Source organism: Rhinoraja longicauda, chromosome 29, assembly GCF_053455715.1.
Source record: "Rhinoraja longicauda isolate Sanriku21f chromosome 29, sRhiLon1.1, whole genome shotgun sequence".
In the NCBI taxonomy this organism is placed as follows: Eukaryota; Metazoa; Chordata; class Chondrichthyes; order Rajiformes; family Arhynchobatidae; genus Rhinoraja; species Rhinoraja longicauda.
In genome coordinates, this window is record NC_135981.1 from 17181278 (window position 1) to 17291269 (window position 109992).

General features: G+C 43.9%; 1 protein-coding gene and 1 non-coding gene across 2 annotated transcripts; one reads left to right on the forward strand and one right to left on the reverse strand.

Annotated features, from left to right (window-relative positions):
* The first annotated feature begins 15423 nt into the window (after positions 1-15423).
* LOC144607661 (uncharacterized) lies at positions 15424-98547 on the forward strand. Its single transcript, XM_078424655.1, has 12 exons — positions 15424-15652; positions 55463-56593; positions 61297-61410; positions 65283-65392; positions 69279-69337; positions 73104-73246; positions 77488-77616; positions 81470-81512; positions 84282-84319; positions 86284-86371; positions 87172-87349; positions 90879-98547. Exons 1-12 carry the CDS (start codon positions 15559-15561, stop codon positions 90999-91001), a joined length of 2250 nt encoding a protein of 749 aa, XP_078280781.1. The 5' UTR covers positions 15424-15558; the 3' UTR covers positions 91002-98547.
* Positions 98548-102316: 3769 nt separating this feature from the next.
* Positions 102317-102507, reverse strand: LOC144607851 (U2 spliceosomal RNA). Its single transcript, XR_013549148.1, has one exon. It is a non-coding gene; the product is annotated as a U2 spliceosomal RNA (small nuclear RNA).
* Between the last annotated feature and the right edge of the window lie 7485 nt (positions 102508-109992).

A 109992-nucleotide genomic window follows, 5' to 3' on the forward strand; every position in this document is an offset into this window, starting at 1 on the left:
GTTTTTCTTTACATTTCTTTCCTCCCGTCCTCTCCATATCTGACACCCTTTTGTCTCCTTTTCACTTCCAGCCTTTGTCACTTACTCCACCCATCTGCCAATGCAATACCCCTCACCTGTATCCACCTATCACTAGTGTAGGAAAGAACTGCAGATATATTGAAGATAGACACAAAATGTAGGAGTAACTCAGCTGATCTGGCAGCATCTCTGGAGAAAGGGAATCGGTGATGTTTCGGGTCCAGTTTCTGACCCAAAACATCACCTATTTCTTTTCTCCAGAGATGCTGCCTGACCCGTTGAGTTACTCCAGCATTTTGTGTTTATCCACCTATCACTTGCCAGGCTTTGTACTGCCCCCATCTCTCATTTCCAGCTCTCTCCCCCCTTCTTCAGTCTGAAGAGAGCTGGAAGCTTAACTGAGTTACTTCTTCAGTCTGAAGAAGGGTCCCGACTCAAAGCAATGCCTGTCCATTCCCTCCACGGATGCTGCCTGACTGGCTGAGTTCCTCCAGCACTTTGTGCTTTTCCAGCATCTGCAGAAACTTGTGTCTCTACTTTTCTTTTTGCCTTCCGGGCGACGTTCTTGTGCTACAATGACATCAGTCAAGCAGCCTGGAACAAATATTGTTTGCAGCAATAACATTTCTACCTGGAGAGAACACCATAAATTGTTTATGTGTTCATTCACAAAGGAGTTCTTTTATTGAGAATTGTTTAATCATGTTTTCCCATTTATTCCCTGATTGGAATTCTTACATAATAATAAATTCATAGATAAACTTTTTTTCCGACATCTATATATTAGAAGTTCCAAATCCTCGGTAAGAAGCCTTCCAATTAATTGGTGAAAGACTAATGCTTCGATGTGGAAAATATTATCCTTCAGGCCCACAATTGGCATTTCAATGAGATTGTAAGGGTGCTGTATTTTGCTTGTGTAATCCAGTACCCTTGGGACATCTGTGGGAACTAATATAAACTTCCATTGCTGTGGCTAAACAATGTGTTCAACCTTAGAGCAATCCCATGCACTCTAATGTGATTTGTTTTTTCCATTTGCTGCAAGTTATCCAATTGCTCTTTTATTGCCAAAATGTGGGCAGTTTCATAATGAACGACTAAATCAAACTTGATTTGCAGATGGGTGGAGTAAGTGAGACTTACTCTTCTTTCCATCTCTAACCTTTATCATTCTATCTGTAATGGCAGTTTCTATACCATCTCGAAATCCCACTTCGATAGCCATTACTTCTCGGGGATGAAATGTAGTTATAGCTTACGCACACGTCGCACCCTGATATGACAAAAACGAATCTTCCAAACTTCTTTTCTTCATTAATTAGTTTTATTAAAATAGCACAAATCAAAGAGTAATTCATCGCTTTCCGTACTTTATCAACTGTTTCTTCTTCTAACAATATTTCAGAATCTTGCAGTTATTACCGTATGGTTCTTACAAATATAGCTGGTGAGAGGGCATGTGGTACGAGCGTGTGGTAAAGAACTGTATGCTCACCATCCTCCGAGTCTAAACTGACCCACAAGCCTCCTCCCATCTAGACACTCCCCATTACGCATTAAATCACACCCACAAGCAGGCAAAAAAGACATAAACTAGAAGTATTAAAACATAGCCATAACACAATGACAATAACTGAATTAAGCATAAATGGCTCCTACACTATCCATCTGCCAATCGTCCCCCAACCACGCCCTTCTCCCCACCTGTATCTACTTATCACTTAGAGAAAATGAATAGGTGACGTTTTGGTTGAAGACCCTTCTTCAGACTTACCTGTCACTTGCCAGACTTTGCCCCACCGTCACCTCTATTTTCTGATTCTCTCCTCCCTACTCCATCTGTCTGAAAAGAATCCCAACCCAAGACCTAATTTGTTCATTTCCCTGCACGGGTGCTGCCTGTTGACCTGTTGAGTTCCTCCAACACTTTGTGTTTTGTTCACGATTCCAGCATCTGCAGTTTCTTGTGTTTCTATTTTGAAGCACACACCTGTTAAGAAACAAAAACTTCTCTTTGCCCTCCAGTGACCTGTTGTAAATAATTTGAACATTGTTCCTCTCAGAACTTCTATGTGCATTCTTCCATATGTAAAATATTTTTTGCAACATCCAGAATCCGTGGGAACAGATCCAGGAAACGCTTCTCCAGTAGGTTTTTATTGTATCTGTCTGGAGTCGTTTCAAGCTATGGTGTTAGGGACGTAAAACACTTTGTTCGAACTCATTGTGCCAGCCAGTCAAGGCTGAAATGACTGTGGTCTCAACTAGTGACAGGAAAGTGAATCTTTATATCATACCTTACTCTAGACAGCAGGACAAAATGCTGATTGGAAACCTTGAGATGGCTTTTTAGAGCAGCTTGTAGTCGAGGCTACTAGGGAAACATAGAAACATAGAAAATAGGTGCAGGAGTAGGCCATTCGGCCCTTCGAGCTAACACCGCCATTCAATATGATCATGGCTAATCATCTAAAATCAGTACCCCGTTCCTGCTTTTTCCCCACATCCCTTGATTCCTTTAGCCCTAAGAGCTATATCGACCTCTCTCTTGAAAACATCCAGTGAATTGGTCTCCACTGCCTTAAGGTAATTCTGGATTTGGTATTGTGTAAAGAACCAGATTTGATTAGGGAGCATAAAGTAAAGGAAACCCTAGGAGGTAGTGGCCATCTATATACTAAAACTCTCGTTTGTTATCTTGTTTGTGACTGAACTTCAGCCAAAATGGTACACGATAGTGCAACAATTTTAGGCCCACCTTACTCACCTTTGCCACTTTAGTGATAATGCAAGTAGTTTTATTGAAATCGGTGTTATATTTTTTAAGTTATTCGCATTTTTAACTTTAAAAGAGGGGAGGGGAGGAGGGAGGGAGGGGGAAGGGGGAGAAGGGAGGGGGGAGGGGGGGTTGAGGAGAGAGGGGAGGGGAGGAGGACAGGGTGTTGCACCAATGCAGGAGAGGTTTGGGCCCAACGGGTCCACTTGGTCTAGTAATATGATAAAATTCAACCTGCAGTTTAAGAGGAAGAACGTGAAATCAGATGTGTCGGTATTACTGTTGAGTAAAAGTAACTACAGAGGTATGAGGGAGTTGCTGGCTAAAGTGGATTGGAAAGGGACCCTAGCAGAAATGTGGTTGGAGCAGCAACGGTATGTTTCTGTGAATAATTCGAAAGATGCAAGGTCTATTCATCCCAACGAGGAAGAAAGGTTCTAAGCGGACAATGAGGTGACTGCGGCTGACAAGGGAAGTCAAAGACAGCATAAAATTTAAAGAGAAGGCATGCAAAGATTAGTGGGAGGTTTGAGAACTGGAAGGTTTTTTAAAAACCAACAGCAAGCAACTGAAACGGCAATAGGGGAGAAAAGATGAAATATGAAGGTAAGCTAACCAATAATATAAAAGAAAATAGTAAAAGTTTTTCAGATATATAAAGAGTAAGAGAAAGGCAAGAGTGTACATTGGACCTCTGGAAAATGACGCTGGAGAAGTAAAAATGGGGAATAAAGATATGGCAGATGAAGTGAATACGTTTTTACGTCAACATTGATGTAAAAACCAGCAATGTGCCGAAGGACACTAGCAATGTGCCTGTTATTCAGGAGAGTCAGGGGCAAAGGTTAGTGGATTTGCTATTACTAAGGAGAAGGTGAATGGGAAGCTGAAAGGTCTGAAGGTGGATAAGTCATCTGGACCAGATGAACTACACACCAGGGTTCTGAAAGAGGTAGCTTTTAGAGATTGTGGAGGCATTAGTGGTGATCTTTCAAGAATCACTAGAGTCAGGAGTGGTTCCAAAGGACTAGAAATTTGCAAATGTTACTCTGCTATTCAAGAAGGGGTGGAAACAAAAGAGTGGAAATTAGAGGTCACTTAGCCTGACCTCAGTGATTGGTAAGATTTTAGAGTCCATTATAAGGATGAGGTTTTTGAGTTAACATTTGCTTCATCATTTGATTGAGTTAACATTTGACGAGCGTTTGACAGCATTGGGCTTGTACTCGCTGGAGTTTATAAGGATGGGACTTACCGAATAGTCAAAGGCCTGGAGAGAGTGGATGTGGAGAGGATGTTTCCACTAGTGGGAGAGTCAAGGACGAGAGGGCCCAACCTCAGAATAAAAAGACTTTCCTTTAGAAAGGAATGAAGAGGAATTTCTTTAGTCAGAGGGTGGTGAATCTGTGGAATTCATCGCCACAGACCGCTGAGGCCGTATTGGGTATTTGTGAAGCGGAGATTGACAGATTAATGAGGGAGTCAATGGTTATGGGGAAAGGCAGGTGAATGAGGTTGAGAGGTAAAGATAGATCAGCCATGATTGAATGGCAGCGTAGATACGATGGGCCAAATAGCCTAGTTCTGCTTCTATAACATATGAGCTAGAGTAAAACATTCTTCTTATGAACCAGTGGAAAATCTTTAATCATCAGTGTCATTTGTAAATGGATTTAAATTCTTCAGACTTTAGATTTTAGACTTTAGACTTTGGAGATAAAGTGTGGAAACAGGGCCTTCGGCCCACCGAGTCCATGCCGAACAGCAATCATCCCATACACTAACACTATTCTACGCACTAGGGACCATTTACAATTTTACCGAAGCCAATTAACCTACAAACCTATACGTCTTTGGAATGAGGGAGGAAACCAGAGCACCCAGAGAAAACCTATGCAGTCACAGGAAGAACGTACAAACTCAGTAGACACCACCCATAGTCAGGATTGAACCCGGGTCCCTGGCGCTATAAGACAGCAGTTCTCTAAGCCACTTTGCCACCCTACTCAAATATAATTTTTTAGAACAATGGAAATCTCAATTTAACAGGCATTTTGAAGTTAATATTTACCCTATGAAATTGGAAATCAGGTCTAGTTGAATTTATTGTCATATGCACAAATATGGTGAGGCACAGGAACAATGAAACCCTGTAACCATCAGGCACTTGAACACGTCACAAAACGAACCTCAGCAACAATGAACTTCTATGTCTTTGATTACACTACGGGACTTCTGTTTTGCACTATTATGGTTACCAAGTATTATGGTTATTAATTTATAGTATTTTGCTTATTATATAGTATCTGTATGTTATTGTGTTTACAGGCCTGTTGAGCTGCAGTAAGTCTCGACCCGAAATGTCACCCATTCCTTCTCTCCAGGGATGCTGCATGTCCCGCTGAGTTACTCCAGCATTGTGTCTAAGCAAGTTCATTGTTCTGTTCTGTCATCAGTGCATATGACAATTAAACATTCTTTAACTTTTAAACCACGATGAACTGAACTTAGTAAATGTGATAGAAATTAGCCTTTACAGAGTGGGTTCAGCAAAAGCACAACAAACACTGTGAACCAGGCAGAGCATTCCAAACATTTTTATATTGCCACTTGTTCTCCAGTATTGTTTGTACAACAATGGAGGAGATGGTACTTCAACCAAAATGGATTTCCATGGCAGTGCTCAAGTTGAAAGCACAAGTTTGTTGTCTGCTTCTATTTTCTACCTAAAATGGATCCGTAATAATTTCATTATTTTAGTTTAGCAGAAAATTTAGCAAAATCAATGTATTTGTTATTAGACAATGAAATGCTACTGGAGAAATATTTTTCACATCATTCCTCCTTATTTGTTGAGGAGCTTTCAAGCAGTAGCTTTAGATGTGTTGGTTTACTGACCAAAATGCAAATTTTACTTGCAGTAAATATAAGTCAATTGACTAGTTTTTTTAAAGCAATTTAATTTTGACAAAAAATAATGGAACGTCCATGCTGTAAATACGGAAATTGTAAAATGAGCAATCATTGTGTGTGTGTGTGTGTGCAGCATTTGTGCATGTGTATGGGTATGTGTGAGTGGGCGCATGTGTGTGTGTGTATGCATGTGTGCAGCATTTGTGCATGTGTATGGGTATGTGTGAGTGGGCGCATGTGTGTGTGTGTATGCATGTGCGCCCTGCCCGTGCCTGTATGCGTGTTTTCGTGCATACGCCCACGTCACATGTGAATCCTTGAACATCGTGAAAGTGGCATCCAGATGCACATTGGATGCAACTGCTCGTATTTAGGTCTTTTGATTGATTGAAAAACACAGCATGGAAACAGGCCCATCAGCCTGCAGAGTCCATGCCATCCACCAATCTCCCGTTCACACTATGTTGTTCAATTTTCGCACCCACTCCCTACACAGAGGCGATTTACAGAGGCCAATTAACCTACAAACCCACATCTCTTTGGGATGTGGGCACCCGGAGGAAACCCACACGGTCACAGGGAGAACGCTCAAACTCCCCACAGACAGCACCACCCACCGCAAATTGGAGAAACAGCACCTCATATTTCGCTTGGGCAGCTTGCAGCCCAGCGGTTTGAACATTGACTTCTCCAACTTTAGATAGTTCCTCTGTCCCTCTCTTCCCCTCCCCTTCCCAGTTCTCCCTCTATCTTCCTGTCTCCACCTATATCCTTCCTTTGTCCCGCCCCACTGACATCAGTCTGAAGAAGGGTCTCGACCCGAAACGTCGCCCATTCCTTCTCTCCTGAGATGCTGCCTGACCTGCTGAGTTACTCCAGCATTTTGTGAAATAAATACCTTCAATTTGTACCAGCATCTGCAGTTATTTTCTTACAGCACCAGCGGTCAGGATCAAACCCGGTTCTCTGTCTCTGTGAGGCAGCAGCTTCAAATCAACTGTGCCACTGTGCCGCCTTAAAATAGCACATTTTATAAAATAACTCCATACATGTGCCTGTCAGACCCAGAGTGCGAATTGCAGACTTTGCTATCCACACAATACACAATAGTGTAGTCATTGTACTTTACCTTACATTGAAACTGAACTGCATGGCTCACAAAAGTCTGGCATTATGTGATCTGATCCAAGGACAATTGTCGTGCATGATCGGTATTATTAAACTTCAGGGAGAAAAAGCTTTTTAAGTTTAATTGAGACCATTTAATAGAAATAAGTTCAGGGCTCATATTTTTAAAATTGCTCAGCACTGTATCCTCCCAGCACGGTGTAGTACATGAACTCAGAACCCTCGCTCTGAATGACCTGTGTAACTGGACACTCTCTAAGGCAATCATTGGAAAGGAAGACTCGCTCCCTTCCCATTGATTTCCACATATACAGTGAGGAATTTGGTGCGGAAAGCCACGTAATGGAGGAGCGAAAGCCTGTTTCTCTCATTCTCTTCAGTTTTACCGAATGAAAACTAAAGGGAACCATGAAATAAACCTCCAGACTTTAGAGATGTTTTTTGTAGCAGGGCTTAGCTCATGGGCAGGAAGTCACACTGTCTGTGCCAAGCTGAGCAGCAAACATTACAGCAGTTTCTGTTCTTCATCCAGCACTGGTTACACTCAAGTGATTGCACGCAGCCGTTAGGCACTCAGTAGCACTCTCAGAAAATCATTGAGAAAAATTAATCTTCTGAGAGAAGGGCAGCAACACTCCAGCGGCACACTCCCACAGGAGGGTCAATTGGATTCCATGTTAAAGGCTGCAAACAGAATCCAGGGCCCAACCTCATGAGGCTGATATTCCAGTGTGAGTGTGTGTGTGTGTGTGTGCGTGCATGCGTGCGTGCGTGCGTGCGTGCGTGTGTACGTACAAGCGGGTGTGCACATGTGCTTGTGTGTGCTCGCAAGTGTGTGTGTGTGTGTGTGTGTGTGAGTGTGCGGGTGCACGTGTGTGCATTTGTGTGTGCTTATATGTTTGTGTGTGTGTGCCTGTGTGTGTGTGTGCTTGCACTCTTGTGCCTGTGTGCATGTGTGTGTGTTTGTGTGCATGTGTGTGTGTGTGTGTGTGTGTGTGTGTGTGTGTGCGCGCGCGTGCGTGTGTGTGTGCGTGTTTGTGTGTGTGCTTGCACTCATGTGCCTGTGTGCATGTGTGTGTGTGTGTGTGTGTGTGTGTGTGTGTGTGTGTGTGTGTGTGTGTGCTTATGCCCATGTGCCTGTGTGTGTGTGCTTCAGTGTGTGTGTGTGTGTGTGTGCTTCAGTGTGTGTGCTTCTGTGTGTGTGTGTGTGTGTGTATGTGTGTGTGTGTGTGTGTGTGTGTGTGTCTGTGCATGTGCCTCAGTGTGTGTCTGTGCCTGTGTGTGTGTGTGTGTGTGTGTGTGTGTGTGTATGTGTGTGTGTGTGTGTGTGTGTGTGTGTGTGTGTGTGTGTGTGTGTGTGTGTGTGTGTGTGTGCGTGTGCGTGCACAGGTGCAAGTATGTGTGTGTCTAGCAGTGTGTGCTACTTTTTCTGAGAGTAGCCACCTTGTCTTGGTGGGGAAGCTGCCTGAGCTAAACCATATGGAGCTATGATTCATGGGCTCACCCGTGACGGGCAGGTCGAGGGGGAGGTTCCTGACAAAGCGCGCACGGCCCAAGAAGACCTCGATGGTGGAAGAGTTGAAGGATGGTGGCTGGCCGGCAGTTGGAGAACCACAATGGCTGAAAAGGTGGAAGAGGCTGCAGCAGGGAGAGACTCCCAGCCATGGTGGAGTCCATGCCATTGTCCAGGGTCTGTCTCTGTCAAGGACCGTGTGGTGGCTGCCCGTGCACCAGTCTCCCCACATTAAAAAACACCACACACAGGCATCCAGCCGGTGGAATAAAACCTGTGTCCCTCGGGTTGACCTTTTCAGCCATCTTCATAGTTCTTCTGGGTTCTGACCCAAAACATCACCCATCCATGTTCTCCAGAAGTGCTGCCTGACCCGCTGAGTTACTCCAACCCTGTGTCTTTTTTAAAATTCTCCTGATACTTTTTCTGAGAGCTCTAATGGACGTCAATTTTAGACTGTCCATGTCCACAAAGCACCCAATGTTAAGGGGGAAACAATAGACAATAGACAATAGACAATAGGTGCAGGAGTAGGCCATTCAGCCCTTCGAGCCAGCACCGCCATTCAATGCGATCATGGCTGATCACTCTCAATCAGTACCCCGTTCCTGCCTTCTCCCCATACCCCCTCACTTATCCTTAAGAGCTATCCTTAAGAGCTCTATCCAGCTCTCTCTTGAAAGCATCCAACGAACTGGCCTCCACTGCCTTCTGAGGCAGAGAATTCCACACCTTCACCACTCTCTGACTGAAAAAGTTCTTCCTCATCTCCGTTCTAAATGGCCTACGAGAAACAGCTGGAATCTTGAACAAAACACAAATGCTGGAGGAACTCAATGGGTCAGGCTGCATCAGGGAATGGGCAGACGATGTTTCTGATCTCAGTCTGAAGAAGGGTCCTGAGTCAAAATATCATCTGTCCGTTTCCTCCACAGATGCTGCCTGAACTGCTGAGTTCCTCCAGCATTTTGTGTTTCACTAAGTGGCAGCCCGTTCCAGCTATCTCCGCCCTACTTCATCAGTCTGAAGAGGGGTCCTGACCCGAATCATTGTCTGCCCATTCCTTCCACAGATGCCATTTAACCTGTTGAGTTCCTCCGGCACTTTGTTTTTTTCTCGTGATTCCAGCATCTGTAGTTCCTTGTGCCTCCACCTAAAGCTATTTAGTAGATACTAATCTGTAATATTTATTCATAAGGGCTTGGCACTATCTTTTCATATTCTTTCACAATAGCCTTTTTACTGATTTTATGTGTTCCTGCTTTTGTTTCGCTTCCCCATTCAATACAACAATTTGGTTCAGGTGGGTTCAGATTCCACCCCAGAGTCAGTGGCCGCAAAGTGAATTGTCTGCATTACTTAGTGATTGGAGCAAGTGACTCAGTGAACTATTGTTCCACTAATATGTACCTCCAATTTGAATCATGAATGAAGGGGGAAAAAAACAACTATAATGTGTAAATCTAACTCCCACTTATCTGCCAGTTCTCTCAAAACATTTCCTACTCCGGGAGTTTATTTTCTCATACTTTACATGTGCAGCTGATTGTAGGGTTCGAAATCTTAGCTCTGCACAAATCCCGAAGGACTGCTGCATTGTGCACTAATTACCCGCCAATCCAGTTTGACAAGATAGAAACAATTAGGCTTCAAATCAGTGGTACCTTTGATTTTCCAGACACTTGCACCCTGGGTGATAGAGAGAAACAGATAGTGTTCCTTGTCATCCATTCATCCATTCATTCACTCATCCTACGCACATACACACTTCCCTGTCCACCCACACAAAACAGAAATAGTAACACTCTGTTTAGGAAAATGGGGCATTCACACCATGATGCTATTAGCCTTGGCTTACAATGGACTCAAAAGAGATAAATCAAGGATTTTGTTTAGAAACACACATTGTGTTGACAACTACAACATTTTCTGGAGATTGAGGGCCTAATTAAAATTCTGCGCATATTTATTGATGATTCTAAGTAGGCAAGAGCATAAGTCCACAGATAGCAATGGGTTAAGGTTTTGCGGATACGGTGCACAAACTTTAAGGATCTTAATATTAAATTTACTGATACAAAATCGGCCGCTACAAAGGATGCAAATCTGCTGTGTATCTTTGGTGATTCCAAATATTATTAAAATCCTTGAATATTAGGGAAGTCAGATCAATAGACAATAGACAATAGACAATAGGTACAGGAGTAGGCCATTCAGCCCTTCGAGCCAGCACCGCCATTCAATGCGATCATGGCTGATCACTCTCAATCAGTACCCCGTTCCTGCCTTCTCCCCATACCCCCTCACTCCGCTATCCTTAAGAGCTCTATCCAGCTCTCTCTTGAAAGCATCCAACGAACTGGCCTCCACTGCCTTCTGAGGCAGAGAATTCCACACCTTCACCACTCTCTGACTGAAAAAGTTCTTCCTCATCTCCGTTCTAAATGGCCTACCCCTTATTCTTAAACTGTGGCCCCTTGTTCTGGACTCCCCCAACATTGGGAACATGTTTCCTGCCTCTAATGTGTCCAATCCCCTAATTATCTTATACGTTTCAATAAGATCCCCCCTCATCCTTCTAAATTCCAGTGTATGCAAGCCTAATTGCTCCAGCCTTTCAACATACGACAGTCCCGCCATTCCGGGAATCAACCTAGCGAACCTACGCTGCACGCCCTCAATAGCAAGAATATCCTTCCTCAAATTTGGAGACCAAAACTGCACACAGTACTCCAGGTGCGGTCTCACCAGGGCCCGGTACAACTGTAGAAGGACCTCTTTGCTCCTATACTCAACTCCTCTTGTTACGAAGGCCAATATTCCATTGGCTTTCTTCACTGCCTGCTGTACCTGCATGCTTCCTTTCAGTGACTGGTGCACTAGGACACCCAGATCTCGTTGAACATCCCCTCACTTGGATACAGCCTTGATTTGATTGCAGGATCTTTGTTAGACAAGACGTTACTATTTTCAAACTTTCAAGTATTTTGCAGATTGTAAAGTCAATCAGAGAAACAAAAAATCTGAAGAAGGGTCTCGACCCAAAACGTCACCTATTCCTTGTCTCCAGAGATGCTGTCTGACCCGTTGTTACTCCAGCTTTTTGTGCCTTTCTTCGGTTTAAACCAGCATCTGCAGTTCCTCCCTACACAAAAGATCTCAAAGTACTTTTTTGATTTGGCAATGAATAGATATTGTTCCATACGTGAGTGTAGATTTTTTTTCGGACGTTAAATATGTTCATTACTAGGAATAAATTAATGGATTATAAGGAAATACTCCTCGCCAGGTTATGCTGAAGATGCGAGGTGTGGCTGTGAATGGTACCATGGGCGACTGCAGATCCTTGGTATCTCATCTGAGTCAACATCATTCATGTATGGACTGCAAGTCTGACGAAGTGTTTCAAACTGAAACATTGCCTGTCCATTCCCTCCACAGATGTTGCCTGACCAGCTAGGTACAGTGCCTCTGGCGCTTTGATGTTCATAAGATCTAGGAGCAGAATTAGGCCATTCAGCCCATCAAGTCCATTCTATCATTCAATCATGGCTGATCGGGTATCTATCCCTCTCAACCCCATTGTCCTGCCTTGTCCCCATAACTCCTGATGCCCTTACTAATCAAGAATCTGTCAATCTCTGCCTTAAAAATATCCATTGACTTGGCCTCCACAGCCTTCTGAATGATCCCCACGTGAAATATTGTCTATTCAGTCCCTCCACGAGTTTTACCAGATCCACTGAGTTGCTCCAGCACTTTGTGTTTAGACCATAAGGCATAAGAACAGAATTAAGCCATTCAGCCCGCGGAGTCTGCTCTGCTTTTTGATTATGGCTGATCTAGGTTTCCCTCTCAACCGCTTCTCCAGTCTTCTCCCTTTGACACGCTTACTAATCCAGAAATTATGGGGCAGATGAGATAAATTTAACTTGGCATCACGTTCGACACAAACATTGTGAGACGAAGGTCCTGTTCTGTATGTTCTATGTTCAAATCAAGAACATATTAATCTCCTCTTTAAAAATACCCTTTGACTTGGCCTCCACAGCTACCTGTGGCAATGAATTCTAAAGATTCACCACCCTCTAGCTAAAGAAATTCTTCCTCATCCACATTCTAAAGATATGAGATTTTATTCGGAAGCTGTGCCCTGTTGCCCTAAACTCTCCCCCTACTGGAAACATCCTCTCCATATCCAATATTTTCGCTCAAAGTTAGATCTTTTCAGCTTTTTACCCCTAACTTCGTCAGTCTGAAGAAGGATCCTGACCTGAAACGTTGCCTGTCCCTTCCCTCTACAGATGCTGCCTGACCAGCTGAGTTCCTTTGGCACTTTGGAGGGGTTAGGAGGGAGAAATAGATCAGCCATGATTGAATGGCGGAGTAGACTTGATGGGCAGAAAGGCCTAATTCTACTCCTATCACTAATGACTTTATGACCCTTTTGCACTGAAATTTTAATTGTTTTTAAAGTTGTTTTTTTTTCTTTCTCCAGACTAAATCACACTCAGAAGCTGGTGACGATGAATCGCAGTGTCACATTAGGCCACCCCTTTATTCTACACTGATCTTGTATTTTGATAAAGGTTAATTTATCTGCTTTATTTCACGCAATGGATTTTCCCTGGGTAAAGCAATCAATAACTAGAGGCCATAGATTAAGGTGAAGAGGGAAAAGATGTAATAGAGGCAATTATTTCTCACTGGGGGGGGGGATGGGTAAGTGGAACGAACTGCCAGAGGAAGTAGTTGAGGCAAGTACAATAGCGACATTGAAAAGACAATAGGATAGAAAAGGTTTGGAGGGACAAATTCAGGAAAACTAGTTTAAATGGGGCATCTTGGTTGACATTGGACAAATTGGGGTGAGGGGCCTGTTTGACTCTCTCTATGAATCTATGATTCCATATCTATACCACACCATGCCCCCTATGTCCGGCAGCGGAAGGACCCTAGACTGTGGCCCTCCAAAAAAGGGAAGGGATTCCACACCAGTGGGCCACATGAGTGGCAAGGTTGGGGGGTAATTTTGTGTAATTGGTGTATTGAATGTATGCATTGAATGTATGTATAGCCTCCGAGAATGGCGGATGGGGTTTTGGAAGGAACATGTTTTGTATATATTTATTTCTTGAATAAAGTATTTTTTGATAATAAAAAAAAATGAACAAGCAGAGTTTACAAATTATATTAACCCTTCATCATAACATTTAGGTATATTTTTTAAAACCTCATAATATGAAACAAACTCAGGCATTTTGTATCATACTGGTAATTTAGCTGATGTTCAAATTCCAATAACTTTATTTCAGAAACAGTTTTAATGTGTATTTCTCAACTGCAAATATTACAGCAACATGCATAGATAGAGTAGACAGTCAGAACCTTTTGCCGAGCGTGGAAATGTCAAAGTCTGGAGGGGGTGCTGCACCAATGCAGGCGAGGTTTGGGCCCAATGGATCAGGCACACGGGTAGGCAGGGAATGGAGAGATCTGGATCACATGCAGGTAGAGGGTATTAGTTTTTCGGCATCATGTTCGGCACAGACATTGTGGGCCGAAGGGCCTGCACTTTTCTATCTTCTATGTTCCATGAAAAACAAACTCCAGCGTTCCGTACCACACTGATGTTCAAATTCCTGTGGCTTAATTTCAGAAACAGTCTTAACAAACAGCTGACACTGAGAGAACAAGAGAGAGCTAGATGGAGCTCTTAAGGATAGCGGAGTCAGAGGGTATGGGGAGAAGGCATGAAATTGGTACTGATTGAGAATGATCAGCCATGATCACATTGAATGGTGGTGCTGGCTCGAAGGGCCGAATGGCCTACTCCTGCACCTATTGTCTATTGAAGAAACGTGGTCTACCCATTCATCGCCTCCACAGCCTGACCAGCTGAGTTCCCCCGGCACTTTGCGCTGTGCTCAAGATTCCAGCATCTGCACTTCTTCCTTGTGTCAACAGGTTTGGTTTGCATACTTGTTAATTGTGTGTGTGGGGGGGGGCAGCGGGGGGCAGGGGGCAGGGGGGGGGTGCAGGCAGGGAGCAGCAGGGGCAGGCAGGGAGCCAGCAGGGGGGCAGCAGGGGGGCAAGCAGGGGGCAGCAGGGGGGCAGCAGGGGGCAGGCAGGGAGCAGCAGGGGGCGGGGGGGCAGGCAGGGAGTAGCAGGGGGCAGGCAGGGAGCAGCAGGGGGCAGGCAGGGAGCAGCAGGGGGCAGCAGGGGAGCAGTAGGGAGCAGCAGGGGGCAGGCGGGGAGCAGGGGGGGGCAGGCAGGGAGCAGGGGGGGCAGCAGGGGGGGCAGCAGGGGGCAGGCAGGGAGCAGCAGGGGGCGGGGGGGCAGGCAGGGAGTAGCAGGGGGCAGGCAGGGAGCAGCAGGGGGCAGGCAGGGAGCAGCAGGGGGCAGCAGGGGAGCAGTAGGGAGCAGCAGGGGGCAGGCGGGGAGCAGGGGGGCAGGCAGGGAGCAGGGGGGGCAGCAGGGGGGGCAGCAGGGGAGCAGTAGGGAGCAGCAGGGGGGCAGCAGGGGGGGCAGCAGGGGGGCAGCAGGGGGGCAGGCGGGGAGCAGCAGGGGGCAGGCGGGGAGCAGGGGGGGCAGCAGGGGGGCAGGCGGGGAGCAGCAGGGGGGCAGGCAGCAGGCAGCAGGGGGCAGGCAGCAGGGGGGCAGGCAGCAGGCAGCAGGGGGCAGGCAGCAGGGGGGCAGGCAGCAGGCAGCAGGGGGGCAGGCGGGGAGCAGCAGGGGGCAGGCAGCAGGCAGCAGGGGGCAGGCAGCAGGGGGGCAGGGGGCAGCAGGGGGGCAGGCAGCAGGGGGGCAGCAGGGAGCAGCAGGGGGCAGGCAGCAGGGGGGCAGCAGGGGGTAGGCAGCAGGGGGCAGGCGGCAGGGAGCAGCAGGGGGCAGGCAGCAGGCGGGCGGTGCGCCTTTAAGACCGGCAGGAGGTGGAGACTGGTGAGTTGAGACCGCTACATCTGTTGAAAGTGACCAGACCTCTCAGTTTGTTCAGCACCTGTGCACAGACAGACAGAGCCAGCAGTCTCTCTCTCTCTCTCTCTCTCTCTCTCTCTCTCTCTCTCTCTCTCTCTCTCGGGGGGGGAGGAATCGTGGTCAGAATTTAACCAGAGTCAGCGACAGACGCTGATGCAGAGAGCAATTTAAATCGTTTTGTATTTCTCCTCCATCCAGTCTGCGCTGCGACCAGAAGCAGTGACCGATGGCGAGGAGACGTGGAGCCGCCGCGTCCAGTCGCTTCTTCATCCTTATCTGCTATGTTGCAGCTTCAACCCACGGCGAGAACACAACCACGGGTAGGTCACGACAATTGCTCAGACTAAACAACCCCCATTTACACGCGTGGGAAAGAAAACTGTGTGGGGGGGAGAGAGAGAGAGAGAAAGAAAGAGCTGCAGAAAACTTTATTTCAAGTTTAATTGTGTTTAAAATGTTTGTGTTGCTGTTTTTTTGGAGGTTTTTTCTGATCCGGCCAAGCTGTTTGTGTTTGTTTTTTAATTTAAGAGCACGGAATCGGTCAGGCGTGAAGAAGTTTCATTAATCTTCTTGCAGTGATTACTGCGGTTCGCATAGCAACTGTGTAGTGACTCAAAACGCCCAGAGCCTGGCAGTCTCCCTCCAGCCCTGACATGTCTATGTACGCTTGCCAACTCCAGTTTGCCTCGTCCCTCTCCCTCTCTCTCTCTTTCTCCCTTTTTTTTCTTGTGTGTGTGGTCAAAATATATGCTATCTCAGCAACATCAAGTGGGGGAATTTTTTTTATATATATAATATATATATATATATATATATTCACAAAATGCTGGAGTAACTCAGCAGGTCGGGCTGAGTTACTCCAGCCTGACCTGCTGAGTTATTCCAGCATTTTGTGAATAAATCGATTTGTACCAGCATCTGCAGTTATTTTCTTGTATATATATATATATATATTGTATTGCCTATATATATATAGGCAATACAATAATAGTGACGCCTTGGAAATCAACGCGCAACATTGTGTACGTTTTGGTCGCTACCACACTGGATCTCTCTCTCTCTCAACCTCTCTCTCTCTCTCAACCTCTGGTCCGGTTCGATCTTTCTGCATTAATCCGATTTCCCCATAAATAATCAGTTCATTAGTAATCACTCGCAGCTCCTTGATGTCGGAAGTCTAGATCTAGTAATCGTTTTTAAAAAAAAAAATCAAAAAAATCAAGTGGACACTGTTGAATGTGAGAATCAAGAAGGCACACCGACTCTTGCCACGAAGGATCTTTCCTTTTATATGCATTGTAAAATAAAAAGCTTGCAACCATTAATTCATCACAAACTATGCCCAGCCGTCGGTTCTTGTTCCTGATCTAACCCACATCTGCCGATTTTTTGGGGGGATTTTTTTTTGTTGCCAATACAGCATGGGGAAGGAAATAATTAAGTTCAATTTCAGCCGCAGAAAATGTTAGTTTTAACTTAATGTCGCTGTCATTTTTGCAAATGTAAAACCCATGTGTTCCTGCAATTAGTCTAATTGGGGGGTCAACTGTGCAGCAAACTTGTTCCATTGAGGTTTAAGAGACTTTCCACATTTTTGTGGTGTGTTCTAACATTGATCCCAAGTTTCAGATGTGGGAAAGGAATGGGAGGAGTGTTGTGATGAGGTACAATGAATGTAATGACACAGATGGTTTTGATCTTTGGTTCCCTCGCCAAGTGGTACAATGAGCACCCCATGATTTTATCTGAAACCAGGAAGGTTGCAACATTGCGTGTGAAGAAGCCATGCTGAGTTGTGTTTGACACCCTGTAATTGAATGGGAACAGCCAGTGTGTGGGCCCAACGCTGGATTTGGCCACGGTTTGCATTCCACCCAAGCATGAAACTACCTGACAATGTTGGGTGGAATTTGGGTTGCCAACTGCTGCTGAGTTTGTTTGTGGCGTTTAGTCAAGGAGGCTGTTTTATGTCTGGAAGATGGTATTGTAAATGATGAACAGAATGTCTCTCTCGGGCTGGAGAGGGTTTTGGTTCCTCAGTTGCTCCAAGTGCCTCAATTTGATGATTTGCATAAACAACAAAAGGGAACCTTAAAGGTTTGGATTAGGAGCTTGCATTTGATTTTTTTAAAAGATTTTTGTTTATTTTTAAAATGGATGGACAATTGTCTTCTGATTATATCCATTTGTGTTGTACAGCACAACTAATCAAACATTAAAAAGAACAGAGTGCTGGAGTAACTCAGCAGATCAGACAACATCCCTGGAAAACATGGATAGGTGACGTTTTGGGTCGGAGTCCTTCCTCGAACATTCTGGTTGTAAACCTCACTCTGGAGGTAGCTGATCATGGCCAGTGTATACTTGGATGAGGGGAAAAATCTTAAAATGACTTTTTTTTAAAAAAGAAAAGGGCTGTTGTTTGTTGCTGTTCAGTGGAGCCATAGATGCATGTAAATATGATGGAGAGTTTAGAGACAAAATGGGCAAAAGAGAGAATCGAGAGAGGGGGTCACAAATGTTTATCATCTGTATTGATAATGTAACACAGAATATTGATAATATAGACAAAGAAAGTTGGAGTAACTCAGCAGGTCAGGCAGCATCTCTGGAGAAAAGGAATAGGTGACATTTTGGGTCGAGACCCTTCTTCATACTGACTCTCAGACTGACTCTGAGAGTCTGTCTGAAGAAAGGTCTCAACCCAAGACATCACTTATTTTCTTTTCTCCAGAGATGCTGCCTGACCTGCTGAGTTACTCCAGCTTTTTGTGTCTATCTTTGGTGTAAAACAATGTCTGCAGTTCCTTCCTACACACATTTTTACTTGCTGCAGCTTAACAGGCCCGTAGATGCAATAACACACAGATAAATATAATAATCAAAAAGCAATAAATTAATAATAAGTAACCATCATAGTGCCACAAAAATGAAGTCCATAGTGTAACCAGATACTGTCCAGAGATGCAGTGTTCAGGAGCTAGATGGTTGCTGGGCAGAAGCTGTTCTTGAACCTGGGAGGTCACAGTTTTTGGGCTACTGTATCACCTTCCCCATGGCAGTAGCAATGACATTATATTGACCGTGACATGTTGTTTCTGCACTTGCCCTATTCTTACACGTGAAGAATTTTCACTTGGGTGGGGGCCAAAAATAGTTTCAAATAAAGAATTTGGTATTTTTGACTGAGAGTTATGATCCTAAATCTAGAGTAGTTTCTGATTTAGAATGTTCATATTTCTTTAACAATTATTTTTATAAGTGTTTACTCCCTCTGTACATTTAGGCCTGGTTTTATACCACTTTCTTCCATCATTTTCTTCCATCATGTTGGAGAAGGGAGATGTGTCCCGAGATTGCCTTCGATGGTGGAGAAACATTGAGGCTGAATCTGGATTGTGCTGCAGCATTAGTGTTTAAATGCACCAACATCAGACCAGGTCACCAAATCACAATCTCAGTGTTAGCCTAGTCATAGAGTGCTACAGAACAGTAACAGGCCCCTCCACCCTGTCCATGCCGATCAAGGTGCCTCTCCTATGCTGGTCCCATTCGCAAACCCATGGGCCAGATCCTTCCAATCCACGTACTTGTTCAAATTTCTTAAAAATTATATTATTGCACCTGCCTCAACTACTTCCTCTGACAGCTCGGTCCATATATGTACCACCTTCTGTGTGTGAAGTTGGTTCATGGGTTCCAAATCTTTGCACTCTCACTTTAAACCTCTCACCTCTAGTTCTTGATGTTCCCCTACCCTGTGAAAAGTTCTTGATGTTCCCCTACCCTGTGCACTTACCCAAATAGGACAGGCCGCATCTCTGGAGAGAAGGAATGGGTGAAGTTTCGGGTCGAGACCCTTCTTCACACTGAAGAAGGGTGTCGACCCAAAAAGTCATCCATTCCTTCTCTCCAGAGGTGCTGCCTTTCCTGCTGAGTTACTCCAGCATTTTGTGTCTATCTTTGATTTAAACCAGCATCTGCAGTTCTTTTCTACACACTGCATTTACCCTATCTATTCCACTCATGATCTTGTACACGTCTATAAAATCACCCCTAGGATCTGCTGTGCTCCAAAGAATAATTTCTGAAGTGTTAGGATGTGCTACAATTAATCGTGTCATATAATTACTATTATAGTAATTGGGTTCTCCCTCTGTTTCTTCATGAAGAAATTATACTGATTTACTTCATAGGTCACAATCTTCCTTGCTGTGTGGTTTCATGTCATGATTGGATAAATTAAGAAGGATAACTTTTAATTACATTTTAATGGCGGTGCTGTATTGTCATGAAGTTCATTAATGTTGTTTATGACATTGTTGATCTGGGTTAAAAGTAACGTGTAGTTCCACCTGCTTTCTGTTTTCTGCTGAACAGAAACTTTCAAAGGACTTCATTTGGATGTTGGTTTAGTTTGGAATTCCAGAGGGCCCAATCAAACAATTGATCACGAGAAGTAACAGAGGCCTATTCATGGCTCAAGCAAGGTCAAACCCATCATCAAAGGCTGGAGGTTTCCTTTAAAACCTTTATTCTTTTACTTAAACACCTCAACTTTTAACTTTCATTGTTTAAGTTGAAACAGAGCAGCCAAGTACAGGCAGAGGAGAGCCTGACAGTCTGAGGAAGGGTCAGAAATGTCACCTATTCCTTTTCTCCAGCGATACTTGAACTGCTGAGTTACTCCAGCATTTTGTGTACCATCAGGGTAAACCAGCATCTGTAGTTCCTTCCTACACATATATAGTCTTCCAGTTGTAATTCTTTTCAATGGAATTGCCGAGATATGGCAATTGTAAATAGTCTTGTGATCAGCTGCTATGTATGAAATTATGAGAAAAATCAGTTTTCTGATTCCAAGTACTAATGTCCATAAATTTTGTGTGAAGTAGATCTGACCTCCTTGTGCTAAGCTTTCTGCTGATGTCAAGAATCCATAAGCCATCGGCACACACCAAAATGGGGCCTGCAAATGTTGTTCTTCACTCTAGGATAAAGCACAGGAACAGGCCCTTAGACCCACAATGTCTGTGTCGAGCATGATGCCATATTAAACTAATCTCCTCTGCCTGCACGTGATCCATATCAATTCCATTCCTTGCATATCCATCATGCTCTCTGACTCAACCGATGATTCAGTTGCATTCATTCAACCCACCACAAATATTGCCAGCTTCTTTGAAATGAGGAATGAATAGCTTGACAATGACTTTACCATGCTCATTGAGTAGTATCTCTGGAATTCTCTCGTCTAGAGGGCTGTGGAGGGTAGCTGATAGCAGGTATTTAAAGAGGAAGAGAATATATTTTTGAAAGAATCTGGAAATTACGGAATGGGGAATTGGTACAGACGATGGGTGATCAGCAATGACTATGTTAAATGGAGGAGGAAGCTTGGAGACTGCATGGTCTACTCCTCCTGTTTACTGATGTTAACACAAAAACGCAAAAGTGGTGATCTGCCATGCCCATTTTCCTTTAGCTTTTCGATCGGCTTAGTTCCTGATTTGAGTGCCGAGATATGGGCAACTTTTCTCAGAGGTACTGCTGACGAGATAATTTGTTTTCCATATTAATGGCGATCAAAGACCTTCATAAAGTACTTTTAAATCCACATAAAAATCTTAATGCTCATAATATTTGAAGGATTGTGCGACGTGACAAGAGGGGAAAAGACTGTGTAGGAATGGATGTTCTAAATGATAGGTCTGACCTCTATTAAGAAGATGACAAGGTTTGGTTGCAAGGCATTTCGCCTAAGAACAATCAATTGATGGGAAGTTTGGGACTTGCTTAGAGTAATTGTACATTGGAGTTAAGTCATCTGGGAGGTAATGTTAATCCCAGATGTGCATTTAACAACCTCACCACATCTCTGCTGAAAGTAATTAAGCTCTTAAAGGTTTACCTTTAAGTCTTAATGATGCAATTGAATGGATTACGCCTAGTGCCCTTGTGTGTTTACGCTTGCTGATTTCTGCTCCGTTGTGCCTTAAGGGCTAGGCAAATGAAATGTGGATTGTATCCAAGTTTGGACAGGTGTATGTTTTTAGTGTAAGCCAATAACGGGGTCCTGCAAAATCCAACAAAGGTAAAGGAACAGCTTGCATATTTACCACATTTTTCATTATCTCGGTTTGGCCCTCGAGTGTTTTAAAGCAAAGTGTTTACTTTAGCAGTGGCAGTTAATTTAAGCATAGCAAGCTTGCACAAATGGCAATGGCTTTAGACTTTACTTTAGTCTTTGGAGAAAAAGACCCTTCTGCCCACTGAGTTTGTGTCAATCAGCAATCACCTCCTATACTAGTGCTATCCTATATGCAAGGGACAATTTAACGGAAGCCAATTAATTGATTGGAGTGCAGGAGGAAACCGGAGTACTCGGTGAAAACCCCCGTGGTCATAGGGAGAACATACAGGCAGCACCCGTGGTCAGGATCGAACCTGGGCCTCTGGCACTGTAAGGCAGCAACTCTACCACTGCGCCACATATGATAATGGACTTTTTCTTTCTCAATGTTGTCACAGTGATAAATATTGGCCAGGGCACAAGGAGGACCATGTTGCACTTTGAAGTGGAGAGTGGGATACGTGATCCTTGAGGGTAGACCAATCTTTATTCAACAACTCACCCAGTGGCGTTACCTCAATGCACCATCGAATTCCCACTCTAGCATATGTGCTAGGATCTCTGGAGTGAGCCTTGCATATTGTAACCTTCTGACCAAGAAGTGGCAGTGATAAACAGGAGTTACAGGTTAATTACGATGCTGGAGTCTTGAGTAAACGTGAACTCGGTGGGTCAAACAGCATCCGTCGTGGGAATGGACAAGTGGCATTTTGGGTTGTGATCCTTCTTCAGACTGCTGGTTCCTTAGAGTCATTGTCATAAAGTGATACAGTGTGGAAACGGGCCCTTCGGCCCAACTTGCCCACACCGGCCAACAATGTTCCAGCTACCCTAGTCCCACTTGCCTGCGCTTGGTCCACAACCCTCCAAACCTGTCCTATCCATGTACCTGTCCAACTGTTTCTTAAATGATGGGATAGTCCCAGCCTCAACTACCTCCTCTGGCAGCTTGTTCCATGCACCCACCACCCTCTGTGTGAAAAAGTTACCCTTCGGATTCCTATTAAATCTTTTCCCCTTCACTTTGAACCGATGTCCTCTGGTCCTTGATTCCCCTATTCTTGTACTCCTTACAACTGCAGCTGTAAATGTGTGTCTCATTTACCTGAATGCACACAATGTACTGTCACTGTGTTTGCATTCCACCATGCTTGGCTGGCTGTTGCTGTTATCCTGGTCTCTGTCCTTGAAAGAATAATCTTCTTTCAGGCTGAGTGCAATGAAGGTTGACCAGATTGACTGCCGAATAATGCCACATCCTTGTAAGGTGAGATTAGTAAGAACAAACTTAGTCAACCTAGAGTTCGGAACAGTGAGGGGGGGGGGGGGGGGAGTCTCATTGAAACCTAAAAAATCCTGACTGGCCTCGACATCCTGGATGGGAGTGGATGTTTTTCCTGGTGGTGTCTGGAAGGGGGAGGTCACAGTCTTGGGTTTATAAGTTCATTCGTCAAAGGAGCAGAATTAGGACATTCAGCCCATCGAGTCTACTCCACCATTCAATCCTTGCCGATCTGTCTTTCCCTCTCCACCACATTCGCCTGCCTTCTCCCCATAACCTTTGCCATCCTTGCTAATCCAGAAATTGTGGGGCAAGTGGACGGAGATGAATTCACTCAGGATGAAGAGCCTGTGGATAGACTCCCACAGAGGGATGCGGAGACCAAGAAACCTAACGTACTGAATGAGAAGATAGATTTCTGTGTCGTATGTAAAGGGGACACGAGAAACTGCGGATGCTGGAACATTGAGTAAAATACTGGACAATTTCTGGGTCGGGCAGTATATGTGGAGGGAACAGACAGATGATACTTCAGGTCAAGACCTTTCTTCAGACTCCTGGGAGATGTGGTATTGAGGTATATGATCGGTTGTGGTGCTGGTAGTTGATTTGCAGAGCTGACTGTCTTACTGCTGTTTTCTGTGCTTGACGAATGAACCTATAAACCCAAGACTGTACTCGCTGGAATTTAGAAGATTGAGGGGGGATCTTATAGAAACTTACAAAATTCTTAAGGGGTTGGACAGGCTAGATGCAGGAAGATTGTTCCCGATGTTGGGGAAGTCCAGAACAAGGGGTCACAGTTTAAGGATAAGGGGGAAGTCTTTTAGGACCGAGATGAGAACGTTTTTTTTCACACAGAGTGGTGAATCTGTGGAATTTTCTGCCACAGAAGGTAGTTGAGGCCAGTTCATTGGCTATATTTAAGAGGGAGTTAGATGTGGCCCTTGTGGCTAAAGGGATCAGGGGGTATGGAGAGAAGGCAGGTACGGGATACTGAGTTGGATGATCAGCCATGATCATATTGAATGGCGGTGCAGGCTCGAAAGGGCCGAATGGCCTACTCCTGCACCTATTTTCTATGTTTCTAAAGTAGACCTGTAAATCCCACCGCTATTGATCTGCGATAATGGGTGAGGAGCTATACAACTCAAAGGGAGCTGACGTCTTTGAAGATCCTTTTTAACTGTTGGATATAACCATGTGGTTGCTGGATCTCCTGATGTTAAAGTCCATTATGTTGGCTTGAGACTGGAGTCGCGTACAGACCAGATTGGCATCAATAAGACTGTGAGGCAATCTGTGTTCATCTTGAGTTGAGTTTAGTTTATTGTCAAATATACCAAGGAACAGTGAAAATCTTCAGCCATCAATTCAGTTTCCTGGTGCAGACGCAAAAGTGTATTCAAACATGTAGTGGGATTTCAGCTCCATTGTTTAGGTAGTGCCTCTAGGCTCCTTTTTTGTGCTCTCAGTGATGTGATCGCTGCACCAAGGAACCCAGCACATGCCATTAGGTCATAAGGGATACACCCATGAGATTTCTCTGCTGATTTAAAAATTCGGTAAAGGAAATTAAAAAAATTGCCTAAATCGCTGTAAATGGCTTTTTACAGAGCCAATTCTCTGCCTCAGAAGGCAATGGGGGCCAATTCTCTGAATGCATTCAAGAGAGAGCTAGATAGAGCTCTTAAGGATAGCGGAGTCAGGGGGTATGGGGAGAAGGCAGGAACGGGGTACTGATTGAGAATGATCAGCCATGATCACATTGAATGGCGGTGCTGGCTCGAAGGGCCGAATGGCCTCCTCCTGCACCTATTGTCTATTGTCAATGGGACATTGGCAAATCCCCACCCTTCCTCCTGTGATTTTAAAACGTGTCTACCCTCTTTACTCTCTTCCACCCCCTTCCCCCCCCCCCCCCCCCCCCCAACCTCTTCTAGAATATTTCCCGTGTGGTCATAAATAAGGAATGGGCGCCCTGACTGAGTGTAACTTGGTTTTGTCCTCTTCCCCCCCCAACCTAGAATATTTCCCGTGTGGTCATAAATAAGGAATGGGCGCCCTGACTGAGTGTAACTTGGTTTTGTTCTCTTCCCCCCCCCCCCCGGTGTTACTGTGAGCGAGGGGTTGGGTTGCTAGGTATGAAGGGGACGCTCAATCGTGACTGGTGGGACATTTTCCTATCCCCTTCACAATCACTATTGCTAAAATTCCCAGCTCCGTACGTGTGTGGAAAGTTCACATATATAACACTTTATCTCCTTGCTAAATATATCTCCAATAACAAGCTTTCACATGTAGGAACTTTTAATTGGGTTTCAAAATGGATACATTTGACCCGCAAAGGAATATTCTTAAATGTTTGCATGTAGTACCCAACGCACTGATGTTTCTCTCTCTCTCTCTACAGACGATTACATTGTTTCAATGCTCTTTAAGAATTTACAGCTGTGTCACCGGGTGTGCTAACCTTTCCCCACAAGTACTTTGTAAAGCAACTTTGTATTTGTTGCTTGTTACCGTACACCAGGCCATTTGGCCCTTCGGGTCCACACTGTTCCCCGTGAGCAATAACATTGGATTCTCTCTAAACTTCTCCGACTTGTTCTCTCTTGTGCCTATCGCCTGCCCTCTTGGTTTCCCTGCTATTGACCTTGACTAGGGTGGCCATTCGCCCCACCATCATGCCCCTGTGATCTCAAAGTGAGTGGGTAAACTCCACACAGAAAGCACTGTAATGGTTTTGGTTTAGTTTAGAGATTCAGCGTTGAGCAGGCCCTTCGGCCCACTGAGTCCGCGCCGAGGACTAGTTCAATCCTACACGCGCTAGGGGCAATGTACAGAAACCAATTAACCTTTGGTAAGGGAAATGGGCATGGAAATTCCTTCCACAGCTGACTTCCTCCAGTACTTTGTTTTGATGTGTCTCTTTATTAAAATACTTCCCCAGCTCCATTCTCCCCTTGTAAATCTTCCCTTTATGCGAACATCTGTCCAATTGGCTATCTAGTTGTGTGTTTTGTTTGGGACGTTTTAGTGCTGGAGTATTTCAGAGAACCGCACTTTAAATCTGTTTGGGGTTTTTTTTGCTGTGTAATAACGCTAACGGGTAATTATCCCCGCGGAACACTCCCTCGATCAACACCGTGCCACTGACTAGCCCGCGGAGTTGATTTTAACGGAAAGCGTGTGTGGGCGCGGGCCATAGAGTTCTGTGTATGACTATGGCATGTGCATCTCTATGACTCGGCTCCGCACATGTGCGTCACAGTAGCGATTTTCCTTTGCTCCCTAGGCCTACTGTACCGGGGGTAGGGGAGCACAGAGTTACTTACACGTACAAGTTTTCTTGAATTCTGTAGTTTTGAATGTGACACATTTGGCTTTGCTACGGCCATTGTTCTGCAAGATCTCCCAGCACCCCTCTGGCCACCAGCAGAAAAGCTCAAGCCTAAAGCAGAGAGGATCATAGAACCAGAGAGCAGGGCAGCATGGGAACAGTCCCCTCATCCCACCTTGTCCACTCTGACCAAGTTGGCCTGCTGCAATCGTTCCAGTTCCCTGCATCTGCCCTGGAGCCTGCTGAATCCTTCTTATCTATAGAACTGTCCATATAGAACTATGGAAGAAGTTGTCTTGACCCGAAACATCACCCATTCCTTCTCTCCCAAGATGCTGCCTGACCCGCTGAGTTACTCCAGCATTTTGTGTCTACCTTCGATTTAAACCAGCATCTGCAGGGTTTTTTTTCCTGCATATAGACAATAGACAATAGGTGCAGGAGTAGGCCATTCGAGCCAGCACCACCATTCAATGTGATCATGGCTGATCATTCTCAATCAGTACCCCGTTCCTGCCTTCTCCCCGTACCCCCTGACTCCGCTATCCTTAAGGGCTCTATCTAGCTCTCTCTTGAAAGCATCCAGAGAATTGGCCTCCACTGCCTTCTGCGGCAGAGAATTCCACAGATTTACAACTCTCTGACTGAAAAAGTTTTTCCTCATCTCAGTTCTAAATGGCCTACCCCTTATTCTTAAACTGTGGCCCCTTGTTCTGGACTACCCCAACATTGGGAACATGTTTCCTGCCTCGAACGTGTCCAACCCCTTAATAATCTTATATGTTTCGATAAGATCTCCTCTCATCCTTCTAAATTCCAGTGTATACAAGCCTAGCCGCTCCAGTCTTTCAACATATGACTGTCCCGCCATTCCGGGAATTATCCTAGTAAACCTATGCTGCACGCCCTCAAAAGCAAGAATATCCTGCCTAATGTGAATCTCCTTCAGTTCCTCCGTCACCCGAGGATCTCTGGCCATTAGAATATCTGGGAGATTGTTTGTATCTTCCTTAGTGAAGACAGATCCAAAGTACCGGTTCAACACGTCTGCCATTTCCTTGTTCCCCATAATAAATTCCCCTGTTTCTGTCTTCAAGGGACCCACATTTGCCTTGACAAATTTTTTCCTCTTCACATACCTAAAAAAGCTTTTACTATCCTCCTTTATATTATTGGCTAGCTTACCCTCGTACCTCATCTTTTCTCCCCATATTGCCTTTTCAGTTATCTTCTGTTGCTCTTTAAAAGAGTCCCAATCCTCTGGCTTCCCACTCTTCTTTGCTATGTTATACATCTTCTCTTTTATTTTTATGCTGTCCTTGACTGCCCTTGTCAGCCACGGGTGCCTCTTACTCCCCTTAGAATCTTTCCTCCTCTTTGGGATAAATTGATCCTGCAATTTCTGCATTGTTCCCAGGAATACCTGCCATTGCTGTTCCACCGTCTTCCCTGCTAGGGCCTCCTTCCAGTTAAATCTGGCCAGCTCCTGCCTCATGCCTCTGTAATCCCCTTTGCTATACTGTAATACTGACTCTTCCGATTTTCGCTTCTCCCTCTCAATTTGTAGAGTAAAACTTATCATATTATGATCACTGCCTCCTAATGGCTCTTTTACCTTAAGTTCCCTTATCAGATCAGGTAGCGCAGCGGTAGAGTTGCTGCTTTACAGCGAATGCAGCGCCGGAGACTCAGGTTCGATCCTGACTACGGGTGCTGCACTGTAAGGAGTTTGTATGTTCTCGCCGTGACCTGCGTGGGTTTTCTCCGAGATCTTCGGTTTCCTCCCACACTCCAAAGACGTACAGGTATGTAGGTTAATTGGCTGGGTAAATGTAAAAATTGTCCCTAGTGGGTGTAGGATAGTGTTAATGTACGGGGATCGCTGGGCGGCACGGACTTGGAGGGCCGAAAAGGCCTGTTTCCGGCTGTATATATATGATATGATATGATTTACGCAACACTAAATCCTATAGAACTGTCCAAATATCTTTTAAAAGTCACGTCATAATTGTGTCATTTTGGTGACTCTTCACGCTAAGCAAATGAAAGCAAGTACCTGACCACAAGCCCATCATTGAGCCTGGGAGTTTGCTAAATATGCCCTCTTTAGCAACTACTTGGATAAACTCCCTGAGCTGGTAGAGCCGTACGAGAGTTTATCTTTCCCCATTTATGCATAGATATGTCGGAAGATGATGAGCTTGACAGAACTGATTTTGGTCCAAACAAAGGTTTGTTATGTATTCAGAATTGTGTTGCCTTGGCACGCTGCATATGTCAACTCGTGCCCTGATTTGGATGTTGTTTATTTGGCAACCGATTAGCAAATTTCTACTGCCTCTTAAAAAAATATATATTTGGTCCTGGCTTGGTTTGGTTTTGCCACATCAGTCTTGGTTAGCAGATGTATGGCTGTGTAACATCTCTGCTTGCTGCAGTTAACTAAAAATGTGCGTGTGGAGCGATTTATTGACTAGAAATTCATCCCTTGTTTGTGCCTCGGTGTGGTGACATCTGCACATTGTACTCATGCCTCTGATGCTCAGTCCCACTGACCTCCGTGGGATGGGAGTGAGGCAGAGAACAATCTGCTGACATAAGATTTTGCATTTAGACAATGCTGAGAAATTCGTCCTCGAGCTTAATCGGAAACGTATTTATTATTAAAAAAAATTAAAAGCAAATTGGATGCAGATGCTGGATCTTTGGAATAAGATGGCAAAATAGCTGGAAATATTCATTTAGTTAGAGGAGATGGGACATTGGCCAAATGAGAATCACGGTTCACCTTTTAGGTTGATGGTAATTATGGATACGAGTCTCCTGACTTAAACCTACAAGCAGCACAAATCAGGAGTGAAACCTGTGGCGTTTCCCATTGTTATGGATTGGCTCCAAGAGTGGAGAGATCTGCTAGATAACTGCGTTGATGACGATATTGGACACGTGTGACAATCCATAGAATTCTTCAAAACCTGCTTACAGTGGCTGCTCCTAATGTAGTTTAGTTTATTGTCACGTGGCCTGAGGTACGGTGAAAAGCTTTTTGTTGCATGCTAACCAGTCAATGGAAAAATAATGTCTGATTACAATCGAGCCATTCACAGTGTACAGATACATGATAAAGATAATAACATGAAAAGCGTTTAGCGAAAGATAAAGCCAGTAAAGTCCAATTAAAGATAGTCTGAGGATCTCCAAAGAGGTAGATAGTAGTTCAGGACTGCTCTCTGGTTGTGGTAGGATGGTTCAGTTGCCTGATAACAGCTGGGAAGAAACTGTCCCTGAATCTGGAGGTGTGTTTTCACACTTCTCTGCCTTTTGAAGAAAAGCATTGACTTTGTTACCAAACAGGGAAATTGGAACAGATGAAGTCATGCACAAGGTGCTGGAGGGACGTTGTGAGTCAGTCTGAAGAAGGGCCCCTCTCTGAAACATTGTCTGTCCATTCCCTCTACAGATGTGGCCTGATCTGTTGTTCCTCCAGCACTTTGTGTTTTGGTCAGGATTCCAGCATCTGCAGTTTCTTGTGTCTCTGGAAGGCAACAGGTGCTGCCTGATCTGCTGAGTTCCTCCAGCAGCTTGGATTTTTCCCATCTCTGATACAACCAATTCCCCCTCCCCCCCCCTCAACAAAATGTTGTCTGCCCTGCTGGACTTTCCTGCATGCTCCTTTATCTTATTTCCAGCAGCTGCTATCTTCTCCATCTTGTCTTTTGCAGCATTTCTTCCCCTCTCGATGTTCTCCCTCTATTTATATCTTCTTCAGCCAGGGTAGTTGTAATTAACCATGCCCTCTCTATCAATAGGAATCTGTATCATCCATCACCTCCAGGCTTCCACCCCACCCTACCACCGAGACGTTTGTTCTCATGATCTCCAGGTCTCCACCCTTCCACAGACTCTTGATCTCTTCCCCTTATTTGCACGTTGAAACTTGCCCATTTTCTTAACTTTCTGTTTTGAACAAAGTCACGATCATCCAGTTTTTTGTTTATGCACAGGGTTAGTTGCTGGGGCCAACAAAGGCAATTGCTCGCAGGATTTCTGCTGCATATCACACCCTCGGGAGTGAAGTCCTTCAGACTGAACCAGCTTTCCAAAATCTTGCTTCTATTTTGCGTTATTGTGGGTGGGGGGGGGGGGAGAAATACAACTCTTTTACCCCCCACAATATTCCTTTTGAGGCTTTTGTTTCCTGTCAGTTAAAACCAAACAATTCAATTGTTGTAAATGTGACATTCATTGGATTACCTGTTTGTACCCTGATTGCGGAAGAATATTCACTGCACCTTTAAAGTGAGAATCAAGTTGCAGCTGCTTGTTTGTCACACAAGAACATTCTAGAATCATAGAGTTAGGCCCGGGAAATGGGCACTTCAGGCCATTGAGTCAGTGCCGACCATCAACCCCTCGTTTGTCCTATTCCTACAATAATCCCATTTCCGTTTATTTCCACAAATTATCATCAACACCTCCCAGATTTTACCGCACAGCCCCCAAACTAGGGGCAATGTACAGAGACCAATTAACCTACAAGTTTTTCCCATTCCAATACCCATCTTTCCCTCCTTGGCTTCCTCAATTGCCAGAGTGAGGCCTCACACAAATTGGAAGGACAGCACTTTGTATTTTGCTTTTGTAGCTCGCAACCTAATGGTACGAACATTGAATTCTCCAGTTTCAAGTAATACCTCAGCCACCCTGGTGCACACACATTTCTCCCACCATGCTCGTCACCGAACGCCTTCCCCCACCTCTACGCTCATCTCCCATTCCAGAGTCCCATTCTTCCCCCCCCCCCGCCCACCTTTCCCATCCCATTCCACCCATATCTGCTGCTCTGGGTTTACATTTCACACCTCTTCGTCTCTCATCTGACACCTATTTGCCTCCTTTTCACCTAGAGCTTTTGTCACTTATTCCCCATTTGCCAATCGCCTGCACCCCCTCGCCTCTATCCACCTATCACTTGCTAGGCCTTTGCCCCACCCATACCTCTTTTTCCATCAGTCCGAAGAAGGGTTCAACTCGGTCATCTGTCCATTCCTTCCACAGATGAGGCCTGTCCTGCTGAGTTCCTCCAGTACTTTGTGTTTTGCTCAATGAGCCCTTGCATAGAATTGGTATCTATGGTAAGATACGGCTCCCAATTTGAAAAGTCACCCATCCATGTTCTCCAGGGATGTTGGCTGACCCACTGAGTTACTCTGGCATTTTGTGACTTTCTTTGGTAAACTAGCATCTGCAGTTCATTGTTTCTACATCAATGCAAGCTTCGGCAGTGGTTTTGATTTTAGATCAGTGCAGAAAAGAACAGTTCGTCGAGTGAAAGATTAATTTGAAAGCCTTGACTGGTGTCCTTTAAATGTCGTATTGATGGTGTTACTGGCCCAGTTTGTTCCTGCCTAACTGTTTCGGAGCATTGTGTGTAATTACCAAGGTCACAATAGAACTGGTAACTGCGGGTTTAGAAAGTAACTTTTATTTTGAGTACGGGAAACAATCTGTCACAATGTTAGGATCCCTATCGTGTGCTTAATCCATGAAGCATGCATACCATTCATTGTCAGACTTTGAACGTTGTTGGAAGCAAAGCTGTGGGCAATTTCTCACTTCTGTTCCTATGCATGCAATGTAACCAAAAGGTCGGGATCAAAGGAAATGGCAAATTCTGTTTTAAAAAAAAATAAAAAATCCGAGATAAAACTGAAAATATGGAAATGTAGATGGACTTCTGCAATGTCAGTTCAGATTCCAGTACCGTTCAGCACATGACCGCGTCATTCACACGAGCTGTGTGACTCTGAACATTAAAGAGAGACTTTAATTTCTGTACAGTCTCGTGTCCAGAAGCACTGCATAGTTGGAAGTCATTTTGAAGTGAGGTCACTATGTAATGCCGGAAACATCACACGACGCAATCTCAGATAGCCAGCCACACAACGATGACTTGATAATTTTTTTGTGGATACATTGATTTCAGTGATAAATATTTACCAGGGCATTGGGTCATTCCTTTGCCTCTGCAAGATGGTGCCTTGGGATATGTCGAGCCTGTCTGAGAGAGCAGAGGAGGATGTAATGAATGCGTTATCTGAAAGAAGGCATTCCTGACCTGTGCGGCTCTATCGTTGCACTGAGAGGCATCTGCCTGGAGTTCAGAGCTAGTGTCTCCAGTGAGACTGGAATCCAGAGCTTCTCGACTCCAGAGTCAGAGCGCCACCAAACGATGCGAAACGTGCTTTGAAATGTAAATGTGGAATGCTTTGCTGCTGCATAGAAAGGTTTTATGCTTGGAATTTGTGACGCTTGATGTGACAAAGAGTTTGAAAGCTAGATTGGTCTGAATGAGTACAGTTGGTGGAAGAAATATCATTTTTCTTGCCCTGTTTGGTAGTTGTCATATTAAAAAGTACAAATGTATTTTTTTTTTCATGTTACACCATTGAATATTTGGCTCCCTCTTTGCTAATATCCCTTTTGACTTAATGAGTCATGCTTTCATTACAAATGCTGTAGTGGAAACATGAAGTAATCTTTGTTTATAAATAGGGGAGGGGGGGATTGGACACGTTTTTCAAGCAAGCCAAAAGACAGAGGAAGGTTGGAACTTGTGATGTCAACAGATGGGACCCTATTGTGTCTACAAGGATTGAGGACCACCTAGAGTAGAATGCACGGATGCCTAGTAGAACATAGGCCAGTAGAGTGGTGGAACGTGGAACATAGAACAGTGTGGTATTGAGCCCTTTGGCCAAAGATGTTTGTGCTGAACACTATGCCAATATTAACACTTATTTGCTTACACAGAATCCATATTCCTCCATTCCCTGCATATCCACGTGCCTATCCAAAAGTCTCTTGAATGGCACAGTCGTCACTGACTTCACTCCCACCCTTGGCGGCACATTCCAGTCACTCGCCACTGATTGTTTTAAAAACTTGCCCCGAACATATCCTTTTAAACTATGCCCCTGTCACCTTAAGCTCCGCCCTCCAGTGGATCCCATAGACATTTTGGCACCAGACCACAAGATGCAGCTCACTTTAACAAGACCAAAGTTATGTCATCTTTGATGTGCGAGGCTCATTCTTTCAACAATGACTTTGAGCCTGGTCTCCAAATGTGCGTGAGGAATGGGCAAAGTGTCAGGGTGACGATGTTGGCTTGCTTATCACTAATCTGCTCAAGATTCCAGTGTTTGCTCTTCCCTGTGCCTTCATGGAATATGGTTTTATTGTACAGTTCAGTGGCTGACTGATATTTTCTTTGCATGACAGTGTTTTGCTATCTGAGATATTAAGGTAATGGCTACAGTTTAACTTCTGATAGTGCTGGAAGTAGATGTTGAAAGGAGGTAATTCTCTGGAATTTGGTTGATGTAAACAAGTGAAGTATGGTTTTGAAAGACTTTGAATGTGGAGCTCCTATTTTGTTCTTTATCTTTCCTCTCTGACTTATTATTTGGGTGGGAACTTTGATGCATAGCCAGCTTGTGCTATTAACTATAATCAATTTCCATAAACAATACTTGGCAGTGATATATGTTGGTGCTGCTGTGGCCTGGAGGTCATCTGGAAGGATATTGTGCTTCTTATTAAGAAGCAGGCTACTCAACCTAGGCCCTAACTACGTGTATTGTGCTCTAGGCCAGATGTTCCCTCCTGTTTTCATACAAATAGAACTAGGCCATTTAGCCCATCAAGTCTCTGCCAGCTCTCAATGTTCCCATCAGTTTCATTTATCTCCCCCCCCCCCCATCCACCTAGGGCGGGACTGTGGCGCGGAGGTAGGGTTTCTGCCTTCCAGCACTAGAGACTCTGGATCGATTCTGACCATGGGTGCTGCATGTATGTAGTTTGTATGTTCTCCATGTGACTTGCGTGCGTTTTCCCAAGGTGCTTCTATTACCTCTCCCACTTCAAACACGTACAGGTTAATTGGCTGTGGTAAAAGTGTGTGTGGTGGCGTGGCTGGTTGGCGTGGACTCGGTGGGCTGAAGGGTCTGTTTCTGTGCTGCACCTATAAACTAAACTATTCTCTAATATCCCATCCCCTCTCTCAAACCCATTAACACCCCCCTGTTCCGCTGTCAACTACCTACATGAGGGGTAACTTACAGTAGCCTGTTGACCTACCACCTAGCAAGCCTGTGGGATGTAAGAGGAAACCAGAGCACTAGGGAGAAATCAATGCTGTCACACAGAGCGTTCAGGCCCCTGTAACTGTGCACTACCTGCTGCTCTGCTGTGTACCTTGATGAAATGTTTGGAGTGTGCTTGGCTCGGGCAGTACTGGACTGGCTCAGTAACTTGTGCAGATCAGGATCATTTGTTTAATGTGACTGCACACAGACCCTTCATTCTTCATCAGTATTTGGTGTTGAGCTAGGGTTAATCTATACATGAGCCAGGTTTAACTTGTGTACCAATAGTCATCTAGCACGGAAATGGGTCCTGTGGCCCAACTTGCCTATGCCAACTAAGATGCCCCATCTACACTAGTCCCACCTGCCCACATTTGTCCCATGACCCTCTTAAACCTTTCCTATCCACATGCATATCCAAATGTTTTAGATGTTGATGGTGAGGTCATATTTAGCATAGACTCTCTGTGACAACACTGGGGTTCGATTTGGTACTTGGGCAGACCTCCTTTTGTGGTGAATGGGGAGAAAAATCAGTTCATTAACTTTAGTAAAAACTCATCAACGTTTTATTTACCATACACCCCTGACATGGTATAGCAGTGTAGCTTAGTTTGAAGAAACGGGTCCACCTAGTCCACACTGACCATCAATTTCCCTTCCACACTGTTATCCCACTTTCTCATCCACTCTCTAAATATTATGGGCAATTTATGCAGGTCAAATAACTTACAAACCCACACTACTTTGGGATGCGGGAGGAAACCAGAGCACCGCGTGAAAACCCACGAAGTCGCAGGAAGAACGTGCATACTCTACATAGACAGCATGGATGGTCCTGAGATAGCAGCCGTGCCACTGGGCTGCACATACGGATTTATGCAAAGCAATGTGGAGTATGATAGTCCCAAAATCCAGCTCCAATTTCAGTGTGGACAGTCCAAGAAGGGACAAACATTGGTCAGGTTTGCTGCTCGTGAGTGGGGAAGGATAAGCCAGCATGCAGTGGTTGTGAGTCACTCTCTAATGTCTGATATCTCAGCTCTTTTCCAGTGCATTGTAATCCAATGTAAATGTGGGTACTTTCAGTTGACTGAATCATGGTCTCTTCAATCAGTAAACAGAAGCTGATTAATGAAAATACTTAATTATCTTTACTGAGACAGTACAGTGATAGTTATCTTGAGAATAAACAGTCCCTTCTGGAATCTAAATCTGCTTACTTGATCTCAAGATTGTTATCATTTAACTGCTTCAAGAATAATGAAATGACTGACTGACTTCATATTACGAATTTATCTTTGACCATGCACCATTCCCACTTGAGAATTCCCACCAAGTCCGACCCAATGTAAAATTGCAGGTCTTGAGATTCACAGCAAGGACGTCTAGTTTTTAAAGCTTGGGTTCAGAGGAAAATCAATTTACAAAGTTTAGTTTAGAGATACAACGCGGAAACAGGTCCTTCGGCACACCGAGTCCGCTCTGTCCAGCGACCCCCGCACATTAACACTATCCTACACACACTAGGGACAATTTATGCTTGTACTTAGCCAATTAATCTACAAACCTGTACGCCTTTGGAGTGTGGAAGGAAATCAAAGATCTCTGAGAAAACCCACGTGATCATGGGGAGAACGTACAAACTCCGTACAGACAGCACCCTTGGTTGGGATTGAACCTGGGTCTCTGGCGCTGCAAGCGCTGTAAGGCAGCAACTCTACGCTGCACCACAGTGTCATTGCTAAAGTGTGTGTTGGCTCTTGAGAGCTGGGAGAGTAATATCGTGGGTCCTTCAGAAGTGAGACCTGTGAGCTAACATCCAAGAACTAGTTCATCAACATTTTCTTTCCCGGGGGGGGGGGGGGGGGGGGGTGCTTTCAAGTCCAAGTGAAAATAAACAAAAATAAAACATTAAATGCTGGAAATCTGAGGTAAATGGAGAAAATACTGGAAACACTCGGTGGGTCAGGCAGAGTCAAGAGTATTTAATTGTTCCAGTGTTGGTACATATGAACAAGGCATTCTAACATGCAGCAGTATTACAAGCTTGTACATGCAATGCACATAAATAAACAAAATCATAAACTAATAACCACAATGCTAATGCAACAAAAAAAAAACCAGTCGTTGGTAGAAGCTCAGAGCTGAGGTTAGTGCGTTGCGTTCAAAAGTCTGATGGTTGTTGGGAAGAAGCTATTCTTGTATCTGATGGTCAGTCTTCGGACACCTTTTCTCTGATGGTATGAGTGAAATGAGAACATGGACAGGGTTGTGTGTCATTGATGCTCGCTGCCTTTTTGAGGTAGCATTTCCTATAGATCCCTTTGATGGTATGGAAGTCAATCTCTGTGATGGACTGGGCAGTGTGTACCACCCTCCGTAATCCCCTTCATTCCTGGGCACCACTTGAGATGCTGAAACAGGCCATAATGCAGGCAGTTAATTTGTAGTTCAGGAGTATGGGGTTAGGAGGGAGAGATAGATCAGCCATGATTGAATGGAGGAGTAGACTTGATGGGCCGAGTGGCCTAATTCTGCTCCTATCACTTGTGATCGTATGATCTTATTTTCTTCAACAAGATGCCAATGCCTGGTACATCTTACTCCCCTTCCCTTCCCCTTCCAGTATTCCACAGAGATAATGTCCTTCATGCCTCCCCAGCCTGTTATTCTGCTCCCATAATATCACCAAGGTTTTCATATGTTCCCATCCTGCCATCTCGGGATCTAGTCTTTCAAGATGAAGTAGCAATTCACTTGCACCTCATCAAATCGTGCATTGCATTCAGTGTTCACAATATTGTCTCCACTATGTTGGAGAAAACATACACATATGGATAGGGTGACCACTTTGCATAGTATCTACTTTCACACCATAGGGGTGTCTTCCAGTTCCCTGCCTCTATAATTCTCCATCCCACTTCCACTCTGACCTATCTCTCTGTGGCCTCCTGCATGGTTACAATGCAGTCTAAAATGTCCTGTTCCTCAAGCTTCTCATCTTCCAACAGGGTATGTTACAACCTTCTGGAATTAAGGCACAAAGTGCTGGAGCAGGTTAAACAGCATCTCTGGAGAATGGGGATAGGTGACATTTTGGGTCGGGACCCTTCTTCAGAGTCGAGACCCCATCCTCGGTCTGAAGAAGGGTCCTGACCCAAAATGTCACACGTGTCTTTTTTGCAAAGTAGCATCTGCAGTCCTTTTGTTAAAATTACAACCTCAAGAATTGATTCTCCAGCTCCAGGCATCTTATTTTCTGTGTCTAAATGGGACAGATGATCGCTCTGAGATTTTGGCACAGTGTTTTTCTCTCCATTAGTGCAACCTGTCCTGTTGTCCCATCGTTTGCAGATCTTGCATCACTTTTGTCTGATTTATCTGTCTGACTGTCCTCATTTCAATCCTGCTATGAACAAAGAACTGCATTCTCTCTCTCCCTGACTACCCTCATTATCCCCTTGACCAATTTCTCACCCTATCAGCAATATTCTCTTTGTCCTATCCATCCCTTTCCATTCCCTGCAATACAACATCTTTCTTCTCTTTCCCAATTCTGATAAAGGGTCTTCAACCAGAATCATCAACTGTTTCTCTTTCCAAGCTTCTGGGTTTTCTCCAGCAGTTTCTGTTTTAATTACTTTGAAGGACAATTTGTAGGCTATATAGCAGCTTCTGACTTCCTAATATGGCTGATAGGTTCCATATAAACGTGCCAGCTTTTCTTTGACATGGATTTCATTCTTATTAAAAGAGGAATAAATTGTGCATCAACAATTGAAATGTTCCTCCCTAAACTTCCTCTGTTTCTGTTTCTGATAAATCATTTGATTCCATGTGCGTGTGTGTGAGGCCAGTAATTTGTCCTGATGTCTTAGCAAGGAAATGAGTATTTGGTCCACCATGTCCATGCCAACCATCGACCATCCGTTCACACTAGGCTGATGTTATCCAGCTTTCTCATCCACTCCCACACACACGAGGGGCAATTTACAGTGGCCAATTAATCTGCTAACCTACTGACAAGGACGTCTTTGGGATATGGGAGGCAACTGGAGGAAACTCATGGGGTTACAAGGAGAACACTCGGACTTTGCACAGACAGCACCCGAGGGTGGGATCGAACCTATGTCTCTGGTGCTTTAATCCAAAACTCTATTCAAAATGTAATTTCACTTCAAAAATACTTTGTCTTCTAAAATCGATCTTTTTGTTATTAAGCCTCCATCTTATTCACCTTTATCAAGGCACAGTGCATTTGTTCCCTGAACACAAGCACTTGCTTCTTTCATTTGACTGCATCCAGTGCTCCCAATGAGGCCTCCTGTACGTCAGTGAGGCCAAGCGTAGACTCGGCAACCGTTTCCCTGAACACTTGTGCTCGGTCTGCCAAGGCCTGCCAGATCTCCAGGTTACCAACCGTTTTAACTCTCCTTCCCATTCCCATAATGACCTTTCTGACCCATGGGCCTTCTCTACTGCATGAATAAGGAAGGTCACACACAAACCAGATGAACAGCACATCACATTCTGCTTGGGTAGCTTACAACCCAAAGGTACGAACATTGAGTGACTAACCAGCAACAACCCCTTCCCTCGTCTTCCACTTAAATCCCTTCCTCTGGCTTCACATCTCTCATCTTTTCTCCCCTTCTCTTATCTCATCCTTTTGTCATAATTTCATCTCTGCCCCATGTCCACTCATCTGCCAGATTAAGCCCCACGCCCCTGTATCCACCTATCACAGGCTTTGTCCCATCCGTACCTTTCTTCCAGTTTTTCCTCCCTACCACAATCATTCAGAAGAAGGGTCCCAACCCAAAGCATCGCCTATCCAGAGATGCTGTGTGACTCGCTGAGTCACTCCAGCACTTTGTCTCTTTATTACCCAGCATCTGCAGTTCCTTGTGTCATCATGCTACTACCTTCTCTTTGGTGAAAGGGAAGTCCCATGTTAAATGCCTTGAAGGCTGGTTTGTAACTGTCCACACGGGGGAAAACCAGCAAGCATTGGCTTAAAATAACCCATGGGAACTCGCACCATTCTCATTGCCATCCCTTAGGAACTTGTTGCTAATCTGTTCCTCTGAGCCAGTAGTAAGAACACTCAACTGAAGCTAGCAGGATCATTTTAGCTAATCTGATAAGGATTTGTGCGGCCATTTTTATTTTCCTCAGGCACCTGAATGTGGCAGCCATTTTGGTTTTCCTTTGAACCAACATGGCTGCATGGATGTTTCTCAAGACCTCCCCCTGGCAACTTAACCTGACTTCTAGAGGGTCATAATTTTACATTCCACATCTGCAAACCACCAGATTTCGGCCGGAGACCGATGGATGACCTAGGAAAACTCGGAGTTGAATTTTCCTTGCTCCACAGTTGAATCCAAGGTGGTTGACTTTTCACCTGCCCCCCATTCTCCTGCACACCTAATCTATGCCTCGCTTACTTCATAGCTTTGTTCTCACCAGAATGATGTTTGCTAACTGCAGGTTCCATGCCCACTGAATGTGAAGCCAGGAATCCAGCTTCTGCAGAAAGCAATGTTTTCCAATTGCTCTCTGAACACACTGCTTGTAATTGGTGTGGCCACCCAGTGAGAGAGCTCCGCTAACTGGAAATCAAAGATCAAAGACCTTCGTAGGATAACTGAGGATGTGTGCACTTTTGAAGCCTCCTCTGTCGAAACGATCAATGTAGCTTGGACCATGTAAAAGTAGGACGTGAAAGGAAATATAATAAAACTCAGGAAGCAGGTCAATGTGTGTGGCACAGAATGACGCAGAACTAAAATTGTCACTCTTGCAATTCTAGCAACTATTTAAAGAGGAATTATTGTTGTCCCTTTTGTCGAGTGTTTTATTGTTATATGTACTGAAACGGAACAATGAAATTCTTGCTCGCAATAGCAGCACAACAGGCATGTAAACTTGGTACTTAATAGGTAATATAACAATCATTAAAAAAGTTCAATATATATATTTTTAAAATAACAATGTAGTGCAAAACAAATCAAAGCCCCAAGACCCTCGTGCAACCAAGGCAGTTCAGAGTTTAATTCATGGTGTTCAGAAGCTTAATGGTTGTTGGGGAAAAAGCTGTTCCTGGACATTATAGAGTCATGGAGCAATACAGTGTGGGAACAGGCCCTTCGGCCCAACTTGCCCACACCGGCCAACATGTCGTCCCAGCTACATAATGGCTGACAGACTCCTATATCACTTTCCTGATGGCAGGAGTGAAATGACTGCATTGTCAGGCTGGCGTGGGTCCTTGACAATGCTGGCTGCCTTTCGGGGCAGTGCATCCTCTGGATTTCCTTCGATGGTGGGGAGGTCGGATCCCTTGATGGACCAGGCAGTTTTCTACCTCTTTTTGTAATCTTTGATGTAAACCGAAAGAACATACCGGAAGGATAAAGCATTCAGGTTTTCTCTGGAATGCTGGAGATTTGGGGAAGACCTGAGAAAAGTTGGAACCCATTTCCCAGATTGGAAATGTCAAAGATTAGATGACATAGTTTAAAAAAAAAAGAGGGTGGGGTATCAAGTTTAAAGGAGATGTGCAGGGCACATTTTGATGGGGGACAGAGGGTGGTGGGTGCCTGGAACACACTGCCATGGATGGCGATGGAGGCAGATACGATAATGGAATTTAAGGCGTTTTTAAGATAGGCACTTGGATATGAAGGGTTTTGGACTATGTGCATGCCAAGACTAGTTTAATGTAGCACTGGGGCCTGTTCCTGTACTGTTCTGTGAAAGCAAACAGAACCATTAATGCCTATCGGAAGGAAACTGGAACCATTACAGATCGGAGTCAGTGATTTTAAAATTGCTAACCCAGGCTGCCAATTGAAGTGGCTGGGATTCTTCAGAAATATCAATTCAGACGGTGTGGGATACAAACTCTGGAAATTGTTTCTGGCGTTGTAATACTTAGAATTATCATCATTAGGTACGCAACAGGACCACTGTAATGATTTAAAGATTTTGTGGTTAACTTAATAGCCATGATCTCCAATCATAAACTTGCCCCAGTCTGCAAGTGGCCAAACCAAAGTGATTAGTTGTAAATGCATTTAATGAAATGAGAAAACTACAATGGGGAATGAAACCCTAGAATAGGAAGGAACTGCAGATGCTGGTTTAAAGCTAAGATAGACACACAAAGCTGGACTAACTCAGCGGGACAGGCAGCATCTCTGGAGAGAAGGAATGGGTGACGTTTTGGGTCGAGACCCTTCAGACTAGTTGAAGATAAGAGAAACAAAAGATGATGACGATGGTGTAGAGAAATAAAGAACAATTAATGAGCGATATGCAAAAAAAAGTAATGATGATAAAGGAAACGGGCCATTGTTCGCTCTGTTTAGATTTTTAGATTTAGAGATGTTCCGTCTCCCATTCCTTCTCTCCTGAGATGCTGCCTGACCTGCTGAGTTACTCCAGCATTTTGTGAATAAATACCTTTGATTTTTACCAGCATCTGCAGTTATTTTCTTATAGCTGGTGCAACTTGGGTGAGGGAGAGATAGAGAGAGAGAGAGGGAATGCCGGAGTTACTTGAAGTTAGAGAAATCAATTTTCATACCACTGGGCTGTAAGCTGCCCAAGCAAAATATGAGATGCAGTTCCTCCAATTTGCATTTAGCTTCACTCTGACAATGGAGGAGACTAAGGACAGAAAGGTCTGTGTGGGGAATGGGAAGGAAATTTATGCTTTACCAGTAGGCTAAAGAAATGACATCAAGCCTTTAAATATAAAAGCCATTGTTTCAAAAATCATTTATTGTGGCAGTGACAACAGCTCGAGTGTCATTTATTGGTTGAAAGTATTTTGGAATGTCCTGTGGTCTTAAAGGATTCTGTGGATGTGTAAATACTTGTAAGAATGTTTGTAGTGAATTGGTGGGTGAAGTGGGAAGTTTGGTTCAGAAACTAGATCAAGGTATGTAACTTGTACTCCATTGCAAGATGTAAATCTTTAAAAGAATTTGATGTTTAGCACTCTGAGAGCCTCGGGGGGGGGGGGGGGGGGGCATTGTTATCATTCCTTGGCACCAGTGTGCAAGGTATCATTCAATGAGGCCTTTTGTCTTCTCTTGATCTCTGGCCTTTGTCTATCCACCTGCTAATCAAATCATCCCCTTCCCCCCCCCTCCCCCCACCCAGCGCATGTCTACCTACTATTCTCGACCCAAAACAACATCTATCCATGTTCTCCAGAGATGCTGCATGACCTGCTGAGTTACTCCAGCACTTTGTCCTTCTGTGCATCAATCAGCAGCTGCAGTTCCTTGATTCTCCATCTATCACTTGCAGGCTTTGTTTTACTCCCACCCCCACCTTTATTCAGCTTTCTCCAGCCGCCCCGCTGCCCCCCCCCCCCCCCCAACCCCCCCCAATTTGTCTGAAGAAGGGATCTGACCTGAAACTTTACTAATCCGTGTCACACTGTGCTGAAGTAACTCAACGGATCAGACAGCATCTTTGCAGAACGAGGATAGGTGACGTTTTGGGTTGAGACCCTTCAGACTCTGTGGAAGATGCTGCCTGATCTGCTGAGTTACTCCAGCACTTTTTTTTTGTTGTAAACCAGCATCTGCAGTTCCTTGTGTCTACATTCCATACCTTGCCTTCATTTTTATGTCTACATTTTACTTTAGATGGGTTGGGCGAAGGTTATTGGGAGAGATGCTTCTTTGCTGATTGATTTAGAATGAGGAAAGGATTTTTAACTATCAGGATGTATGTGTTAGTTTTTTTGAGGCCAGAAGATAAGTCAACCTCTTGAATTAACCCAACTGCACAGCCATATTGCTTTGTAACAAACACATTCATGGTATTGACACAACATGGGCCTAGTTACTTTTCATTTGATGATCAATAGCCATCGGGCAGCACAGAAACAGACCTTTTAGCCCACCTTGTTCATACTAACTAAGTTGGCATACTCTGCTAATCCCATTTACCCACACTTGGCATATAGCCCTCTAAACATTCTTGCTATTGAAGGAGTGCAGTGTAGGTTCACTAGGTTAATTTCCGGAATGGCGGGACTGTCATATGTTGAAAGACTGGAGCAACTGGGCTTGTATACACTGGAATTTAGAAGGATAAGAGGGGATCTAATTGAAACATATAAGATTATTAAGGGGTTGGACACGTTAGAGGCAGGAAACATGTTCCCACTGTTGGAGTCCAGAACCAGGGGCCACAGTTTAAGAATAAGGGGTAGGCCATTTAGAACAGATGAGGAAAAACCTTTTCACTCAGATGTAAGTCTGTGCAATTCGCTGCCTCAGAAGGCAGTCGAGGCCAATTGTCTGGATGCTTTCAAGAGAGATTTAGATGGAGCTCTTAATGATAGCGGAGTCAGGGGGTATGGGGAGAGGGCAGGAACTGATTGTGGATGATCAGCCATGATCACATTGAATGGCGGTGCTGGCTCGATGGGCCAAATGGCCCTCCTGCACCTATTGTCTACCTATAGGGCCTCATGCACCTATTGTTTACTGTCTATTGTCTATAAACTCTTCCTATTTATATATCTGTCCTTTGGGTGAAATTAATTTGTCCCAAAGACCATGCACCTGTTAGTCAACCACAGAAACGTCTGTCTGCATTACTGGCATGCTTTCATGGGAAGGATTGAAATAATTATCTCCTGTCTTCATTAGCTTTGTTCAATGAGTTTCTCAGGAAAAAAATCACACTTGATCAAAAGTGTTGATAAGAACAGAAACTTGCAGGGTGAAGGGGTTTTACTTGGAGTTAGAGAATTCAGCATTACGATAGAATAAGGCTGATGATGGGTCTCGACCCAAAATGGCACATAGTCCTTTTCTCCCGAGATGCTGCCTGACCGGCTGGGTTACTCCGGCATTTTGTATCTATCTTCAGTGTTCATACTGTTGGGGTCGGCTACGCAAGAAGAATGAGTTGCTGTTCCTCCAGTTTGTGTGTGGCCTCGCTCTGTCAATAGAGTAGGCCCAGGACAGATAGGTTGGTACGGGCACAGGAAGGGGAGTTAAAAATGATTAGCGACCAGGGCGGTCGCTTTACTTTCCCTACTTTATGCTGCCATTTTGTACATTCCAGTTGATATTTCAGTGCCAATTGCAGGAAAATACACAGCGTTAGTTAGGCAAGGGGCAATGTAAATAGAAATGCTTTGAAAAATGCTATGGGCATAATCTCTAATCTTCATGAACTGTTACGTACTGTAATAGTTTTAGCTTCTGGGAAGGTTCAGTCACTGTAAACTTTGCATCAATTCCAAGATAGCCACAGTACTTGGTGTACTTTCATGTTCCACAAAGATGGTCACAATAACACTGCCACTCTTATACTAATATGCAGCACTTGGGTATTTCAGACCAGCTGAACAAATAGCTCCATTTATAATGTCCAGCTATATATTTTTTCAAAATGCTTGTGCTAACAGAATAAGCTGGAGAGATTTGGGTAGAAATGATGGTCCTTGCACAAAATGTATTAGTTGATTGAAAGATAGCACATGGAAACAGGCCCTTAGGCTGACCGAGCCTGCATAAGCCAGAGGAGCAGAATTGGGCCATTCAGCCCATCGAGTCTACTCCGCCATTCAATCAAGGCTAATCTATCGTTTCTTCTCAACCCCATTCTCCTACCTTCAATCATGGCTGATCTATCTTTCCTTCTCAACCGTATTCTCCACCCTTCTCCTTGTAGCCTTTTTCTAATCAAGAACCAGTCAATCCCTGCTTTAAAAATCCCTTTGCCTCCACAACCGGCAATGAATTCCACAGATTCATCACTCACTGACTAAAGAAATTTGTCGTCGTCTATTTTCTAAAGGTACATCCCTTTATACTGAAGCTGTGCCCTCTGGTCCTATTCACTTCCACTTGTGGAAACATCCTCTCCACATCCACTCTATCCAGGCCTTTCACTATTCAGTAAGTTTCAGTCACTCCTCATCCTTCTAAACTCTAGTGCATTCAGCCCAAGAACTGGCAAACACAATGACCATCAATCACCTGTTCACGCTAGTTCTATGTTATCCCATTTTTTCATCCACTCTCAATTCTCCTACGAACCGACATGTCTTTTGGTTTCTTCTGGGAGAAAACCGGAGCACTCTGATAAAACCCACACTGTCACAGGGAGAACATGCAAACTCCACACAGACAGCACCCGAGTCAGGATCAAAGTCAGGTCTCTTGGACAGCTCGGTGGTGCAGCGGTAGAATTGCTGCCTTACAGCACCAGAGACCCAGGTTCGATCCTGATTACAGGTGCTGTGTGTGCGGAGTTTGTACGTTCTCCCCATGATTGCGTGGGCTTTCTCCGGGTGCTCCGGTTTCCTCCACATCCCAAAGACGTACAGGTTTGTAGATTAATTGGCTTTGGTAAAGATTGTAAATTGTCCCTAGTGCGTAGGATAGTGTACGGGAATCGCTGGTCAGTGGGGACTTGGTGGTCCGAAGGGCCTGTTTTTGCACTGTATCTCTAAACTAAACTCTTGACCTGTGAGGCAACAGCTCTACCAGCTGTACCCCTGTGCTGTCCCAACTGAGTTAGTTTCTCATGAATGCATTTATATAAAATGAACATGGAATTCTGTGAGTTATTCCCTCGAGGCAAAAATTGTAGAGTTCGTGAAGTACTGCTGATGTGTACTGAAAGTTCTAACGTTGGAACTCTGTAGCCGATTGCTTACAGTCAGTCAGTAAGCCTCAAGAACTATGCGATAATCCATTAGAATGGAGAAACAAGGAACTGCAGAGCGAGCTTACCAAAAAAAAAATCAAAGTGCTTTGATGTGACTAGTGTAGATGGGACATGTTGGGCAAGGTTGGCCATTGAGAAGCCTGATGGCAGAGGGGAAGAAGTTGTTCCTTAGTCTGGTGGTGTGCTGAACCCAAGCATGGATGAATTTGGCTGTTTCCGTGATGTGTAACCTCATGACTCCATGGACATGACATCTCCACAGAGGCAGCACGAGGAAAATCAAAGTGCTTCGGGTCAGGCAGCATCTCTGGGAAAACATGGACAGGTGATGTTTCGGCCTGGGACACTTCCTCAGACTTATTGTGGGGGAGGGAGGGGAAGAAAGCTGGGAGCAAGGAGGGAACAGGATAATAGATGAATACAGGGGAGGAATGGAGGGGTTGTTGGACAAAGTTGAAAAGACAGAAGGCGTGAGACAAAAGGTTTGAGTTGCAAATTGTGAAGCTAGAGGAGGGAATGTACGGGGGCAGGGGAGAAATGTGTGTGAGCCCAGGTAGAGCACAGGGGAGAGGAGTGGGGTGAGGGGGAAACTGGGAGACTCAGAGGGCCTTGGTGGACCGAGCATGTGCTCAGCGAAATGGCCACCGAGTCTATGCTTGGTCTCGCTGATGATGCTTTCTTGTGTGATGTTAGTTGAGCAACAAATAAGGGCCAAACCTAGGGAGAGACAACCCTTTCTCATCTCTCTCCAAAGCCCTCAAAATCCAGCAGTCCTTTAAAATGGGGCCACAGGATCTCTTGTGTCTGTGATCCTTGATTTAATGTTTCATTCAAACAAAAAGCATCGTTGGCAGTGCAGCACTCTGCCTAGACTTATTCATAGAGTAACAGAGTCGTATATTATGGAAACGGGCCCTTCTGCCCAATCAGTCCATGCTGATCAGTTTTCCCCATCTTAGCTAGTCTCATTTGCCTGCATTTGGCCCAATCCTCTCTAAACCTTTCCTATCTATGTAGGTGTCCAAGTGCTTTTAAATGCTCTTTTTGTACCTGCCTCAACTACTTCCTCTGGCAACCCATTCCACACAACCACCACCCTCTGTGAAAAGGTTGCCCCTCAGGTTCCTGCAAAATCTTTCCCCTCTCACCTCAAAGCTATGTCCTGTTCTTGGCTCCCCTACTCTGGGTAAAAGGCTTTGTGCATTCGCCCTATCAATTCCCCTCATGATTTTGTACTCCAGAAAATCAGCCACCTCCCCCAAGGAATAAAGCCTATGGGAACCTGCCCAACCTCTCCCTATAGCTTGGGCCCTTGAGTCCTGGCAATATCCTCAACTCTTCTCTGCACTCTTTCTAGTTTAATGACATCCTTCCTATAATAGGATGACCAAAACTGAAGACCTCCACTCCGTGTACCCATGCCTCTAATTCACAGACAAGCGAGTGAGTTTAGCAATGATCTACTTTTCCTTCATGCATCCTCCTTTTAATTTGGAGCAATGCAGTGCCTTGGTTTACTGATGCCAGCTGAATTAATTTGCATGTTAACTTGGACAATATCAGCTGTCTGAAGTTCATCTCTTAATTTTGAAGGTGAACAAAACTGAGGAATTCAGTCCAGGTGCATTGCTGGTGGACTTTCAACAAGAATGCCATAATTTGCTTTTGCACATTGACAAGGATGTGCAGAAACTCTTGATGTTTAAAATCTGCCCCTTGGCAGGATAAGGATTTTGGAATGCAAACAGCAACTGCTGATATTGAAATGGCTGTGAATTTTTTTATTTTAAATCTCGTTAGCATGGTTCATGAAGATTATTATGCTCATAGCTGGGGAGGTCGACTACATTTTTTTCTGGAGGGGTCCATTTATAAGAAACAAGGAAGCAATGGATTGACTTGTTTAACATTAGTATAAAATCCGTGTTTAATTTGTTTCGTGTTCAGTAAAAGACAAAGTGCTGGAGTAACTCAGCCAGGACAGGCAGCATTTGTGGAGAACATGGGGACCCTTCTTCAGGCCTAGTCTGAAAAAGGGGCCAAGAGTTAAGTCAAGTGTGTTTTATTGTCATATGTCCCAGATAGACACAATGAAATTCTTACTTGCTTACTTCAACATGTTCTCCAGGGATGCAGTCTGACCTGCTGAGTTACTCCAACACTTTGTGTCTTTTTTTTGTAAACCAGCATCTGCAGCTCCTTGTTTCTAGTGTTCAGTTAAGGTTTAGAAGGAAGCCATTTGGCTTATTAGGTCTATGTCAACTTGTATTAGAGACCAGGTCGGTCTCATTTCCCCACGATTCAGCGGAGTAATTTCTATCCAGTGCCATTCCAATGTCCTCATGAAAGCTCCCACCATGCTTTAGAAGCAGCGAGTTCCACATCCTGGCTGCCTTTAATTTTTCTTCCATTATTGGTGATCACTGGAACTCGTGATTGTCCTCCTGGTGGGTCCTTTCTCTGATATATGTCTCTCCTGGTGGATGCCTGTGCATGGCATCTTTTTTATGTGGGGAGACTGCTGCGCGGACAGCTACCACACGGTCTTTGATAGATACCGACCTGACTCCAACAGCATGGACTCAACCATAGTTGGGAGTTTCTCCCTGCTGCAGCCGCCTTCTGCACCGAACATGTCGACGGTTTAAACTAATCTCCTCGGCCTGCAAGTGGTCCATTTCCCTGTGTCACTGCATATCCATTGCCTACCAAAAAGACTATAAAACGTCACTATTGTATTTACCTCCACTCCTAATAATGCATTCCAGACACCCTCCACTTTCTGTAAAAAAAAACCAACTAAAGTCTATGCACTAAAGTCTTTGACATGTTTAAGATTAGCCAAACTTCATTAGATAAACTCAAACTTTAAAAAACTTTTTTTAACAAAATGGGGGTGGCGCAGTGGTGGAGTTGCTGCCTTACAGCACCAGGGACCCGGGTTCGATCCTGACTACGGGTGCTTCACTGTATGGAGTTTGTACATTCTCCCTGTGACCTGCGTGGGTTTTCTCCGAGATCTTCGGTTTCCTCCCACACTCCAAAGACTTGTAGCTTGGTAGATAAATTGGTTTGATATAAATGTAAAAATTGTCCCTCGGGTGTGTAGGATAGTCTTTAATGTGCAAGGATTGCTTGTTGGTGCATATTCGGTGGGCTGAATGACCCGTTTCCACACTATCTCTAAACTAAGCTAAACTTAATTGAAAAATAATGTTGAATCTGTCTACAGACATGCTCTACAAATTGCTATTTTGAGTATTTGTTTAGGAGACAGGCTGGTGTAAAATTTAAATCCTTAAGCTGTTTAAGTACCCTGCGGTCAAAGTCTAATGTTTGCATGCGGATAGAGTCCTTTGGTCTTCAAACAGGTGTTGAATGCTTCAGTGATTCTGCAGGCTGTCTGATTTCTTCCCTTCCTTGCCCCATTGTAACTCACCACGAATGGGCATCACTGGGATGTTGGGTGTCTGTAGTTTTGAAGGGTCACATGTGCACCGTTGCTTCATCTCCAGTGAAACGGTGGCACAGCCGGTAGAGCCACTGCCTCGCTGTGCCAGAGACCCAGGTTCAATCCTAGCCTCGGGCACTGTCTGTGTGAAGTTTGCTTTTCTCCGTATGCCCATGTGGGTTTTTTCGGCTTGTCCCGGTTTCCTCCTACATCCCAAAGACATGCAAGTAAGTTAATTGGTCTCTATAAATTGCCCCGTGCATAGGTGGGCGGTAGAATCTGATAACAATATGTAGAGAATAAAATTGGATAGGATGAGTTTAAATAGGTGATCGATGGTCAGTGTGGACACTGGGCCAAAGGGCCTGTTTCCATTTTGTATTTCTCCCTCCATAGACCCCTACTGTAGATTCTCCCCCTCCCCCCATCCCTTACCTAATGGTATTTGCGTAATATCATCATCTTTGGAGTATTTTTTAGTTTCCAAATACATCAGTTGTTTTCTATTTAACATAATTATTCCAATCAAACAATACAATCATCATGATCTGGAACACTGTGATTCTGATAAAGAGTAATGGCATTATTCAATGTCCCTTTTCTACAGGGTATAGTGTCTGCAGTTCCCTTTTATGGTGCTGTGTGTACGAACAAATAGTAAGCCAGTTAACATGGGCGCACTGTGGTGCAGCTGTTAGAGCCCATTCCTGCTCTCCTGAGATGCTGCCTGACCTGCTGAGTTACTCCAGCATTTTGTGAATAAATTGGTTCATTACTGGTACCTTGGTACATTACTGAACCTGAGTTCAGTCATGACCAGTAGTGTCTGTGTGGAGTTTGCACGTTCTCCTTGGGTTTCCTGTGAGTGCTCCCATTTCTTCCCACATTCCAAAGGCATGTGGGTTTGTTGGATCACTGGCCTCTATAAATTGCCCCTAGTGTGTGGAGAATAGATGGGAAAGTGGGATAACAGAACTAGTGTGATGGATGGTCTGTGTGGACTCGGTGGGCTGAAGGGCCTGTTTCCATGCTGTATCTTTCAATCACTCAACACAACATCCCTTTTCTGAAGGCACTAACTCAACTAAATGGCAACGTCTGGTACAATAAGGTTTCAAAGACTCATTCAATTCTTCAAGCAACACAAATATACTACACTGAATTTTTTTTGGTAAATTATATATTTAAGTTTTTTACATTTCACAGTTATTGGTCACACTTTAATCACTTCAAAAGTAACATTCTGCGTACGCTGGAACTGAACAATAAAACACGCCTTTTAAAATGCTTGGCAGGTCAGGTAGCAGCTCTGGAGAGAAAAGCAGAGTTTACCAATTCGGGTTGAAGAACTTTTGACATGAAGGTACTGTCTGGCCTGCTGAGCAGTTTAAGCAGAGAACAAAGTGCTGGAGGAACTCGGTGGGTCAGGCAGCACCTGTGGAGGGAATAGACAGATGACGTTTCAGATCAGGACTCTACTTCGGACTTTCCAGACCAGAAATCTCCTCTGGCACCCTCTTTCGCTGCGGGGGACCAAGCATCCAGGGTTAATGAGGGCACTGCTTGGAAGCAGGCCCTTCGGCCCGAATCCGTACTGACCACCAATCCCATTTACACTTCCCCTCGATGAATCCCATTTTAATTCTTCTTGCATTCTTCTATTTCTTTATCAATCTAACACTGGGGATCCTGGCCTGGGTCAAATGCCTGCAACTTGCTCATTAGAGTGACAATTTCTAGCATGTAAACTGGGGGAAAAATACTAAAATTTCAATTTGAAAACTAAATTTTGAGTTTTAATGCTTCATTTTTTTTTAACATGTTGAGTAATTTTTGTTTTAGTTTGTCTCTTCTGTTGGAGGTTGAGGGGCTGAGTTATTAAGGGGTGCAGGGGAAGTGCACGGTTGTGTATGACTGGGTGAGGCAGATAAGACAATAGGTGCAGGAGGAGGCCATTCGGCCCTTCGAGCCAGCACCGCCATTCAATGTGATCATGGCTGATCATTCTCAATCAGTAACCCGTTCCTGCCTTCTCCCCATACCCCCTGACTCCGCTATCCTTAAGAGCTCTATCTAGCTCTCTCTTGAATGCATTCAGAGAATTGGCCTCCACTGCCTTCTGTGGCAGAGAATTCCACAGACGTGTTCTTTGTGACAATGCTAATGGCTTTGAAAGGCCTCTGAGCGTGACTGCAACGTGGGCCTATTGTGTGGCTCGAACCTCTCCTACCTCACTTCCTCCAGCCCCTCATCCTACTGAGGGCCCCCTCACCTGCTCTGAGGGCAGTACCTGCTGCTAAGCCTGGCAGTGCCCTCGGCAAACACCTGGCAGGGCAGCTCACTCCACTGTCCGCCTGCTCACGTGCTGCTTCCATCTCAAATCTGCCCGGTGCTTCGAGTCCCATTTGCACAATGCAAATCATGGCCTGTTTAAAATTTTTAAACTCCCGTCAAACTTTGTTGACCTGAAGTTATTTCCACAAAGGATAGGGGCGACACAATTCTGGATGATAAAAGCCCTCTCTGCTTCTCGAGTCTTTCTAGACCCTCTTTGAAGAGGGTGCGGAAGAGGTTTACTAGTCTGAAGGAGGGTCTCGGCCCGAAACGTCACCCATTCCTTCTCTCCTGAGATGCTGCCTGACCTGCTGAGTTACTCCAGCATTTTGTGTTGTTACCAGATTGTCGCCTTGTTTGGAGGGTATTAGCTACAAGATTGGACAAACTTGGATTATTTTCTCTGGAGAGCCTGGGTCTGAGAGGAGACTTGGTAGATGAGTATAAACTTGAGAGGCGTGGACTGTTCGAGCCTTTTGTCAAAGGTGTTTTTGTTTCGAGTAATGGGTGCCTGGAATACAATCCCAGGGGTGGTGGTGGAGACAGATACAGCAATGGCATTTAAGAGGCACACAGCTATGCACATAGATATGCTGGGAAAGGAGGGGATAGAGGAGATTAGTTTAACCTGGCATTATGTTTGGCAAAGGGTCAGTTTTTCTGCTCTATTCTATGTTCTACGTAAGGGTGGTCTAATTAAGATGTTTAAGACTGGGAGAAATTGACAAGCGGGTAGTTCTTGATCATTGTCCTCAGTCTAAAGTATTAGAACTAGAGACATGGCCTCGGGCTTTTAGGTAGGCACATGGACCCATGCAGGGAATGGAGGGATATGAATCAAATGGAGGCAACTCCATGTATTAGTTAACTCGGCGTCATGTTCAGCATAGATATTGTGGGCCGAAGGGCCTGTTTCTGTGCTGTACTGTTCTGTGTTTACGAGGAAAGGAATGTCTGGCATTGCTGACGGCTGTCTGTGTGAACATGCACAACAGTTCGAGGGAGCCCCAATCCATTTACATCGGCCTTTTCATTACAAATGGAGAGGGATAGGTTTCAGTGGAGTCATGCTTAAAATGCTGTTGTAGGCTTTGAACTAGCATTTTGATAATCTATATACTAAAACTCTCGTTTGTTATCTTATTTGTGACTGAACTTCAGCCAAAACGGTACACGATAGCGCGACAATTTTAGGCCCACCTTGCTCACCTTTGTCACTTTAGTATAATGCAAGTAGTTTTATTGAAATCGGTATTATATTTTTTAAGTTATTCACATTTTAAAGTTTAAGGGGAGGAGGGAGGAAGGGGGGAGTGGGGGGGGGGGGGGTGAGGAGAGAGGGGAGGGGGGGGTTGAGGAGAGAGGGGAGGGGGGGTTGAGGAGAGAGGGGGGGTTGAGAAGAGAGGGGAGGGGGGTGGGGAGGACAGGGTGCTGCACCAATGCAGGAGAGGTTTGGGCCCAACGGGTCCACTTGGTCTAGTCTACACTAAACAGTGAAGCCAAGCGACTGACATCCACCTAGTTAGAGACTTGTTAGAAGTGCAACGCTCTGGCACTATTAGTTTCTAGTCGTGACGTAGTTATTTCTTGCTACACAACATGGTGCCGATCAGCGAGTTAGAAAAGGAACTAGGGGAAGTTCCTGGTGTCAGAATTTTTTTTCCCTGCTTTGGAGGGGGGAGGTTTCTGAATGAATTCCTCTGGCTGGTATGCTGCTGGATACCAGTTGCAAAATATTTCAGGAATGCCGGATAATCCATGCCTGTATCTGAGAGGTTATGTTGAGTTCTCTGGCTAATTAAAGGGACATGCTTAAAGCAGCTCACCTTCTACCTTTATCAGTGTCCCTGAGTTCAGGGGAGAGAGATGTCAACTGTAGACCCTCTCGTGCTGGCAGTGTAATTGTAATTTCCACGACAAGTTTAAGAGGAATGTTAAACAGACCTTTTAAAAGCAAAAGAACCTGACATTCATGTGTACAAAAGAAATTAATTGCGTGTTTGGGAAAGCTGAGTTGCTGAAGTTGTCATCTCTGCAAATGAGATCATTGTAACGATGTAATGATATGGGTATAATTAATATTATAAATGTAATGGGAGATGGGAACCGTGTTGCTTCACTTGGTTGTGTTTCCTTTACAGATTTGAACATTAGTTTAGGTCAGAGATGCAGCATTGAAACAGGTCCTTCAGCCCACCGAGTCTGTGCCGATCTTCACACTAGTTCTGTTGTCTCACTTTCTCATCCACTCCCTGCACACTCGGGGCAACTGGCAATGGTCATTCTGTAACAAATATACTTATTGTTCAGACTTTTCTACATTGGTAATATTATTTCATTTGTATAATTTTCAACACCCTTGATGGTTCCAAGTCATGACGTTTAGAAAAAAAGAAGCCTTGCTCTAAGATCTGACTGGATTTGATAATTGTTATAATTATGGCGTTTTCTCTTTTTTTCCACTTCTCCCTCCAGCTTCTTTTTGTATATAAATTTAGCCCTTATGTGATGGAAAGCGTTTTAACCTTGTTATTCTTTCTTTCATCGTCCAAAGCATTGAAGATATTCACAATCTGTTTAATGTGGACAGCTTGATTGTAATCATGTATAGTCTATTTGTTGAGTGAATGGCATGCAACAAAAAACATTTTCACTGTGCCTCAGTGCATGTGCCAATAATAAACTAAGGTAAATAATCCAAAGTATACAACTGGATCAGAACAGCATAAACCAAACTAATTATCCAACGCAGTTTAAGCTTGAATTCCACCTCAAAATGACCAACTGGTGAGTCTTGCAAAATGACATTAAGCTTGGGAACAAAGATCTTTCCGCTGACCTATTCCAAATGCATTATTGCTGGGCTTAAAATCGTAGCCTCAGAAGGTCAGAAAAACAGTTCCAATTGCCCACACAAGGCCTAAAGACACTTTGTAGTCGTATGTTATTGAGACAGCAGAACAATAAGTTTGAAAGAAATATTATCATTAACAAAATACCAAGTGCTGGAGTAGCTCAACGGGTCAGGCAGCATCTATGGGGGAATGGATAAGTGACGTTTCAGGTTGGGACCCTCCTTCAGATCGCTGTAGCAAACCTTCACCTGCTAATTCCCTCCACGGATGCTGCCTGACCCGCTGAGTTACTCCCGCAGTTTGTGTTTGCTCAAGATTCCAGCATCTGTGGTTATTTGTATTCTGAAATATCATCATCATTTGCTTTTTGGCATTTCAAATAGAAATAATTAATGGCATTAAAGTATTTTAATGATAGATACAGAGGAGAGATTGGGGTCAGTTTTGGCTTCATTACTGTGCTGTGGTCATGGCCTTATTAATGATCCAGCCTCGTCAATGGCTGGATTTACTTCTCCAAATCTCAACATGCTGATTACTTTCTTCCCTCCTTTAAAATGCTTCCGAAACCAGAACACATTGAAGTTTTTGAGCACCAGCTTAATATCTCATAATTGGAGACCTACAGCACAGAATCAGGGCCCTTCGGCCCAACTCATCCATGCCGATCGAGATACCCCATCTAAGTTGGTCTCATTTGCCCACACTCGGCTCATATCTCTCAACCGTTCCCATCTACGTACCTGTCCGAATGTCTTTTAAATATTGTTAGTAGTGTCAAAGTGCCTTGGAAGCTCTGGATGTCTTTTTTACTATATTAAAAGCACTAAATTAAATAGATTTTTTTTGTTGTTCTTTCAGAAGGAACACCCACCACAGAAACATTGACTGGCACTGCTTCAAGTACATTATCTACAGCTGATATGACCTTGTCACCATTAGACTCCACTTTGCCGGTAGCACCAACCTCCATGGTGACTGAGCAAGCAAGTGCTTCGAGTTCAGCAAGTGGCAACACAACTTTGGTTGTCAGCTCGAGTGCAGCAGCTGATAATGCAACCTTGCCCTCCAGCACGAGTACAGCAAGCAGTAATGCCAACACCACCGCGGCCCCTGGCTCTACGGCAAATGGTAACACCACCTCGGTCCCTGATTCAAGTACGGCAACTGGCAACACAACCATGTTCCCAAGTTCAAGTACGGCAAATGTCAACACTAGCATGGTGCCAGGTTCCACTATGGGAAATGTTAACACTAGCATGGTGCCAGGTTCTACTACGGCAAATGTTAACACAACCATGTTACCAAGTTCGAGTTTGGCAAATGTCAACACTAACATGGTGCCAGGTTCCACAATGGGAAATGTTAACACAACCATGTTTCCAACTTCAAGTATGGCAAATGTCAACACTAGCATGGTGCCAGGTTCTACTACGGCAAATGTTAACACAACCATGTTACCAAGTTCGAGTTTGGCAAATGTTAACACCACTTTGATGCCTGGTGCTATCACGACTGGAGCTCCAGCATCCGTTGCAAGTTCCACAACTGTTTCAATCACCAATGAAACATCTACTTCAGCCCAGAACAATATGAGCACCGATGGAACTGGTTGGAATTCGTCGGTTGTGACAACAAGCTCCCAGGTCAACCAAACAGGCACCGTAACAAATGCTCCAACAACTTTGGCTGTAACCCCGTCTACAATTGCGACTGAGAATGTCACCCTAACTTCAACATTCGAGCCCACAGCCATCGTTACCGAACTTAATAATGCATCAACCAACTCGACGAGTGCAAGTAGAACTACAGATACTACAGTACCAACTACAGCCTCTAAAAATGAGACCTCTATCACAATTACTCCTAACGCCACGCTAACGAACACACCAGTACCGACGGTGTCAGTCAACATGACAGCCCTCAGTACAAGCTTTCCCAATTCCAACATGACCACAAATTCTCCAAAGACTTCAGCAATGCGGCCTGCAGGTAGGATTCTTCTGTTCATTTTTGTCCAATTGGCTGTGAAACTGTTTGATTTTTTTTTTTGCAGTGATCGCTGGTCGTTGTGTACTCGGTTGGTCGAAGGGCCTGTTTCCGTGCTGTATCTCTAAACGAAACTTCACAACTACATAATTAAACGTGTGTAGGAAAATAACTGCAGATGCTGGTACAAATCGAAGGCATCACAAAAGGCTGGAGTAACTCAGCGGGTCAGGCAGCATCTCGCGAGAGGAGTGGGTGACGTTTCGGGTAGAGACTCTGAAGAAGGGTCTCGACCCGAAACGTCACCCATCCCTTCTCACGGGGAGAACGTACCAACTCTGTACAGACAGCATCTGTAGTTCGGATCGAACCCAGGTCTCTGGCGCTGCAAGGCAACAACTCTACCACTGCCATGTTGTTCACAAAAGAAAACAAAAGCCCATTGATGATCATCCCCACCAAAAATAAACTGTTTAGGCCGATCCTACTTTCCAATTTGAATGCACAATTTTCTTGGCAAATTTAAAAAAATATTCTAATCTCCCCTTTTATCCTTGTGTGATGTAGTTTTAAATCTGTGTCTATTTTTTGCTGTGTCTGTCAAGGGACACGTGATTAAGTTGTTGGACTAACAAACCAGAGGCCTGAACTAACGGGAGCATGTTCAAATCCCACCATGGCACCTGTGGTATTTGAAGTCAAATAAAATTGGGAATATGGAGATACAAGAACTCGCCTTAATAATGATCAAAACTGCTGGAATCGTTATTTTAAAATCCATCCAATTCTTTAATGGGCCTTGGGATATCTGCCAGACTTGCCTGGTCTGTCCTACATGTGACTCCAGACATACCACATGTCAGGGTTTGCTATATGCCCTCTGATATAGACTGGTAAGACACCACCATCGAGAGGACAATTATCGAGAGCCAATGAATTTTGGCCTGGCCAGTGAAGCCCAAGTCCTCAAACATAAACGGTGATTAAATTTCCTTTCAGTCCCTTTTGTGCCAAAGAAAACAAACCAAGCCAAATGTTTCTTGGAAGCAAATGTCTCCATCCCTGGCAATATCCTCACGAATCTCCACTGCGCCTTCTCTTCTGATGACCAGAACTATGTTCAGTACAATACCAATGTTCCAATTCACAATGTACACCGTTGCTGCCTCCCTGGCCTTGTATCTATTGGTGTGGCCAACAAAAGCAAGTACTACTTCTGAACTATGTTCTTTTGGGGATATGTGGACGTTCACTCCAAATTTGCTCGCGTTCTGCTCGTGTTTTCAACCTCCCTACCATTTTAACCTGCATCTTGTTGAACCTTCCAGAACGTTTTAGCGTGCATTTCTCGAGTAGCATTTATGAACAACAAAGTTGACGGTTGTGCGTCTAGCAAATAAATCTGGGTGAGAAAAACTGAAATACCTGTGTGGGTTTAGTGGATTGTTAATGTAACTTTGAAAGCACCAACACCTGGCAAAGTTATTCGTTTATCATCCCATGACCTTCATGCTTGTCAGTCGTAAAGTTCTTGTTTACAATACACCAAATGGAAAATTACATCATGCAGACTTTACTGATAACTGCTGTGATTCATCAACATTTTGCCTGATAAAACCTACACGTAGGACCTTTTGGAATGTAGGTGCCATTTTCTTTTCACATCCATACTGATGGCATTCGATCAACCTTATCATTCCTGTTGACCCATCTTTAATTTGCTGGACTGATTGTCCATTTATCCTTCACCTGAATAATGGAATATGGAACCCAACCAATGTTGGCACAAGAAGACAGCAAGTGCTAGAATAACACAGCAGGCAGCATCTCAAGAAAACATGGATAGGTGACATTTTGGGTGGGGGACCCTTCTTCAGACTCGAACAAAGTTCCTCAGCCTTAAAGTCTGAAATTCAATCGGGTTGTTCAGAGTACTGGTGTCCTATTTGATCCCAAGACACCTGCAAACAGCCATTTCTCCCATCACTAAGATCTCTTTCCACCTTCCAACCATCCTTTGCCTCACCTATGCATTATTGATTGAAAGCATAGCAACAGGCCCTTCTGTGCACCCTCCTTGCCAACTCTCGATCACCCTTTCACACTAGTTCCACTTTAGCATCCCCTCCCTGCGCTCTAAGGGCAATTAACAAAGATGCACGTGTTTGGGGTGTGGGAGGAAACCAGAGCACCCGGAGGAAATCCATGTGGCCGCAAGGAGGATGTGCAAAATCCACACAGACAGTGCTCCAGGTCTGGATTGAACCTGGATCTCTGGTGCTGTGAGGCAGCAGCTCTACCAGCTGTTTTGCTATCTTCCTCCTGCACCCTACCATTACCTGAATATTCTAATATCAAATCCAACGATTTTTTGTTGAAATAGTCTTTTGGAGAGGAGATCAGCGTGGAATAAAAGAATATTTTTTAAAAATTCAAGGCTTTTCCAACATAGATTCTTGGATTTCAATACAGTGCTTGCCAGTAATCTGCCTCCTGCAATGCCCAGGATCTACTGCCCAAGTTCCAGCTCGTACACAGTTCTGTTTGCTCCACTTGTGGACCGACACTGGCACATAGCTGCCCACCTCTCACCATCCTATTACCCTCAGTTATCACCTGTACTTTATTTTAACTATTCTCGCTCATCTCAGACCCTACACTCCATTGCCCATGTTTCGACAAACAAGGACTCAAGGTCTGGAATTCCCATTTCAACTCTGTTTATTATTAACCACCACCTTCTTTGGGGCTTTTTTTATTACCTACCTCTTTGATTAATTGTTTATTCATTCAGCTCACTTGGCTTGGCATCTGTTATTCTTTGACAAGTCTCATTTAAGACATATTAAAGGCATTAGAATACTGAAGGTATCTGCACTGGCAATAATAGTTATGAAAGACTGCAGCATGAGTCAAGTCTGGTATCTGATGTAAAGGAGTAAGTGGCAAGTGATAGTTTAATTGAGAGCTAGAGTAGTTAAAATGTTAGATGTAGAACAGAACAGTACAGCACAGGAATTAATGTCCAGGTTGAACATATTGCCAAGTTAAACTAATCTCCACTGCTTACACATGATCCTTGTCCTTCTATTCCCTCCGAATCCATGTGCCTATCTAAATGCCTCTTAAATCCCACCATCATATCTGTGTCCACTACTCTGGCAGCTGTTTCAGGCACCCGTCATTCTCTGTGCAAAAGCAACTACATCGCAGATCTCCTTTAAACTTCGCCCCTCTCACCTTAAACCTCTGATCTCAAGTCTCTGACATTTCCATCCTGGGAGAGAGGTTCTGACTATCTACCCTCTCTATGCCTCTAATAATTTTATGTTCTTCTATCGGGTCTCCCCTCGACCTCGATGCTCCAAAGGAAATGCAGTCTGTCTAATACCCTTTAATCCATGCAGCATTCTGGTAAACCTCTTCTGCATCATCTCCAAAGCCTCCACATCCTGTGATTGAAGCAACCGTTAGCTTTTAATCTTTGGAATGTGCTACCAATATTAACCATGATTGAAAGAGACATTGATGGTTGTGTTTTTTTTGTAAATTGATCTTCCTTGGGACCCAGTGGAAAATTGAGGGCTTTCCTTTTGCTGGTGGTGGTTACTGTTGTGAAATTTCTTGTTGTATAAATAGGCATTTGATTTATTTACAGACATGATAACATCACTTTTCCACATTGTTTGGTGCTACAATTTTATTTTGTGCTATTGAATAATTGATTTTTCCATTGGATAGACAGCAACCACCAACAATAAATTCTGATTGTTTGTAGCTTTTCTTTCCAGTTACATACCGACCAAGTAGTTAATCAGGCAGACTGTTGCTGCAAAATATACACAATGTAGATCTTTTCTTGTAGCCAGATCTGTCCTTGGACATGGTTAAGAGCTTCATGCAGACTCGTAATAAAAATGTATTGATATATTGCATGAGACTCGTCCGTCTCCTGTTTGTGCAGTCTGCAATGGTTGACCTGAGCAGGAGTTTATCCTTTTGCATTGGTCAGAGTTTAGTTTAGAGATACGGTGTGGACACCGGCCCTTCGGCCCAGTGAGTCCGCACCGACCAGCAAACCTTGCACATTAACACTACTGCGCACATTACCGCGCGCGCACGCACACACACACACACACGGGACAATTTACATTTACACCAGGCCAATTAACCTACAAACCTGTACGTCTTTGGAGTGTAGGAGAAAACCGAAGATCTCGGCCACAACCCATGCAGGTCACGGGGAGAACGTCCAAACTCTGTATAGACAGCACCCGTAGTCGGGATCGAAGCCGGGTGGGTCACTGGCGCTGTAAGGCAGCAGCTCTACTGCTACGTCACCATGTCGCCCTGAGGTTATTACTTTTTTATTACTTTTTTAAACGTTTTAGACCATGGCAAAGTTACAATGATCTAATTCCTGCAATCTTGATCAAGGATTATTGGGCACATTTGTCATCCATGTTACTTGACAACAATACAGCTGACAATCCCTTGCTTGGAACATGGGCAAATCCACGAACGATTATGAACTACTTTCTAATTCCATCCAATAAATCCTGCACCACAAGGATGTAAACTGTTACTTTTCTAATCCAAAGCTCTTGATTATTTTGTGTTCAGTGAATTTCAAACATTCTGTGACCGTGTCCTTGCATAATTCACACTCGAGTTAGACATTAATATTCTATTTTTTTCCCCCCCAGTTCAATGCCTCAATGTGATTTGTCCATTCGGCAGTAAATGTGTGAATCTTTTTGCATCGTACAACTGCCGCTGTCTTCCTGGGCAATATATGCAAGGAGGTAACTGCATAACAGGTAAAAAAAAAACAGATTATTGCTCTATATTTATAATAATATGATGTCTTGATGTATATTGTGAAGCAATTATGTGACATCAATTCTGAATGGGGTATAACAATTGTGAGGAAAGTTGCTGGGATTTGATGCAAGTAAACTAGAAGTCCCTAATATGGAAAAAAATACTGTACTGGAGAAACTCAACCAGTCAGGCAGCATCTCTGGAGAACTTGGGTAAGTGTTGTTTTGGTCCTGACCTGAAACATCACCTATCTGTTTCCAGACATGCTGCTGACCTGCTGAGTTATTCCAGCACTTTGTCTATTTTTTATAAACCAACATCTGCCGGTCCATATCTCTCCAGCCTCTTAAATTAAATAGCTTAAGACTTCACCTTACGGGGATCAGATTTAATGTTGCAATAATTTTGTAGAATTGCTTTTGAGAGTTGTTTGATAATTGGCTTCTGTGCCCATGTCTTGTATCGTCATGCAATTTTCTTTGAAAAGAAGCCACCTTCTTGGTCCTTCACATGATCACGTGTTGCCCTGTGTGATTGTTTAATCGCCGACTAAAACTGTTGCATGTTCCCACACGTTCTGACCGCAGCCTCTCTTGCAATGGTATCACACACATCATGTGTCTGTCCTGTTGGGAGCTGGAGGGATTCCAGCACTGATCTTTCCCTGCTTCTTGGCCAAGTGCCAAGGGAAAGTATTAAATAAAGGAAAACAGGTTTCACAATGTCCTACTTGGCAATCAATTGTGCAGCGCACAGCTCGGCAAGAACCAAGCCTGACATCATCTTCAGACCTGTGGACGGGTACGCACTTGTGCCTTGGCAAGTTGTCTCAGATGCCGAGCACTGGCTCTCGGCCACATCCTCGTATCTCCCTCTGGACCACGACCCCATCACTAAAACTCAGGCCATTGTCCACCTGACTATCACTGACATCTCCTATCATGGGAGATTTTCCTGACTTGTAATCTCCCAGCCCTGCACAGTCCACTTCCACTTCCCTGCCCAAGGTCCATAAGCAGGACTGTACGAGCAGACCCATTGCTTCTGCCTATTTGTATGTCCTGTAGAACCTGTTTCTTCCTACGTTGAATCCATCCCCACTTCCCTGGTCCGTTCCCTTCCAATTTGCATCTGTGATATTTCGGATACTCTCTGCAGCTTTGACTTCCCTGGTCTCAACTAGCTCATCTTTATCATGGACTTCCAACCCCCTTACACAACCCTCCTCATCTATCTGGAACAGAGGCCTGACCATGTCTTCTCCATTAGCACACTCATCCATTGGCACACTCATTCACACTCTATCTGGATCAAAAGTGTGCCAAGGGCCTAAGTTATGCCTGTCTTTTTTTTGAATATGTGGAACGGTTTTTGCTTTGTCCAACTTGGGGACCCTCGTTCAACACTTTCTCTTTCTGGCTCGTGTACGAGTCTATTTCCTGCCCTCCTACCAAACTCGTATTTCATTGCTTTTGTGGCCATTTTCTACCTTTCTCATGTTTCATAAGATTTGGCTGTAACCCCCCCTCCCCCCCCTCCCCCCTTCCCTTTCCTTCCTGGATCTCCCACTGTCCATCACTGAAGATAATCAGACCACAAGCATCCATTACATGCCTGTAGGCTCCCATAGCATTCCTGACTATACTTCCTTTCCTCCCTGCCTCCTCTAGGGACTCTATTCCATTCTCCCAGTATTTTTCTCCGTGTGCCACTTGCCCCAGAGAAGTATTTCCACTGAAGTATCTTTGTTTCTGAACTGTGGTTTTCTGTCTACTACCCATGGCCTTGACCTCTCCTCCTCTGTGCGCGCATCTCCCATCCCAGAGACCCATATTTCCCTGTTTCCCACCCCGTGTACCTCCCTCTAGCTTTACATTTTGCTCTTCTCTCCACATCCGACACCCTTTTCATATCTAGCTCCACACATCTCCAAATCACTCCTATTCTCTCCCCCTCCTCCCCCCCCCCCACCACACACACACACACACTCCACACCTGTATACCTGTATCCACCTATTACTTGCCAGGCTTTGTCTGGGTCCCACCTCTGTTTTCCAGTTTTCAATCTGAAGGAGGGTCCCAATCAGAAACGTCACCTGCCATTCCCTCCACAGGTGCTGCCTGACACACTGTTCCTTCAACCCTTGTTTTTCCCAATCTGAATCTAAGCAGGCAGCGTTGTTGTCCAGAGTCTCTTCCCCAGAGTAGGAGAATCGACTTGCTCAGTGGTCTCTGGAATGAACCGCAAAGTGAGCGGTTGACACAGGTACAAGAACAGCGTTTAAAAAAACATTTGGACAGATATGGTGATACAAAGGGTTTAGAGAGATGTGCATCATGTAAATGGTGCAGTGGTAGAGTTGCTGCCTTACAGCGCCAGTGAACTGGATTCGATCCTGACTATGGATGCTGCAGGATACCGAGGAGACCCTTGTGAGGGCTTCATCGATGCAGCTTCGCTCATCCTTCCCCCCCCCCCCCCCCCCCTCCCCAAAGTTGCAGCAGGGACAGTTCCCCCTAGTCTTCGCCTTTCACCCCATCAGCCATCGCATACAGCACATAATCCTCCGACATTTTCACCGCCATCTACTGGATCCCACCACTAGCCACATCTTCCCCCCCCCCCCCCCACTTTCCACCTTCTGCAGAGACAGTTCCCGACGTAGTTCCTTAGTTCCCTCATCCCTTCCCAACCAATCTACCCCCTACCCAGGTCTCTTCCCCTGCAACTGCAGGAGATGCATTACTTGTCCCTATACCTGCTCCCTCAATTCCATCCAAGGCTCCCAATAATCTTTTCGGGTGAGGCAGTGGTTCATTTGCACCTCCTCCAACCTCATCTACTGTATCCGCTATTCCAGGTGTGGGCTCCTATATATTGGCAAGGCCAAGTGCAGGCTCGGCGATCGTTTCGCTGAACACCTCCGCTCAGTTCTGCCTGAACCTGCCTGATCTCCCGGTTGCTCAACACTTTAACTCCCCCTCCCATTCCCACACTGACCTTTTTGTCTTGGGCCTCCTCCATTGTCAGAGTGAGGGCCAACGCAAATTGGAGGAACAGCACCTCGTATGTTGCTTGGGCAGCTTACAACCCAGCGGTATGAATATTAACTTGGTAATATGGTAATCGAGTTTCACTGAACCTTAATTGGTATATGTGACAATAAATAGACCTTGAAACCTCGAACTCTAACTTCAAGTTAGAGTTCTTTGCTTTCCCTCTCTCTTCATCCCTCCCCATCCTAGTTTTCCGACCAGTCTGACTGTCCTCTTGATTACATTTTACCTTTGTTAGCTAGGGGAGTGCGCCAACAAAGCAGACAATGAACTATTCTACATTTTCCTTGATCTGCGTCCCCTTTGATGTCTCGTTTTCACACCCTTACCCTTCCATATCTTTGTGTCTCCCTCTTCCCTGACACTCAGTCTGAAGAAAGGTCTTGACCTGAAATGTCACCCATTCCTTCTATCCTGAGATGCTGCCTGTCTCGATGAGTTACTCCAGCATTTTGTGTCTGGGGCCCCCCTCCCTTCCTTTCTGCAATCATAAACACCAGAGATAAAAATGCCTGAGTTGACTTTTTTTTTGTTTTTAGGTATTTTTAACTATCACCATCTTTTTTGCAGAGCATTTTCCTTCTCCAATCTATTTGGGCGTGTTTCATTTTGGATTATTTTCCTTGGCACCTTCAAAATGACAATAACAGGAATTCTCTGCCCATATTTTTCTTTCCCTGCATGGATTCAAACCAGTACGCAGGAAGGCATTTGTTTGCCTCTGGTCTCTTTATCTGTTCTGGAATAAATCTTTCTCCTAATTGCTCGTTCCGATGGGATGGTCCAATTCATTTTCATCTATGTCTTCCAGTGAAAAGCTTCCCTGGAGTCTTGCATTTACCTGACGCCACTTTTCTTCCTGCCATGAATGAAATCAATTCAAAGACATTTTTCGAAACGGCATCCAAAATAGAGAAGGAGGTAAGTAACCATCCTCTTGGTTGTACTCTGATGTACTGTCGGTACTCTATCTCGTGCCTGTTCCACCCGCCGTTCAGTTTAAAATTGGCCATTCTCCTGGGAATTTAGTTGGGGGTTGCTCTATTCCATCCTGAGAGAGATTGTTTTGAGATTTAGAGTTGGGAAACGGGCCCTTCAGCCCAACTCATCCATGCAGACCAGGATGTCCCATCTAAGCTAGTTCCAGTTATCCACGTTTGCCCCATATCACTTTAAACCTTTCCTATCCACATACCTGTACAAATGTCTTTTAAATATTGTTATTGTACCTGTCTCACCTACTTGCTCTGGCATTTATTCACAAAATGCTGGAGTAACTCAGCAGGTCAGGCAGCATCTCAGGAGAGAAGGAATGGGTGACGTTTCGGGTCGAGACCCTTCTTCAGACTGATGTCAGGGGGGTGGGACAAAGGAAGGATATAGATGGGGACAGGAAGATAGAAGAAGGGTCTCGACCCGAAACGTCACCCATTCCTTCTCTCCTGAGATGCTGCCTGACCTGCTGAGTTACTCCAGCATTTTGTGAATAAATACCTTCGATTTGTACCAGCATCTGCAGTTATTTTCTTATACTTCCTCTGGCAGCTCATTTTATATACCGACCACCCTCTGAGTGGAAAACGTGCCCCTTGGGTTCCTTTTAAATCTTTCCCTACTCGTGATTTTATACACCTCTATAAGATCACCCCTGCTGCACGTAGTTTATTTATAGTTAAGATCTCCAAACACATAAGCATACATTGCAGTTTTACTTGAAATAATAATGACCAGCTCACAAAGACTGGAAGGCGGCACGGTGGCGCAGTGGTAGAGTTGCTGCCTTACAGCGAATGCAGCGTCGGAGATTCAGGTTCGATCCTGACTACGGGCGCCGTCTGTACGGAGTTTGTACGTTCTCCCCGTGACCTGCGTGGGTTTTCTCCGAGATTTTCGGTTTCCTCCCACACTCCAAAGATGTACAGGTATGTGGGTTAATTGGCTGGGGAAATGTAAAAATTGTCCCTAGTGGGTGTAGGATAGTGTTAGTGTGCGGGGATCGCTGGGCGGCGCGGATCCGGTGGGCCGAAGAGCCTGTTTCTGCGCAGTATCTCTAAATCTAAAAAAATCAACTCATACAGAGCCTGGTGTCTATTTTGTCACTAAGTAAATTCGTGGATGAGTGGATCTTTGTTCTCTGATTCCTTGATCCCTCCAACACTGATTAAATATACTTAATGACTTTAAAACTTGTCCATACTTACAGACTAGATGAAGACATTGAAAACCGGGCAGATTACACCAGGTATTTCAGGTGCAGTTGCGAGTCAGTCCTTGCTAGGCAAATTAACCCCCACCAAGCGAGATCCTGCTAGATATGCCAATGACCCTACTCAATGATGCAATAATTTAGAAATCAATGGAAGGGTACTTTGCTTGACTGGATTGAATTGACAAAGAGCGATCAAACAACTGATGCTTAAAATCTTCAGGATTTTCATGTAAATGTGTGCTGAAAATCGAGTAGATTTTTCAAGCCCTAAGGTATAGACAATAGGTGCAGGAGGAGGCCATTCAGCCCTTCGAGCCAGCACCGCCATTCAATGTGATCATGGCTGATCATTCTCAATCAGTACCCTGTTCCTGCCTTCTCCCCATATCCCCTGACTCTGCTATTCTTAAGACAAGGGAGAGTCAGTGGATGTGGTGTACCTCGACTTTCAGAAAGCCTTCGACAAGGTCCCACACAGGAGATTAGTGGGCAAAATTAGGGCACATTGTATTGGGGGTAGGGTACTGACATGGATAGAAAATTGGTTGACAGACAGAAAGCAAAGAGTGGGGATAAATGGGTCCCTTTCGGAATGGGAGGCAGTGACCAGTGGGGTACCGCAAGGTTCGGTGCTGGGACCCCAGCTATTTACGATATACATTAATGACTTAGACGAAGGGATTAAAAGTACCATTAGCAAATTTGCAGATGATACTAAGCTGGGGGGTAGTGTGAATTGTGAGGAAGATGCAATAAGGCTGCAGGGTGACTTGGACAGGTTGTGTGAGTGGGCGGATACATGGCAGATGCAGTTTAATGTAGATAAGTGTGAGGTTATTCACTTTGGAAGTAAGAATAGAAAGGCAGATTATTATCTGAATGGTGTCAAGTTAGGAGGAGGGGGAGTTCAACGAGATCTGGGTGTCCTAGTGCATCAGTCAATGAAAGGAAGCATGCAGGTACAGCAGGCAGTGAAGAAAGCCAATGGAATGTTGGCCTTCGTAACAAGAGGAGTTGAGTATAGGAGCAAAGAGGTCCTTCTACAGTTGTACCGGGCCCTGGTGAGACCGCACCTGGAGTACTGTGTGCAGTTTTGGTCTCCAAATTTGAGGAAGGATATTCTTGCTATGGAGGGCGTGCAGCGTAGGTTCACTAGGTTAATTCCCGGAATGGCGGGACTGTCGTATGTTGAAAGGCTGGAGCGATTGGGCTTGTATACACTGGAATTTAGAAGGATGAGGGGGGATCTTATTGAAACATATAAGATAATTAGGGGATTGGACACATTAGAGGCAGGAAACATGTTCCCAATGTTGGGGGAGTCCAGAACAAGGGGCCACAGTTTAAGAATAAGGGGTAGGCCATTTAGAACGGAGATGAGGAAGAACTTTTTCAGTCAGAGAGTGGTGAAGGTGTGGAATTCTCTGCCTCAGAAGGCATTGGAGGCCAGTTCGTTGGATGCTTTCAAGAGAGAGCTGGATAGAGCTCTTAAGGATAGCGGAGTGAGGGGGTATGGGGAGAAGGCAGGAACGGGGTACTGATTGAGAGTGATCAGCCATGATCGCATTGAATGGCGGTGCTGGCTCGAAGGGCTGAATGGCCTACTCCTGCACCTATTTAAAAAAAATTTTTTTTTTAAAAAGCTCTATCCAGCTCTCTCTTGAATGCATTCAGAGAATTGGCCTCCACTGCCTTCTGAGGCAGAGAATTCCACAGATTCGCAACTCTCTGACTGAAAAAGTTTTTCCTCATCTCAGTTCTAAATGGCCTACCCCTTAAATTGTGGCCCCTTGTTCTGGACTCCCCCAACATTGGGAACATATTTCCTGCCTCTAACGTGTCCAACCCCTTAATAATCTGAGCAATTTGGCACAATTGAATTGTTCTTCACCACCCCATTGCGAAATCAAATAAAACATTTCCAACCATACCTTGTTTTCTGCAAATCTCCTGCTTCTTCCCTTTTCTTCCCAACATTACTACTCCGTTGAGGTGAAATTAAACACGGGAAGAATTGTAACACGAGCATTGCCTGAAGAAGGGTCTCAACCCCAAATGTCACCTATTCTTTTTATCCAGAGATGCTGCCTGACCTGCTGAGTTATTGCAGCATTTTGTGTCTATCGTAAGCATTGTAACCTAGATCTCTTTTCTTTAAAACAAATACCAATAAATACAGTTTTCGGGTGAGTGGTGAAAATGCTATTGCAGAGCATTTAATGTTGTTTAGTTTAAAGATGCAGAGCGGAAACAAGCCCTTTGGACCACCGAGTTCGTACCGACCAGCAATTCCCCGCACATTAGCACTATCCTACACACACTGGGACAATTTTACATTCATACTAAGCCAATTAACCTACAAACCTGTACGTCTTTGGCGTGTGGGAGGAAACTGAAGATCTCGGAGAAAACCCACGCGGAGAACGTACAAACTCCGTACAAACAACACCCATAGTCAAGATCTAAACCGTGCCTCTGGCGCTGTAAGGCAGCAACTCTACTTCTGCGCCACAGTGCCACCCTAAAACAGAGATGACAAAACTGTGATATTTCCTGAAACATTTCATTTTTTTTTCCCCTTTCTTCTACTCTGATTAGTTGAAAAGATTCTTCAAAAATGACCATTTATACCACAGATCTATTGTTTGGAAGCTTGAGTAAGTACCCAATATTTATGTTGAACTGCAGCAAATATTGTTCCTATGATAATTAAACAATCTTGATTCTTGAATATTAAACCAAAGCTTCAAAATACTGGGTTACTCTATACTCAACTGCAAAGCATGGGGCAGGAATGATGCAATGATTTTGTTGGCCCAGTCATTCCTCATGAATAATTTGACATGTTTGTGTAAAATCAGGTGTCTTATCCAGTTATATTATAGTCAACAGATAAATTTGCGTCTGTTTGCCGAGCTTCATTCTTGTTTGAACATGTCTACCCCTTTGACGCCCAGCCTGCGGGCTGCCTAGAAGTACATTCAGTCTGTAGTGAGCTATAGGTGCCCGGTAAGTACCGAGAGGACTCTAGCCAAAGAGTTTGCTTCATAACCGTGGAAGAATCGAACACTTGACATTACGTGCAGTGGGTAATCACATGTGCATGAACATTGGCCAACTGCAGATCCCTCTATACATTGCAAGGGTTTTTTTTTGGAGATCTAGGTTTTTAATGGCAGTACCTTTGCTCCACACTTCAAATCTTGCATGCTAACACAATAGAATAAACCTGTTACCAACAAGTCTCCCTGTGCATGGCTGTGGCACCCGCTTCTTGTTTGGTCGAATAGTTCGTTGTGTTTCTGGAGGATTTTTATTTTCGAGTTGAGAATCTTGACACCATTTTCCCCCAACCAGAATGGGGGTAATTTAAGTTGTGAGGAAGGTTGACTTTCTTGGGGGCCGGTTATGTTAAGATCACATGTCCCCTGGTGCCTACATCATTCTGGGGATTTTTACTTCAAAAATAAACGTTGTTCCTAATGAAGTATGGATACGAAACAAAAACCATGCAAAATCTCTTGGTGTCCATACATTCAATAGTTCCATACTCGCTAGCGTTAGCACCTGCTTTTGCACAAGACGCCCTTGTCATTCATGTGGTCACCTGTGGTGATGGCCCTTCAAGTGTTTGAGGGGCGTCCCCACCGGACTCGAAGCAGCAGGGGAAGAACCCTAGGTTGTGGTCCACCCACACAGAGCCTTGGTGTTGGCTGCACAGAGCTTCACTGCGTCCCTCAGCATGTACTCGTGCAGCCTGGAATGGGCCAGGCAGTAACATTCTCTGATGGTCATATCGCTGTGCTGGGAGACCAACAGGTTTTGGGCAGTCCCAAGAGAGTCATTCACTGAATCAATGGTCTTCTAGCAGCATGCCCAGCCTTACTTGGAGAAGGTGCTGCAGCGTCTGCTGTATTTCCTGCTGTGACTTGTATTTCCTCTGCTCTTTATTTTCTGTGTAAATTGGCATTATTCAATGTTCAATAAATGATGCTTTGCACCTAGCAACGTGACCTGTCTTACCTCCCTTTCCACCCTAACAGATAACACTGTTATCAGTTGTCATTCTTGTTACTTGTAGTGTAAACTGAACAGCAATGTTTGTTCCCATTGCCTGCCTTTTTATAATTGTGGGGTAAACTTAACATCTAAGTCAGAACTTAAGATGGGAACTGATACAATGAAGTTTGTTCCTAAAATAAAATTGAAGGGTTTTTTCAGAAGTTGACTGAAATGTGTGGACTCGCAGAACAAGTAACATTCAAGATTGTTAATGGCTTGTTATGCAGACAATGTTAAACCAGACCCAGTAGTTTTACTTATAATCTGGAGCTGACATCTGCCATTTAAAAGGGAAGGGGATTTGTCCTGACTAGAATCATGCACGACAGTGCGGAGGCAGACCAGAGAGACATCACTGTGGAAAATTCAAACCACACATTCATCCGAATAAATATAATGGTGCGTGGGGCGGGAGGAAGGAGGGGGAGAAGCTGATAATAGGTACATATGCAAGGCAAAATAAATACAAACGTATGGTTGTCAGTTAACCCAGTCAATGATGAACTGTGGGGTGGGGGGTGGGGAAGAATACTTCAGATAAATATACAGTAACAGACAGCCAAGCAGACGGATATGAATTTGGAAAACTGGTGTACTCTCTAAGTGGCTGGTTGAAAATCTGTCACAGTGGTGTAGCTGGGAAAGTTGCTGCCTCACAGCCACAACACCCGAGGCACCGGTCCTGACCTTGGGTGCAGTCAAGTCAAGTCAAGTCAAATTTATTTGTCACATACACGTACTGTGCAGTGAAATGAAAGTGGCAATGCCTGCGGGTTGTGCACAAAAAAGAATTAGTTACAGCATATAAATAAAGTTAATAAGTTACTATTAGTGTCGACAAAAATTTAGTCTCTGGGGTTATAAAAGTTGACTGGCCTGTGGGAAGAAGCTCCGTCTCATCCTCTCCGTTTTCGCAGCGTGACAGCGGAGGCGTTTGCCTGATTGTAGCATCTGGAACAGTCCGTTACTGGGGTGGTAGGGGTCCCTCATGATCTTGCTTGCTCTGGATCTGCACCTCCTGATGTATAGGTCCTGCAGGGGGATGAGTGTAGTTCCCATGGTGCGTTCTGCCGAACGCACTACTCTCTGCAGGGCCATCCTGTCCTGGGCAGAGCTGTTCCCAAACCAGACTGTAATGTTGCCGGACAGGATGCTCTCTACAGCCCCAGAGTAGAAGCAATGAAGGATCCTCAGAGACACTCTGAATTTCCTCAATTGTCTAAGGTGGTAAAGGCGCTGCTTAGCCTTACCCACCAGTGCGGCAATGTGCGTTGCCCACGTCAGATCCTCTGTGATGCGGACTCCCAAGTATTTAAAGCTGCTCACCCTATCCACAGTAGACCCATTTATCTCCAGTGGCGTGTACGTCCTTGGATGTTTAGCCCTTCTGAAGTCCACAATCAGCTCCTTTGTTTTAGTGACATTCAAGAGGAGGCTATTGTCCTGACACCAGAGTGCCAGATCAGCCACCTCCTCCCGGTAGGCCTTCTCATCGTTGTTGGAGATCCGGCCCCCCACCACCACCACCACCACCACAGTGTCATCATCAGTCTGCGCGGAGTTTGCACGTTCTCCCTGTGCCTGCGTGGGTTTCCTCCGGGTGTTCCAGTTTCCTCCCACGTACCAGAGACGTGCGGGTTTGAAGGTTAATTGGCCCTCAGTAAATTGCCCCAAGTGTGTAGGGAGTGGATGTGAAAGTGGGATAACAGAACTAGTGTGAACAGGTGATCGATGGTCGGTGTGGATTCAGTGGGCAGAAAATCCTGTTTCCATGCTGTATCTCTAAACCTAAACTAAACAGAATTAATAAAAGGAAAAGTGCTTGAAAAGTGAAGAAGCAAGTGCGTTTTCAAAATAGTCAATTTTTGATGTTTCCTGCACTTATGTAGAGATTCCAGGAAACAAAAATCTAAATTATTTGCTTTCCTAATTCCATCAGGAAGGTGTAATTAAGTGTTGGACGAGAAACTGCATCTGGCTGGTTAAGTTCAGCACTTTTCTTACCCTCTCCTCTCTACCACTCACATGTTTCCCAATTTTCTATCCTCTTGATTCCTGGAGAAACAGCAGATCCACGCCCCCATGCATTCTGACAGTGGAAGTCTAAGGTGTCCTTCAGGGTCAAAGTGGTGTCATCTTGAATTAAGATTAACATCAGTCCAAGATAGAATTGGAATGTGTGGAAATACTGATGTAAACTAAAACAATGTAAAATCCCTGAACTTGCAATTGCGGACTTGAATTAGTTGGCAAGTGGAATCCTTGACCTGCAGAAAATGCAAGTAGCTTGTTGGCTGTGTAAATGAGCTGTGGTTTATTTTCGCACATACTTTAATTTGCTTTGCTTCTTTCTCTTTTCAGAAAAGGGAGTGTTAAGGCCTTTGTTGACAACATCTTTTCACAGTCTTCCAATGCCACAGAAGCATCTGTCATCCAAAGTATCAAAGCTGGCATCAGAAACTGTTCAAACTGCACACTGATAACACCAATCGGCAGTTATACTTGTAAGTTGAATGTCCGGTGGTTCAATGGAGTTGGGCTGCAATGTGGTTACTACCTTTTCAATGTCTTTGAAAGCAGTGGTGTGGATCACATTAATTGCCTTTATTTGAAAGTCCCGTTGAAATCTTCAGCTATGAGATCAAGGAACAGTGTTGCTGGATTTCCTTTTATAATTCCATGTGTCAGTTTTAATGAGATGAACACTATACCTTTAAAAGAAATGGACTCTCGGAGTTCCTCTCCCACTGACGTCAGGCTCATGGGTAGTTCTCCATGTTTTCTCTCCTTCCTTAAATAGTGGAGGCGGTTACTTCCCACAGATGACAAGGTCTCGACCCGAAACGTCACCCATTCCTTCTCTCCTGAGATGCTGCCTAACCTGCTGAGTTACTCCAGCATTTTGTGAATAAATACCTTCGATTTGTACCAGCATCTGCAGTTATTTTCTTATACAGATGACAAGGTAGTCTTCCTTGTAAGATATTCTAAGATGTGGCATTTTAGAATAGATACACTAGTTGTTATCTCCCTTCCCTTTCAAATCCTTAAAATATCAGCCATGATATCATGGGGCTTTATTAATTTTCTATCCAATTATTTTCTAAATTCATTTATTTCAGCTCTTCATTTTCGGTAGTTACGTAGTTCTGTGATCTTCCAGACATACAAGATATTTAATACCTCACCCATTTACTCACTGCTCAAAATGCTGGAGTAATTCAGCGGGTCAGGCAGCATCTCAGGAGAGAAGGAATGGGTGACGTTTCGGGTCGAGACCCTTCAGTCTGAAGAAGGGTCTCGACCCGAAACGTCACCCATTCCTTCTCTCCTGAGATGCGTCCTGACCCGCTGAGTTACTCCAGCATTTTGTGATACCTTTGATTTGAACCAGCATCTGCAGTTATTTTCCTACACTAGTTACTGCTCAATATAACCTCTGCCTTCATCTATGAGGGACCCACTTCAACTTTTTGTATTTTCCTTTCAGCAAACCTCGATGTTTTTTGTCTGCTTTTCTGTTTCTTGCTAAGTTTCCACTCCAGCCCCCAAGGGATTGTCCTTATCGCTGGCACCAGACAGGCTTCCTTCCCTCTGCTCTGACAACCACCCCTACTTTTTTTTTCAGCTTTCTTGCTCCTTCTATTAGGGCGGCACACTGGTGCAGCTGTTAGAGCTACTGCCTCAAAACCAGACACCTGGGTTTGATCCTGACCTTGGATGCTGTTTGTGTGAAGTTTATAAGTTCTTCCTGTGACCATGTGAAATTCCTCTGGGTACTCCAGTTTCCTCCCACATCCCAAAGATGTGTGGGTTTGCAGGTTGATTGGCTACTGTTAAAGAAGCATTGCCCCAAATGTGTAGGGAGTAGATGCGAGAGTGGGACAACATAGGATGGGTGATCGATATGCTGAAGGGCTGGTTTCCATGCCATATCTTTACACTAAACTATTAGTCGGAAGAAGGCTCCTCACCAGAAATGGCGTCAGACCATTCCCTGCGCAAATACTGAGTTCCTCCAGCACTTTGTTTTGCACCAGACAAGCAATCCTGCCTTTGTTACGAGCATTCATTACTGCAATGAACACTATATATACACCTAGAAAATTGCTACGACATTAGTTTTCATTTCCTTCAACTTGGATAGCACCGCCATGCCAGAGTGCTGGGGCCTAATCCCCTCTTTGCTGTCTGCTCTGATCCAATCTTGGTGCAGGAATTTTATTCAAGAACAAGATGGTGTCATTCTGTGTTGCCTTCTGTAGCCCAGACTGGAAAGAGACCTTGTAATATTGTTCTGTGTAGGAAGGAACTGCGGATGCTGGCTTATACCAAAGATAGACTGAAAGTGCTGGAAAAAACTCAGCGGGCCAGGCAGCATCTCTGGATAGAAGGAATGGGTGACATTTTGGGTCGAGACTCTTCTTCAGACTGGTTAACTATGTATGGGCCAGAGATGCATGTGTAATGGGTTCCATCGTCTTGGGGGGGAAATTGTGACATCCTGTGAACTCATTTAAATCTGAGTGCATCAAATAATATAGTTTATTTCATATTTGCCATTTTCATCAACTTGGAATTAACCCTGAAAATCACCACTGCACTTCATCCATAAACAAAATGATGGCTAGTAAAATTATATTTTTAAAAACCCTGGATGCAGAATATTGGAAATATAAATTGGAAAAAATTGAAAGCATTCAGAATTTCAGGGCTCAGTTCATGTGAAGGCTCCTGAACTTGACACGTTAACTGTCTCTCCTTCCTCAGATGCTGCCTGACCTGCTGAGTGTTTCCAACATTTGCACAACAATCATTTTTGCAGAAATGTTGTCTGTGTGATAAATGTAACAAGTGATTTACCAGCTCCAGAACAGGTCCTTCAGCCTCCAATGTCCATGCCAAGAACAGCTCTTATCAGCCTGCCCATAATCCCTATCCCTCCATTCCCTGCATATCAATGTGCCTACCTAAATGTCTTGTAAATGCCATTGGCACCCAGTTGAATCAACATTGCATGGAATAAGTGGTCAATGTTTCTAACGCATGCAATGTTTTAAAAAAAAAAACCATGACGTCCATCTGAAATAAGAGCTCTGGAATATATTGAAGCTTGTTAAGGAGATCAAGTGAATCAAAGGGTAGCAAAATAGCCTGAGCTACAAGGAACAGGATTCTGAACTACAATGTAGAAAGCAGATCGGCGGAACCCTGAGTGCACAGAGGGATTAGGAACTGGTTGGAAAAGTCAGGTTACAGTGAGGGAGCAGAGATACTACATTGGAATTCCTGAAGAATTGTGTTGAGAATTACCAAGTACTACATAACTACTGTGTGCGATTCCACTTCCGAAATATAGCCTATAATTTTGTGTTATTTGCCTCTCTGGCACACTTGCATTTCAAGTCCCCCTGCACTGGCACAAGGTTAGAATTGTTTTAAAGATTTTATTAAGCAACCTGCCTAGGCATCTTAAAAGATTATGGAAGTTGCAATTTTCTCTATGAATACTACTGTGTATTAAGCCCGGAACACCATGCAGGCCTTGTTAGCAAATACTTACTTTAAGGCTCAGATAATTGCCGTGCTGAGACTTTGAAGGGCAAACCTTGTTCAATCGTGTGTGTAATGTTCACAGCTTGACCTGCCGTCGGTAGCTTGCATTGTACAAAGCAATTTCCAGCAGTTGAAATGCAGCATATCAGGCAGTATGGAGACAAGGAATAGGTGACATTTTGGGTCGAGACCCTTCTTGAGACGTGTGGGTATGTAGGTGAATTGGCTTTGTAAAATTGCTCCTAGTGTGCAGGGAGTGGGCGTGAAAGTAGGATAACATAGAACTAGTGTCTTCTGATTAATTGTATGCCACAAATATAATAATAAATGAAAAGGTCTTCCGAACTGCTGCCTCAGTGCGCCAGAGACCCAGATTCGATCCTGACCTCGGGTGCTGTCTGTGTGGAGTTTGCACCTCTTCCCTGTGACTGCGTGGGTTTCCTTTGCTCCAGTTTCTTCCCACATCCCAGAGGTGCAGGTTAATCGGCTTCTGTAAAATTGCCCCTCGTGTGTGGGGAGTGGATGTGAAAGTGGGATAACATAGAACTAGTGTGTGAACAGGTGATCGATGGTCGGCGTGGGCCAAAGGGCCTGCGTCCACGCTGTATCCCTTTAAAAACAAACATACGATATCCAGCACAAGTCGCACTGCAGCCTCTGCCTCTGCAACAAGTCAACACAGTGAGATTATCACTGGAGCCATTGTAAAATGGGCATGCTGATGTTTTCTATTTCAGTTCTGTTTTGGAACAAGCCAAGATGTGAATAAATGCTTGTTGGCAGCTAGATTGACCCTCATGCTGCTTTTGAGGTGGAAATTTCCTTAAAACCACTTTCAGTGCCTAGTTACTGGGCAATTTTGCCTTTGAGAAGTGATGCGATGTTAACTGCAATTGAATCCTCTCAAATTGATACTTGACCTATTAAGGACAGTGTGTGTCAATGTGCCAAAAACCTAAATCAGTACTGTCTGGAACCAAGCTCTTCTGAGGTTTTTGGTTTGCCTTAACATCAAAGGGACAAATTTAAACCAAGTGGGGGAAATTGCTACAGTAAGCAATAAGCAGAAATTCCAAATTCTAAACATATTAAAACAAAATCATAGGAAATAACTTGCAACTAATATATCTTTTCCTTTGTCTGTTTTCTCTCTTCCCCACCCACCTCTCCTGCCTTCAACAAAACAAAGCTGAAACTGTGTGCAACTTCAATTTTTGTGATATCAGCACCTGTAAATGCAAAGCGAACAATGGGATTGGCACCTGCAACTGTCTGCCTGGTTACTACAAGTTTTTACATACTGATCGAAGTTGCAAAGGTAAGTGGACAAATTCCTTACAAAATAAGTTGTTCTTCTTGTGGTGCTTTAACTCTGTAACCGAGAGATGCGAGGAAAATCCCAAAGCGGGGTGGACAGGCTCTTGAGGGTAAATAATGTGTGAGAATGTTAGCAACGGTTGGGGAAATCAAAGACAACCGGTTGGGGAAATCAAAGACAACCGGACTGCAATACAAGGAGTTGTCTGGATAGGCCAAGCATCTGCTATGTTGTAACAACTTTATGGAAAGCTTGGAGACGCAAGGAACTGCAGATGCTGGAATCCTGAACAAAACGCAAAGCGCTGGAGGAACTCTATGAAGATCAGGAAGCATCGGTTGACGGCACGCCATTTTGGGTTGGGACACTTCTTTAGACTGACTGATTGATAAAGAGATACCCTACTCTACGGAATACTTGTTTTCATATATCATTATTCCTGTAATAAAATATCCCCTAGTGTTTCACAAGATTTTCAGCAAAGGAAAGTCGAGTTACTTCCTCACAATGCCAGAGACTCTGATTCAAACCTAACCTGGGGGGGTTATCTTTTTAGATTGTCGGTGAATTGGCTTCTGCAAAATTATAAATTGTCCCCAGTGCGTCGGATAGTGCTAGTGTACGGGGTGATCGCAGGCCGGAGCGGACTCGGTGGGCCGAAGGGCCTATTTCTGTGCTCTATCTCTAAAGTCTAAAGAAAATTAACATCCAGTCAAAAGAGATGATCAAAAGCTTGGTCAAGGAGCTATGTTAGTGGGAGAATTTCAGTGGAGGTGAGAGGCCAATGCATTGAGGATTGAGTGAGGGGTGGTAAGGGTGGAGAGGGACAAACTCCAGCCCAGGGGTCCAAGCAACTGAAACAATGTTCCACTAATAGTGAAACAATTTAGATAAGACATGGGGCCAGGACAATGATCCTGAGAAGTGTTGCAATGGAGCGGTTTATCCTGTTGTATGCTGTATAAATGTATTCAGTAATGGTCTCTTTTCTAATTATGTAATGTGGTCCAGCTACTTTTGAGTCCAAATCTGACAACTGTTTAGTAAATTCCTGTTGCAACTTGCCATGTCTGAAGCAATATCTCTTGTTTATCAAAGCTGCCACTCAAGCTATGAGCATTAATTCTGTTCTTCTTTACTGGCTCAAAGAAGTCAGTCTTAGACACAAGATTATTAATTAAGATCGAATTCACTGCTCCATCCTGGGATATGTCATTTGTAATTAGTTTAATTTCGAGATACATTGCAGAAACAGGCCCTTCGGCCCACCAGGTCCGTGCCGACCAGCAATCCCTGCACATTAACACTATCCTACACCCATTCGGGACAATTTGCGGCACGGTGGCGCAGTGGTAGAGTTGCTGCCTTACAGCGAATGTAGGGCCGGAGACTCGGGTACGGTCCTGACTACGGGCGCCGTCTGTACGGAGTTTGTACGTTCTCCCCGGTACCCGCGTGGGTTTTCTCTGAGATCTTCGGTTTCCTCCCACAGTCCAAAAACGTACAGGTTTGTAGGTTAATTGGCTGGGCAGATGTAAAAATTGTCCCTAGTGGGTGTAGGATAGTGTTAATGTGCGGGGATCGCTGGGCGGCGCGGACCCGGTGGGCTGAAGAGCATGTTTCTGCACTGTATCTTTAAAAAAAAAAAAATAAAATAAAATTACATTTACCAAGCCAATTAACCTACAAACCTGTACGTCTTTGGAGTGTGGGGGGAAACTGAAGATCTCAGAGAAAACCCGCGCAGGTCACGGCGAGAATGTACAAACTCTGTCCAGACAGCACCCGTAGTTGGGATCGAACTCGGTCTCTGGCACTGCATTAGCTGTAAGGCAGCAACTCGAACGCTGCGCTACCGTGACCGGCCTAATGTATTGAGCACTTGTTCTCAACCCTCTGAAAAATCCGCTTTCATTTCCACACTGGGTGAAGTATTGATCTGATGGTCCTATTCTCTGGGAGATCACATGATTAGCTACAAGGACTTCTTGTTTCAAATTAGCTGTTGTCATTCTCTTGTATTTTATGATGTAATCCGTATCTTTGCTGAAACAATGACCTATTTCTTAGTTGCCTGCCACTTTTCTATATCTTTTTAATCCCTTTTCATCCATCTGTCCATCCAAACTCATCTTCAATATTGAATTTTCTTTAGTTGCAAGTCCAACAGAAATAATTGCTGCAGCCACCTCTCTCTGAAGTAATTTCCTTTACCCTCTTCTAAATCTATTTCAAGATTCAAGATTCAAGATAGCTTTATTTGTCATCCAATATTGGACGAAATTCAGTCACCCACAGTCCAACAATAAAAGCATTAAATAAGCATTAAAATTACACAACCCCAAAAAAAACCCAAAACACAGTCCAACAATAAAAGCATTAAATAGGCATTCAAATTACACAACCCCCAAAACCCCCAAAAACACAGTCCAACAATAAAAGCATTAAATAGGCATTCAAATTACCCAACCCCAAAAACACACAAAAAAGAAACATCCATCAAAGAAACATCCATCACAGTGAGTCTCCTCCAGTCCTCTCTCTCCTCACTGTGATGGAAGGCCACAATGTCTTTCCCTTCTCCTGCTGTCCTCGCCCGCAGTCAGGTTGTTGTGGTTGCAGGCCGCACCGGACGGTCCACAGCGGGCCAAGCCCAAGGCGAGTCGCAGCTGTTTGGTTTACTGTTTAGCTGTGCTGACTCTAGATACTTCAACTCAACATTTCAAGCAGCATGTTTCTTTCCATCTGACTTTGTTATTTTAGACACTTCGTGTTCATCCTATTCCATGCATCTTTCAAACAAAATATCCGGATATTTAAAGTTTTTAAATTTTTATTTACTCCAGAGCCTGATCAGACTCCTGAACTGACTATGGAGATGCAGAAACTGCTGCTGCTGGAATCCTGAGGGGGGAAAAAAACAAAGTGCTGGAGGAGCTCAGTGGATTAGGCAGCATCTGACGAGGAAATGGACATGATATGTTTCGGGTCAGGGCCCTTCTTTCCTATTTTACTGCAAGAAGGGTCCTGAAACATTCGCTACCTCCACAGATGCTGCCTGTCCCACTGAGTTCCTCCAGCACTCTTGAGGTTTGGTCATGACCCAGCCACCTCTCTTGCACCCCCTTTCCAGAGGTGCTGCCACATACTCTTGCTCTTAAATCTTCCTCTCTTGACTGTTCTGTTCCCGCACTTTAATTTTTCTTGGTTCTACTTCGGAACACACTACAGTCTTGCGCCATTCTACAGCGTTGCACTCATTACATTTATTGCTGTATTTACCATTTCCTCTGTGACCCATCATATGGGCAAATAATCCCACCCTACCCTGGTTTATTTGACAAACTAACCTGAGTTTTAAGATGACCATGTATGTCTGCCAGGTTACCAGTAACGCCTGCCCAACACGATAAACATCATTGAACATCATAAACTTCATTGAGAACTGAATGCCTGGCCTCCTTAAATCCCTGGGCTCCACTGGTACAGTACCTGGCCTATGCCTCGTGGATTTTGCTTTGCTTTTGAGCAATATTCCTCTTTTTATCATGTGGGGGCAAGGCATAATTTGAATTGTAACCCAACCACACATGTTCAGCAAATGGATGTTTGCTGAGCCCACAGTGATAGATTCCTGTGTGTACTTTTGTATAACGTTGTTGTGAACGTACCCTTTGAGTAGTTCTCCTGGATGCTGATAATATTATTATAATGGTGGTTTAAAAGAGTACACACAGCTTACACAGGTGTCTTTATGGACCAAACTGCTGTCTCTCGGCATAAACAAGGCACCCATTGAAATGATGTAAGGGTGAGTAAGACGCAATCAACTTATTTACTTCTCTTCAAACAGCATGTCCAAGCGGCCTCAAGCTTCAGAATGGAGCGTGTGTAAAGTAAGTCTGACTATGCAGTATTCATAGAAACGTAGAAAATAGGTGCAGGAGTAGGCCATTCGGTCCTTCGAGCAGGCACCACCATTCAATATGATCATGGTTGATCATCTAAAATCAGTACCCTATTCCTGCTTTTCCCCCATATCCCTTGATTCTTAAGGATAGCGGACTCGCGGGGGGGGGGGGGGGGGAGGGTGTATGGGGAGAAGGCAGGAACGGGGTACTGATTGTGAATGATCAGCCATGATCGCATTGAATGGCGGTGCTGGCTCAAAGGGCCGAATGGCCCATTCCTGCACCTATTGTCTATTCCTTTAGCCCTAAGAGCTAAATCTAACTCTCTCTTGAAAACATTCAGTGAATTGGCCTCCACTGCCTTCTCTGGCAGAGAATTCCACAGATTCGCAACTCTGAGAGCAAAAATGTTTCCTCATCTCAGTCCTAAATGGCCTACCCCTTATTCTTAAACTGTGACCCTTGGTTCTGGACTCCCCCAACATTGGGAACATTTTTCCTGAATGCATTCAGAGAATTGGCCTCCACTACCTTCTGAGGCAGTGAATTCCACAGATTCCCAACTCTCTGACTGAAAAAGTTTTTCCTCATCTCAGTTCTAAATGGCCTACCCCTTATTCTTAAACTGTGGCCCCTTTTTCTGGACTCCCCCAACATTGGGAACATGTTTCCTGCCTCTAACGTGTCCAACCCCTTAATAATCTTATATGTTTCGATAAGATCTCCTCTCATCCTTCTAAATTCCAATGTATACAAGCCTAGCCGCTCCAGACTTTGTACTTTCGTGCATTAGTGTGTGATGTGTACAAAGAGAATGCATTGTTCAATTGATCAAAACACAAACAAGTCTGTTTAGACATTGATGTTGCTCTTGGGAATACAATTCTCTTTAAAAATAAATAGCAGGGTGTAACCCGTGTATCTTGTTACCACGATGCGTGATTATATTTAATACTAGAAGAGGTTTGGGGGACCAAATAGCATGTCCCTGCTTCCAGCTTTGTTCACTGTTAAGTCCAGCTCCTGCCTCTCTACCACTCCTCCATTCGTGTCATAGTTTTTGCTCCTTTCTCTGCATCTGGTGAGGTTTCTTGTTCCTCAATCAGGTTGATGCCATCAGCATCTTCTCTCTGCTGTGGAGCACAACAGTCCTTTAACAACCTGGTCCTGTTTCAAAAGGGGATTATCAAAGGTTTAAACCACCTACCCCAGTACATTTTTACCCACTAATCAAAAGGTCAACATAGGCCTTTTACATCTGTCACATTTGGACTAGTCCACTGTTGGGGAATATGTGCCTAATGCTAAATGCAATCCTCTGCTTAATCTTCAACCAAGTCCAGGGCAGGCATGGAAAAAGTTGTGCCCAGGATCAAAACTAGTCTGGTGGTCACATTATGCTGAGTGCAACTGAAAACGGGGCAAACACTACTGAAGAAGGGTCTCGACCCGAAACGTCACCCATTCCTTCTCTCCCGAGATGCTGCCTGACCTGCTGAGTTACTCCAGCATTTTGTGAATAAATCGATTTGTACCAGCATCTGCAGTTATTTTCTTATACTTTAAGAATTGTATATGTTTCTATAAGATCCCCTCTCATCCTTCTAAATCCCAGTGAGTACAAGCCCAGTCGACCCATTCTTTCTCCGCTTCCTCTGGCCAATTTATACGCCCCTTCCTTGGATTGAACAAAATCCTTTATTTCCCTCGTTCGCCACGGTTGAGCCAACTTCCCCGTTTTTATTTTTCCGCCAGACAGGGCTGAACAATTTTTGGAGTTCATCCATGCGGTCTCTACATCTTTGTCATTGTATCTCCACTGTCAACCCTTTAAGCATAATTTGCCGGTCTATCCTAGCCAATTCCCGTCTCATACCTTCAAAGTCTCCTTTCTTTAAGTTCAGGACCCTATTCTCTGAATTAACCGTGTCACTCTCCATCCTAATGCAGAATTAATTCCACCACATTATGGTCACTGTTGCCCCTGCTTCTTTAGAAAACTCTATCCTACAGTATTGATATTCATAGATACCACATCGATCATGAGGATGAGGTGATTTGATATTTTATGTTTTCTGACAAAGATACTTTAATATTATTTGGATTATTTTGACAAGCAACTCCCATGTTTCTTGTGTAGGAAAGAACTGCAGATGCTGGTTTAAATCAAAGATAGACACAAAATGCTGGAGTAACTCAGCGGGACAGGCAGCATATCTGGAGGGAAGGAATGGGTGACGTTTCGGGTCGAGACCTTCTTCAGACTCTGTTTGCTGAAGCCTGAGTCTGAAGAAGGGTCTCGACCCGAAACGTCACCCATTCCGTCTCACCAGAGGTACTACCAGTCCTGCTGAGATACTCCAGCATTTTGTGTCTATATATCCCACGTTTCTTGTGTTGGCAACCAGTCTCGGGATGTGGGCTGAACTGTACTTTTAAATGCATAATCGTTTTGATCAGCTCTCTGCAAACGCACAAACTAAATTTAATTCTGGCCAAACGCAGGCAAATAGGATCAGCTTAGATGGGGCATCCTGGTCTGCATTGAAAAGTTGGACCGAAGGGCCTGTTTCTTGACACTACCTGGAGGGGAAATAGAATTATCAAGATATTTCTGCCTGAGAGCTGAGACTTTTAAGGCGCATATCCAATAGGATGGTTTTAAAGGGAACATGGTTGTGGATTGATTTTTAAACATTGTTCTGCAACAGAATTTTCTGTCAGTGCAATAAACCATTTGTCTGTTACTTTTAGGTGTCCATTTGGTTACGGAGGATTTAACTGCGATAAATGTAAGTAGATATCATGTGATCCTTTGCAAAATGGTGTAACGTGGAGCTTCAAACACTCTCTGCAAATAATAGGGCCAGTTGAATTAGTGTTATACACTGTCGAAGCATTTTTGTAGACAAAAAAAGGTGGCAGTACGATGTAACAGTTCATGTGACATGTGTTTTGTGCCTATCGCTGGTATAAACCAGCATCTTCAGTTCCTTCCTCCACAGCCCATGTGACTCCATTGGCTGTTGTACATCAATCTTGTTTTTACCTTTTTGGAGGTGCCCGGGAGAAAATAAAAACACTATTTTGTAACAATAAATAGAGAATATGATTGTTAAACGCAAGCATAGACAATAGGTGCAGGAGTAAGCCATTTGGCCCTTCGAGCCAGCACCATCATTCAATGTGATCATGGCTGATCATTCTCAATCAGTACCCCGTTCCTGCCTTCTCCCCATACCCATTGACTCCGCTATCCTTAAGAGCTCTATCTAGCTCTCTCTTGAATGCATTCAGAGAATTGGCCTCCACTGCCTTCTGAGGCAGTGAATTCCACAGATTCCCAACTCTGACTGAAAAAGTTTTTCCTCATCTCAGTTCTAAATGGCCTACCCCTTATTCTTAAACTGTGGCCCATTTTTCTGGACTCCCCCAACATTGGGAACATGTTTCCTGCCTCTAACGTGTCCAACCCCTTAATAATCTTATATGTTTCGATAAGATCTCCTCTCATCCTTCTAAATTCCAGTGTATACAAGCCTAGCCGCTCCAGACTTTGTACTTTCGTGCGTTAGTGTGTGATGTGTACAAAGAGAATGCATTGTTCAATTGATCAGAACACAAGAAACAAGTCTGTTTAGACATTGATATTGCTCTTGGGAATACAATTCTCTTTAAAAATAAATAGCAGGGTGTAACCCATGTATCTTGTTACCACGATGCGTGATTATATTTAATACTAGAAGAGGTTTGGGGGACCAAATAGCATGTCCCTGCTTCCAGCTTTGTTCACTGTTAGGTCCAGCTCCTGCCTCTCTACCACTCCTCCATTCGTGTCATAGTTTTTGCTCCTTTCTCTGCATCTGGTGAGGTTTCTTGTTCCTCAATCAGGTTGATGCCATCAGCATCTCCTCTCTGCTGTGGAGCACAACAGTCCTTTAACAACCTGGTCCTGTTTCAAAAGGGGATTATCAAAGGTTTAAACCACCTACCCCAGTACATTTTTACCCACTAATCAAAAGGTCAACATAGGCCTTTTACATCTGTCACATTTGGACTAGTCCACTGTTGGGAATATGTGCTTAATGCTAAATGCAATCCTCTGCTTAATCTTCAACCAAGTCCAGGGCAGGCATGGAAAAAGTTGTGCCCAGGATCAAAACTAGTCTGGTGGTCACATTATGCTGAGTGCAACTGAAAACGGGGCAAACACTACTTGGGTCTGAGAAGATCAGTGGATGGAGAAAATGAATTAATATTAGTAGTGGAAGAAATGAAAGATGAACCGTGTATCTGGTAGAAGTCAAGGAAGATGATGTTATGCTTGCTGGACTCCTATTGTATGATATAAAGTAATTACTTCACTCCAAAAGCTGGACTAACACAGAAACTAATTGACACAAAAATATCCTCATCATTCCATGATGGACTAAGTAAGAATTTTATTTCCGTTGTCAGTGTATAAAACGAGGAAGCACTCTTGACTCAAGGAAAGGTTGAGAGGGATATGGGCCAAACTTGGACAGGTGGGACATGTGTACATGGCACATCTTGGTTGGCTTTGTTGATTTGGATTAAAGTGGAATACTAACTCTTTTTTTATTCTGCGAAATAATATTTTTAAAAATATTTTGGTGCTTAATGCTCATTTAGTAGATAAGCAGATAATGAGATATTCTCTAATGTAAGGGATGTGCTAGTTTATTATACATTAATGTAGATGTATATTAATGTGGTTCTGTTTTTCTGTCCCCAGCATATTTGTTGGCACTGGTGATTGTTTCCTGTGTGCTGGGTGGTATCCTCCTACTCTTGCTGTTGGCCTTAATGGGAACCTGTCTCAGGTAAGCCTGTGACCTGCACAAATGCTCGAGTTACTTCTGCCACTGTTGCTTGATGTTTCGAGGGAAAGGATTCCTTTTGCCCCATTAAAGTAGTCGCTCTCATTGTGGAATTTGATTGGTCTGGATGTAATTTTCTCACTATTGCCCTTTAGTGGGATATCAAACAAATTATCAAGAGCCAGAGACAGCCAAATGAACCATTCTTTGGTGGGAAAGAAAGCTGGAAAAGAGGAGAGGCAGGACAGAGCGTGGCTGGTAACAGGTGAACACGTGCAAAAGAGTGTTTTTGATGGGCAGATTATTAGAGCGAGTCAGGGTTAGAGCATGGTCAAAATTCAAGAGAGCAGCAGGAATCTCAGGGAGAGCAGTGAGAGAGGATCTCGAAGAACTCCCTACAAGAGTGAGGAGAACTTCTTCAAAGTAGGCATACCTTGAAGACATTTTGCAATGTAGCCGTCAAAATGTAATAACCTGGAACAGCAGGTGCATGATTGTATCAAAGACTGTTGCTCTTTGCTATAAGTCAGCATCTGAACTTGTTATTACATTTCTCAAGTCCATGTTGGATAAGCATTGTCAAGCATTCTGCAAAGGTGAGACATGGTGATGGGGAGGAATGCCTACGAGAAAATAACATGTATAGTCTTGGAATAGTGGATAAATATCGAGCTCGAAATGAGTTTGGGCAAATATTTAAACGTTATGGGATCTGTACGATCCCGTGCACAAATTTATCATGCTAAACGTGGTCAAATGAATATTGGGCATGATTTGCAACCAAGCTGGGTTTGTGTTTGCAGATTAAGGGGCGGTGCTTATAGCTCCTCATCCGGCTCCCACGACTATGTCATGTGGCCCAAATCGGAAATGCCAAAGATACCCCGTGCCACCATGCACTGGGATGGCAACCAGCTGGAGATGCAGGAGAACGGGAGCACCAGCAGCTTAACTGACATCCACCGGGAAGGAGGAAGAACGGTGAGAAGTGTTAAAGCTATCTATTGTGTATTAAGGAGCTGCAGACGTTGGTTTAAACCGAAGATAGACACAAAAAGTCAATAGTCAATAGTCGTTTATTTGCCCAAGCCCCGCGATTCGGGGCGGGCGAACACGCTGCCTCTGCCGCTGCCGGAGCTCCCGATGTCGGCCCCCATCCAGGGGCCTGCGGGCTTCCGACGTCCAGGCGGCCCGCGCCGGAGACGAATCGCAGCCGCTCCCGTAGCATCCGCAGGCAGCCAGCGCCGCAGGTGGTGAGTCCGGGCCGCGGGCTCTGCGAACCAGAGCCCCAGGTGGTCCCAGGTGCATGGCCGGTGGTGGGCCGCAATGGGAACGGAGACACGACACAGAAACAAAGGTCGCGTCTCCGTTCGGGAGAGAGAATTTTTACAGTTCCCGTTCCCTCCCACCCCCCCCCCCCCCCCCCAAACATAACATACAAACACTACACCATATTAAAACTACAATTCATACAAAAACAACAAAAAACACAAAAGACAGACGGACTGCAGGCAAGCCGCAGCTGCGACGGCAGCGCTGGCTCCTCATCTCCTGTGCTGGAGTAACTCAACGCGTCAGATAGCATCTCTGGAGAAAAGGATGAAATTTCGGGTCGAGACCCTTCAGACTGAGAGTCGGGGGGGGGTGGGGGTAGTGGGTGGGAGGGCAGGAAAAATAGAGATATAGAACAAATGAATGACAGATATGCAAAAAAGTAATGATGATAAAGGAAACGGGTTGAGGTGAAAAATCTGCACTAATTTTGTCCTTTTCACTTGATGCAGTTATTTTCCTTCCTGACTCTCCCAATAGCAATACCCTCTGACTGGCTTTTCACACAAGACCCTGGATTAAAACCTTAAGCAGATTTGGAAGGTCATTTCGACATAAATTTCTTTCTCCCAGTATCTCTCGCTTCCCTATTCCCATTCACTCAGCATGGCATGCTTTTTGTAACTGCTTGTGGTACCCTACACTGATGTAATCCAACATTGTTCTCTCCATATTGTCATCAAATCACCCCAGATTCTACCACTCACCAACATACAAGGGTAAATTGCAGAAGACAATTAATCTACGGGGGGGGGGGGGGGGGGGGGAAAGAGAATCCGAGCACCTGCAGGAAACCCACATGGTTGCAGATATAGTGCTCCAAGGAAACCAAAATGGTCAACATGTCATAAGGAATAGGAGTAGAATTAGGCCATTCAGCCCATCAAGTCATTCAATCATGGCTGATCTATCTCTCCCTCCTTACCCCATTTCCTGCCTTCTCCCCATAACATCTGACTCCCGTACTAGTCAAAAAATGAGCTTGTGCTCGCCAATGAAAGCCATGTCTGGCTCCTTGAATCAGCTGCAAAGAACCAAACCAACTTAAAGCATTCGTACTAAAATCAAACACTTTCTGCATTCGTTCCTTCTAAAATATACATTTCACTTTTCTAAGGCGTTGCTGCCCAATTTTTCTAAAATGCTTGAAACCAAAATGGAGATTTCAGTTTGTGACCATTGAAGTTCCAAGGATAATTGAGGATAAAGAGTCCATTTGCAAACATGCTCCCACCAAGAAAGATTCCAATGTTTCCCCCATTTGGGAATGTGGGGGGATAGTTCATGCTGTTTGGTGGATAACACGGCAGGGTGGTGCAGCTTGTAGAGCAGCTGCCTCCGTGCCAGAGCCCCGGGTTCAATCCCAGGTGCTATCTTTGTGAAATTTGCACATTCTCCCTGTGACTGCCTGGGTTTACTGCAGGTGCTCCGATATTTCCCATGCATCTAAAAGACGTGGGTTTATAGATTAATTGTCCACTGCAGATTGCCCTTGTGTGCTGTTGAGTGGTGGAGTCTGGGGGATTTGATAATATAAAGAGAATAATGTTGGAGAATAATGCACAGTGGCACAGCGGTAGAGTTGCTGCCTTACAGCGAATGCAGCGCCGGAGACCCAGGTTCGATCCTGACTGCCGGTGCTGTCTGTACAGAGTTTGTACGTTCTCCCCGTGACCTGCGTGGGTTTTCCCCCGAGATCTTCGGTTTCCTCCCACACTACAAAAACGTAAAGGTATGTAGGTTAATTGGCTTAGTAGATGTAAAAATTGTCCCTAGTGGGTATAGGATGGTGTTCATGTGCGAGGATCGCTGGGCGGCGCGGACCCCATGGGCCGAAAGGGGCTGTTTCTGCTCAGTATCTCTAAAAAAAAAACAGTGGGCCAAAGGACCTGTATCCGTGCTGTGTAACTGTCTAAAAGGTAACACCCTGAAGGATTAAAGATGGGAAGTTCCAATGCAACACTGTGGTATCAAAAACTAGTTGTACCAGATATGCCCAACAACAATAGCTCCAGAACAAGTTGCTGCTAATTCCTCCTGAATGATCCATCTTGTGAGGGACTAATGCGGATATCACTAATATTAATTTCTCTAGTGAGTGCTTGGTTGGATTTTGGGAGTGAGTGGAATGAAATCATATTTCACTCGGCATGTACTGTTGAGAAAAACATATTGGGCAATTGTCCAACTGGCCACATGACTTCATAACTGGGCAAGTGACACACTCTCCCCAAAACACTGTGGAGACGAGGTCAGTGGACAGTGTTGACTCTAAGACTGGTGAGCCATTGATAACCAAGGGTATTGAGGTTATTTATAAAACCTAGGCAGGACATGGAGTTAAGATTTGCATTAACCATGGTCTAATTGAATGTCCAAGCAAAACTTGGGTTCAGTAATACATCTCTGCTCCCAAGATTGACCTCTTTTAAAGCTTGCACCTTGTAGATTTCAGAGAGAAATTGTTGCCATAATTTCTTAAATGTATTTATTTTGCACATTTTTGCGCAGTCACGATCAGTGCGCTCCGTTGATATAACAACTTGTAGAAATTAACAGAACCGCGACTGGTCAGCACGCAACAAAAGCTTTCCACTGTACCTCGATACCCGTGACAATAAACTGAACATATAAACTGAAGTGATAAACTAGTAATAGGGAAAACCCTTTTGCCCTATTTGAGCTAACCAATGTTGGTCACCTCGGCTTTACTTCCACACCCAAACTCAGTAAACAAGCTATTTGAAATGGATAAAGTTGCATCATCATCTGTAACAGCTGACAGCTGGCAACCATCACTGTGCAGCAAACAGTAGACCAACCAGTTATATTAGTGACAATAAACTGAACATATAAACTGTTTATAACAGTTATATTAGTATATTTTAAGGTAACATTAACTGTTAAATAATTATTACATTATTTAACTTGTTATTTTACTTATTAAACTGTTAAATAATTATTAATTACACTTTACAAAAATTTAAAAGGGTATTCTTAATTTTTGTAATTCTTGGCCCATTGTGGAACGTCTCACAAGGGTCTTCACTTTGTGCAATTGCACTCAATGTGATAAGTTCTGAAGTCTTTGGAAGGCATGTTGTTTGCCATTTGTAAGCACAAATCCTCTCTTGTGCATCGGACTAATTCTGCTTTGCATCGTTCTCTGTTATTCCAGCCTGAGAAGAACGATGACTTGAAGACCTTTAAAGGAAAGCAGCAGTCTCGTTACACCTATCTCTGTCAGGGACAGGAGAATCCATACTACGTCAGTGATGAGAAGAAGCCGGAGTACTTGTAGAAAGCAGAAGATGAAGCGCATGCACTCAAGACTATTGTGAAGAGGCTGGCGTCCTTTGTACCTGTGTGTCCGTCACACAGCAAGCATGAGGGGGCGGGCGGAAAAGATTGATTTTACAAAATTTCTAAACCATGTTATTGGAAAATGGAATTCAGGCCTACTGGCTACTAAAATATCAGATGGGTAGTTAGATATCCAAGGTCGACTCTTTAGAACCTGCTGTTTGCCTCTCCTTACCCCACTGACAGCAAACAAATCAAATCACTATTCACAATATAACCACATGAAACATGGGAAAGATAAGAAACTTAGAATAAAAGACCATGGAATATTAGTGATCCCAAGATTGGGAGGGATGATTGATATGAAGATTATCTTGTACTTGGGGCATTTATTTCTTTTAATATGTGATAGAAAATCACAACATTTATTTCCAGACCCTATCGGGGAAGTAATTAATTTGGAATTCAATGTCATACTGCACACGGTTGCAGTAGAAACATTTCCATTGAAATAATTCGGGAATCCTCTCCAGCATATCCCAACCAAGATTTCTTTTCGAAATGAAAGAATGTATTAAATTGCTCATTTATTTTAAGATTTAGTAAGTTATCTTTAAAATGTCAACTTTCCTTTTCCATCTAGGAGAAGCTGTAACAATTTCATGCTTGTTTGAATGTATTTAAACTGTTGGGATCAGGTGTATGTCACGCCATGATGTGTTCAGACTTTAGTAAAGTCAGGGGTAAAAATGATTTCTGTCTAGTTTTAGTGCACATTCAGTCAGCAGCTCTTTTATATTGCACTGCTTTCTGAGGACGGGTTGGAATGAGCAATGTGGTGGGAGCGGCCTTTACATAAAAACAATTTCTCCATCCAAACAAGCAATGAGGAAACTAATCTTTGAAAGTATGTTAAGATGTTGGTTTGTAGAGAAATAGGAAATAGCAATTTACAGCTTAAAATGGCAGAAGGAATCTTTCTAACGTGACAAATGTTATTCATGTTGTTGCATCACCAGCCAGCTAAAGAGTACATATTTTCACCAACATGACTTAAATTGTTTTTAAAGTTTTAATACTGATTGATTATATGGATATGTTGTAAATATTCTGGTGCACACTTTAGCTTCAAGATGTATATTTAGTTTATCGACTATTGTGGGCAAACTTCCTCGGTTTGAATCTGCAGTCTGTTTAAAATAATCCACCATCTTTTGAAATCGATTCATTAATTTATTTCTGCAGTGAAGACTCTAGATCTAATTAATATTCCCGGGCACAAGGGAATGCAAATGTGTAATAAAATAGGTTTTGATTATTTTTTCATAACTTTTTTACTTCTTTGCATGCTGGAGGAACTAAGATAGATAAGCTTGCATTGTAAGAAACATTCATGCTTTTTACCTGTCAGTAAAATTTTGCTTGTCACATTCTCAGAGGTATATTTGAATGCTGGGTCTTAGATGACCAAGTTAACTGTGTCACTCTCCCTAACTTTAGTAACATTCGGTTCTTTCTGTGAACTAGAGGCACAGTGGAAATGTTTTTCAAATTGTCCATTGTATCATGGGCTTGGGTTAGGTGACTCGCTATGAGCAAGTGCACTCTTAACACCATGGTGCATAGTTGCTGCAAGGACACCATTTTTACTGACTCCGAGAGATTGTACCAGCCTTAAAGCAGAATATTTGATTCAATAGAGAAACCAAAAGGCCAAGACAAATGACAGAAACTGAAATGGAAAGAAACCAGAATTTAAAAAAAAATTTTTTAAATGCTACAGATTAAAAAGTTGGGAAATCATGATTTGATTTTTCTTTCCAGTCTGTCTATTCTTAAAGAATAGTTTAAACTATGCTGAACACCAGTAGCAATTGATTATTGGTGGTTTAGGGCAGCACAAGTGATGCAGCATGTAAAGCTGCCGCCTCACAGTGCCAGAGACCTGGGTTTGATCCTGACCTCTGGTGCTGTCTGTGTGGAGTTTGCACATTCTCCCTGGGTGCTCCGGTTTCTTCCCACAACCCAAAGGCGTGCGAGTGTGTAAGTTAATTGGTCTCGGTAAATTGTCCCTCACGTGTAGGGAGTGGATGAGAAAGTGGAATAACACAGAATTAGTGTGAACGGGTGGTCGATGGTCAGCATGGGCCAAAGGGACTGTTTCCATGCTGTATCTCTGATCCAATCTATGTGGTGACAGTGTTCTTGAATAGCAAAGGCCAGTAACCTCTACAGTTTGGGTCACATAGGAAGTAGCTCCTAAGATTGAAGCAAGCAAATATTGATTAATCCTTGAAGTTTTCTATTCCAACTGTTTGCATTTCTTAATTATTATTTTTTGCTAAACATGTGTAGACAAAATTTCTTTAGAAGCTAACTCAAATCCAGTGGACCATTTGAGGCATCTTTTTGCTTAATCTGAATAGCTTAAACTTCAAAGCACATTAATGAAAACATTGATAGCTTTTTTCCATGTAAAAACTTTTTTGTTTCAAGATCAAAATGGAACAGTCTATAAATAGTAAAGATGTGCCTATTTTTTTCTCTTTTACAAATTATATATTTTTGCAATACTAAGAATGACTATCAGAAATGCGAGGTTCATTTGCTTAAGAAGTGGATTGTAGCTTTCAATGACTAGAAGATCACATTTCTCTTGAACGTATGTATATTTTGTGTTAGTAAAGTTATTTCTCCATCAACATAGAGCATTGTACATGTCCTGCCTTTGAGTTCTCGATCTCATTCTGCTTCTTCCATGCCATTTTGCTGCCAACTTTACTCTGTGTTCTCAAAGAGATACAAGTTTAATTATTGATGCTTACAGGGAGGGCATGAGGTTGCTGCTGGATGGGATGGTTGAGTTTTGCAGGGGAAAAGTTGTTATAAATAATCAGTAGATTGGGGATAAATCAGTCAAGGTTCTGAAATAAGTATTTAATCATAAATGCCGAGCAATTAGTTTGTGTAACGCTGTTTTCTTAAGTACTATTTGCACAGAATTTACTTTTAACCAGTGTAGATTAAAGCGGCAATCATTTTTGGAAGGCATGCTGATATTGTACATTTGCATTGTTATTGGCCTTAGAAAACCTGAACCCTTCCCAAGATCAGCCAAAGGATGCTGCTTTCCTAATGTCCATTTCCACATGCCATCACTAAATGGAGGTCAGAACTCCCCACCGAGACTGACACAGAACACTTTCAGTATAACAGAGTATTGTGGACACAAGGAACTGCAGATGCTGGTTTACAAAACACAAACCTGCTGGGGTAACTCAGTGGGTCACGCAACATCTCTGGCAGACAAGAACAGGCAATGTTTTGGATCTCAACCCTTCAGGCTGAAAGAATATTGTGCTAGATTTCTATGTTTTCTCTTTTTTTTTCCTAAAAAGACACTATTCCCTCATTAGATGACCTGGTTTGGTACTTTCAGGACTGATTCTGGCTTCTCGACCTCCTTCCAGAATAGGCTTAAGATATCATGTCCTCCAGCATTTAGTTCCTGAGATGTTCATTTCATGGGTGCCTCGGTGGTGATGCCACTGACTGCAGCCCATCACTGAAGGCAGAGTGTTGTCCATAATCGGCTGGCAAATAGGACAAGGACCTTTTGGGATCGGCAGCAAAGAGCCCACTCCCACTTTGACTGCAGAGACCCCAGCGTCCTATCAGAGCCTGAGGCGTTTCCAAACCTGAGAAACGTGGTGTTTGTGTGGAATAACTAGAACCTTTCATGCCTGGACTGGTTTTCATGAAGGTCAAGTCATGTTGACCCTTTCATCAGGTCATAAGGAACAAGAGTAGAATTAGGCCATTCGGTTCATCAAGTCTACTTCGCCATTCAATCATGGCTGATCTATCTCTCCCTCTTAACCCCATTCTCCTGCCTTCTCCCCATAACTTCTGACACCTGTACTAATCAATAATCCTAGTGTTCCATGGCAGATCTCCACCATGTCTCCTGACGTCACCTAGGCCCCATAGGCATGAAGAAATGACTCACTCTGTAAATTTCAATAAGGAACTGGTGCCATCTCGTGGTGTCTTGGTCATATTGCATGGAAATAATCTCTTGGCACTTGCTGGCATTGTTGGATTCCCACTGGAGCAATGCTCATTTGTGGCAGTCAAATCGATGAGCCCCTCATGGTACAAGGAGATCCTTCCACTCCTCCAAGGTGCACCTTTTTGTAGACCATAGAATGAACTTCCTAATGCTGAAATCCATGTTGCTGGGAAGCATCTTTGACCTGAGTGAGACCACGAGTCAACTTTAAATGGCAATACTGCTGGAAGGGATTGACCTTGAGGGATGAGGAACACCCTGGTCACATTCCCACTGGTGTTTCCACAGGGCAGCCGTGCAAGACTGGGATGAAATTGGAAATTGCCATTGTTCTCAAGATTTCATTGCCTGCATCAGTTGAGGGCAGCATTGCAGTGAAGGCATGGGGACTTCTTTAGTTTGCACAATCGGTCAGCCAGTAGTCGGCGAACAAGAGCAGCAGATTGACCCAGGCCCTGGTTGTCCTTGGGCGGAGCAGCAGGAGCTGGTGACGGACAGAAGCTACCAGGGAGATGTCCTTGCACCATCTCCACAGCAGCACCATCAAGGGAAGCACTGGTGAGAAGATGGTTCAAACAAGCTTGCCAAGCCAGAGCCTCTGATGGAAGCCAAGTGATCCTCTTCAAACATCAGTCAAAGCCACCAACATGGTGCATCAATAATCAAGAGTGTTTAACCATCATATGTACCAACACCAAAACAATGAAATTCTTACTTGTTGCAGCTTAATGGGCCTGTTAACAGAATAACACAGATAATATGTAATATCAAAAATACATTGGGTTAATAACTCTAATACTAGGTAACCATAATAGCGCAAAAACCCAAGACTGCAGTGCAACCAAAGACATAGTCCATAGACGATCACAGCTGCTGAGGTTGGTGTTGTGCAATGTTCAAGAGCTTGATGGTTGCTGGGAAGAAGCTGTTCAACCTGGCGGTCAGGGTTTTCAGGCTCCTGTACCACCTCCCTGATGGGGGCAGGTTGTGGTGTTTAGAGTAAACCTAAAAATCATCTTCCTTTGCAACTTCCCCCTGTTGTGAAAGTAACACTCTGAATGGATGAGTGCTCCTTCCAGTCCTGCTCTGCCTGCCTCAGCAACTTTATTACAAGGTCTCTGTATTTCCAGATCTCTAGCACCTGGTCTAAAGAGCTCAGACACCCACAAACAATCCCCTTCCCTCTGAGGCTCTCCATCTGCACATTGTGCAAACGATCTGCAAGTCTCCGTGTCATTATTTTTTTCCCTCGGTTCCTGATTTGGAAATACCCCCTCCTGCAGGGGATTACAGTAGCACTCTCCTGTCAGTTCCAATAAAAGGTAATCTGGTTGAAACATTAGCTCTGCCTCTCTGCAACTGCAGGCTGCCTGTGACCATTTCTTGCATCTTCAATGATTCTTTATCACATGTACTGTGGTACAGTGAAATTCTTTTTTTTTTGCATGCAGTTCAGTAAATTATTACTATGCATCAGCATGATCCTAGATTAAATAAAGTGTATGGTAATAGTCCACTAGACCATAAACAAGAGTCACCAGGTTTCACGCCATTTTCAAAGTCCAAGCTGCAGCGGGCCATAAAGGCCTGTTGTCATGGCTGCAGGGCCTCCTCCTCATTCCTCTGCCACCACTGGGCTCCTCTTCTGCCGGACCTGGTGAGCCTCCAGCGCACAGTGCCATCCTCGCGGCATCTAGCTGGTTAACCAATCCTCCTGGAGAGGTTGAACAAATTTGGATTGTTTTCTCTGGAGCATCAGAGGCTGAGGGGAGATCTAATAGAAGTATATAAAATGATGAGAGGCACAGATAGGTGAGACATGGGTAACCTATATCCCAGGGAGCAAATGTCAAAGACCAGAGGGCACGGCTTTAAGGTGAGAAGGGCAAAGTTTAAAGGAGACGTACAGGACAAGTGATTTTATTTTTTACACTGTGGTGGGTGTCTGGAATGTGCTGCCGGGGGTGGGTGGTGGTGGAGGCGGATAACATAGTGAGATTTAAGAGGGTTTTGGTTGGGAACATGGATATTCAGGGATATGGATCACATGCAGGCAGAAGATATTGAATTTAACTTGGCATCATGTGTGGCACGACATTGTGGGCCGATGGGCCTGTTCCTGTGCTGTACTGTTCTATGTTGTGAGTGAGTGTGAAGCTGTCTCTCTCCCCAGTAGTTATGGTGTGTATAATCTGGCTGATATGGGAGTGTTCTCAGAGGATCTGCAGTAGATGGGCTGCATTGAAAGTTAGTGCAATGAGATTTGCACAGGTTCTGCATAAGTGCTTAGTTTCTTTATTTAACCATACAAAATCTGGATATTATTGCAATGATTTAACACTGGCACAAACCATGTTTGGCTGCATCAAAGATAGGTGACACCAAATTTCTCAGGCAAGGACTTCATTGACTTTATTCACAGCTGATGAATTTTGAATGTTGTAAACACCTTTTTAGAATTCTACCATGCCTTTTAAAGACTCAACTGAGTTAAGGTACAGTTTTGTTTTTGGAAACGAGGAACTGCAGATGCTGGTTAACAAAAAAGACAAAGTGCTGGAGTAACTCAGCGGGTCAGGCAGCATCCCTGGAGAACATGATAAGTGATGTTTCAACTCTGGGCCCTTCTTCAAACCGTTCTTTAATTTGAAGAAGGGTCCTGTCCCAAAAAAATCCCCTCTGTTGGAAGCTCGGGAAGAATATGACGAAGAAAAAGATGCTGACTGACCCGCTGAGTTACTCCAGCATTTTGTGTCTACTTTTCCATGTTCTCCAGGGATGCTGCCTGATCTGTGTAATTAACACCAGCAATTTATGTTCTTTGCAGTTTTGGGGTTTTTTGCTGGTAAGAAGGCATAAGGGGAACAGAAGAGACCAAATGATGTGTAGGAAAATAACTGCAGATGCAGATACAAATAGAAGGTATCACAAAATGTTGGAGTAACTCAGCGGGTCAGGCACCGTCTCAGGAGAGAAGGAATGGGTGACGTTTTGGGTTGAGACCCTTCTTCAGACTGATGTAGTGTGCTCAGAAACAAGAGATTGGATTTTGCAATAATTTTTTCAATTTGAAGTTCCCCTGGGTTACATAAAAGAAAAAAAAAACATCAAGCAGCCTTTGGAGATGGCATAATTTCCACATCAATCCCATAAACATAAGGGAGTCATGACCATTTTATGTTTGAGTCAGTTTTACAGATGTCTTTTGTGTGTACTCTCTGTTCTGTCTCAACAAATATGTAATGGAAAGTGTGTTTTGGGGAGTTTCAGCATCTTTTGCGGCTTCAATGGATTCACTTGCTGCTCTTGCATGTAAACGAAAATAACCAAAGTTGTTTTCCTGATTCAGCCTGACTATTTTGCTTGTACCTTTCTTCTTTGTACATTGTAGTTGCAAAACTTGCAAAGCAATTTAAATGCCAAATAGGATTAAAATCGTAAGAATTACAAGTAACTTTGTTTTGAAAAGAATCACTGGTATTGTAACATTGAAATGTGTTTTTCTATTGATATTGATTACTATTGTATAATTTTAAAATGGTTAAATTGAAATAAAGAATTAGTTTCCAGTTCCTCTCGTCTCAATCTATAGCAGATTTTGAGTCCAAACGATGAGAATAATAATTGGGCAGCTCTGAACTAACGTTGTCACTATTCAGTGCAGGTCCTGTCTTTTAGTTTAATTTAAAGATACAGCGTGGAAACAGGCCCTTTGAATCCGTGCCGACCAATGGTCACCTGTATACTAGTTCTATGTTATCCCAGCTTCGCAATCTACACACTAAGGGGCAATTTATTTAAACCAATTAAGCAGTAAACATATGCGCCTTTAGAATGTGGGAGGAAACCAGAGCACCCGGAGAAAATCCTTGTGGTCACAGGTTCCATCCAGACAGCACTCATTGTCAGGATCGAACCCAGGTCGCTGGCACTGTAAGGCAGCAACTCTACCGCTGCACCACTGTTCTGCCCTAATACGAATGCGCTAATAGATTAAACTAGTTTAGAGATCTAGCATGGAAACTAGCCCTTCAGCCCGCTGACCATCAATCACCTGTTCACACTAGTTCTATGCTATCCCACTTTCCCCATCCACTCCCTGCACGTTTGAGGCCAGTTACAAACCCACACATTTTTTGTGTTGTAGGAGGAAACCGGAGCACCCGGAGGATCCCACGCAGTTACAGGGAGAACGTGCAAACTCCACACTTGCAACATCTGAGGTGTGGATCGAACCTGGGTCTCTGGCATTGTGAGGCAGCAGCTCCCCTCTTCTATTCAACGTTATTCACCAGTGGAAAGGCTGACCAGTGTGTGTGTAGTTGGGAAGTCATAAACCAAACTACTAAGGCCGCCCACAGCTGACCTTCAAATATCTGGTTAGAAAGCCAGTGCAAGATTAACTTCACAGTTGAGCTCTCCTGGTGGTTTGAGGTTGAATTTTCCAAGGAAGGAAGAATCATCTTTGGGATGATCTGGTACACAACATCTGGTATGTGACTTTCAAAACCAGAAGCCTGAGTGATTCATCTGCAGATATGCTTATGTTAAACCAGTTCAGACATTGCCATTTACAATATCTGTGCATTGGGAAGTAATCGTATTCCTCCAAGTTTAACATTTTGGAGTAAATCTAAAGATAACGATTGAAACTAATATTGAAGTCAATGATAGCTTTTTTTATGTGAGAATTTCCTGGTTGCTATTTGTTTGATTCTATTGATATTTGAAGGATATTGCTATGTGGAAATTATCGTGATGGTGTCTTCTGAACGTGGTTACTTCTGCCATATACAATTAACCCAGATCTTTACGAAATGAGTGGTAGACTTTTGGATGTGATGCCTTATTGTCCCGGGAACTACAGGTAGCGATGTTAGGTGTAAGGTAGAATCGGAACTGCAGATGCTGGTTTACAAAACAGTGTTGGAGTAGTTCAGCAGGTCTGGCAGTATCTCAGGAGAACATGGATAGGTGACGATTGGGACGGAACCCTTTAGACTGATAGTAAAGGGCAAGGGGGGGAAAGGGGAAGAGAGGAAAGTAAGCTTTAAGAGACAAACCCTGGCATATAAAAGGTTGACACAAGTGAGGAGGGTTATTTGCTAGGCTGATGGTAGAACAAAAGCCAGAGATGATAAGCCAGAAGGTATGAGACAAAAGGATTGAAGAGTTGCAAATTGTGAAGCTGGAGTGCATGAGCTGGTTACCTCACTGAGTTTGTGTTAGTCTGAATTCAATTCCATGACTGGTCAGCAGATAGAAAAATATCAATGGGTCTTGTCACTTCTGGAACTCTGCAGAAGGATCTCAACTCAACTCAACAGATGCTGCCTGACCTGCCAAGTTCCTCTGGCATTTTGTTTCTTTTGCTCAAGATTGCAGCGTCTGCAGTTTATTGTGTCTCTCTAAAAGCGATGTACAAACACCTTACCGATATCAAAAATCCACAGTGGGTTTTATCAGGAGAACAATGATCGACAGGCAGGTGAGAGCAATGATTTTGAACCAGCTCGTTGGTGCCACCTGAAGGCAAGTGCAGGTAGTACAAGGATTAAATAAAACATTTGTGTAAATTGTTGAAATGTACTGGCTATAAACTTGAGTAAGAAAAGCTGCACCAGATCATTTGGACATTTGAGATTTTGTTTGTCATTGGAAACGGTGGCTGCAGTATTGTAAAGTAATGAGATTTCAGTTGATATCTCAGTTTGAGATAAAGTTCTGTTATGTTATGTTATTTTATTTTACATCTGCATCATACGTTCTGCTGTGCAAATGTACTTTATGTGCACATATGAGCACCATAGATGGGGCATCATGGACAAAGTTTTGTACAAAGTTTGTCTTGAGATGGATTGCTTCAGCCTGGGTTTCTAATGGCTCTCCACAATAACTACCAACCTTGAGCTTGCTTGAGCAGTTATGAGCAGAGTTCTCTCAGTTGTCAGTTTGAATGTTGAATATATATTTTTCTGAAGGGTCTCAACCTGAAATGTCACCCATTCCTTCTCTCCAGAAATGCTGCCTGCCCCACTGAGTTACTCCAGCATTTTGAGTGACTCCAACATTTGTCTATCTTTGGTGTCAGCCAGCATCTGCAGTTCCTTCCTACATATGACATATATACCAGCCTTGGTTTATCTCTGCGTTGCGTTCTCAGCCTTCCTCAGAAAAATAGATTCTATAAAAAGAACGCAGTATGGCTAACAAACATGAAGACACAAGGAACTGCAGATGCTGGAGTCTTGCGTAGATTACATAATGCTGGAGTAACACCACGGGTCAGGCAGCATCTTTGGAGGACATGGGTAGGTGACATTTTGGGTCAGGACCATTCTTCGGACTGAAGAATAGTCTCTACCCGAAGCGTAGCCTATCTAAGTCTTCGAGCCTGACCCACTGAGTTACTCCAGCACTTTGAGTTCTAACTAAGGATGATATCAGATTGAACAAAAAGACATGCAATGGTGCAAAGATTAGTGGTAGGTCAGAGAATTGAGCAGATTTTGAGAAGCACCGAGTGATGACTAACATTCCCCACTCTTTTTGATATTGCAGTGAACTAGCAAATATAAAAGCAGAGATAAAGAAAATTTATATGTACTTTGAAGGAAGCGAGCTGCCAAGGTAATCTTGGGTTCCCTAGATAGAGACATCAGGAATTAATGATGGGCAATATAAAAATGGCAGGGATTTTGGAAATAATCATTGTCCCTCAGTATTCACAGTAGAAGCCATTAAAAAAGCATAATAACCAGTGCTTGCCTTTTGTAGACCAAAGGGTGGTGGCACCCATATCGTTCTTTGGTATGAAGATGGACACAAAAATCTGGAGTAGCTCTAGGTCAGACAGCATCTCTGGAGAAAAGGAATAGGTGACATTTTGGGTCAAGACCCTTCTTCAGACTGGGAGTCAGGAGAAAGGGAAACAAGAGAAATAGACTGATATGGAGACATACAGAACAAATGAATGAAAGGTATGCAAAAAAAGGTAACTGATAAAGGAAACAGGCCGAAGATTGTTGGGGGAGCTCTTTCTCGTTGGCGGACGTTTCAGTGCATTTGGGTGGAAATGCGAGCAGAGCCTCCTCTTTTCCCTTTAAAGTAAAGGAAGGCAAAGAAAGGTCAGCACACACACACAGACAGAGACAGACACGCCAGCAGGCAAGCCGACACGCAGCAAGCGATCATGAGGAGCAATTTTTGTCTTTTCTTTTCAACATTATTAATCCCCGAAAGGGGAGTGCACCGATCCCGGAGGTACTGCAATACCGGGCCAATGCGTGGAGTGGACGGAGCAAGCCCCTATTCCATCTCCCAGTTCCAAAAATCAATTTAATATATGGTCCCTAGATAAGGGACGTATCAGATATTAAACTGATAAGAACAGATACTACACTTGATCTTAGCCAAAAGGCCGAGAAGCGAGAAGCGAGAAGCGAGAAACAGGCCATTGTTCGTGTTATGCAGGCCATTGTCATTCTTTGGTTTGGTGGATTGTTGGCCTTAAGCTATTTAAGAGCCTGACTGCCTAATTTAATTAATACATTGTATTTTCTAAACTTTAATCCTTTTGTCATAACTAGAATTAATTACTTTTGTTAGCTTTTTAATGGTGACAGTACACTGTACAAGCATAGACCATCATACAAAAGCACTGGTGATAGATAGCTGAGGGCCTATGGGGAGGGAGAAACTCAAAATCATAGTTGTCACTGGGGAAAAAGTTGTTGGACCTGTTAACCAGCATCCTGTGGCCTTCAATGGAAGTGGCTGTGGAAACAAAAAGATAATGCCTTTATTCAAGGACAGGAGGGGGAGCAAAAGGTCAGTTGGCATAATGTTTGCATTAAAAATGTGCTGGAAATACATCATTATTAAGGAGAGAAAAGCAAGATATTTAGAGACAATTAACATAGTTGGTTAAAGTGAAATCACTTTGACAAATTTGCTTGTCTCTTTTTTGAAGATGTAGCAAACAGGGTGGACAAAAGTGGGAAAGAGGGCAGAGAAGATTTACGTGGATAAAGGCAAAACTCGAGGGCCTGAGCTGGAGGGAGAAGCTGGGAAGGTTAGGACCTTTATCCCTTGGAATGCCGGAGGATCTTGTGGAGATGCATAAGATCATGAAGGGAATAAATAGGAAAGATGAAGCACAGTCTTTTACCCAAAGTTGGGGCAATCAGGAACCAAAGGACAAGGGTTTAAGGTGAGGGGTGCAAGATTTAAAAGGAACCTGAGGAATTAATTTTCCACACAAAGGGTGGTGGTAAATGGAATGAGCTGCCAGAGGAGTAGTTGAGGCAGGTATTATATCACCATTTAAAAGATTTTTGGGCAGGTACTTTGTTAGAAAAGGTTTAGAGGGATATGGGCCAAACGCAGGCAGGTGGGACATCTTTGTCAACACGGGCAAGTTGGCCTGAAGGGCCCATTTCTGTGTTGTATAAGTCTTTGACCAGGTGAACCAGTAGATATAATATGTCTGGGTTTCTATATGACATTCAATAAAATGCAACATACGAGCATGGGGTGGAGGTGAGGGGGGGAATGGGGGATAATATAATGGTTTGATTAAAAGGCTGAAGAAATAATGGAAAACCAACGTCGGGATTAAATGGACATTTTCTGATTATCAGGGGCCAGCCTTGTGTCTCTGGGATCAATGTTGGGGCCTCAACTATTTATAATCTATATATGACTTGGAAGAAGGGACCAAGTATATTGCAGCCAACCTTGCTGATTATTCAAAGAAAGTTGGGTTGAGGAGGTCATGGGTTTTTAATGGTCATAGGTACCATCAAAGCAACAATCACATTTTTATTTGCTGCAGCTTAACATGAATGCAATAGCACACAGATAAATGTGTAATAATCAATGTAATATGTTAATAATCACAACACTAGGTAACTGTAGCGGTGAATTCTGTACCACTGTAGCCACAGTCATAGAGTGATACAGTGTGGAAACAGGCCCTTTTGCCCAACCTGCCCACACCAGCCCACATGCCTCAGCTACACCAGTCCCACCTGCCTGCATTTGGCCTGTATCGTTCCAAACCTGTCCTATCCATATATCTGTCTAATGTTTCTTAAATGTTGGGACAGTCCCTGCTTCAACTACCTCCTCTGGCGATTTGTTCCATACCCCCCACCACCCTTTGTGTGAAAAAGATGCCATCAGATTCCTATTAAATAATTTCCTCTTCACCTTAAACCGATGTCCTCTTGTCCTCGATTTGCCTACTCTGGGCAAGGAACTGTGCATCTATGTGGGAAGAAATGAGCAACCGGAGAAATCCCACACGTTCACAGGGAGAAAATATAAACTCCGTACAGACAACACCCAAAGTCAGGATTGAACCCGGGTCTCTGGTGCTGCAAGGCAGCAAACTCTACTGCTGCACCGCCGTTCAGCACCCTCTCCAAAGACTCCACTATCATATCATATCATATCATATATATACAGCCGGAAACAGGCCTTTTCGGCCCACCAAGTCCGTGCCGCCCAGCGATCCCCGTACATTAACACTATCCTACACCCACTAGGGACAATTTTTACATTTACCCAGCCAATTAACCTACATACCTGTGTGTATGACCAGAACTGCACACAATATTCTGTGGTCAAACCAAAGTCTATAAAGCTGCAGATGAAAGGCAAACTAAAATGTGAATCATTTTACATTCCATGTTCCTCACTAGAGTTACAGAAGTGTTGTTTGTTTCCCCCACTGTGCACTCGGTGAAAGATGTGAACGGAATTTAATTTTTTGTTTATGTGGAACTTAGAAGATTTAAGGCCAAAAGTTAAAGTTGGAATTCTTACAGTGAACAAATGTTCACACTAATCCGGAACTGCAAAGGGATATTGATAGGCTAAGTGAGTGGACACAAAGTTGGCAGATGGAGTACACTGGCAAAAATGTGAGGCGATCCACTTTGGAAGTAAGAATGAAAAAGCAAATTATTATTTAAATCAAATAAAGCTACTATTTGATACTAAAGGGATCTGAGAGGTGTAGATGGCAAAACACACAAGATTGGAATGAAGGTACAATTAGTTAGGAGCATTAATGGATTGGTGGATTTTATTTGAAAGCAAATGGAGTATGAAAGTAGGGAAGCTTGCTGCAACTCTCCAAGGTGCTAGTGAAACTCTACTTGGAGAACTACTTTCTGCACTAATATAGATATTGTACCCTTTGGCAATTTCCCCCTGCTCTCACATTGGTTAATCTCTGACCATTCCCTGCACTTTCTCCATTTCAGGGCACAGATTTGTGATTAGTATCCACTGCACGCCCACAGAATCCAGCAGCGATCTTGACTACACTTCCTCACATCATGCTTCTGGGAAAGATTCCAGTCCTGCTCCGTTTGATAATGAAACTGTCCACACTGATACTTCTAAGATTCCTTCTTTTCCCCTCAGCCATGATTTTCTCTTGAACTGACAAGCCTCTCTCAGACTTGCTCTATTTCCTGCACCACTCCTTCTCAACGCAAGACTAGATTCCCTTATCCTCATTTTCCATTCAACCATTGTCTAAATTGGGAAGGAAGTGAAGATTTACAAAGGCAGCTATTCCATCTTATGTGGTTCCACAAAAGATGTGAAAAAGGTGCTGTCAGAAAGGTCAAGTTATTGGTGCAGAGGGAAGAGTGGGCTAGGAGCAGTAGAATTTCCACCAGCTCTGGGCGATGCTCTGATCAGGCATGCCTTCCCCCTTCTGCATCCTGAATGAACCATTTCTTCTGTAGCTCCTGCTTCGCTCATTTGGCATCTTGCTCAGCATGGACCAGTTGGGTCAAAGGGCCTGTTCTGTGTTGTATGACTGAGTCTATGAAACTTACTAAAGGGTAGGCTGGACTTGAAGGTCCTCATGACCGCCTCTTTTCATATTCGTTCATAGGGGAGCCTGTGTTTAATTAATTGAGGCACAGAGTCCAGGAGTGTTGGAGATTGTCAGGGGAAGTGGGGTGAGGTAGGCATTATGCTGAACCTTCAGACCACAACTGGATTATTGTGCCCAATTTTAATCATCAGTCATTCTGGCATCCCAGACAAGGTGCAGAGATTTGCCAGAATGATTCCAGGAATGAACTGCAAGGTTCGATTGTAGGAGTTTGGCTTGATCTCCTGAATAGACAGAAAGATGAGAGGGGATTTGCAAGATCATAGATCTGCCAGATCATAATTGGCTTATGTAGACAGTTTAGTTCCCTTCAACAGATATCAGCACAGTGGTGTAACAATAGAGTTGCTGCCTTGCAGTGCCAGAGACCCGAGTTCGATCCTAAATACAGGTGCTGTCTGTGTGGAGTTTGCATGTTCTCCCCGTGACTCCATGGGTCTTCTCCGGGTGCTCCGATTTCCTCCCACACTCCAAAGATTTACAGGTTTGTAGGTTAATTAGCTTCAGTAAAAATAGTAAATTGTCCCGTGTGTACATGGGAATCGCCAGTCAGCGCGGACTCGGTGGGTGGAAGGGCCTGTTTCCACACTATATCTCTGAATTAAACTAAAGATACACATAGCCCAGGTGACGAGCTTCAAAATGGGCAATGGGGGCATTACAGGTGTTTTTCATGTGGTGAGTGGTTTAATTCACAGAAAACCAATGATGGTCGTAACAACACCAGCAGATCACCCTGCATAGTTGCCTCAAACAGGAAGAGAAAGAAACTGTACCAGAGAATGGTTAAAACATGAACAATGAATATTTTGTCAACTTGCCAATGGCTCCTGCTGTTGCATTGATACTGACAGTGAAAATAAAAGGCCACAAACAGTATGGAGCAAACATTCATTGATTAAAAATAAATCCTAACTTGGTTGGCAGATTGATTATATGAATAAAGTGGCCTGCTAACTTTAGACATGTAGGAAGAAGAACTCTTTCCTCTCTGTTCCCCCGGCAACTATCAGCAGGCAAACTCATTCAAGCAATGGGGGGGGAAATCTCTCTGCAGCTTCTGATCACAAACTTCACACTAATTATTTGTTAAATTGCTGCTTCCTTCCCACAACAGGGGATGATTTTTCTGTTTCGGTTAAAATGTATATTTTTGGACTTTCCGTTGCACCCAGAATTTGAAATGAGTTGGTCTATGTTTTTCATTCAGAATAATAACTACTTTGGGCAACTTTCTATGTTGTTGCATTTGACATTTATCACAGCTTTCTAAAATAATATATACTTGTTCATTATTTCTTCTACTTTAAGTATTCATTGTGCACCCAAACCATTCCCTGCCACACAATTAAAAATGTCAATATTTCAGCCAAGGAAATAGCAGCTGGTCCATCACTCCTGCTCCAATGCAAATAACTTTCTTTCTAAGAAGGCACAAGAAACTGCAGATGCTGTAAAGCTTGAGCAAAATACAAAGTGCTGGAGGAGCACAGCGGGTTTGGAGGGAATGGACGGATGACGTTTTGGGTCAGGACCCTTCTTCAGATTTTCATTCTCGCATGTATCCACCTATCACTTGTCTCACCCCCACCTCTCTTCCAGTTTTCTTCTCCCCATTTGCCCCACTCTATCGATCTAAAGAAGGATCCTGACCTGAAACATCATCTGTCCGTTCCCTCCACAGGTGCTGACCTGCTGGGTTCCTCCAGCATTTAGTGTGTTGTTCAACTTTCTCTTTCCAGCTTCTGTTTCCATCGCTGTCAGGTGAATTATGAAAAATTAGGGAAGGGGGTTTCGCGACATGGCTGTCTTATGAGACTAGTCATATTAGACATTGAAACTTCGGATCTGCAACTCAATCCTATCATGTTTGATAAGGCACTGAACAGTTAACCCACATAGAAATGAAACAATATTGCCCACTTTTCATCTGGCTGGAGAAGTTTGGTGATACCTTCTACCCTGTCTCTATACAGGATACCTAGTTTAGTTTAGTTTGGAGATACAGCATAGAAGCAGGCCCTTTGGCCCACTGAGTCCGCACCAGCCAGAGATCCCTGTACACTAACACTACCCTACACTCTAGGAACAATTTGCAATTTTACCAAACCAATTAACCTACAAACCTGCACGTCTTTAGAATGTGGGAAGAAACTAGAGCACCTGGAGAAAACCTATGCAGTCACGGGGCGAACGTACAAACGTGCAAACTCCGTACAGACCGAGTTTGTACCTAGAGTGAGAAGAAATTCAACTTTGGTTACTGGCACAAAAGTACCATCTAATGGCTGTTTCCATCTCTGCATTTAAGGTCCCATTGATAAACTTCTACTCTTGGTGTTTATAACATTCTATAAGGTGTAGAAAATATCTCTAGTGTGTCAGTTGTTCAGAAATTTATGTCATGATTAAAACAGATTCCTTGACAGCTAGGTAAAACTCAAAACAGCTCTAAGATTTTTCTGCTTCTGGCCTTTTAAAAAAAAATCTCTCACAGTTTAAGCTTAATAGACATTGATTATTTGTGTTGCAAATTATTTTTTTTAATGTCAGAAATAAGAGTCCAGTGATGAAGTTCTCTCCTTGATGTTTATAGCGTTCTATTCACTCGTACTGTTTGTGTCCTGATAACTGTGGATTGAAGGAGGTTCTCAAAATGGGGAAAGTTCAAACATTTATCATCTGTGGCATGAAACTAAACAGAAACTACTGGAAGTAACTAGATAAATATGATAGCATCTATGGAGAGAAACACAGAGGTCATGGTGTAGGGTCTTCCAGTTGGTGGAGCAGTTGCTGCCTTGGTGTCCCAGGTTCGATCCTGACCTTGGTTGGTGTTTCTGTGTGGAGTTTCTATGTGAGTGTTTGGACTTCCTCCAGATGCTCCTGAATCTGAAAGGTTGAGTAAAACGACCCAGTTAATCGACACGTTGCCCTTGGTTGGCCTATCTTTTTATTTTAAAATATTTGCCCAGTAGCCACAGTTCTGATTTGTGAACTGCTCAAGTTATGAATAATTCTCAGGGAAGGACCAGGCAAGATATCCCGTTTAAGCTAATACCTCATTTGGTCTCTCTAAAACATTTCTATCCATACACCTGTCCAAGTATATTTTAAACATTGTTATTATTCCTACTTCAAATACTTCCTCCGGCAGCTCATTCCATATACCCACCACCCTCTGTGGAAAAAGTTACCCCTCATCTTTCCCCTCTCACCTTAAACCTACCCCCTCATGCCCTTGATTCCCCTACCCTGGAAAAAAACCCCATGTGGTATCTCTCTAATATCGCCCCTCAGCCTGCTGCGCTCCAAGGAATAAAGTCCTAGCCAACCTCTCACCATGGCTTAGGCCCTTGAGTCCTGACAACATCCTCGTAAATCTTCTCTGCTCTCTGTCCACCTTAATGACATCTTTCCTGTCGCATGGTGATCAAAACAGAACACAATAGTCCAAGTGTGGCCTCCCCAAATTTCTGTACAACTGCAGCATAATGTCTGAACCTCCACACTCAATTATTGCCCTTACTGATGAAGGCTAGCATGCCAAAGTCCTGTCTACACCCACAAATCCACCTGCAACCCCAATTCTGTACATGTTGCTTTGCACTCTACACTCTGCACAAGTCGAATGGCAAATACTGATACGGAGCCATGGAGTGGTACAGCAAGGAAACAGGCCCTTCGGCCCACCTTGCCCATGCCAACCAAGGTGCATACCGGGCTCATCCCATTTGCTTGCAATTGGGCCATTGCTCTCACAACTATTGCTGTACATTTATCTGTCAAATATCTTATAAACATCCTAATTGTGGTGATTCCTGCAGCACTTTGTTTTTTACTCGATATCCCAGCGTCTGCCTCTAACTTTATTGGCACATTGGCCTTCATCAGTCATTGAGTATAAAGGTTGGGAGGTCGTGTTGCAGTTCTATAAGAAGTTGGTGAGGCTGCATTTAGTTTATCCTTCCATATCTCTAGATTCCCTCTCTCCTG

Bases quoted from the DNA above. Each gene is read 5' to 3' on its own strand.
- LOC144607661 (XM_078424655.1), top strand. From the start codon at position 15,559: ATGGCGAGGAGACGTGGAGCCGCCGCGTCCAGTCGCTTCTTCATCCTT. The intron at 65,393-69,278 runs GTAAGTAACCAT...TACTCTGATTAG, and splicing joins CATCCAAAATAGAGAAGGAG to TTGAAAAGATTCTTCAAAAA. The intron at 73,247-77,487 runs GTAAGTTGAATG...AACAAAACAAAG, and splicing joins ACCAATCGGCAGTTATACTT to CTGAAACTGTGTGCAACTTC.